The sequence below is a fragment of the Loxodonta africana genome, chromosome 3 (assembly GCF_030014295.1).
Source record: "Loxodonta africana isolate mLoxAfr1 chromosome 3, mLoxAfr1.hap2, whole genome shotgun sequence".
Lineage (NCBI taxonomy): Eukaryota > Metazoa > Chordata > Mammalia > Proboscidea > Elephantidae > Loxodonta > Loxodonta africana.
The window spans coordinates 106,256,104-106,400,282 of NC_087344.1; the positions used below are offsets into that span (position 1 = coordinate 106,256,104).

At 37.6% G+C, this 144,179-nt stretch overlaps 1 protein-coding gene across 2 annotated transcripts; it reads left to right on the top strand.

Moving 5' to 3' along the window:
- The first annotated feature begins 11,289 nt into the window (after positions 1-11,289).
- LEPR (leptin receptor) lies at positions 11,290-81,316 on the top strand. 2 transcript variants are annotated; one of them, XM_023549498.2, is made up of 18 exons: positions 11,290-11,351; positions 16,526-16,840; positions 21,878-22,001; positions 37,715-37,923; positions 40,913-41,058; positions 49,121-49,265; positions 55,002-55,292; positions 55,449-55,566; positions 57,801-58,000; positions 60,263-60,411; positions 61,876-62,035; positions 62,148-62,230; positions 64,657-64,873; positions 65,524-65,706; positions 67,713-67,808; positions 69,995-70,100; positions 71,204-71,279; positions 79,561-81,316. In XM_023549498.2, exons 1-18 carry the CDS (start codon positions 11,312-11,314, stop codon positions 80,386-80,388), a joined length of 3,486 nt encoding a protein of 1,161 aa, XP_023405266.1. In that variant the 5' UTR covers positions 11,290-11,311; the 3' UTR covers positions 80,389-81,316. The 2 variants fall into 2 exon arrangements, with proteins under 2 accessions (XP_023405266.1, XP_023405267.1); XM_023549499.2 differs by lacking the exon at positions 79,561-81,316 and adding an exon at positions 76,286-78,739.
- The last annotated feature ends 62,863 nt before the right edge of the window (positions 81,317-144,179 follow it).

Below are 144,179 nucleotides of genomic sequence, written 5' to 3' on the forward strand. Positions count from 1 at the left end.
TAGAGTGAGTCCTAAACCTTATTCTTTCTAAGTGGTGTCTTATGAAAAGGGAAAACAGATATGGAGAGACACATACACATAGAAGGAATATTCATGTAAGGAGGTTTATGAGAATATTATCTATTATCTTATGAAGTGAATCAGGAGAAATTTCTTTCTGGCCTTAGTCTTAGGAGTATTTGTATTTTTTTCCTGAGTGGATGGTTTCATTTTACTTTAAGAAGTCTTTTTTAAGAAAGAGTTTCTTAAAGAACTCTGCATTTGTAATTGAACAATCTGACTATAAAAAAAGTTTAAAGCAAATTTATGGCTCATTCAGGAAGTGAATTCAACTTAATGGTATGTTGTGTTTTGTCTGTTAGACTTATTTTAGTCATCCTACCATTAAATTTCCATTTGGTTCATTTTTTTTTTTTGCATAGTTTTAAATTTTGTCATTTTTCTGTATTATAAGTGTTTTTGTAAATCTCCTTTTATTCCTTGTTAGTACAATTGAGAGTGTATATAAATATTTCTCTTTTTTTGGATCTATGTAAAGTGTCACCATTTTCAATCTCTTCAAGGTTGCATCTATGCCCTTTCCACACTCATGATTGTTTCTCTGTTATATAAGAATAAAACCTGGCTTCAAGAATATAAGCCAATAGAATAGTTTGTGTTTTGCATAGAATATTATGTAAAAGAATGATTGTCTTATGTAAGGGAAACAGTGATCTGTTTGGTCACTTAAGTCAGCAGATGAGCTGAATTAAAAATGAGTCAAGTCAATTGTTGGACTGAATTACTGGTCATAGTTCAATCAAAACAGTTTAGTGATATGTCATATCTCACACCTGATTATGAAACATGTCCTTGAGTTTATTTTATGAGAAAATTTTAGATCAGGAACAGGTAGCATAAGAAACTGGAAGGAATCTGCACACATTTAATATAAATGAATAATTTGTTTTATAAGGATCAATGCAAAACTGGTTCCCATGAAGTGGACGTTAAAGATGTCCCAAATATCCAACTTTTCCAAACTGCTGTACAACTCCATCATCTCTGACATCAACTACTCCCCATTCCCTCAGTACTCTGTCTTTGGGTTCAGTAATTCACAGAAATGTCTCACAGAACTCATGAACTGTACTTACTGCTAAGTGGTTTATTAGGGAAGTAACAGGGTACAACTTGGGATTGTGATCAACTTAGAAGTAACAGGAACAACAACTCAGGATGCAGTTCCTTGATCAGGACAGCTCCTTCTCGCCCTCTGCTGCAGGGCCCTGCTGGGGGCCTTCTCAGGCAAGTGTTACGCCTCTTAGCTTTGTGCGTTGGCAAGCCCTCAGCCATCTCACGCTGCCATCTCGCACTGTCTCCCATGTTACAGCTCCTCTCTCTCTCTTTCTGTTTCCCTTTAAGCCTAGTGGGATGGCAAAACTGACCAATCCCCTCATTAGGGATGCATATACCTTATTTGCATGGTCCACTTCCACAAGGGAGCCATGCACCTTATTTACATTATTAGCAAGCTATTCAATCTCCTTGGTGGGCCACAAGCAGCTCATTTGCATAGTCCCACCCAGTCATTTGGTAGGAGTTACAAAATCATGGCCAGAAAGGCCATATAAATGTGATCCATCATACCCCAGGCCACCCTATGGCTTTTCTAACCAAAGTTCTTTTGCACTTGGAGGATAACTTCCCCCTCCTAATCATTTTACCAGTCCCAAACAGTCACTAACAATTTGTCCTTCAGTAGGACAAAAAGTACTCAGGGTGAAGCTACTTAGAGGTACCAGGCATTCATGCCTGCTGCAGGTATCCATCTGATGTGGTCAGGTTCTCCAAAAGTATTCTCGGCTTTACCCTCTCTGGCCTCTGATAAAATTTAACTGAGAGAAGATTATTCCCTTGCTCTGAATCTCTGTTAGATTTCCCCTGATGCATAACCCATTTATTCATTCCTTTACCTTCAGCTATTATTTCTTCTTCCTTCCATTTGTCATTTATTTTTACCCAGAGTTTTCCACCTTGGGAAGGAACATTAGGTTCAGCTATTGTGCCAGTTCAGATTGGTGGTAGCAAGACCAATCTAGCAAGTGCTTTCCCCTGAGTGGCTGAAGCCACTCCCATTCATGTTAGGTAGGGTTACATAGTTACAACACTAGAAGGCTATCCCAACCACTAGGCAGTATTCACTATTAACCCCAATTTTGCCATATGGGGGAAGGTACAATCCATCCTATAAGGTCCTTAGGAATTCTGGCATATAGGCTCAGAGGTATAGTTATAGTCTCTTGCTTAGGGATCACCCGTACTTCTGGAACCTGCAGCTGTATCCCTGGTCCTGGGATCACAGCATCTGGCAGGAAAAAAGCAATTTTAGGTGATGTGGGGAAGAAGTGTATGGTGGCACTAATGTCCTCCCCCAGCCCCTCTTTCCTGGGTCCCCCAGAGAAGTGTAGTAATCTGTCCAGTGGTGATCCTCCCTTTGCCTCCCTCATGTTGTGTGTGAGCACATACTCATAAAGGTGTATGAGCAAGGCTTTCATGCCTTTATCTGCCCCCACTTTAGATAACAAATGTTTCAATTGCCCATTCCAATTTTCTATCAAACCATTACTCTGAGGGCAGTATGTAATGTGGTATGTCCATGTAATATGATGTTTCTTGGCCTATTGCTGCACCCTGTGGACTGTGAATTTGTTCCTTGGTCTGATGAAATATAACTTAGTGACCCAAATTGGTACAGTATTTTTTGTTCCAGTCCCTTAGTGGTGTTTTTGGCATTTCCATCTGTCACGAGATATGCAAAGCCCAGTCCAGAGTCAGTATCTATTCCTATGAGGACCCATTTGTAACCACCAGTGCTACTGACATCATTGGTCCAATATAATCAGCTTGCCAGCTATGTGTAGGGCCTTCCTGCCCTGGAATCTTCGCCATAGCCAACTGCAACCTCTGTCTTTGTTGATGGCAACAGAGCAGTTCTTATTGGCATTTTGTGCCTCGAGGGTGCAAGAGGGATATGTTTAGATTCAGCCTATCTCTGCATTGCTGAAGCACCCCAATGCCTGCTCATTTCATGCACCCAATTGGCCACGTCAAGTGAGTGTACCAAAAGCTCGATTTGCTGATTCCAGTCACCTCCTGGACTAGGAAGGGTTTTTTTTTTCTGATGGGTATTGACGTATCCTAGTCTAATGTGCCCTCTAAATTTCCAGAGAGCTTTCCATAGGTTCATGCCGCACATGGGTGTTCTCTTAATAGTCCAATTTTTTATCACTCATTTGCCTGACCATGGATCCTGAATGGTAAAAATCCAAATATATGGACTCTCACCATTGCCCAATTCTTCCATCACGGCTAGGAAGACAGCATGCAGCTCAAACCATTGAGCTCACTTGTTCTTACCTTCTTCAATAAGGGTCTTTCTATCTGCTGGTCTTAATGGAGCAGCTTTCCACATCACACATTGTCCATGTATGCTGGAACTGCCATCCATGAACCAAGATGCCTTCTGCTGGTCAGATTAAGGTTTTTCATAGGGCACTGTCCATGTGGCAGTGAGCTCTGGCATCTTCTCAGGTGGTTTAAGGTTAGGACCTATGGGAAAACAAGCTACCTGCTTGTGGGTATGGTGGGTGCCTCCCTGCATTCCCCCAGTAGCTTGTTCTTGTGTGAACCATTTTCATTTTATTATGGAACTATTTCGGTCACCACCTTCCTTGTTAACGTATTTCTCTGACATCACCCAAGGCATATTATGGGTATTTAAGGTCTCATTATGATATTATATCCTGTCAGTGAGGTAGTCTCAATTAACATTCAATAGCGGGTGAGTAATTGCTTTTCAAATGGCATGTATCATGCTACAGAATTTCTAGTTCAGAATCCCAGTGGTCACTGTAGGGGAGCATTCTCAGGTTTTTGCCATAAGCTCCAGTCTGCATAAGCATGTGTGGCAGATATCTCCAAAATCATGTCTGAATGTGAATCATAAGGGCTAAAGGCAGGGACAGTGAGACCATTTTCTGTAATTCTGACATAGCCTGCTGTTGCTCTGGCCCCATTTGAATAGTTTCCTTCTGAGTGGTTTTATGGATGGCAGCCAGCAGTATTCCCAGATGTGGAATATGTGTTCTTCAAAATCCAAATACACCAGCTAAATGGGCCTCCTGCTTAGTCTTGGGGATAGATAGCAGCAGAATCTTATTTTTGGTTGCCTGCAGAATGTCACAGGTGGCTTCACAGGTGGCTTCTGCCCAAATTATTCCCAAGAATTTCACTGTTTGAGGAGGGCCATGGATTTTTACTGGATTTATGAATCACCCTCTGTTGATCATGTGGGCCACCACTGTATTCAAATCAGCCCTAGCCTGTTCTTTGGTGTTTGATATTAACATAATATCATTAATGTAATGTATCATTACACTTGAGATTGCCACCAAGTCCAAGACTCTTCTAACCAAACTATGTCAGTAAGCCAGTAAATTCAAGTAATCCTGTGGCAATACAGTGAAAGTAAATTGGGATATTTCCTACATGAAAGTAAACTACAGCTGATTGTTTTAGAAAATTAGGATAGAGAAAAATGGATTTACACAATTAATCACTGAATACCAGTCTCCTTTAGCCTTCTGTATTTTCTACACCATTGATACCATGTCTGGAACAGCTGAAGCCACAGTTGGCACTACTTTATTTAGGCCTCAATAGCCTACTGCCAGCCTCGATGAGCCATCTGCCTTTTCTACAGGCCATATAGGGCTGTTACACAGAAAACTTGTTGGCACCAACACTCCAGCCTTTAAAAAAAAACTTTAGCATGTCTTTAATCAAAGCAGTAATCTCTTTTGTCCACCAGGTGTCCTATATTGTTTCAAATTAACAACCTGAGTGGGTTTGGACAATTCTAAAGGTTTCCATTTAGTGTGTTCAATTGATACGTGGCTAAGGGCAGACTTACATGCCTTCACTTTTACAATAAAAGGTAGAAGGAGTGTTTCCCAATTAGACATAGTATCCATACTAATAATACATTCAGGTAAGGGAGATGCAACTACTTCATACAAGATCTGTTTGTTGTTGTTGTTGTTAGGTGCCGTCGAGTCAGTTCTGACTCATAGTGACCCTATGCACAACAGAATGAAACACTGCCTGGTCCTGAGTCATCCTTACAGTCGCTGCTATGCTTGAGCTCATTGTTGCAGCCACTGTGTCAATCCACCTCACTGAGGGTCTTCCTCTTTTCTGCTGGCCCTGTACTCTGCCAAGCATGATGTCCTTCTCCAGGGACTGATCCCTCCTGACAACATGTCCAAAGAATGTAAGACGCAGTCTCGCCATCCTTGCTTCTAAGGAGCATTCTGGTTGTACTTCTAAGACAGATTTGTTCATTCTTTTGGCAGTCCATGGTATATTCAATATTCTTTGCCAACACCACAATTCAAAGGTGTCAATTCTTCTTTGATCTTCCTTATTCATTGTTCAGCTTTCACATGCATATGATGCCATTGAAAATACCATGGCTTGGGTCAGGCACACCTTAGTCTTCAAGGTGTCATCTTTGCTTTTCAAAACTTTAAAGAGGTCCTTTGCAGTTTTTTTTTTTTTTTTTTTTGCAGCAGATTTGCCCAATGCAATGCATCTTTTGATTTCTTGACTGCTGCTTCCATGGCTGTTGATTGTGGATCCAAGTAAAATGAAATCCTTGACAACTTCCATCTTTTCTCCGTTTATCATGATGTTGCTCATTGGTCCCATTGTGAGGATTTTTGTTTTCTTTATGTTGAGGTGTAATCCAAACTGAAGGCTGTGGTCTTTGATTTCATTAGTAAGTGCTTCAAATCCTCTTCACTTTCAGCAAGCCAGGTTGTGTCATCTGCATAATGCAGGTTGTCAATGAGTCTTACTCCAATCCTGATACCCCATTCTTCTTTATATAGTCCAGCCTTTTGGATTATTTGCTCAGCATACAGGTTGAATAGGTATGGTGAAAGAATTCAACCCTGACGCACACCTTTCCTGACTCTGAACCAATCAGTATCCCCTCGTTCTGTACAGACAATCGCCTCTTGATCTATGTAAAGCATCCTCATGAGCACAATTAAGTGTTCTGAAATTCCCATTCTTCGCAATGTTATCCATAGTTTGTTATGATTTACACAGTTGAATGCCTTTGCATAGTCAATAAAACACAGGTAAACATCCTTCCAGTATTCTCTGCTTTCAGCCAGGATCCATCTGACATCACCGGTGATATCCCTGGTTCCACGTCCTCTTCTGAAACCGGCCTGAATTTCTGGCAGTTCCCTGTCGATATACTGCTGCAGCCATTTTTGAATGATCTTCAGCAAAATTTTGCTTGCATGTGATATTAATGATATTATTCTATAATTCCCACATTTGGTTGGATCACCTTTCTTGGGAATAGGGATAAATATGGATCTGTTCCAGTCAGTTGGCCAGGAAGCTGTCTTCCATATTTCTTGGCATAGATGAGTGAGCACCTCCAGCACTACCTCCGTTTGTTGAAACATCTCAATTGATATTCCATCAATTCCTGGAGCCTTGTTTTTCACCAATGCCTTCAGAGCAGCGTGGACTTCTTCCTTCAGTGCCATTGGTTCCTGATCATATGCCACCTCTTGAAATGGTTGAACATCAACTAATTCTTTTTGGTACAATGACTCTGTGTATTCCTTCTATCTTCTTTTGATGCTTCCTGCATCGTTTAATATTTTCCCCATGGAATCCTTTACTATTGCAACTTGGGGCTTGAATTTTTTCTTCAATTCTTTCAGCTTGAGAAACACCAATCGTGTTCTTCCCTTTTGGTTTTCCATCTCCAGCTCTTTGCGCATGTCATTATAATACTACTTTGTCTTCTCGAGAGGCCCTTTGAAATCTTCTGTTCAGTTCTTTTGCTTCATCAGTTCTTACTTTTGCTTTACCCACTGGACGTTCCAGAGCAAGTTTCAGAGTCTCCTCTGACATCCATCTTGGTCTTTTCTTTCTTTCCGGTCTTTCCAGTGACCTCTTACTTTCTTCATGTATGATGTCCTTGCACAACTCATCTGGTCTTCGGTCACTAGTGTTCAAGGCATCAAATCTATTCTTCAGATGGTCTCTAAATTCAGGTGGGATATACTCAAGGTCATATTTTTTGGCTCCTGTGGACTTGCTTTGATTTTCTTCAGTTTCAGCTTAAACTTGCATATGAGCAATTCATGGTCTGTTCCACAGTCGGCTCCTGGCCTTATTCTGACTGATGATATTGAGCTTTTCCATCATCTCTTTCCGCAGATGTAGTCAACTTGATATCTGTGTGTCCCATCTGGCGAGGTCCATGTGTACAGTCGCCGTTTATGTTGGTGAAAGAAGGTATTTGCAATGATACCTTGGTCTTGCAAAATTCTATCATTTGATCTCCGGCATTGTTTCTGTCACCAAGGCCGTATTTTCCAACTACTGATACCTCTTCTTTGTTTCCAACTTTTGCATTCCAATTACCAGTAATTGTCAATGCATCTTGATTGCATGTTCAATCAATTTCAGACTGCAGCAGCTGATAAAAATCTTCTATTTCTTCATCTTTGTCTCTAGTGGTTGGTGCGTAAATTTGAATAATAGTCTTATTAACTGCTCTTCCTTGTAGGCGTATGGATATTATCCTATCACTGATGGTGTTATACTTCAGGATACATCTTGAAATGTTCTTTTTGGTGATGAATGCAACACCATTCCTCTTCAAGTTGTCATTCCCAGCATAGTACACTATATGATTGTCCAATTCAAAATGGCCAATACCATTCCATTTCAGCTCACTAATGCCTAGGATATCAATGTTTATGCATTCCATTTCATTTTTGATGATTTCCAATTTTCCTAGATTCTTACTTCATACATTCAAGGTTCCGATTAATAATGGATGTTTGCAGCTGTTTCTTCTCATTTTGAGTCATGCCACATCAGCAAATGAAGGTCCTGAAATCTTTACTCCATCCATATCATTAAGGTCAACTCTACTTTGAGGAGGCAGCTCTTTCCCAGTCATCTTTTGAATGCCTTCTAACCTTGGGGGCTCATCTTCCAGCACTGTATTGGACAACGTTCCACTGCTATTGATAAGGTTTTCACTGACTAATGCTCTTCAGAAGTAGACTGCTGGGTCCTTCTTCCTAGTCTGTCTTAGTCTGGAAGGTCAGCTGAAACCTGCCCTCCATGAGTGACCCTGCTGGTATCTGAATACCAGTGGCATGGCTTCCAGCTTCACAGCAACACGTGAGCCCCCACAGTACGACAAACTGACAGACACATGGGAGAAGATCTGTTTAGATCTTTCAATGCACATCCAAACTTTCACCTCAGTCCCATCAACCATTACATCGCCTTATTCCACCAGTCTAAACTAAGGTCTCTTCAAGATTTAATTGATAGGTTTTAGGATTATGATACATTGGGCTCCTGTGTCCAGGAGCCCCAGGAAGGTCTCTTCCCCATTCCCAGGCCATTTTACCCACACAATACTCTATATACAAGGCTACTGCATTCAAATAGCATGTGTTTTCTTCAGGCAAATTCTAATTCCCCTTTTAGCATATCCAATCAAGTATTGGCTGAAGGCAGAGTTGCATGCTCTTTGTAATCTATAATACCCAATATTCATTTATGTCATACATTTAGGTCTGCTTTACAACACTAGGTAGGAGAAACATTCATTATCCATAGTACATTCAAATAAACACATAGCCCTTTTTAAAAAACATTCCAGTTTCATCTTCTCCATCCCTTGCCTTTTTTCCCATTCATATGCATATGGTCTCAGGCTTTTGGCTGACCCTGGCCCCCTATCAATCATCTTGCCTATCTGGCATGGTTTTTGCCTCAAGCCATTCCAGATTCAGGTTTTCTTTCCTCAGCTGCATGCATCTTTTACTTTCCTTTCAGCTATTACAGATAACAAGAACCAAAGTATCCATCTAAAGATCAAAAGTTTCACTTCCCACACCCCTTCATTTTTTCATTTCCTAAGCCTCATGCTTCCATCAGCCTGGAGCCATTGCAATGATCCCAGCTTCTGACAACTGTAAAGATGGCATGATGGGGGCGTCTGATCTCTTCTAACTTCACAAAGGGGAAGAATCATTATCAGCATCAGCAGTTCAAGGATGATTCCTATGAGGCAGAGGTCAGACATGCCTCCGTCCTCCAAACTTTTTACCAATTCTGACACCAACAACCCCTCCCACAGCATTCTGTTTCTCTGCTGGGCTCCATAATTTGTTGCAGTGGTCATACGGAACTCACAGACCATACTCATGACTATAGGGCTTATTAGGGAAGTAATAAGTTACAATTCAGGTTCAGGAACACTCAGGACACAGTTCTTTGATCAAGACAGCCTCTTCTTAACCATGCTGTAGGCAGGCCTTTCCCCGGCCCTTGACCCCTCAGACCTCTCAGCCTGACCTCTCCCCTGCTTGAGTAAGGGTTACAAAGCTCTTTTAGCTCCACCAATAAGTGCCTGGAGCCATCCCAATCCACTAGCAAGCCCTGGCCCAAAGACACTCAGCTCTCTAGCCCTGTGGGCTGGGAAGCCCACTGTGCCGTCTTCTGCCTCTGCTGCCACTGTTTCTTGCCAATTTGGATGTTACAGCTTTCCCTCTCTGTCCTGATCCTGCTACCTCTGCTGCCTCTCTTTTTGTTCTGTGTTACAGCTCCTTTCTCTCTCTCTCCATATCTCCCTTTAAGCCTAGTGGAATGGCAAAACTGACCAGTCCCCTTGTTGGGATTCCATACACCTTATTTGCATGGTCCCGCCATCACAAGGGTGCCATGCATCTTATTTACAGTATTACCAAGCTACCCAATGCCCTTGGTGGGCCACAAGCACCTCATTTGCATAGTCTCACCCAGTCATCTACTGGGAGTTACAGACGCTATGGCTGGAAGGGCCATATTATGTAATTCACTACACTGCAAATATCAGATCATGAGGATTGCAAATTGAACCAATTTCTAGAAATCCTAGAGAAACCTTGTGATATCAGTATATAAAAAACCTAAATTCTAATGAAAAACTGATAGTCTGAAAAACAAATTTACCAGCCTGTAAAATATTTTTTACTCATCTGTATTCTTCCTTAGAGTCTTATAGATTGTAAAATAAACAAGTTTTTGTATTTACTCATTATATGGTGCCACTTCTCAGACATGAATTATGAAACATGTTTCTCACTTAATATTTTATAATTTTTTTTTGTTGTTGTTGTTGCAGATCTCCATGGCATTGAGAGTTCTGGGATTTCTATTTTGAAATAAAATCCCTCAGCATCATAGGTAGCGTTGAAAGGAATCATAGAGATCACCATCAATCCAATTTGTGGAAGAGGAACCTGAGGTTTAGAGTGGTGAAGTCCTCAGTTCCACCACAGATTAGTGGAAGTGCCTAGGCTGCACCCAACACTCCCAACATCCAGCTCAGAGCTTTTTACTTCATATTACCTCCATGTTATGAATGACGTTCTCAATTTCAGCTAAAGCAAAGACTGGAACATCAGAACACTTTAGTGTTTCATTACAAACCCAAACCTAATATATTAAAATTATATTACAATTCTCCTCCATGACATAGTAGTACAAATAATCTTATTCATGATACATTTTGAATTGAATAGAATTTATAGGAAACCTTGTCACTGAAGTTATCCCTATCATCTGGATCTGTTAAGCCACCAGACTTTCCTCGAATTACTCTGATAACTCTCTAATGTGAATATTACCTCATTTGTATATGAACAATGGGTTTTAAAAAGCACATTGGCAAAATTTCTCCTATTTATTGGAAATGAATTTTCAGTCATTACCTATGATATAATATTTGGCTTTGTAGTATCACAGCAAAGATAAAGGCTTAAAAAAATAAAAGACATTTGAAAAGTGAGCCAGAAAAGATGAAGTCTCTGATATTAATGATGTTAGATTGGCTGTTATGTATTTAATCAACATTGTGAGCAGTTTAGTTAAAAATTCAGTCTTATCCTGTGATACCTGCCCTTTCAGGTTTGCCATGACATAAAGGAATATTGAATATTTTTTATTATATGGTTTTTGTTTATTTAAGATAACATGTACACAGAAATAAATATATAACTTATGTTTTCATGTGAGCCTTCTCTATGAATATAGATCCAGGGGATTACAATTTAAAGACTTCTTATTTATAATCCTTTTCTTTTAATATTTTCCACAGAAATGTATATGTAAGAGTGGCCTAACATTTTAGATTTACTGTTTTTCAGGTCTACTTCTCTGAAGTAAGATGAGTTGTCAAAAATTCTGTGTGGCTTTGTTGCATTGGGGTAAGTTATTTGCTATTTTAATGTCCATATCTAAGGTAGATATTTTTCCCTTAGAAACACACTTTCCTTTTTTGGTTAACATAATTTCCCGTTTCCAGTTAGGAGTTCTTCTCATCCAATGCAATCCAAGCAAAAGCCTAAAGTGTAAACATGAAAACCTTTCCTAACCCCGTGGAAAGAGTGTGAAAACGTAAACCCTTCCCAACCTCCTGGAAACCACCTGATGGTATATCCTTCCAGAACTATGATCTCTCTCTCTTTCCATCTATCTAGCTCTCTCTCTCACATACACTGTTCCAAAAATGTAATCGGTCTGTACATATTATTCAGCATATTTCCTTTTTACTCTTTGCAGTTTTCGAATTTATCACGTCAGCTATTCTTGTCAGTATTTACTGATTTAATTAATTTTTTAATGGCTGCGTGACAATGTACTGTATCAATGTATCTTAAATTATGAATTTAAGTGACTAGTTTCTCATTGATAGACACTTCTTTTTCTGTAACAAACAATGCTGCTTTGAAAATTCATATACCTATATTTTTGTATACTTGGGTGAAGATTTTAGTAGGTTAACTCCTGAAGAGGAATTTCTGTGCTGAATAGTACACACATTTTAAAATTTGATTAGATACTGTGAAATCTCCTCCACACAGGTTTGTACAATTTACAGTCCTAACAGCTGCATTTCTGCTAAAGATAGGTGCTGTCATTTCTTTACTTTTTTTGCCCTGTCAGATAAGAAAATATGGCATCTCATTTCAATTTTATTTATTTGGTTATAGTGAAGTTGTGAACTGTCTATTGAATATTTTTATTTCTTATGTGATTTTCTAGTTAATAGCTTTTGACCATTTTAATGTTGAATTTTATCGGTCTTAGTTGGTTTTTAGAAATTTCTAAAATGTAATGTGTGTTAGCCTTAACAGTTTATTATGTTTTGCAGGCACTTTCTCTCAGTCCATCATTTTTTTTTTTTTAAATAGACTTTGTCTTTTAGAGCAGCCTTAAGTTTACAGAAAAATCGCACAGAAAATAGAGGGCAGTTCATATTCCCCCTCTTCCACTTGCACACAGTTTCTCCTATTATTTCCATCTTGCATTAGCATGGTAAATTTGATAATTTGCTTTTTTACCTCATTTTCTTTTGCATTAAAAAAAATTTGTATACTGTATAAAAGCCAAACTTGTTGCCATCAAGTGGATTCTGACTCAAAGTGACACTGTAGGACAGAGTAGAACTCCCCCGTAGGGTTTCTAAGGCTGTAAATCTTTACAGAAGCAGACTGCCACATCTTTCTCCTGCAGAGTGGCTGGTGTGTTCGAACTGCCAACGTTTTGGTTAGCAGGCCAGTGCTTAACCACTGTACCACCAGGGCTCTGACATACTGTATACACACTTAGAAACAAGATATAATGGCATTTAAATATTTTAACCTTATTTAGCAAATGCAGCATTATTGAATTACAAATATATATCAGATGATAGTTGTTATGAATTGAATTGTGTCCCCCCAAATATGTATTGAAGTCCTGGCCCCTCTACCTGAGAATGTAATCTGTTTGGAAATAAAATTTTTCTTTTGTTTAGTTAATGAGGTCATACTCGAGTAAACTGGGTCCTACACTTAATCACTTCTGAGTTATTAAAAGAATAGACACAGAGACACACACCGGGGAAAGATAGATGCCAAGGAATGAGAAGGAATCAAGGAATGCCAAGCAATGCCAAGAAACAGTAAGGAACTCCTGGGGCTACCTAAAAAAGAAGGACCCTTCTCTAGAGCCAATGCCCTGATTGGTGGAGTTCTAGCTTCCAAAACTGAGAAAATAAATTTCTGTTTTTAAAAGCCACCCACTTTTGATATTTCTGTTATGGCAGCACTAGGTAACTAAGACAATAGTGAAAACTTTTATTCTCTGTATCAAGGGACAATTTACTGGGTGATAATATTTATAATAAATGACTATGACACAAAATGAGAGGTTCATTCTCAAATGGAAGGGAGATGTCATTTTAAATGCTATTCGCTGTTATAATTAGGGTAAACAATGACAAGTACAATATTTTCAAGGGCTAGCATATCTCTTGAACATTGCCACCTTGAATACAACCAGAAGAATTCATTCAGATATGAAAGGTGTACTAGTTTTTCTTCCTATCAACTGCAAGAGCATCCTTAAGAGAAAGCTAATAGATGTTCTTTAAATGCCTTATTGTGTTTTTAACTGCTGTGAACCATAGCAGTCTTCTGTTTGAAATTAGCCACATTACTTTCATTAAAATATACATGTCAGATGTTACATTAATGGAGAAAAATAAAGTGTGAATTTCCAAAAAGGGATGCCAGAGAGTTATTTCTAAATAAATGTAGTCTTTCAAGTATACTACTTTGTAAAGTGGAAGCACAGAGCTGTGTCTGAGGTGCTGACTGAGCGCTTAGAAAGTGAAATATTTACTCCTAAGCACAACATGGTTTAATCTCAGATAATTCCCATTTATATCTTAGTCGAAACGGTTCAGTGTTTTTCTGTGTCTTTTTAATGTGTTAACAGAGTTTATTTGTGATAACTCCATTTAACTTAGATATTTCCCACTGATGTTAGTCAAAACGATTAAATGTTTTTCCATGTGTCTTTTTAATATATTTAAATATATTAAATATATATATTTAATATATTAATATATTTTAAATATATTTACATAGTTTATTTATGCGATAACTGCATTTACCTTGGCATATCCAGTTACACCCTGGAGATTGCTGATGACTTTTGTGCCCACTGGCTTCACTTGTTCTTCACTGCATTTTGGTGATACTCTGATTTTTTAAAACCCAAATCACCTAGTTTAGGTTGGGTTCTAAGTTTTTGAAATGCAGGTCATCAGTATCTTTAACAAAATCTATTTTATCTGGGGGCCATTACCTGTGTGTCGACTAGTTTCGAGCATCTTCTTGACCCCTCCAGCCTATGGTACTCCTATGGAGCTTCCCTGCAAATCTTCCTTGCTGTACATTCTGTTCTTTTTCACTGTAGCCATCCATATACTTACAGAAAATACCCAAGATAGTGCCATGGTTACAGATTTCCAAGCAATTATGCCAGAAGGGACTATCAAAGAGAAATAGTATATTCATTCTCTTTTGTATACTTTAATTTTTATTCAACTCCACTCTGTTTTTTCACATTGGCTTTCTGGAAGGTTTGTGGTCTGATAAAGTTTTGAAACTCAGAAGAGATCTTGGAATATTGTTACCATGATAACATACGCCTTTAGATGAACATTCTGGACCCCTTGTTGTTTAGGATTCATTTGGAGGGAAAGAAAGATCATTTCCAAGGAGCATGTAAACAGAATGCAATTATCTTTTAATTAAACTAATTCAATAGTTGCTACATCCGTGAAGCTCATTATTGCATTTTAAATTTCAAATACTTCTTGGAAGATTTTAGGCTAATTCCAGTTCAGCCAACTGAATCGTCCATGTGTGGCTAGAAAATACAATGCTGCTAATTAGTACCATTATGTAGTCATGGTTTTATAAAATGAAAAATAAACTATTTTGTTTTCATTGGAAAGTTTTGATTTCAGAAACATATGTTGGAAAGATCCAAGCCCAAAGGAACACAATTGCAGTGGGGATTCTCTTTTGGTGACATTATGATGCCTAATTGTCATCACTGTACACACAATAATATGAATCATGTTAGCATTTTTGCTTTAATTTCTTCATCTGATACATATACATATTTATATTAATTTGTATGTATATTATATAGAAAGTTTTGGAAACATACTGTTAGCACTCATTACTATGTGTTGTTTGAATATTCTTACAAGCATGTATTACTTTTGTAATTTAGAAAATTAATTTCTGAATTGATTGTTTTGGTTTTTATTTTCTTACATTTACTATAATCCTTCAAAATTCTCTTTATATATTTGTTGTGTATATGAGGTAACACTTGGAATAATTTTTTTAAAAAAGTAGTGTTTTTATGGTAATTATGTTAGAAAAAAACAATCAATGTTTTATAAAAGATAACCCATGGCCTTCAAGTTGATTCCAACTCATAATGACCCTATAGGACAGAATAGAACTGCCCCATGGGGTTTCCAAGAACTGTCACATCTTTCTCCTGTGGAGCACTTGGTGGGTTTAAACCACTGACCTTTTGGTTAGTAGCTGAGTGCTTAACCACTGTCCAACCAGTGCCCCTTTGATAAAAGGTAGCTCTCAAATATTTGTCACCTAATTTTTCAGTTATTGAATTATTTGGGTCGCTTGTAAAAAACATTATGAGGAATTATCACTTATTAAAAAAAATAATTATGGACAGTTACATTTTCAATTATACATTTAAAAATAAGCTTAACTTTTGAAGATTATGTTGGCACATGATTATATAATTATTCTTAATTTTTATATATTTAAAAAGTGATAATGGTCTTTAAGGAGCAACAGAAGTTTTCGGGAAGAAGCATGTTGTTACACATTGGCTCTTGGAGAGCGCAGTAAGGACATGTCATATCATCTGGAGGGTTGTGGGCAGATTCAGGAGATCATTCAGCTGTCCTGAGGTTGAAAACAAGCCCTTTTAAAATCACCCAGTGAAAGTAGACTTAACATTTTGGTGTTGTTCTCTTTAAGAAATATTAAAACACCACTTTGAATTTATGTATATAATTGCTCATCATGCTACTTCCTGTTTATCCTGGAAGTTAGTTAAAATAATTATGTTTTATAAAAGGAAAATAAATTATTAAACCATAATTTACTTTCATTAAAATATACATGTCAGATGTTACATTAATGGAAAAAAACAAAGTGCGAATTTCCAAAAAGAGAAGCCGGAGAGTGAAGTAATTTCTCTAAATAAATGTACCCTTTCAAGTATACCACTTTGTAAGGTGGAAGCACAGAGCTATGCATTAGGCGCTGACTGAGCACTTAGAAAGTGAAGTATTTACTACTAAGCGCAACATGATTTAATCTCAGATAATTCCCATTTATATCTTAGTCAAAATGATTCGGTGTCTTTCTGCGTCCTTTTAATGTGTTAACAGAGTTTATTTGTCATAATCGCATTTAACTTAGATATTTCCCATTGATATCTTAGTCAAAATGATTAACTGTTTTTCCATGTGTCTTTTCAATATTTTTAACAGAGTTTATTTATGTGATAACTGCATTTAACTTGGCATATCCAATTACGCCCTGGAGATTTACGTTGTCTTGCATGCCATCAAACATGACCTATGACTTCCTCTTGCCTGCTGGAATGTCAAAGAACACTTCCAGTTTGAATGGAAATTATGAGGCAGTTGTTGAAGCTAAATTTAATTCAAGTACCTACTTTGCTAACTTATCCAAAACAACTTTCCATTGTTGTTTTTGGAGTGACCAAGATAAAAACTGCTCTATACATGCAGATGGGAAGACATTTGTTTCAAGGATAAATTCTTTAGTTTTTCAACAAATAGGTAAGTCTTTAGTGTTAGAAGCACTTGATGCTATTTTTAGCTGTATAGAACAAAATGTTGTAATTCTTTAAAACCTGTACGAAGTAGATGTCTTATAGATGTGGTTCTTAACGTATATCATCATTTTATGTTAATAAAAGTAGGGTCAATCATGTGATCAAACCAATAAATAAGCCCAACATTATTTTCTATCCCCCACCCCCCCCAAAATAATAAAAACGTACTAAGGGAACTATTTTCACTTAAGTACATCCCTAGTAGTCTTCTAAACTTGCTTTGAAATGGGAAAAAAGCCTTATTTTTGTTAAATAGATAAAACATCAAATGAATAATAATATGCTGTTGAGTTAATTACATTTTAAAACATTTAAGAATAATAATATTTGTTTAAGCAAGGAATCTGTAACTAATATCTATTTTAAATCAAGGGGGTTTGCTTGTTAAGCATAGTGCATACTGAATGTAGTTAGTGTAGTTAAAAATTCTGCAACTGGAAATCCAGACAACAAAATGATTTCCAAGTCTTACTGGAAAAGCTAAATAGTGCAGAGTCAATAAAGAGACCTTTAGGAGTACCTAAGCATAGCACTCCTACATAGGGTTATTCAGGGTTTCTCAACCTCCCCACTATTGCCATTTTGGGCCAAATATTTCTTGGTTGTAGGGGGCTGTCCTGAATATTTTTGGCTGTTTAGCAGTAGCCGTAGCCTCCACCTACGGAGTATTAGTAACACTCTCTTCCTTGTTGTGAAAATCAAAACATATGTCCAGACATTGTCAGATGTGCCCTGAAAGGCAAAACCACCCCTGATTGAGTACCACTGATTAGATGAAACATGCCAGTATGTTGCTAGCAGTTTAGGAATAAGGACAAAGCATCAATATGCAAAATTCAGACTTTTAAAACAAGTTGATAGTCATAATTCCCAGTGTTCCTTATTGAATCCGTAGCTATTTAATTTGTATGTAAATGAAGTACTTTTTTAACTTGTAAGGGAATTTAGCCAATTCAGTAATTATTAAATATTGTAGGAATGGACTAAGGAAGTCGAAGCCCTTGCAATGAGCCTTAAAGTAGTCAAAATATGCTAGGCTTTTCTTCAATTACCAAGGGGAGGATGACTATGATGCCATAGGTTTTAATTTTACATATGATAAAGGTTACTAATTAGTTACTTCAAAGTGAATTTAAGGCTTTAAAATTACCTGGTTAAGTGGAAGTTCCTGAGGATTTAAATATCTTATTCTGCCAAGTACACTGTTCACTTTACAGAGCTCCACAAGGTTGCAGAGCCTGTGCTTGCTGTTCTGCTTTTTAAATGACAAGTCACCAGTAGCTTATCTTCATCATCATTACTTCAGTTTTTCAGTGTGTAATGAAATATGGTTTCATCCGTTGTATTTGAGGCCTATCGTATTACAATAACAAGAATTGAAGGCATGCATTATAGTTCAAATGTGAATGACTGTGCTTTTATTGCTAAAGCAGACACATGAATATCCCTCCAAATGTGCTTGTTGTTATTGTTAGGAGCCCTTGAGTTGGTTCTGACTCATAGAGACCCTCTGTCCAACAGAATGAAGCACTGCCCAGTCCTGTGCCACCTGTCAGTTGTTGCTGTTTGAGCCCATTGTCACAGCCAGTGTATCAGTCCATTTTGTTGAGGGTCTTCCTCTTTTTCGATGACTCTCTACTTTACCAAGCATGATATCCATCTCCTGTGACGGGTCTTCCTGATAACATTGCCGAAGTAAAGGAGACAAAGTCTCATACTCCTTTCTTTCTAAGGAGCATTTTGGCTATACTTCTTCCAAGACAGATTTGTTCATTCTTCTGGCAGTCCATGGCATATTCAATATTGTTCACCAATACCGTAATTCAAAGGAATCAATTCTTCTTCAGTATTCCTTATTCATTGTACAGTTTTCATATGCATATAGGGTGATTGGAAATACCATGGCTTGGGTCAGGTGCACCTTAGTTCTCAAGATGACATCTTTGCTTTTTAATACTTTAAAGAGATCTCTTGCAGCAGAATTTGCCCAATGCAATATATTCTTTGATTTCTTGACTGCTGCCTCCATGGGTGTTGATTGTGGATCCAAGGAAAATGAAATCCTTGACAACCTCAATATTTTCTCTGTTTATGATGATGTTGCATATTGGTCTAGTCTTGAGGATTTTTGTTTTCTTTATGTTGAGGTGTATTCCATACTGAAGACTGTAGTCTTTGATCTTCATTAGTAAGTGCTTCAAGTCCTCCTCACTTTCAGCAAGAAGGTTGTATCATCTGTATATCACAGGTTGTTAATGAGTCTTCCTCTAATCCTGACAATGCATTCTTCTTCATTTAGTCCATCTTCTCAGATTATTTGCTCAGCATACAGATTGAATAAGTATAGTGAAAGGATACAACCCTGACACACACCTTTCTTAACTTTAAATCACACAGCATCCCCTTGTTCTCTTTAAGTGGCTGCCTCCTGTTCTAAGTACAGGTTCCTCATGAGCACAATTAAGTGTTCTGGAATTCCCATTCTTTACAATGTTATCTGCAATTTGTTATGATTCACACAGTTGAATGCCTTTGCATAGTCAATAAAACACAGGTAAACATCTTTCTGGTATTCTCTGCTTTCAGTGAAGATCTATCTGATGTCAACGATGACATCCATCATTCCACATTCTCTTCAGAATCAGGCTTGCATTTCTGGCAGATCCCTCCTGATGTACTGCCACAACTGTTTTTGAATTATCTTCAGCAAAATTTTCATTGTGTGTGATATTAATGATATGATTAGATAATTTCTGCATTCTGTTGGATCACCTTTCTTTGAAATGAGCACAGACATGGATCTCTTCCAGTTGGTTGGCCAGATAGCTGTCTTCCAAATTTCTTGGCATAGATAAATGAGCACTTTCAGCATTGCATCCATTTGCTGAAACACCTCAACTGGTATTCCATCAATTCCTAGAGGCTTGTTTTTCACCAATGCCTTCAGTGCAGCTTGGACTTCTTCTTTCAATACCGTAGGGTCTCGATGTTATGCTCCCTCCTGAAATGGTTGAAGGTCGACCAATTCTTTTTGGTACAGTGGCTCTGTGTATTCTTTCCATATTCTTTTGATGCTTCCTGCGTTGTTCAATATTTTGCTAAAAGAATCCTTAAATATTGCAACTTGAGGCTTGAATTTTTTCTTCTGTTATTTCAGCTTGAGACATGCCAACACGTTCTTCCTTTTGGTTTTCTATGTCCAGGTCTTTGCACCTTTCATTGTAATACTTTGTCTTCTCGAGCTGCCCTTTGAAATCTTCTGTTCAGCTCTTTTACTTCATCGTTTCTTCCTTTTGTTTTAGCTACTCTACATTCAAGAGCAAGCTTCAGAGTCTCCCCTGACATCCATTTTGGTCTTTTTTTTGGTTTGTTCTTCTGTCTTTTTAATTACCTTTTTCTTTTATGTATGATGTCCTGGATGTCTGCTTTGGTCATTTTTGTTGAAATCTATTTTTGAGAAGGTTTCTAAGTTCAGGTGGGATATACTCAAGGCTGTGTTTTGGCCTTTGTGGACTTATTCTAATTTTCCTCAGCTTCAGCTTGAACTTGCCTATAAGCAATTGATGGTCCGTTCTGTGGTTGGCCCCTGGCTTTCTTCTGGATGATGATATTGAGCTAATCCATCATCTCTTTCCACAGATGTGATTCCTTTGTATTCCATCTGGCAAGTTCTACGTGTATAGTCACCATTTATGTTGTTAAAAAAAAGTATTTCTAATGAATCAGTCATCGGTCTTGCAAATTTCTATCATGCCATCTCCACTGTCATTTCTATCACCATGGCCATATTTTCGAACTACCAGTGCTGCTTCTTTGTTTCCAACTTTCATATTCCAGTCGCCAGTAATTATCAATGCATCTTGATTTCATGTTTGATCAATTTCAGACCACAGGAGTTGCTAAAAATCTTCAATTTCTTTATCTTTGGCATTAGTGGTTGGTGGATAAATTTGAATAATAGCAGTATTAACTGGTCTTCCTTGTAGGCATATGGATATTATCCTATGAATGACAGCATTGTACTTCAGGATAGATCTTGAAATGTTCTTTTTGACAATGAATGCAACACTGTTTCTCTTCAATTTGTCATTCCCAGCATAGTAGACCATAGGATTGTCCTATTCAAAACAGCCAATACCAGTTCATTTCAGCTCACTAATACCTAGGATACCTACCTTCAGGCTTTCCATTTCATTTTTGACAACTTCCAGTTTTCCCAGCTTCATACTTTGTACATTCTACATTCTGATTGTTAGTTGATGTTTGCAGCTGGTTCTTCTCATTTTGAGTCATGATACATCCCCAAATGAAGGTTTTGAAAGCTTTACTTCATCCATGTCATTAACATCAACTCTAATTTGAGGAGGCAGATCTTCCCGAGTTATATTTTGAGTGCCTTCCAACCTGAAAGCCTCATTTTCTGGCACTATATCAGGCAGTGTTCTGCTGCTATTCATAAGGTTTTCACCGGCCAGTTATCCCTTCTAGTCTGTCTTAGTCTGCAAGCTCCACTAAAACGTGTGCTCCATGTGTGACCCTGCTGGCATTTCAAATACGGGAGGCATAGCTTCCAGCATCACGGCAGCACATAAGCCACCACAGTACCACAAATTGACAGACAAGTGGTGAAACATGCTTTTACTTGGATATATAGTGGTCTTTTTATTCTTGGAAAGTGAGAATGAACTGGGATGGGTAAGGTTTGAGGTTGTTTGTCCAACTCAAGTGATTCAGGATTAAAAAAAGCTTTAGAGCCAATAGTAGAGTTCAATTTTTTTTAGTTTCCAAAAAAAGGAAACTGGGTGCCAAAAAGAGTAAATGACTTGGAAAAACTCATACCACTAGCTAGAGCCTGTTCTTTTTCTCTCAGAATTAGCAATGGAAGTGGCATCAGAACACTGGTAAATTTAATTTAGCTCTTCTCTTTTACTGAGTTGTTCAGAATGTTTTTCAGATTTAATGTAGTTTATTTTTAATTCAGGTGCAAACTGGAACATACAGTGCTGGATGAAGGGGGACTTGCAGTTATTCATTTGTTATATGGAGCCATCACTTAAGAATTCTTTCAAGAATTATGACCTTAAGGTCCATCTTTTATATATTCTGTAAGTATGAAATAAATTAACTTGAGTATTTCTAGTATATAAAGGTGTTTTTTCTTTTTTTGAAATGTCAGAACTTTCATATATAAAGTGAGTTATAAAATGTCTCCCATCCCTACATTTTCTTTTATTTCTATGTATATCTCTAGGGAGCAGTTTGTGGATTATTTTTTTATATCAACATTCTTCTCCATTACATTCCTTCTTTTCTCCTCCTGTTGATTCAGGTAGCAAAATATTACAAATATGGGTGTGCATTTATTCTGAAATAACTGTGAATTCAATCCAGGGGCCCTAGATATTTGAGTAGAAAAGAAAAAAAAAGTGTACATATCTTTTTTCAGGTAGATTTCTTCGCTATTATTTGATATTTTTATTGCCTTAAAAATAGGTGCTTAATAGGTACTTAACATTTGTTTGAGGTAGATAGAGAGCCAGGGTGGTGGTTTCAAACAGCCATACTTTTATAATTCTAACAACTAATACATCATTCACTGGTGTCCCTGGGTGGCGCAAACAGTTAAGCACTTGTCTACTAACTCAAAGCTTGGTGGTTCAAACCCACCCAGAGGTGCCTTGGAAGAAGAGCCTTGTGATTTGCTTCTGAAAGGTCACAGCCTTGAAGTCCTATGGAGTGTAGTTCTACTCTGGAACACATGGGGTCATCATGAGTCAGAACTGACTCCAAGGCAACTGGTTTGGTTTTAGTTTTCATACAGCATTCAAGTTTCCTAATAACTCCAGTGATAATATATACTATTTCTATGTGAATTTTAACTCTTTGAAATTCTTTCTCATTTGTTCTTTTACTTGATGCTTAAGAAGAAAGAGACTTATCTCCTTCAGTTCTGCAATTGAGAGCCTACCATGTGAGGAGCAGTGTGCTAGAAACTGCCCGTATGAAGATGGATAGTCATGATGGCTGCCCTTGAGGTGCCCACAGGCTAGTGGTTGGGACAGAAAAGCACAGTTTCAGTTAGCGATGTGTATCTGGTAGGCACATGAAGCTATGGTAGTACATGGTGTTGTGGGAGCTCAGATGGCGATAGCTAGCCCAGCTAGTGAGGGGAGAGGGAAGTGAAGGTTATTCAAGAAAGGAGAGGTTGAGCTGAATCTTTAAAAAAAAATAAAAGCTAATGAGAAAAGTGTGTTGGCAGTGTAGTGTCAAGAAATGGATTACCATCATATGGGAGCTTGTTAGTTAACTTCTCCAGTGCTACCCCAAGACTAGTGAATCTGAAATTCTGGGAGTGGGGACTGTCAGTAGGTTTTAACAAAGAACTTTGGGTGATTTTGAAGGAGCTAAAGTTTGAGAATCCTTGCTATAGAGGCTAATATGACAGATTTTAGAGTCAGACTAAACCAAAAAAATACCAAACCTGTTGCCGTTGAGTTGATTCTGACTCATAGTGACACTATAGAACAGAGTAGAACTGCCCTCATACAATTGTGAAGGAGCGTCTGGTAGATTTGAACTGCTGACATTTTGGTTAGCAGCTGTAGCTCTTAACCACTATGCCACCAGGGTTTTCAAAGTCTGACTACTTGGGTTCAAATCCTGGCTCTACCACTTAGTAGGTGTACACATATAGCACTTACTATGAATCACCTTTGATTCAGCAATTCTAACTCTAGGAATTAATTTATTGGAAATATTCACACAAATGCGTACCAACTGTTTGTTGAAAGAGTGAATAAACATTGCCAAAATGCTTTCTAAAAAGTTATGCTATTTCATCCTCCAGAAATGTAATCATGACCCAAAAAATTATTACTAAAGAAATAAGATTGTCTAGGGTGGGGAAAGTGAGTGGTCAATTGTGTCAGGTATAGCAGAAAGGTATGATAACATCTGAAAAATATCTGTTGATTTACCAATGTGGAAATAATGGGAACTTTAGCCAGAGCTGTTTCAGGAGAGTAGAAGAGAATGGAGCCAGAACAAAAGGAAAAGCTGGAATTATTAAAATTGTTAGAATTTAGAAACATGTAGTAAGGACTCTGAAAAGCTGACCTCTCTGACAATGGGTTGCTCTTTGGTTGGTATTGGTCCCTTAGGCACTTGATGGAGGGACCCTGCAGAGCTGGAACTCAGATCTCTGCAATGTGGTTGCCAACCTGCTGGTATTGGGAGGTGGCATACTATGGCTGGTTTTGAGGATATGGAGAAAAAGCCTAGTTATTGGTACTAGCTCCTGCTGCCTGGGTGAAGACCTTTTGCTGGGGTGATACTGACAAAAATGGGAGGCAAAAACATTTATTTTGGTGGCGCCCTATTTTCAGTTGTTGTTGTCATTGTTAGGTGCCCTCAAGTTGATTCTGACTCATAGCAGCCCTATGTACAGCAGAATGAAACACTGCCCAGTTCTGTGCCATCCTCACAATTGTTGCTATGTTTGAGCCCATCGTTGCAGCTACTGTGACAATCCATCTCTTTGAGCATCTTTCTCTTTTTCGCTGACCCTCTACTTTACCAAGCATGAATGTCTTTCTCTAGGGACTGGTACCTCCTGATAACATGTCCAATGTATGTGAGGCGAAGTCTCTCCATCCTTGCTTCTGAGGAGCATTCTGGCTGTACTTCTTCCAAGACAGATTTGTTCGTTCTTCTAGCAGTCCACAGTGTATTCAATATTCTTCACCAACACCATAATTCAAATACATCAATTCTTTTTCAGTCTTCCTTATTCATTGTTCAGCTTTCACATGTATATGAAGGGCTGAAAACACCATGGCTTGGGTCAAGTGCACCTTAATCCTTAAAGTGACTTTTTTGCTTTTTAATACTTTTAAAGAGATCTCTTGCAGCAGATTTGCCCAATGTAATGCATTGTCTGATTTCTTGACTGCTGCTTCCATGGCAGTTGATTGTAGATCCAAGGAAAATGAAATCCTTGACAACTCCAATCTTTTCTTCATTTATCATGATGTTGCCTATTGGTCTAGTTGTGAGGATTTTTGTTTTGCTTTGTTTTTGTGGTCTTTGATTTTCATCAATAAATGCTTAGAGTCCTCTTCACTTTCAGCAAGCAAGGTTGTGTAATCTGCATATTGCAGGTTGTTAATGAGTCTTCCTGCAATCCTGATGCCCCCTTCTTCTTCATATAGTTCAGCGTCTCTGATAATTTGCTCAGCATACAGATTGAATAAGTATGGTGAAAGGATACGACCCTTCACACACCTTTTTTGACTTTAAGCCCACACAGTATCCCCTTGTTGTGTTCGAATGACTGCCTCTTGGTCTAAGTACAGGCTCCTCATGAGCACAATTAAGTGTTCTGGAATTCACATTCTTTACAGTGTTATCCATAATTTGTTATGATCCACACAGTTGAATGCCTTTGCATAGTCAATAAAACACAGGTAAACATCTTTCTGGTATTCTCTGCTTTCAACCAAGATGCATCTGACATTAGCAATGATATTCCTTGTTCTATGTCCTCTGCTGAGTCCGGCTGGAATTTCTGGCAGTTCCCTGTTGATGTACTGCTGCGATTGCTTTAGAATGATCTTCAGTAAAATTTTACTTGTGTGTGATACTAATGATATTGTTTGATAATTTCTGTATTCTATTGGATCTCTTTTCTTTGGAGTGAGTACAGATATCGATCTCTTCTAGTTGGTTGGCCAGGTAGCTGTCTTCCAAGTTGTTTGGCATAGACAAGTAAGCACTTCCAGTGCTGCATTCATTTGTTGAAACATCTCCACTGGTATTCCATCAATTCCTGGAGCCTTGTTTTTCACCACTCCTTCAGTGCAGCTTGGACCTCTTCCTTCGGTACAGTGAAGGATCAGTTCTTGATCGTATGCTACCTCCTGAAATGGTAGAACATTGACCAATTCTTTTTGGTACAGTGACTCTGTGTATTCCTTCCATTGTCTTTTGATGCTTCCTGCGTTGTTTAATATTTTTCCCATAGAATTCTTCAATATTGCAACTCAAGGCTTGAATTTTTTCTTCGGTTCTTCCAGCTTGAGAAACGCTGAGCATTTTCCTCCCTTTTGATTTCCTATGTCCAGGTCTTTGCACATTTCATTATAATACTTTGTCTTCTTGAGCCGCTCTTTGAAATCTTCTGTTCAGCTCTTTTACTTCATCATGCCTTCCTTTTGCTTTAGCTACTCTGCATTCAAGAGCAACTTTCTGAGTCTCTTCTAACATCTATTTGTTCTTTTCTTTCTTTCTTGTCTTCCTAATGACCTCTTGCTTTCTTCATGTATGATGTCATTCCACAACTCATCTGGTCTTTGGTCATCAGTGTTCAATGCATCAAATCTAGTCTTGACATGGTCTCTAAATTCAGGCAGAATGTACTCAAGGTGTACTGTTGCTAACCCATACCACTGTGAAAAACAGTATTTGTTTATACTCATTTTGTCTTTAGTAAGGCTAAAGCTTACATGGTCAAAAGCTGTGTTCAAAATTTAATTAGGTTGGTTCCCCCACTTTAGTGTTGTTATATTATTAATTTGATGTAATTTTCCTTAAGTCCACCTGTTTCTGTTTTTATTCCTTCTTTATTTTTCTTCCTCCCTCTTATCCTTGTTGATTTTTCATTTATTTGGTAGTATCTTACATCTGAAGGGAAACCCTGGTGGGATAGTGGTTAAGTGCTGCGGCTGCCAACCAAAGGGTCAGCAGTTCAAATCCACCAGGCACTCCTTGGAAACTCTATGAGGCAGTTCTACTCGGTCCTATAGGGTCGGTATGAGTCGGAATCGACTCGACGGCACTGGGTTTGATTTTTGGTTTGGTACGCCTGAAGAGTACTTTGCAGTTTACAAAATGCTTCTTGCGTCCTTGTTATGATTCATCTAGGGTGATTGGTCTCATCTGGGCCTGATTCAATAGGCCTGTGATGGAGCCAAATAAATTGCATTTCTATCAAGTTCTCAGGTGATGCTAATGCTGCTGGTTTGAGGATCACACTTTGAGAACCAAGGCTCTAAGGCACTTATTAAAAGCACAGATTCCTTAGCCCCAGATTTTCTGAATCAGAATTCCCTAGGGAGGGTCTGGGAATCTATTTTTAACAAGTACTCCAGATGGTTCTTATGATGAGGTTAATTTGGGATACTCACCCAGGCTTTAAAACTATTTCAGGTTGATGAAATCTATTTTTTTTTTTTAAGTAACATTTTTATAGATTAAAGGTTTGAGATTTTGAATACTTGGCTTGATAAAAGGATTTAAAAAGTTAATACTAAATTTTTTATTTCATCTTTATTGCACTGTACACTATGCTTTGCTTTCAGTTTACATTGTAATCAAGAACTTGGGTGGAACCCATTTTTTATTCCTATAATAATTTAGCATGGATCTTTACCTAGAGAAATTTTAACATATTCATAGGGACATTTTCTTGGAGCAAATAATTGGACCAAAGTCAGAGGACAGACTGTGCTTTCTATAAACCATGTATGGTCAATAAAAACAAAATTTTAGTACTAACTAATGAGTAACTAACTGCTTAGTAGAAAAATGACCAAAACAGTAAAATCTGCAAAGAAACCAGATATAAAATTGATTTGACAGATGTTTATTCACTGTTTCCAATTTCAAGCAAGACGTGTTGACACGGAGAGGGAATAAATAAACAGTGGCATTGGGGTGTGTGTGTGTGTTGGCCAGGCAGTCATTGCGTAAAATACTTTTAAGAATTTCAGAAATTCTTAAGGTTTGGTTATTTTAAATCAAGGGTATTTTCTTCTTATTAAAAACAATTTGATCATCATTTTAAAACTCATGTTTTAAAATTATTAGATTTTTAGAGTGTCATTTGATGTTTATAAAGACTTAACTTTTAAAAGTCCTTTAAAAGGTGAAAGAGGTTCTTATGCTGACTTTGGCATGCAACAGTGCTGGTGGGTTCCAGATTTCACACGCTTATGATTTCACATAGGCTTGGAAAAACTACGCTCATAGACATGAGGAAAATCTGTTATTTTACCTCAAAGAAATAATTTGAAGTAAGTATATAATCATCTAGTATTCCAGTTTATAGAAATATTATCATAAATCAGATTATAGATATTCTTTCATTGTGGGCGCTTAGCCTTTTTAAATTTCCTAGAGTAAAATGGCAGTGCTAAGAGTAAAATTTATCCTGTGACAATTAGACATCCATGGTATAATGCAATGCTTCCTGTTCTCCCTGAGCCACAGTTTTTTTACCTGTAAAATAGGTGATATTAGTTCCTGAGGCTTGTAGATAATACACCTACCTAAGTGTATTTTCAATAAATTCGAAAAATGCTGTATAATGAAATTTTATATATTCAATATATTGTATATTTTATATATTAAATATAATTTCTCTGTTTTTGTGTCTTTTACTCTTCAAGCACTCACCAGTAGGGAGTACCAAATGTTTTTTTGGCCTAGAGAAGAGGTTGGCAATTTTTTTTAAAGGACCAGATATTTTAGGCTTTGAAAGCCATACCAGCTCTGTAGAAACTATTCAACTCTGCCTTTTTGGCACAAAAGCGGCCTTAGTTGATATTCAAATAAATGAGTGTGGTGGTGTTTATGGACCCTGAATTTTGAATTTTATATAATTTCCATGTGTTGTTAATTATTGTCTTTGTTAAAAAAAACCCGAAAATGTAAAAAACATTCTTAGCTCATAGGCTGTTCAAAAACAGGTGGCAGATCAGAGTTGGTATGACCCCTGGCTTATAATATTTGAAAATCAATTTTGGATTGATTTTTTAGAGTTTCTTAAATTCTTAGAGTTTGATGGTTGTCTGTTGGGGTGGTTTGAGAATTTCTGAAGGGAGATGCACCTCCTTCCTGTTTTTTTTTTTTTTAAATAAATTATGAAAGATCGTGTAATTATAGTCATTGTTACAGATATATATATGATTTTCTTTGTGTATAGTAAATTATCAACAAAATAAAAATGGATTGATTAATTAGAACATACAGTAATAATGTGGAAGAGAAATCACAGAGTTAATTTCATTGGTAATTGACCCTCTTTCAAAAATATCCACTGTATTTTAAAAAGGATGACACTGGTAGGCCCATCTAAAGTAAGGTAACGCGATTCTAACTTTCCTCTTTATTTTAACAAAGGCAAACATCACTAGATTTTCCTATCCTTTAAAAATTTTATTGTTGATTATATGTTTTGTTTTGTGTTTAGTTCTATTTTTGCTTTAAAATTTGAGAATTCTTCAGTCAAAGCCTATTACCTTGCAAACATGTTTCTGACATAAAATACTATAATTTATTCCATTAGATCATACCCTTTTGGTAAAAAGCTTTTATTTTAATATTTGAAGAACACATCCAAGTCCTGGCTTGATGTTTTAAGTGTATTATTTCACTGGCTTTGTTTAAAGATTTAGATAAAAGTGAAAGTGCCACATCATTCCACCTCAAAACAGTATCTTGCATGTACATAGCACTTGAACATTTTTTAAAGTACTTTTAGGTAATTGTTGTCTATGATCTTCATAACAACCCTTAAAGACAGATGGTGTAGGCATTTTCTAGGTGTAGGCATTTTCTGCGTTTTACTGGTTATGGAAACTGAGACTCACAAAGATTAACTTCTCTATGACTTTATGGATAATAAGCAAATAGAAGTACTTGATTTTGGGTCTCAGTTTTAATTTAGGAGGATTTCTATAACAATGTTATCCGAGGTACAGAACCCAGTAGACTGCTTTGCACACATTAGAGACTCTGTAAATGTTGTTGCCTGATTGATTTTTTTGTAAGTAGTAATAAATTCTATTAGCTAAATAAATTCGATAAACTTGAAATTCTATCATAATTCAAAACACTTAGCCCTGGTAGAGTGTATATGGGAAGACTAGGGTTCATGTTTTTTTTATTATGCTGTGTTTATATCTGAGCCAACTTTTGGTATAGTTGTCTTTTTAATTTTAGCCATTTGAATTTGTAGAGAGTGGTATCTCATTGTGATTTTAATTTGCATTTCTCAAATGACTAATGATGTTAAGCATCTTTTATTATACTCATTTGTCATTCTTATATCTTCTGTATTGGAAGTGTCTGCTTAAATCTTTTGCCTGATTTTTAATTTTTTAATTAAGTGTTAAGAGTTCTTTTTATGTTCTGGGCTAGTCCTTTATCAGATATGTGATCGGCAATATTTTCTCTCAGTCTGTGACTTGTCTTTCTGTTATCTTCGTAGTGCCTTTTGAAGAGCAGAAGTTTTTAATTTTGATAATTTCCAGTGTATCAATTTGTTATTTTCTGCATCACGCTTCTGGTGTTATATTTAAGACATTATTTTGCCTAACGTAAGGTCAAAAAAGATTTTCTTATACTAGAAGTTTTATACTTTTAAGTTTTACATTTATATCTATAATTCCTTTGAGTTAATTTTTGATACTATTGTGAAGTATAGATAGAAGTTCATTTTTTTCCATGGAGATAACCCAATATTTCAGCACAATTTATTGAAAAGATAATCTTTTTGCTACAGAATTGCTTTTTTTGCACATTTGTAAAAAAATCAATTGGCCCTATAAGTATTGGTCTATTTCTTGTCTTTGTTCTGATCCATTAATACATTTTTCTATCTTAATACCAGTACCTCACTGGCTTTATTATTGCAGCTTTATAGTAAACCTTGAAGTCAGGTTGTGTTATTCCTCAAAATATGTTCTTCATTTTCAACTTTGATTTGCTTATTCTAGTTCCTTTGCTTTTCCATATGAATTTTAGATTTTGTCAGTTTCTACAACATAGCCTGCTAGTATTTTCATTGAGATTGCATTGAATCTAGCAATGAATTAAGAGAATTATATTAATGATATTGAGTCTTCAGATCTGTGAACACAGTACATCTCTGATTTTATTTAGGTCTTCTTTAATATCTATCAGCAATGTCTTATGGTTTTGAGTAACAGGTTCCAAGTATCTTTTATTTTTTTGTCAAATAGCTTTAATTTTGATGTTATTGTTAATGGTATTTTTGAATAATTTCAATTTCTGTTGTCTATTGCTAATATAGAGAAATACAATTGATTTTTGTAAATTGATGTTATATCATTCAACCTTACTAAACTCACCAGTTGGTTCTAGTGACTCTTGTAGATACCACTGGATTTTCTACATAGATGATCATGTTGTCTGTGAATAAAGATAGTTTTCTTCTTTTCCAATCTGGATGCCTTTTTATTTCTTGCCTTTTCACACTGACTGCAACCTACTTTACAATGTTGGATAAAAGTGATGTGAAGTGACATCCTTATCTTTTTTTTTTTTTTTGCTCATGCTAGAGGTAAAGCACTTAGTTTTTCACAATTAAGTAAGATTTAGCTGTATATTTTTCACAGATGTCTTTACTAAGTTGAAGAAATTTCTTGCTATTCCTAGTTTGCTGAGATTTTATCAGGAATGAGTGTTAGATTTTGTGAAATGGTTTTCTGCAGCTATTGAGATCATCATATTCTTTAGAGTTTGTTAGTATGGTGAGTTATATTGATGGATTTTTAAATGTTAAACCAACCTTGAAATCTTGGGAGTAACCACACTTGGTCATGATTTATTATCCTTTTTATATATTGTTGGATTTGTGTCATGGTTTGAACTGTGACCCCCAAAACTATGTGTCAACTTGATTAGGTCATGATTCCTGGTATTGTGTGATTGTCCTCCATTTTGTGATTGTAATTTTATGTTAAAGAGGATTAGGGTGGGATTGTAACACCCTTACCCAGGTCATATCCCTGATCCAACATTAAAGGGGATTTTACTGGGGTGTGGTCTGCATCACCTTTTGTCTCTCAAGAGGTAAAAAGGAAAGGGAAGTGAGCAGAGAAGGGGGACCTCATACCACCAAGAAAGCAGTGCCAGGAGCAGAGAGCGTTCTTTGGACCCTGGGTCCCTGTGTGGAGAAGCTCCTAGTCCAGGGGAAGACTGATGAGAAGGCCGACCTTACCCTGGAGCTGATGCCCTGAATTTTGACTTTTAACCTACTTTACTGTGAGGAAATAAATTTCTCTTTGTTAAAGCCATCACTTGTGGTATTTTTCTTATAGACGCATTGGATGACTAAAACAATTTGATTTCCTAAATTTTGTTAAATTTCACATCTGTGTTCATTAAAGAAATTGTCTTATAGTTTTCTTGCCTTATAATTTTGTTTTTTCTGCTTTTGGTATCAAGGTAATGCTGCCTTTATAGAATAAGTTGATAAATATTTTCTTCTCTTCAATTTTTTTTTGAAAAATTTACATAGAATTAGAATTAGTGGTATCTCATTGTGATTTTAATTTGCATTTCTCAAATGACTAATGATGTTAAGCATCTTTTATTATACTCATTTGTCATTCTTATATCTTCTGTATTGGAAGTGTCTGCTTAAATCTTTTGCCTGATTTTTAATTTTTTAATTAAGTGTTAAGAGTTCTTTTTATGTTCTGGGCTAGTCCTTTATCAGATATGTGATCGGCAAATTTTGACTTTTAACCTACTTTACTGTGAGGAAATAAATTTCTCTTTGTTAAAGCCATCACTTGTGGTATTTTTCTTATAGACGCATTGGATGACTAAAACAATTTGATTTCCTAAATTTTGTTAAATTTCACATCTGTGTTCATTAAAGAAATTGTCTTATAGTTTTCTTGCCTTATAATTTTGTTTTTTCTGCTTTTGGTATCAAGGTAATGCTGCCTTTATAGAATAAGTTGATAAATATTTTCTTCTCTTCAATTTTTTTTTGAAAAATTTACATAGAATTAGAATTATTATTTCCTGAAATGCTGTCTAGGAGTCATCACTGAAGTTTCCTCCTGATAATGTGTCCAAAGCACATGAGATGGAGTCTCACCATCCTTGCTTCTAAGGAACATTCTGGCTGTATTTCTCCCCAAGACAGGTTTGTTCGTGCTTCTGGAATTCCATGGTATATTCAGTATTCTTTGCCGAGACAGTAATTCAAATACATCAAGTCTTCCTCCATCTTCCTTCATCTTCCTTATTCACTGTCTAGTTTTCACATGCATTTGAGGCAATTGAAGATACCATGTCTTAGGTCAGGCACACCTTAGTCCTCAAAGTGACATCTTTGCTTTTTCATATTTTAAAGAGATCTTTTGCAGCAGATCTGTCCAATGCAATACATCATTTGCCTTCTTGAGTGCTGCCTCTTCTATGGGTGTTGATTGTGGATCCTAGTAAAATAAAACCCTTGACAACTTCACTCTTTTCTCCATTTATCATGATGTTGCTTGTTGGTCCAGTTGTGAGGATGTTTGTTTTCTTTATGTTGAGGTGTAACCCATACTGAAAGCTATAGCCTTTGATCTTCATCAGTAAGTGCTTCAAGTCCCCTTTGCTTTCAGCAAGCAAGATTGAGCATATTGCAGGTTGTTCATGAGTCTGACTAATTCTGATGCCACATTCTTTTTCATATGGTCCAGCTTCTGGGATTATTTGCTCAGCATACAGGTTGAATAACTGTGGTGAAAGGATCCAACCCTGACACACATCTTCCTGATTTTAAACCACTCAGTATCCCCTTGTTCTGTTCCAATGACTGCCTCTTGGTCTATGTACAGGTTCTGCTCAGGCACAGTTAAGTGTTCTGGAATTCCCATTCTTTGCAATGTTGTTATGATCCACACAGTCGAATGAATGCCTTTGCATAGTAAATAGAACACAGGTAAACATCTTTCTGGTATCCTCTGCTTTCAGCCAAGATCCATCTAACATCAGTGATGATATCCTTCATTCCATGTCCTCTTCTGAATCCCGCTTGAATCTGGCAATTCCCTATCAATGTACTGCTGCTACCGTGTTTGAATTATCTTCAGCATAATTTTACTTCTGTCTGGTGTTAATGATGTTGTTTGATAATTTCTGTATTCTGTTGTATCACCTTTCTTTGGAATGGGCACAAGTGTGGATCTCTGCCAGTAGGTGGGCCCAGTAGCTATCTTCCAGATTTCTTGGCACAGATAAGCGAGTGCTTCCAGCATTTTACCTGTTTGTTGAAACATTGCAATTGGTATTCTGTCAATTACTGGAGCTTTGTTTTTGCCAATGCCTTCAGTGGAGCTTGGACTTCTTCCTTTAATACTACAAGTTTTTGATCATATGCTACCTCCTGAAATGGTTGAACATCGACCAATTTATTTTGGTACAGTGACTCTGTGTTCCCACAACATTCAGTATTTTGCCTATAGAATCCTTCAATATTGCAACTCAAGGGTTGAATTTTTCTTCAGTTACTTCGGCTTGAGAAAGCCCAAGCATGTTCTTCCCTTTTGGTTTTCTAACTTCTGGTCTTTGCATATTTCATTATAATACTCTATCTTCTCGAACTGCCCTTTGAAATTTTCCATTCAGCTCTTTTACTTCATCATTTCTTCCATTCACTTTAGCTACACTACATTCAGTAGCAAACTGTAGAGTCTCTTCTGTCATCCATTTTGATCTTTTCTTTTTTTCGAATATTTAATTGTGTTTTAGGTGAAAGTTTACACAGCAAATTAGTTTCGTATTCAACAATTCATACACAAATTGTTCCATGCATGACATTGGTTGCTATTCACACATTGTGTCAGCACTCTCCCCATTTTCACTCTGCCTTCCCTGTTTCTATTACTCCAGTTTTCCTGCGCCTCCTTGCCTTCTCACCTTTGTTTTGGGGAAATCTTACCTGTTTTATCTTGTACAGTTGTATGTTCTAAGGAACACATTCCTCACACCTGTTATTGTTTATCTTATAGGCCAGTCTGTTACTTAGCTGAAAGGTGACCTGGGGAGTGGCTTCAGTTCCAGTTTAAAAGGATGCCTTAGGGCAATAGTCTTGTGGGTTCCTCTGGTCTTTTTTATGAATTTGAGTTTTGTTCTACATTTTTCTTCCATTCTCACTGTGACCTTCTATTGTATCCCTGTCAGAGTGGTTGATAGTGGTAGCTGGGCATCATGTAGTTCTTGTCTCAAGCTAGAGGAGGCTGTGGTTCCTGTAGGCTATTAGTCCTGTTGACTAATTGCTTCTTTCCTGTCATTTTAATGACCTTTTGCTTCCATCATGTATAATTTCCTTGATATCACCTTACAACTGGTCTGGTCTTTGGTCATTGGCGTTCAGTGTATTGAAGGTATTCTTGAGGTGGTCTCTAAATTTGGGTGGGATATACTCAAGTTCGTACTTCAGTTCTTGTGGACTTGTTCTAATTTTCTTCAGCTTCAACTTGAATTTGCATATGAGCAATTGACAGTCTGTTCTGCAGCCGGCCCCTGGCCTTGTTCTGACTGATGAAATTGAGCTTCTCCACCATCTCTTTCCACAGATGTAGTTGATTTGATTCCTGTGAATTTTATCAGATGAGGTTTCCATGTATAGGCACCATTTATGTTGTTGAAAAAGGTATTTCCAGTGAACAGTTGTTGGTCTTGCAAAATTCTGTCATGCGAGTTCAGGCATCATTTCTATCACCAAGGCCATATTTTCCAACTACTTACCCTTCTTCTTTATTTCCAACTATTGCATTCCAATCACCAGTAATTATCAATGCATCTTGATTGCATGTTTGATCAATTTCAGACTGAAGAAGCTGGTAAAAGTCTTCAGTTTCTCCATCTTTGGCATTAGAGGTCGGTGCATAAATTTGAATAATAATAGTCTTAACCGGTCTTCCTTGCAGGCATATGGGTATTATCCTATTACTGAAAGCACTATACTTCAGTATTGATCTTGAAATGTTCTTTTTTGACAATGAATGGAAAGCCATTCCTCTTCAACTTGTCATTCCTGGTATATGACTGTCCAGACCATATGACTGTCCAATTCAGAATGGCCGATACCGGTCTATATCAGCTCACTAATGCCTGGGATATTGTTGTTTATGCATTCCATTTCATTTTTGATGGTTTCAATTTTCCTAGTTCATACTTTGTACATTCCAAGTTCCAATTATCAATGGATGCTTGCTGCTGTTTCTTCTTATTTTGAGTTGTGCCACATCGGCAAATGAAGGCTCAGAAGCTTGACTTTATCCACATGATTAAGGTCAACTCTACTTTGAGGAGGCAGTTCTTCCAGTGTATTTTGAGCACCATCCAACCTGAGGCACTCATCTTTTGGCACTATATCAGACAGTGTTTCACTGTTATTCATAAAGTTTTCACTGGCCACTTTTTTTAGAAGCGGATTGCCAGGTCCTTCTTCCCAGTCTGTCTTAGTCTGGAAGCTCCGCTGAAACCTGTCCCACCATGGGTAACCCTGCTGGCGTTTGAAATATTGGTGGCATAGCTTCCAGCATCGCAGCAAAACACAGAACACCACAATAGTACAAACTGACAGATGAGTGGTGGATTTAGTGTTATAAATTCCCTGTATTACATCAACAACATCCCATATATCTTCTTTATGATTACTGATTTTCTTCTACTTGTTCTATCAGTTATCAAAAGATACGGAAATCTCCAGCTGTAATTGTGAATTAGTCTATTTCTCCTTGCAATTCTGTTGATCTTTGTTTTACGAATTTTGAAACTCACTTATTAGGTGCATAATTGTTTTGAGTTGTTACGTCCTCTTGATGATTTGATCCCTTTATCATTATGAAATGACTTTCTTTATCTTTGGTAATATTCTTTGCTCTGAAATCTACTTTATCTGATACTAATATAGGCACTCCAGTTTTCTTTGACTAATGTCATATTGGTTATCTTTTTTTTTTTAATCCATTTAACAAATTTATTTGTGTCTTTATAGTTAAAACAGATTTTTTTTATAGGCAATGTATAATTGGATCTTATTTTTTATTGAATATGATATAATTTATCTTTTAAATGGGATGTCTAGACCATTTGTATTTAGTGGGATTATTAGTATGAAAAAAAATTTTTTTTTCTTTCTTTTAGATTTAAATCTACTGTCTTTCTTTTCTCATTGTCCCATTTCTTCCCTTTTCTCTCTTTCTGTCTTCTTTTGGATTGACTGTTTTTATGATTTCATTTAATCTTCTTTGTTAATTTATTAGCTATAACTTCTTGTTTGATTATTTTAGTGTTTGCTTTAGGATTCATTGTATATGTCTTTAACTTATCACAGTATACCTCTAAGTGATATTATACTACTTTACATATTGTGTAAGAATATTACAACTCTAAACTTATATTTCTTTCCTCCTGATCTTCGTGCTGTTGTTTTCATGCATTTTACTTCTTTATACATGTTATAAACCCCACAGTATATGGCTATTTTTTTTTTTTTTTTTGCCTCAAACAGCCAATAAATATTTACTCTTCTAGTTACCATTTTTGGTGCCCTTCACTTCTTTCTGTAGAACTAGATTTCTACCTGCTACCATTTTCCTTTATCTTGAGGGACTTCCTTTACTTTTTTATTGTGTGGGTCTAATGGTGATTAATTCTTTCAGTTTTTGCATGTCTGAAAAACATCTTTATTTCACCTTAATTTTGAAAGATATTTTTGCTAAGTATGGAATTTTTTTTTTCCTTTCCACACTTCACTGTTGGTTCACTGTCTTCTTGCTTATATTATTTCTGACAAATAACTTGCTGTCATCCTTATATTTGTTTCTCTGTATGTAATATGTCTTTTTTTTTCCCACATTTATGTTCCTTAAGCTGAGAGTTCAGAGTAAAAAAAAAAAAAATTTTTTTTATCTTAATTTGGTTCTAGTGTCCTTCTTTTTAAACTTATACAGTAGTTCCCCATCTATGTTAACTTTTTGCTCATATTTTCTTACTATAGGTCTGAAGTATTAGAAGATTTATCTCTACTCCCCCAGAAAGACAGTTTTAAGATTGTTCAGTGCAACTGCAGTGTTCATGAATGTTGTGAATGTCACGTGCCTGTGCCAATATCCAAACTCAACTATACTTTTCTTATGTTTTTGGATATCACATCTGGTGGAGTGACTTTTCAGTCACCTCTAATGTCAGTTCAGCCTATAAATATCGGTAAGTGATACATTAAAAGATAATAGATATAAACATCAGCCATACAAACAGGTTAAAATTGCTTACAAAAATTTACAATAGCTTACTTACTTTGGCCAATGCTGTGTGATGGTAACTTTAGTTCTAGGGAGTACTACGACCAGCTTCCAGAGCAATTGAACAGTAGCATCCATATCTTTGCAACAGTAACTTAAACTCTTTTTTGAAAACAATTTGATTTCTTTAAACCCTGGATCTGTCTAATCAATATAACTGTATTGTTTGGTAATCATTTTTTACATCTAGATAAATATATCTGAAAAGAACCAGAACCTTTTTAATTTTTTTTAAACTGGACTTATTCCTTCAATAAATATTTCTGAGGGACTCATGTATATCAGGTGTTCTTCTAGGAGTTAAGGAATCAGGTGAATGTGACAAAGTTCCTGTCTTATAGAGCAGGGACAAACAAGAGTGGGCAGAGAAAAACAGTAAGACGATTACAAAAAGTAAGTAATTTATTGTATAAACCTGATTATAAGAAAGACATAGATAATATCCCAATACTCTTTTCCTAGTGCAAAGATTCCCAAAATTTATTTTGATCAACTTGAATATATAATTACAAATATGGATAATATAGAGAAATGTTAAAGTAGTTAATATATTAGTTTGGTTATGTATAAAGAAAAAAACAAAACAAAAAAACAACCAAACCAGTTGCCATCGAGTTGATTCCAACTCATAGTAACCCTATAGGACTGCCCCATAGAGTTTCTAAGGAACACCTGGTGGATATGAACTGCCAACCTTTTGGTTAGCAGCTGTAGCTCTTAACCACTAAGCCACTAGGGTTTCCCAGTATGTTAAATTTTTGGATACACTAATTCACATTAAGGTGATACACAGAGTTTGAGATGCCTTTTAGAAACCCAAGAGATATTGAGTAGGTAGTTGTATTTATGAGTCTAGAGTTCAGGAGAGATACATATTTGGGAGTTTTGAGCATATAAACATTTATGGGATTGAGATCACCTGCTTAGAGTTCAGGAAGAGGAAGACTGAGGGATGAAGAATGAGAAAGAAGGAGTAAAAGGAGTGTGGTGTCCTGGAACCCAAGTGAGAAAAGTATCTCAAGAAGGACGGCGTATGCAGCTGTGTGGAATGCTACTGAGGTGTGGAGAAAAATGAATCAGATGGCTGACACTGGATTTGGCAAAGGCGTAGTGACCTTGATAAGAGCAATTTCTGTGGGCTAAGGAGGAGGAAGACCTGATCAGAGTAGGCTGAGTATGGAATGAGATGCAAGGTGGAGAGTGTGAGTACTGCCAACTCTTCTGAGGAATAGTACTCTGAAAAGAAGCACTATTAGATGGGGTATATCTAGGACTGGGCGCATAGAGGGTCTGAGGAAATATTTATTTGTAGATTTCTAATATTAAGGCATGTTTGTATGCAGATAAATGTATAATAGCTTATAATTTTATTATTTTACTTTGTTTGGTGTCTTTGTTTTGTTTCTGGTCATGGGAATACAGTGATTGTACCTATTGTTTCCAGACTTTAGTTTAGCTGTCTGTGCTTTAAAGTAATTAATATTTGTAATATATCACATAAAATAGAACCTCATTAATTTTGACTCAAGGAGAAGGGGCAACTATGTCTTAATTCCTGAAAATATAGAATGTGAAAGATATTTATATTCCATTTTATTTCTTGAAAATAAAAAAATTAGTAAATGTTTGAAAGTAATGATTATAAAAAAAAATTCCTATTAATTGTAAAACCCTTGCAAATATGGAAAAATACAAAGAAAAAATGTGTCTTCTCTTTCCTATCATTTGTCACTAATGCCTATGAACATTTTGGCATTCTTTCTATTTTAATACATGTTTATACATATCCTTTTTATCTGTTAATTAAAAAAACCCAGGAATCCTAGTATAGAAGTTGTTTGATAAACTTTTTTAAACTTTACAATATTAAACATTTTCACTGTTCTGCAGTATAATTTTTAATGGCTATATAGATTTCATCAGAGGGATGAACCTGTAATTTATTTAATGAATCATCTTTTGTAAATTGTTAATTTTTTCTACAAATATTTTAAAGGCCTTCTTGTATGTTTAAAACTATATATGTATATAGTTTTATACATATATAGTATCTGTGTGTATAAGTACATAGCTATTATATATATATGGAACCCTAATGGGGCTCCATATATATATAAGAGCTTGGCTGCTAACCAAAAGGTTGGCAGTTTGAATTCACCAGCTGATCCTTGGAAACCCTATGGGGCAGTTCTGCTCTGCCCTATAGGGTAGCTATGAGTCGGAATTACTCCATAGCAATGGGTAGGTATATGTATATAGATACATACTTACACACACAAATACATATAAATACATGAACACACACATATTTGAACTCAGAAATCATTTCTGAAGTTAACTCTCTATTAGGCCAAGAAACTTCATCCCCATTTCTGGTGACAAGCCAGAGCCCACGAATGCTGTTTATTGCATGGGAGATGTTCATGCTGTGGGTTATTCGAGTAGGTCTGAATTGTTATAGTTCAAAAGGAATAAATCTGTTGGATTTTGGATAGCCGTATGCACTTCTCAAAAAGCGGTCTGCAAAAAAACTTTTTTTCTTGTTACTAAAACAAGTAGAGCAGGAAGAAGAGCAGGCTTCAAATAAGTTTCGGAAACACTGCATTATATAAATTTAAGCAGTTTTTTTTTTAACCATAGGAATTCATATAATCTCATTTACTGATTTATAGTTTTTACCATTTGGGGAAAGCAAATGAAGATGAATGGATTGCTATGATAAGGCACAAGTGGGAGAAGATATGATATTATTGGTTGATTTAGGCTTTATAATTAGACCTAGAGTAAAGTCACCTTTTACTGAGTTGAAAGGAGAGACTATGCTGAAAATTAATTGTGACTTCATTTATCATGAAAGTTGTTTGACTTAAAAACATCCTTTTTTTTTCCTTAAGTGAAGCCTGATCCACCATTAGGTTTGCATATGGAAATCACAGACAATGGTAATTTAAATATTTCTTGGTCCAGCACAACATCAGTGCCATTTCAACTTAAATATCAAGTGAAATATTCAGAAAATTCTACAACCAAGGTAAAAGAAGTAAGTATATTTCAGTAAATAAACTGAAATGTTGAGAAGCATCTAAAGTACAAGTGAGATCCCTTTGACTCCCACAGAAATTGCCTTCTGCATACCAAACTCACATGAGCAGAAGGAGTTGTAATTCATTATTATTCAAATACGATATACCACTGGCTCTAATTGAAGATCAGAATAGGAGATGACCATATGAACACCATTCCTGCATCTTCTATGAAGTACTTTTAGAAAAATCATTTCACAATACTCAATATCTTTTATATATGGTGTTATAGATTGAACTGTGTCCCCCCAAAATGTGTGTTGTAAATCCTAACCCGTATTCCTGTGGTTATAATCCCATTTGGGAATGGGTTTTCTTTGTTATGTTAATGATACAAGATTAGTGTAGGGTATGTTTTGAGTCAACCGTTTACAAAATATAAAAAGAACAGATTAGGACAAGCAAGCAAGCAGAGATGAGGGAAGATTGATGCCAAGCTACATATGAGAAAATAAATTTGTTTGTTAAAGTCATTCACTTGTGGTGTTTCTGTTATAGCAGCACTAGATAACTAAGACATATGGATTCATGTATTTTTGTATATTGAAAAGCATAAGTTCCTCCCAGAATTTAGTGTTAGAAAAAGGTTCTCTTCCAAAATTTATGTATATTAGATCTATCTTTCTATTCGCCTACCTGTCTATCTACTATCTGTCTACCTACACACACACACACACACACACACACACACACGTGCGTGTATATATATATATGACTACATGGCTACAGAAAGTCCTGTTACAGAAATCTGAATTCATAATTAACATTTTATTCACTTTCAGACCTTCTCTGGTTTCTGATTTTAATTCATCCTATTTTTTATTACTCAATATATTTGTTTAATGCAGTGTATGCATTTTATTGTTAAGTGTGTCAAATCCTTTTTTCATTCATTCATTAAGTATTTATTGAGCACCTACTAGATGCAGTGACCTGTTCTACTTGCTTGGGATACATCAAAGTACATTGGGATTCTAAAACAAGATAAGAGGAGTTTGGGAGTGCTGGTGGGGGATGGTGGGCTGTAATATTAAATAGAGGTTGGGGTAGGCTAAATTGAGAGGGTAACATTTGAGAAAGGATTTGAAGGAGATGGCGATATAGATATCTATCTGTGGTAGAGGATTCTCAGCAGAGAGAACAGCAGTGGAGAGGTCCTAAGCTTGAGGAACAACAGGAAGCCAGTGTGGCTGAGGGGAGTGAGTGAGGGAGAGTGGTAGTGAATGAAGTCAGAGACAGGAGGAGGAGGGCAAGGAGGAGGAGAAGGAGGAAATCATAAAGGGCCTTGTGGTCCATGCAAGGACTTTGGCACTCTACTTTGTGAAACCAACTGTTATATAATTCAGGGGAAAATAGGAACAAATATGGATATATACAGACCACCTTTCCTTTGGAGCTTAAGTTTTAAGAGCATGTGCAAAAAATCATAAACATTGATTTTTGACTACTGGGCTGCTTTTTCCTTGACAAATTTATAACATAAAAATAACAGATTGACGTATGCCCTGACACTGTTTGAGGGTGATTCATAATCAATATTTCAGATGAAATTGTTGAGCTTTGGATAATTTTTTACTCTAAGAGATAAACTTTTACTTTCTATTAAGAGCTTAAGTCCACAAAATACAAAATTCACAAACAGTACATTTTTAGCCATAATTATATGTTTATGGCTAAATATATTATCTATACCTTGTAGTTTTCTTAGAAGCTACCGTCCACCTAGGGCTGCTAAAAATTTCTTTGAAGATCTGAGATAAAACATGGATCAAAAACCAATAGGGTTTAATTAGAAACATTTTGGGAGATTTAGGAGTGAGAATTGTCCTGTGTTGATATTCCAGTATGATTTATCACCATGGATAAGCCTCGTTTTAGCAGTACTCAGGACATTCTCCATCACTTGTAACTCATAGATTTCATTCATCTTTCTCAATCCTGATAAATAATACTGCTGATTGTGGTGTGGGTCATGTTGCTCTTTTACATAATAATTTTTTCAAGTTTGAAAAAAGCTGTATTTATTATAGTTATTGTTTTCAGGAAAGTGTGTACTTCTTGGACACCTGTGTTTCTAGATCTGGGAGTCCCTGGGTGGTGAAAATGGCTAATACACTCGGCTGCTGACTGAAAGTGTAGAAGTTTGAGACCACTGAGAAGCACCACAGAAGAAAAGCCTGGTGATCTACTTCTGAAAAATCAGTCATTGCAAACCTTATGGAGCACAGTTCTCCTCTAACACATGGGGTCGCCATGAGTCGGAGTCAACTTAACATAACTGGTTTTAATTTTTTGAAGACTTTCCTTACATGAAGAGCAGGAGTCGTATGTGGAAAAAGCAGAGTTAAGGCTTTCCTGGACTTGTTTCCTCATCTGTAAAATGGAGATAATGGCCTTTTAAATATGGGTGATCTGATATTGTTTCATGCATTCCTAATCTTTTTGAGCATTTTTAGTCTGAACCTTGGCAGTCTAAGAGAGAGTTTAATAGCATTGGAGGACTTTGTTGGAAAACTACATTTATTTGCTACTTAATTATTTGCTAGTGATTGTTTTATGCAGGGTTTGGGCTTGTGATGGTTAAGGTTGTGTGTCTACTTGGCTGGGCCCTGATTCTCAGTGGTTTGGCAGTTACATGATGATGTAATTACATCCATGATATGATCTGATAATCAGTTGTAAGGGAGGTTTCCTTGAGGGTGTGGCCTGCATCCAATACATATAGATGTTCTGACAAAACTCACTGGCTTTTTTTTTGCTCTGGATCATGCATCTGCCTCATCATTATCTGCTGTCCAATTCTTGGGACTTAAGCCCGTGGTCTGCCATATTTCCTGCTGACCTTAGAATACGCTGGCTTCCACAGCCTGTAAGCCAGCAGCCTGCCATTTTACCTACCAATCTTGGATTCACAGCCTCTGCAGCCCATGATCTGACCTGCTGATCTTGGATTCATCAGCCCCCCAAGACACAGTCTTGCCATCCTCGCTTCTAAACAGCATTCTGGTTGTACTTCTTCCAAGACGGATTCATTCGTTCTTTCGGCAGTACATGGTATATTCAAAATTCTTTGCCAACACCACAATTCAAAGGCATCAATTCTTCGGTCATCCTTATTCATTGTCTAGCTTTCACATGCATATGATGCAATTGAAAATACTATGGCTTGGGTCAGGGGCACCTTAGTCCTCAAGGTGACATCTTTGCTTTTCAGCGCTTTAAAGAGGTCCTTTGCAGCACATTTTCCCAATGCAGTGCGTCTTTTGATTTCTTGACTGCTGCTTCCATGGGTGTTGAATAAGGATCCAAGTAAAATGAAACCCTTGACAACTTCAATCTTTGTTTATCGTGATGTTGCTTCTTGGTCCAGTTGTGAGGATTTTTGTTTTTTTTTATGTTGAGGTGTAATCCCTACTGAAGGCCGTGGTCTTTGATCTTCATGAGTAAGTGCTTCAAGTCCTCTTCACTTTCCGCAAGCAAGGTTGTCTCATCTGCATAACACAGGTTGTTAATGAGCCTTCCTCCAATCCTGATGCCGTTTTCTTCTTCATATAGTCCAGCTTTTTGGATTATTTGCTCAGCATACAGATTAAATAGATATGGTGAAAGGATACAACCCTGACTCACACCTTTCCTGACTTTAAACCACTCATAGGAAACATAGGGAAATAGTAAAGCAAAAACAATACCATATTCCTGGAGGGATTGCAGAGATTACTGCCACCATCAAAGACTTGAAGGATGCAATGGTCTTGATTCCCATCACATCCCCATTCAACTCGCCTATTTGGCCTCTGCAAAACACAGACAGATCTTGGAGAATAACAGTGGATTATTGAAAATTTAACCAGATGGTGACTACAATTGTAGCTGCTGTTCCCAGATGTGGTTTTATTGCTTGAGCATGTTAATATATCTCCGGGTACCTGGCATGCAGCTCTTGATCTGGCTAATGGCTTTTTCTCCATACCAGCCTTCAGCTGGTAAGGCCAGCAATACACCTTCACTGTCTACCTCAGAGGTATAGCGACACTCCAGTTCTATGTCATAACTTAGTCTACAGGGACCTTAATCACCTTTCCTTTCCCCAAGATGTCACACTGGCCCATTTCATTGAGGACATTATGCTAATTGGTCCTAGTAAGGAAGAAGTGTCAATGACTCTGGACTTACTTATAAAACATTCGTGTGCTAGAGGGTGGAAAATTAATCTGATAAAAATGTAGGCACCTTCCGCCTCAGTGAAATTTCTAGGTGCCCAGTGCTGTGGGGCATGTCAATATATTCCTTCTAAAGTGAGGGTTAAGTTATTGCATCTGGTCCCTCCCACAACTTAAAAGGGGGCACAATGCCTGGTGGGCCTCTTTGGATTTTGGACTTAACACATCCCTCATTTGGGTGTGTTAATTCAGCCTATCAAGTAACTCAAAAAGCTGCTAGTTTTGAGTGGGGCCCAGACCAAGAGAGGGCTCTGCAACAAGTTCAGGGTGCCATGCAATCCACTCTGCCACTTCGGCCATGTGACTTGGCTGATCCAACGGTGCTTAAAGTGTCAGTGGCAAATAGAGATACTATTTGGAGTCTTTAGCAGGTCCCTATGGGTGAATTATAATGCTGACACTTTGGATTTTGGAGCAAAGCCCTGCCATCCTCTGCAGATAACTACTCTCATTTTGAAAAACAGCTGATGGCTTGTTACTAGGCTTTAGTAAAGATTGAATGCTTAACCATGGGTCACCAAGCCACCATGCGACCTGAGCCACTCATCATGAGCTGAGTGTTGTCTGACCCACACAGCCGTGAAGTTAGATAGGCACAGCAGCACTCCATCATTAAATGGAAGTGGTACATATGCGATTGGCCTTGGGTAGGACCATAAAGCACAAGTAAGTTGCATGAGAAAGTGGCACAAGTGCCCATGGTCTCCACTCCTGTCATATGACCTGCCCTCTCCTAGCCTTCATTTATGGCCTCATGGGGTGTTCCCTGTGATCAGTTGACTGAGGAAGAGAAAACTCACGCCTGGTTTACACATGGTTCTGCGCAATATGCAGGCACCTCTCTAAACTGGACAGTAGCAACACTACAACCCCTTGCTGAGACCTCCCTGAAGGAGAGTTGTGAAGGGATATCCTCCCAGTGGGCAGAGTTTCTAGGAGTGTACCTGGTTGTTTACTTTGCTTAGAAGGGGAAATGGCCAGATATACGATTATATGGGCTGGTGCCAATGGCTTGGTTGGATGGCCAGGGACTTGGAAGGAACATAGTTGGAAAATTGGTGACAAGAAGATATGGGGAAGAGGTATGTGGATAGTCCTCTCTGAACGGGCCAAAGAAGTAAAGATATTTGCGTCTCATGTGAATGCTCACCAAGGAGTGAACTCAACAGAGGAGGATTTTAACAGTCAAGTGGATACAATGATGCATTCTGTGGAAATTCTCTTTCCCCACAACTGCATTCATGAACAAAGTGGCCATGGTGGCAGGGATGGGGGTTTGCGTCTCATGTGAATGCTCACCAAGGCTGACTTAGCTACAGCCACTGCTGAGTGCTCAAACTGCAGCAGAGACCAACACAGTCCCTAATATGGTACCATTCCTTTAGCTGATCAGCCAGCAACCTGGTGGCAGTTTGATTATATAGACTGCTTCCACCATAGAAAGGACAACATTTTGTTCTTATTGGGATACACACTTACTCTGGGTACAGATTTGCCTTCCTTGCATGAAACGCTTCTGCCCATACTACCATCCATGAACTTACAGAAAATGTCTTATCCACTGTCATTGTATCCCACACAGCATTGCCTTAAATCAAGGGACTCACTTCACATCAAATGAAGTGTGGCAGTGGGCTCATGCTCATGGAATTCACTGGTCTTACCATGTTCCCCTGCACCCTGAACCAACTAGCTTGATAGAATTATGGAATGGCCTTCTAAAAACATACATATGGTGCCAGCTAAGTGGCAATACCTTGCAGGGTTAGGGCAATGTTCTCCAGGAGGCTGTATATGCTCTAAGCCAGCATCCAATATATGGTGCTATTTCTCCCATAGCCAAGATTCATCTCTTAGTACTACCATGCCCTGTGATTAAAGTCAACGGAAAAGTACAGCAATCCTATTCCAGCATGTTGGCTAATGGCCCAGACCCTTCAGGAATGAAGGTTTGGGTCACTTCCCCAGGCAAAGAACCATAACCAGCTGTGGTGATTTATTGAGGATAAAGGGAATATGGAATTGTGGTGGAAGAAGGTAGTTTTAAATACCTGTTACCACCACGTGACCAGTTGCAGAAATGAGGACTGTAATTGTTACTAGCCTTTCTTGTTTTATTATTTGTGTATATGTGCATGTATATATGTATATAGTAATTTTTTTTTTGTTTTCTTTCCTTATCCCATCACTTATAAAATATAAGAAATGAATGGGGCTAGTGCATTTTCAGTTTTATGTGTATTAGTTGTATCATGTTGGGGCAAGTATGATTTTGTAATTGTCTTTACTTAGAAATTGTGTATGGTTTAATGAGATACATACAGGTGCCAAATTGACAAGGGATGCACTATAATGGTTAAGATTGTGTGCCAACTTGGCTGGGCCATGATTTTCAGTGGTTTGGCAGTTACATAATGATGTAATCACCTCTGTGATGTGATCTTATAATCAGTTATAAGGGAAGTTTCCTCAGGGATGTAGCCTGCATCCAATACATATGGGTGTTCTGGCAAAGTTTGCTGGCTTTTGCTCACACTGGATCCTGCATCTGGCTTGTTATCATCTGATGTCCAGTTCTTGAGATGCAAGCCAACAGCCTGGCATATTGGCTGCTGATCTTGGAATTTTTTGTCCTCCACAGCCTATGAGCCAGCACCCTACCGTCTGACCTGTGGGTCTTGAGTTCTTCAGCTCCTACAGCTACAGCTACCTGATGCCTGACCCACAGACTTGGGACTTGTCAGCCTCTACAACTTTGTGAATCATTTCCTTGAGATAAATCTCTCTCTGTACACACACAGACACACAGACACACACACATACACACATACATATATGCGTCAGTGATTTTGCTTCTCTAGAGAACCCATACTTTGTAAATGGTATTTTGATTCCTGTACTCTAGCTTATCACTGGGCTCAGGTTCTTGAAGTTATCCGTGCTTTCCTCTAGAAACATATACAGTTCTATCTCTGTTCACCCTTGCACATTATTTTCTACTGTGTGTTTTATAGATGGCAGCAGATGCTCGAACCTTTCCACTGACTTTAGCTGCATCCCTCAGATATTGAAAGGTCATGTATTCATTATTATTCAGTTAAAAATATTTGCTAATTGTCATTGTGATTTTGTTACTTGGGCCCATGGACTATTTAAATGATGACTTCGCGAACATTTGTTATTTGGTTATTGATTTCTATTTAATTCCGCTATGGCCAGATAACTACTCTGTAAGATTTTAATGCCTTCAGATTTGCTGAGACTTGCTTATGGTCAATTTTGATAAAGGTTCCTCTCTTAGTTATCTAGTGCTGCTAGGTAACAGAAATACCATACCACGTGTGGGTGACTTTAACAAACAAAACTTACTTTCTCACAGTTTAGGAGGCTAGAAGTCTGAATTCAGGGTGTTGGCTTTAGGGGAAGGCTTTCTCTGTCTATTGGCTCTAGGTCCTTGTCTCCTTTTAACTTCTGTTCCTCGGTTCATTGGTGATCTTCATGTGGGCTGGCACCTGTATTCCCTCATCTATGTTTGCCTCTCTGTGCCTAATCTGCTTTTTTTATATCTTGAAGGTGATCATCTTAAAACTTACCCTACACTGATATAGTCTCATTAACATAACAAAGAAAACACTATTCCCAAATGGGATTACATCTGCAAGTATAGGGGTTAGGATTTTTAACACATATTTTTGGGGGACACAATTTGTTTTTTTTTCTGGGATGCAGTCTATAACAGGACCCATTGACTTGATGTTCTGATGTTTTAAAATAACATTTATCATTTAACATGTATCAGGTTGCTGAGATGGTCTTAGCTACGTCCCTGCTAGTAGACAGTGTACTTCCTGGGTCTTCATATGAGGCACAGGTGCGGGGCAGGAGACTGGATGGCCCAGGAATCTGGAGTGACTGGAGCACTCCACATATCTTTACCACACAAGGTAGGTTTTATGTTTTGTAATGTAGTAGCTTTTATTGAGAAAAAAAAAATTTTTTTTTTTTATTGAGAGGGACATATATTTCCTGAATTTACCTTTGGCATATTATGAGTGTCTTAAGTTTTGTGGCACTGAACTAAAAGGAGGGAAATGATATAAACTTTTATTTAAATTTTGAACAAGTTAATTTGTTAATGAAAACTTGCTAAAAATGAATCTGTCAGGGCTCTTAGGTTTATGTGTTTCCGTAGTAGTATCTTGTTTAATTATTTTTTCTTATTAAAAAGATAAAAAACTTAGTATAAGTTTGTAAGTTAACAAGTTATTACCTTAATTTATATAAATGCAATAAATATATTTATTTGGCATCAATTTCAAATAATAAAATTTTGTTTCAATATTATGTTTTATATAATAAAATAATCCTCACTCCAGGTGCTTCCTTTTGAGAAATTTTAGTTTTTCATCTTTTTAAAGTTATTTTAAAAATCAGACTAACTGCTGCTTATTCATATCTTCTTCCTTAAGCTGAGGTACAATGTTTAAAATGGATACTTAGGAGCCTTAGGGTAATTCTAGGTTTGCCACATGCTAGTTGTGATGATAGGAAGATACCTAATGGTTCTTTGGTTGTCGAATAGACAAAATTCTTCTTCTTTTTTTTTTTAATGGACAAAATTATTCTTGACCAAACTCATTCAGATAGATTATGATATATATGAAGACAACAAGTACTATGAAATAATAGAACACTAAGCAAATTCATTTCAACATGTTTAATTAAGTTTATCATTTTTTTTAAAGCATTGCTTAGCTCCGAAGCAATTAGCATTAGTAGTTTAAGAGCACTGTGACTTAGAAGTCTGATAGAAATTTATAGAAGTGTTGGTGCCACCACTTACTTGAAAAGTTTCTTAACCTTTCTATGCCACGATTTCCTCGTCTGTAAAATGAGGATTTTTTTTTTTAATAGATAAAATGATATAATACGTATTAAGTACTTACCACAGTTCCTGGTCCTTCATAGCTCTTATCATGGCTTGTGAATCCACAGTCTCAGTATTCAACATCTCAAAGTCTAATGAGGGTAACAGGTTGACACGATACATAACTAATTGCTTAGCACAAGTAAGATTGTGAAAAGAGCTGAACAAAGTGCTAAGCAACAGGAGCAATTAATTCTGACTGGGAGAGTGAGGGGCCTAGTGTGAACAGATTTAGAAGACATTAATTTCTCATTTCAATTCCACAGATAATTATTGAGTATCTACAATGTGTATAATATGATGCTGACAGTTCAGCTTTTGGAATGTTTCTTTTACTAAGAAAGGCTAAATCTGTCTTTATATATCATTGATTAATAGATATTAATGACTAACAAAGCAGTAGGTAGTTGGGAATCAATTAACAACATCAAATTTTAAAGAATGTCCCATGGGGAGGTTTTATGTAGTGAAATGGGGTGAGGTGGGGTGGGGGTGGGTAGAAGTAGAAGTCACAGCACCTAGCCCCACTTAGTGGTCTGTAGCTTGCCTCCTTTGTTTCACCTTTTGAAGAATTGTTTGTCTTCCACAAAAAACTGGCTTCATCCTTTGTGGGTTTTTTGGTCTTAATTAGGTCTGAAAATGGACTCTTTCCAAAGAAAAGGAGGCTTTATAAAAAAATCAAATTTAGTTTTCAGAGTTTGCCAGGATTTAAGAGCTACACATCAAGATCTTTCTAGAATAATGATTATTAGCAGTATTATGTATTCAGTTGAATTGAATTGAGAACTATGAAGCCAGTGTCACATAATAGTGGCTTGTGTTACATTTCATCTAGGATTGTGTTGTGGACTAACTTAGGTTTTTAGACTTTTGGATGGACATATTTCTAGTTCTGTTTTACTTTATACAAAACCATTTATATACAACTTCTATTGCTTTCCTAATTCATGTTTTTAATATCTGTAGGATTAAATTTTCTTAGTTTCTTAATATGTTGTTTCATATTTTTGTGCTTTCATACACAATATAATCAAATTTACTAATAGATATTATGAAACACATCTATACATGTCCTTCCATATGCAGATATTTAGCGTTCTGTATGCACGAAGATAGTAAATATGTGTTCGGTAGAAAAGAACTTTTGCCAACTTATTTGCTTGTACAATATTCAACGATATTACCATTAACAGCTAGCTTTTTATTAATTCACCACTGAGGCATCCCTCCAGTGACTTTAGACATCCCAGACAGAAAAATCCAAAAATCAGTGAAAAATATATCTATACAGCAAATTAACTGCCACAAAGGCAGAACTTGTTGATTTAGCATTGAATGTAAAGTTTACTAATTTAACAACGTTGGATAGCTTCGATGCCACAGAGTAGTAACAGTTGATTACAACAGGAAGGACAGAAAGTCTTCAAGCAGAAAGCCAACTAGGGACACCAAGAATAGCGGCAAAAGCTCCTACACACCTCAGTAGTTCCTACAGACATTTTACTATTACAGTATCAGCTCTTATAATGATGACTGTGAATCACAAAGAAAATGTATAATTAGGTTAAAAAATTCCTTATAAAATAAAAATAATAATTATTAATAATAGACATCTATAGAGTGCTTCCCGTGTTTCAGGCAGTGTTCTAAGTGATTTACATCTATTGAGGTATTCTGTTTTTTCAACAGCCCTTTCAGATGAGTACTATTATTCCTATTTTATAGAAAAGCAAATTGAGATATAGAAAGGTTAAGTACCTTGCAAAAGTTCACGTAAGTAGGAAGTAATAGAGCTGGCAGTCTGATTCCAAAGTCCGTGTTTTTAACCACTAATAGGGCATTTAAGTGCATAACCTATTAATTATGCAAGATTTCTGGTAGTACTAAAAATTGTGATACTCAAAGCAAGTAAGCAGTAAGCTTGAATTCTGTGGAGTATTTTTATGGAACTCCTCATTTCCTTGTTGATGCCTGGTAAATGAGTTTTTAGTGTTGTTTAGATGTTTAGTTGTAGTTTGTTGAATTACCTTTGCAGCAATTTCCACGCTTCGCAGCACTTGCCACACTTGAGGTTGACCCCTAAATGGTGTGGAACAGCAGGGTATGTTTACCCAAACTTGGGAACTTCTTATTCCTGTGTAAAGGACATTGAATCCCTCTTCTTTAAGTCTGGATATTTAATATTAGATTCTGCCCCCGTTGTTCACCAATAGGTGCTATAATGTCATACACCAAACAGAATCATTCTGTAAGACTGAGGTATTAATTTATGTAGAATTAATTAGCACACCTGGTTCACTGTTTCCAAACACTTTGAGCTATTGAGTTTTATTTTTTGAGCTGAGGTTGCCTGATGTATTGCAGCCATAGCCATCAGAATGCCAATATCAATGCATTTATAACTACTACTTTTTATTCACTGATACATTAAAGCCGTGCCTACCAATGCACAGTTAATGAAGCACTGACTATTACTAATCAAGGAATTCTTATGGTTTCTTTTAAAATTATTTGACTAGGTTCTTTCTCTATAGCCATTAGGAGGTCTTAGATTTTTAGAGGAAAATTTAGGACTTTTGCCAGAATTGATGAAGTTCAAGAATATCACAGGTATGTTTCATACTAAAAACAAATTTAGAAGAGCTGAATTCTTGTAATACTTTTATTATCTGTATTTTTCGTTCTCAAAAAAGAAGAGAAACTTGGTAGACAATTTTTTGATTGCATACTTGGCAGTTCTTATAATATTAGAGAAAATATTTTGCTTTTCACAAAAAATGGCATGTCTGTCCCAAAGAATTAAAAAAAGTTCACTTTCTGGAGCTGTAATAAATAAACATATTTTAAAATAACTAGGATGCCTTGATTCACAATTTATATTCTTTTGAATAATTCACTAATGTTTGTCAGAATGTCCTCTTAATAAAATCTGTTAAAGTAGGTTCTAATTGCATTGCATTGTTACTTGGTCATGAGAAGAAAGGCATCATTTTCTTATTTTACTGATTAAATATTATGTAGCATCTTCTATGAGAATAATATATATATTTATCTTATTTTTTGAATTAAATATTCACCATTTACTTCATATAATCAATTTCAGAATTTGTTCAATGTAAATTTTAAAAATTGTCAGGTTTTTATTAACTTGTTTTTCTTATTTTTAAGCTAGTATTTTAGCATTCATCATGCTAAATACCATAGCTTTTATTTCTCAGCTAAGCCTTACTACATGCATTCAATTTTGAAGTGAAAATGCTTTGAGTTTTTAAGCTTTAAAATTGAAAGTGTCAACTTAATTCCTGAAAGCTCGTTTGTCTTTTTTTTAAAGAATTATTCTGAGAATTTTTGAAGCAGTTCAGTAATGAGGTATGGAGTGTATTGCAGATAGGCCAACAGTCTTTCAAGTTTGTACTAGGTACTCGTCTGCAGTAAGTAACGTACCAGTGAGGCTGGAGTGGCACTCTGTACTAGGATTATCTCAGCCGTAGCCATAAATGTAATGGACTGGTATTTGTCCAGTAATATCAGGCTACAAAGGTTTTTCCTGTTTGTTTGACTTTAGAAATATAAAATGCAAATTTCTTGAATGAATTATAGACATTGGAGTTTAGCATACTATTATAGAAAAGTTTTATTTTATAATAGAATAAACTAAAATAATAAAACAATGAAGTAGTCCTTTTTTAGAAATAATCCAGAAGAAACGTGTGAAAACAGGTAATTCATATTCTATCAGCATAAAATAGTTTAAATTGTACAGTGATGAAATACGCTGATATCTTTGTCATGTACTGTGGTAGGAAAACTTTTTTCTTGTGTAAATAATCATTTGCTTTTTTTTTTAGTTCCTTATTAGAAAACATAGGCAAACCAAATTTCCAGCAATAGGTGACTGAGTAAATAGTATGGAATAGTATAATTTAAAAATCATGTTTTAGAAAAATACTGATTCCCCTTGTAGTCAATCACAGGATACTGGCATTAAATAACTCAAAATGATATTACAGACCAGTTCTTAGAGTTTCTCCTGCTTTTTGTATTTATCATTCATTTTTTAAAAAATTTCTTATTTCTATCATATTTCTTTAATTTACCCACATGTTTGAAGTTTTCACATACCCAAACAAGGCAACGGCAACCAAAGTACAGACCTTTTTCATTTATAGGGATTTGTTTCAAGAATCGGACCTAGGATTCACTGATTCTTAAATCAGGGCCTGATGGAATATGTCACTGTGGAATTAGACTGTATTATATTTTAGGTAATTTTCTACCTATCAGCTGTTATTGTTGTGTGCCATCAAGTGGATTCCAACTCACAGCGACCCTGTAGGACAGAGTAGAACTGGCTTGTAGTGTTTCCTAGGCCGTGATCATTACTGGAGCAGATCGCCAGGGCTCTTCTCCTGCGGAGCTGATAGGTGGGTTCAAACACTGACGTTTTGTTGTCAGCAGCGCCAAGTGCTTAACCACTGTACCGCCAGCGTGAGTGACAATTACTCATTAAAACCTATTTGTGTAGGAGATATTGAAGCCCTTCATGGAGGCTCAATTCACTTGAGGATGGGGGTACTAGAGACGCTAAATACATATGAATGAGTAATTACAGAGCTATCTAATCTCTTAGCACACTTATTTTTTGGCAATGTAATCCTGGAACACATTGTGAATCTTTTTTGCATGGTATAAATTGCTTAAATATTGTTTTCTATCTTTCTCTGAATATTCTGCCTTTCTTCCCTCATTGCAGATGTCATATACTTTCCACCTAAAATTCTGACAAGTGTGGGGTCTAATGTTTCTTTTCACTGCATCTATAAAAATGAAAACAAGATTGTGTCTTCCAAAAAGATTGTTTGGTGGATGAATTTGGCTGAGAAAATTCCTCAAAGCCAGTATAATGTTATGAGTGACCGTGTTAGCAAAGTTACTCTTCCCAATTTGAATGCAACCAAACCTCGAGGAAAGTTCACCTATAATGCAGTGTACTGCTGCAATGAGCATGAGTGCCACCATCGCTATGCTGAGCTATATGTGATTGGTAAGAATACTGAGATTTTGTTCATTTTGGTCCTCAAGTTACATTTGCATTATGGACTCTATATTGGAGTTCCATTTAAGATGTAAGGAAATTTTTTTCATGCAAATATTTTTGGTGTTTTTGCTTTCTATTAATATTTTAATGTGTTTTAAATAGATGTCAATATCAATATATCCTGTGAAACTGATGGGTACTTAACTAAAATGACTTGCAGATGGTCAACCAATACAATCCAATCACTTGTGGGAAGCACTTTGCAGTTGAGGTATCATAGGTATGTATTACTTTTGCTGTTTTATTTTTATGGGTCAGATAAAAAAAAAAATTTTTTTAGTGAGACAAAAGTTTTTTTGTAGAAATATCATAACAGTATTCTTGCATATTTTTTTTTCTGAAAGAGAAAGGTAGGGTGTACTTAATTGGGAAATTTTGGAGGGATTAAATAAATGGTGATTCTTGAAAACGATTCACACTTGAGGCAAAAAAGTGTAATTCATTTTTTTAACAAAAACTGTTTTTCTGATAGTCAATCAAACGTCCATAATCTCATTTTAACTCTTTAATTAAATCCAAGAAAAAGTAGTTTACAGACATTTTAATTTGACTTAAAGAGTTGACTAAAGGAGAATACAGAGTATTATAAAATCTTAAGATCATTTGGCTAAAGATAAACATTTTGTAAACAGGCTAGCAGTAGAGATACAAATATGGTAAGAGACAGTATTGATGGTTTTTAGAACTAGGTGAATCTATTTAAGAAAAAAATTAATTGTGAATAAGAATAAATGTTCTAATAAGGAGTAATCGGTGCTTGTTTATTTTTACTCTTCCCTGTTTTAAAGAGTTCAAGGCATCTTCCTTGTAATATTTGCTTCTCTCTACAAAGAGTTTTATATGAAATAACACCTTGATTAGAAGATACTTTTTTTTATTTTTGAAATATCCCATAATAGTTTTCAAGTATGTATAGTGCTTTCAAACACTATGCCCTGGTATATTTGTATCTGTGTTGGAGATTTTCAATTTGTATAACTTGTGTTGGTTCATTCTTAAAATCTAAAATTTTCTACTTGGAAAATAAATTTATGCCCCCAATACGGTAGACTGAATTCTATTCCTAATGTTACCAGTCTATTTGTATGTTTAAAAAAAAAAAAAAGGGCAATTTCTGCATTTCTCAAACGGGAATAATAGCTGCTTTCATCCTACCTGATATAAGTAGTTTTAAATGGATGGAGTTTAATGTGTTTTTATTTTCCTTCCATGACATTTTCACATTGAAAAGGTATTTGGGTTTGTTTGTTTATGGAAACTACATAAGCTCTGTGCCTCATTTATCTAAATAACATTTACTGAACCATGAAACTAGCTACCTATACTTGGGCAAATTTCTTAACCACCCTAAGCCTCAATTTCCTTATCTGTAGAATGGACAGAATAATAGGATTTATAGGGTTTCTGTAAGAATTAAATGATATATTTCATTTGGTTATAATTAGAAGATATACTTTATCATAGTAAGCATTCAGGAAATGCTGGTTGCTGTCATGGTACTGATGATGATACCTTTAGATTCCAAGTGAATTATTACTGTGTTGCTATATAAAGTTGCTGTTCTTATTTTCTACAGGTAGACGACCCCTCATCCCTCAGTTATTCCCCTTACCCCCATGCCCCTACACACACCCATGATGGTAATTTTCAATAAATAGGGAAAAGAAAAAAAAAACTGACAAAAAGCTTGAAAAGGAGAGAAAGACTTAGATTTTTTCATCTCCTTCTAAACTCCTCACGTCTACCTCTATGGGAACAGTTATTGCTACTTTAGTCATTTAAATACCATATAGTGAGTGTCGGAAGAGCTATTTCAAAGAAGATAAGTGCTTTGTATGTTCTGAGCTGGAGTGTTGGTTGGGACCCACCTATAAGAAAAGCTTTCTTCTCTGAAAGTATGAATAATATGATTGACTCTATGGCTCATATATGTATTTAGAGTTAGTAGTATTCTAATTATATTGCTTTAACTAGAAAATATTAGAACAGTGTCAATCTGTCTTTTCTTATCAATTACATTCTCAATTTGTAGTGGAATTTAATCACCTATTTAATGTGTAAGGAATTTGCCTTTTTCTCTGTCTCAGGAATGCCCCATTACTACTTTCGTTTGTACTTTAAAAACTGTTATCAGTTATGTGTAATATTAGTTTAATTTTCAAAGTGTTGTAGGTTTTATCTCTGAATTGTTATCTCCTTGTTACAGCAATGTTTTTTATTTCATTTGCATCCCCACATGTATCAAGGGCTAATATTTAATAAGGGCTACTGTCTTTTTTTATGGAAAGACATACAATTGTAAGATAGCTGAAGATTCAGTTTCTCATAAGAACATCCATTTTTTAGATGGGGCAAAGCTGTCTAATCTTTTAAGCAACAGAGGCAGTATTCTAAAAAATCCTTCTAATTGCTTTTATTAATGTATATTAATTGACTATTTTCTTACTTTTTAAGGAGCAGCCTTTACTGTTCTGATTTCCCAACAATTCATCCCATATCTGAACCCAAAGATTGCCATTTGCAGAGAGATGGTTTTTATGAGTGCATATTTCAACCAATCTTTCTATTATCCGGCTATACAATGTGGATTAGGATCAATCACTCTTTAGGTTCACTTGACTCTCCGCCAACATGTGTCGTTCCTGATTCTGTGGGTATGTCAAGCTGTTGTGTGTCTTCATTTTTATTGCCAGATCTGTGTGTAGATTGATTCAGAGTTACTGTTGTATGTTACCATTTTCCTGATCACACTAGATTTTGAAAAAAAAAAAAAAACAAAAAACTATTTACAGTGGAATTGAGAAGAAAATCAACTTTAGAAATTTTTATAGCTTGATTTTATTTAAAATTATTCATAGTACACGTTTTTAGTAATAGAAAACATTTCAAGATGCCATTTCACAAATAGGGGCAGAGGTGGTTCAGTGGTAGAATTCTCAACTTCCATGAGGGAGACCAGTCAGCACTCCTCAGGCACAGGTACCACCTGTCTGTAAGTGGAAGCTTACATTTTGCTATGATGCTTAACAGGTTTCAGCAGATCTTTCAGACTAAGGCAGACTAGGAAGACAGGCCTGGTGATCTACTTCTGAAAATCAGCCAGTGAAAACTCTGTGGATCACAATGGCACGATCCTTTTGCGTGTGGGGTTGCCATGAGTTTCGGGCCAAGTCAAAGGCAGCTGATAATAACAATAACTTGACAAATTATATCAGTCACTGTGAATGACATTTAGTAGTGTTATTCTAAATAATGGGCATCTTTGTATATTCTTTTCCCAGTATGCTTATGAAAACATCGGGTATTTTTAATCTAAAATTTCACTTTGGATATTCTGGTGTTTTTGTAATCTGAGTAATTATAACCAAGGCTTTGAATAAATGAGTCTGTGTAGGGAAGCAGGAGCTTTCAAAATAACTAAAGTGAAATGAAGAGAAAATGATCAAGGATGATGGTACCAATCATGATATTTAAAATATTCTTTTCCAAAGAGATTTTGATTTCAAAGGATTAGGAGAGTGCTTGGAGAACTTGACATGTCCCTTCAGTATCAATAGGAAGTCTTTTACCCATTCAGGATTGGGTAGCACCAGTGAAAGAGTGTCTTTGGGTACCAAAAAGTATTTTTTCAAATAATTACCACACATGTGAATTAAAATCTACATTTATCTAAATAGTGACTGAATTTGTCATAATTTTAGATTTCTTTTTTTTAATCTGAAGTCCCAAGCAATTGATTTTTTTCCCCAAACTATTTGTTTTGGTTCCATTTTAAGTGATGTTACTGCAAGTGGTTCTTTTTCCGGTGGTAAATATCTAGGCTATCAAGAAACATTGTCCCCTCTCCCCCTGCCACACACACAAATACACCTGCACACATACACTCACATGTACTATATGACGTTTGCAACATGGAGTCATTACCGTGTATTATCTGAATAAAGTTGATGTTTGGAGTTACGATGAAGTCAGGAGCTGCAGAGGCTCAGCTCGGGGGCTTTTAGTTTCACGAGTGCTCTGAGCCTTTATTATAAGGAAGAAACCGAGAACCTGTTGCTGTTGAGTGGATTCCTACTCATGGTGACCCTGTAGGACAGACTAGAACTGCCCCACAGGGTTTCCAAGGCTGGTGGATTTGAACCATTAACCTTTTGGTTTGAAGCTGGGCTGTTAACGACTGCACCACCAGGGCTCCTTATTAGGAAGAGTGGCCCTCAAAGTAAAACATAAAAACTTGGGGGAAATTTATGTAGCTTTAATGTAACTCTAAGCTGAACTTTGGACTTTAACTCTGAAAGCAGCGGCATGAAAAGTAGTGGGGAAACATGAAAGACAACCTTTTTCTTTGCATTTCCGTGATTTTTATATTAAATCTTTAAACATGTTGTGTGTATGTGTTTATATATTTATTCCTAAGAAGCTATTAAAAAAATTACTTGCTATTCAGGTCATCTTTACCTCTACTTCTGCCATCAAGAACCCATTTTCCTCAGATTACAGAGAACCGAGGCTTCACTGGGCAAGACTATTCCTGACCTTGCCCTAGAAATAATAATAGCAGAAGAAGAGTTTGAAGCTCAGTACATGTCGAAATACATGCAGTACATGTCTGTTTGCCTCTATGTAGAACAGAATTTGCTACTGGTTTTTATCAGGTGTTCAGCATGGCATAGTTTTTCCTGCTGACTGGTGGCTGTATTTGTAATCAGATCTTACAGAGTGACATGGAAAATATAATGACTTTTTTCAGTCAAAATCTTTGCAAAATAGAGATAATCTCTTTCTTATATATCATATAAAGTTGTAGGGGATCAAATGGAATAAGAATGAGAAAGTTTTGCAAAAGATATATTACTTTGTAAATTATTATTACTGTTTAAATTACTGTTGCATAATACTGTTTTGTAAATTCCTAGTGAAACCGCAGCCACCATCTAGTGTGAAAGCAGAAATTACCGTACACATTGGATTATTAAAAGTGTCTTGGGAAAAGCCAGTCTTTCCAGAGAATAATCTTCAGTTCCAGATTCGCTATGGCTTACGTGGAAAAGAAGTACAATGGAAGGTATAATTACCTTATATCGAGAAATCTCTTGAGGCTTCTCTCCAACTCATAGATCTCCAAAGACAAAACAAAACCCACTGCCATGGAGTCAATTCTGACTCCTAGTGATCCTGTAGGATAGAATAGAACTGCTCAATAGGGTTTCCAAGGCTGTAATCTTCCTGGGAGCAGACTGCCACATCTTTCTCCCACAGAGTGGCTGGTGAGTTCAGACTGCTGACCTTTTGGTTAGCAGCCAAGCGCTTAGCCACTGCGCCCCAGAGCTCTGTCATAAATCTCCATATACCCAGAATTATCTAAAATCAATTATGAAAGTTAGCTCTGTGTGTATGTATGTAGTTTAATAGGCTTATTGAGTACTGGATTTTCAGTCTTTTCTGAAGGTGTTTTCATCTCTTTTGAAGAAAGCTTCATATGTAGACTGGTCTTTTTTGGAGAATCTTTGAAACTTCTCAATAAGGTTATAGCAGATCATTTAAGCATTTTCTGTATGTCTTTTAAGCCCAAGGTGCAGCCTTTATATATAAATATATTTATCTCAGGAGGGTCTCCTTTCCTCCAGAAGCTCATTCCAGTTTCAATTCTGGCATCCTACTTTTTTATTAAAAAACCAAAATCAAAACCAAAAACGTTGCTGTTGAGCCGATCCCAACTCGTAGCAACCCTTTAGTAGAAATACTGGATGGTGATGTAATTCATCTTCAAACCTGATCACTCTTTTCAGTTTTTCTTTGGTGGCTATATTTTTCTTTGCAAAAATATGAAGACAGAACGAGAATTCAAACTATTGAACATAAAGTCAGTTATTCCTTGGCATTCTAGCTGGAAAGAGATTCTCCACTGCACAAGCCTTGTGACACATCTGAGTTAAACATGTCCTTCTCCTCTCCTGTAGCCTTAGTTCTACTTAATTCTTGTTTGTTCTACTTAATTTTGTCAATTGCAGCATCCTCTGTGGTACTCATATGGGAAATATACAAATCTTAAGGAAAACGGGATTGTCTTTTTATGGGACTTATCATGGATCCAGGGAACCCTGGTGGCGTAGTGGTTAAGTGCTACGGCTGCTAACCAAAGGGTCGGCAGTTCAAATCTGCCAGGCACTCCTTGGAAACTCTATGGGGCAGTTCTACTCTGTCCTATAGGGTAGCTATGAGTTGGAATCGACTTGACGGCACTGAGTTTGGTTTTTGGAGGTCATAGATCCAACAGCAATTTATTCTGCATTATTTTCAAGTTCAAAATCTTGTCATTAGTAAGGAAATAATAAGATAGATAAGAAAATCCTTAACTTGAAAGAACTCACAATCCAAGCCTAATATGAGTATTTCTAAAACAGAAATTCAAAGTCAGTTCCTTTAAAATTTGGAATAGTGTTAAAGTTGTTTTTTTTTTTAAGTACACTTTAGAGTGTTTAGATGCATGTGTGCAATGATTAATCTAATGCTTTGTTTTACTTTATAGACATATGAGGTGTATGATGCAAAATCAAAATCTGCCAGTCTTGTGGTGTCAGACCTGTGTGCAGTCTATGCTGTCCAGGTGCGCTGTAAGAGGCTAGATGGGCTGGGATATTGGAGTAATTGGAGTAATCCAGCCTACACAGCTGTCATGGATATAAAAGGTCTGCAGAGACTTTGTAAATGTGTCTTGAAAAGTGCTTAAGTGTATGCTTCAAATATTGCTGAGAACTGTTGCTAACACATGTACGACTTGGACTCCTTGTTGTTTTGCAGTTCCTATCAGAGGACCTGAATTTTGGGGAATAATTAATGAAGATGCTACTAAAAAAGAAAAAAATGTCACCTTACTTTGGAAGGTATTCCTGCTTTTTACGTTATTCTTCCAACTCACTTTTACACTCTTACAAGATTTATTTCATTGCCATAATACTTTCATTATTAATCTCCAGAAAACTCTGTGATCTCATTATTTCCTTTTATTTTTGAGATGCGATTACAGAGAGCTGAGTTGTGTAGTGGATGGAGCACTAGAATGGCATTCCAAATCCAAATCCACTGCCATCGAGTCGATTCCGACTCATAGCGACCCTATAGGACAGAGTAGAACTGCCGCATAGAGTTTCCAAGGAGCGCCTGGCGGATTTGAACTGCTCACCTTTTGGTTAGCAGCTGTAGCCCTTAACCACTACGCCACCAGGGTTTCACATTAGTAGACTTTAATTCATTCTCAGCTGTATCTTATTCTAGTTATACCAGTACTATTTTGGCAAAGTCACTTAAAATTTCTTGGCCCTGGTTTCCTCATCAGTATAAATGTAGGATTAGACCGAGCCATCTCTAATGTTCCTTTGAGTCAAAACATTCTATTCATATTTAATCTCAAACAAAGTAAATGTAACCTTTCCCACAAACATCTAAAACATAAGAAATTATTCTATTTGTATGGTGGCATAAACAATGGATATAATATTCAAAGATTTTAGCCTAGCAATTTTCAAAGTATTCTGTCTCCCAGATGGATTGATTTCCATCCCAAGTGAATAGATTATTTAGTCAGTAGATACAAAAGTTAAGATTGATTTGGGAATAAAACGCGAGAAGTAAAATAGCATTGTTTTGTTGTTGTTGTTGTTAGGTGCTGCTGAGTCAATTTCAGCTCATAGCAACCCTATGTGACAGAGTAGAACTGCTCCATAGGGTATTCGAGGCTTTAATCCTTACTGGAACAGATTGCCGAATCTTCCTCCCTTGGAGCTGCTGGGTGGGTTTGCACCGCCAACCTTTTGGTTAGCAGCCAAGCCAAGTGCTTAACCATTGCACCACAAAAGAAAAAAAACTACCATTTAGCTGATCCCGACTAATAGCAGCAATATAGTACTGAGTAGAACTGCTCCATAGGGTTTCCAAGACTATAAATCTGTACTGAACCAGACTGCCACATCTTTCTCCTGCGGAGCCGCTGGTGAGTTCAAACCTTTACGTTAGCAGTGGAGCACTTAACCATTGTACCACCAGGGCTCCTTATTACACCATCAGGACTCCTGAGATACTGTCTATGTCACCTCAAATGTGAAATTTAAATGTACCATGTATCTTACTTTCAACCTACCCAGACTATTCTAAGCCCTGCATGGATACATGTATATGTGTTAATTTTTCCTTTCCATTTCTGGCATAGAGTCACCTCAATGGAAGAAAAAAATTGAGAACCCCTGTTCTAGTCTATTGTATAGAGTCAAACTTTCTATGAATTTACAAAGGATTGGTAGAATTTAATCTTATCTGCAGCAGGTGAAAGCGATGGGGCAAGTGGGTATATTGTTATACCCTGAAGAATAACAGAATTAGACTAGTTAAGTATTTTATTTTGGAACTTTCAGTGACCTGGTATACTTTTTTTTTTAACTGTAGGACAGAGTAGGACAGAAATTCTGGGGGGCCATATACACTGTTCTTACATATAGATGGCCTCTTACTTGGAGTGACAGTGTATCGGGGGACAGAGGCATAGGGAGGGGTGAGGCAGAGAGGTACCCTTTCCCCTGGGTGCAAGTCCAAGGGGGTACCAGACCAGGTGCAGAATGACATTCTGAGGTACCACAAATATGAAAGGTGTCTGACTGAGGCAGCTAGGCAAGAAGGGGGAAGGCATTTCTGCTAACGAGTCACCGCTATCAACTTCCGTTCATCCTGAAATTGGCAGGGGGGTAGGATTAAGACATTGCCCCTGGGTGTCATTACCCTTGCATCACCCCTGCATGGGGACAGACAGGAATGACAAATCTTACAGGGGTGAAGATAAATGATGGTTGACATTTCCTTACTTTGTTGTTGTTGCAGAATCAAAGGGTTATCCCGTGTTTGCTTTTGAGATGGGGAAACTCATGACTTCTGTCAGACTTTTTTTTTCCTCTAGAATTACAGTGAACTCTCTTGGTAGAAAAGAGTCCTAATTGTATCCTTACTTCTTTACCTCCAAGTGATTTATTCTCTAAGGTGTAAGGAAACAACTAACAGAAGGAAAATAAATTTCCTGTGCTCCAGAGCCATCCAGAGACCTTCACAGAGACAGTTGCCAGAGGCCGGCCCCCACTCTCCCACCTCCACCCTAACAGACCCCCGCTACCCATTGCCACACCTCAGCCTTGAAATCGGCTGTGCCTGTCGGGGTCTGACCCCTATCTCCTAATGGGAAATGTATAATAAGAATCCCATGAACTGTGTTGCTGGTTGGTATAAAAAGTACTGTAGCCCTTAACCTAATCACATTTTTTTACTATAGCCACTGACAAAAAATGACTCATTGTGTAGTGTGAGAAGATACGTGGTGAAACATCATACTTTGCTCAATGGAACATGGTCAGAAGACATGGGAAACCACACTAAGTTCACTTTCCTGTGGACAGAGCAAGCACATACTGTTACAATTGTGGCCATCAATTCAATTGGTGCTTCCTTTACGAATTTTAATATAACATTCTCATGGGCTATGAGCAAAGGTAAGAAGAAGTGCAGAGTAGTAAATGTGTCTTCTTTAACGTTTAACCTTTGCAAACTCCCCGTTGCTGTCGAGTCAATTCCGACTCAGCGACCCTATAGGACAGAGTAGAACTGCCCCATAGAATTTCCAAGGCTGTAATCTAAGCAGACTGCCATATCTTTCTCCCACGGAGCGTCTAGTGGGTTCCAACAGCCGACCTTTCGGTTAGCAGCCAAGCGCTTAACCACTGGACAACCAGGGCTCCTTTTAGACTCTGCATAAAAAAAAAAAAAAAGAGGATAGGAAAATGACCAGATTCATGCTTTGAAGGCATCACTACATCAGTGAGAGAGAAGAGTTTGGAGATAATCAGAGAGGATGGTTAATAGGCTTGTGCAACATTCCAGCTGAGAACACCTTTTGACTATATCCAAAAATGTTTTTATTAACCTTTAGGTAGGATCATGTTTCTTGTACCATGCAGTCCCATATTTCTTTGCTAATATTGCTCTTGTGAAACCATAGTAATGTCTATGCATTATATTTGTTTGTGTAAATGCCTGCCTTCTCCCCTCCTCCTGTAGGTTGTAGGTTCCTAAAGGGTAATAGGCAATAGGAGATTTGCATTAATTTTGAATTTGAAAATGATTTTCCTTTTTTTCTCCTCAGTAAACATGGTGCAGTCACTCAGTGCTTATCCTTTAAACAGCAGCTGTGTGATTCTTTCCTGGGTGCTATCACCCAGCGATTACAATCTAATGTATTTTATTGTCGAGTGGAAAAATCTTAATGAAGACAATGAAATTAAATGGAATAGAATCCCTTCGTCTGTTAAGAAGTATTATATACATGGTAAGTTTAATAAGTTTCCTTCATGGATTAGTATGATACTACAGATTATTAAAATGCATAATAGAATTATTTAATGAAAACTTCAGAAATATAGATGATACTACCATTTTAACAAATTTTGATAATTTTACAACATTTAATTCTATTTCCTTTCGGTTCTTTTTTATTTGAATATTTTTATACCATTGTGATGATATCATATGTATGTCATTTGTATCCTGATATTTTCATTTGGTATTACATCATGAGCAGATTTTTATTTCCATCATAATCTTTATACTGTAACAATTATTTTTAATGATCATAATGGTATTTTATACTAAAATTTACTTAAACTACTTATTTTAGAACATTTATGTTATTTTCTGGAAACCCTGGTGGTGTAGTGGTTACGTGCTATGGCTGCTAACCAAAAGATCAGCAGTTCGAATCCGCCAGGTGCTCCTTGGAAAGTCTATGGGGCAGTTATACTCTGTCCTATAGGGTCACTATGAGTCGGAATCGACTCGGTGGTAGTGTTTTTTTTTTTTTTTAAACTTTACTTTTAGCTTTACCTTTTATTTTAATGTTAAGAAAAAATTCTTTTTAGCTTTTGATATCTACCGCCAAATTGTTTCCCCAAACTGTGTACCAACTTATAATGCCAGTAGCAGTGAGTGAGAGTACCAGGTTTTTGAAATACAAAAATATCTGAGGATCTAGGACCTGGTGACATAGGCCAGCCTAGTATAGTTATGTGCTGTTGAGTCAATTCTGACTCATAGTGACCTGTATGACAGAGTAGAACTGCCTCATATGGTTTCCTAGGCTGTAATCTTTATAGGAGCAGATCACCAGCTCTTTGCTCCTGCAGAGCTGCTGGTGGGTTCAAACCACCGGCCTTTTGGTTGGCAGCTGAATGCTTACCATTGCACTACCAGGACAGCATAACCCTCTCCAAAATAGACCAGTTACCCCAGGAGGTAAGCAAAATACAAAATATAAGTGCAAAATATTTAACCTCCAATCTGGGTAAGAATTAAGTAGAGAAGATAAGGATTTCCATGATCTTATTGTATAATATCATCCCAAGGACTTCTACTTTTATTTCATTTCAGACACATAGAATTTAGCATCAGGGTGAATAGAAACGAATTATTGATGGAGAACTATTGCCAGAGTGGTTATGCTCTGTACCACCAAACCAAAAAAACCAAATCTGTTGCCTTCCAGTTGATTCCAACTCATAGCAACCCTATAGGGCAGAGTAGAACTGCCCCATAGGGCTTCCAAGGAACAGCTGGTAGATTTGAACTTACAGCCTTTTGGTTAGCAGCCAATCTCTTAACCACTAAGCCACCAGGGCTCCGTCTGTACCATAGGGATATAGAATTTAGGCTTATGAATGTAAGAGCTTTATTCCAAAAGAGATCTATCTCTCATAGATAACACTCTTATTAAAACCACTGGTAGATCCCTTATGTGCTGCGCTATGGAGATTGCAGTCCTTCATGGATTCTAGGTTCTTAGATATTGCAAGGGAACTCTTGGTCCCCTCCTTCCACATTCTTTGTGTAGGATTGTACAAGACTTTAGTCTCCCAGCTTCCATGGGGAAACTAATTGAGCTAAATTCCTATGAAAAGGGAATATTGTTGACATTGGGGTTAAGGGGAAGAAGGTAGAGCATATTGCCCTGGAGAGAGAAATAAGAGAAAGAAACAACCCATATATGCTGAACTTGAACAAGTTGGTTGTCACTGGAACATGCCTTTGAACATGCCTTCTCTATCTGGGTAAGATTTAAAAAAAAAAACTTTTTTTGAAAATAATTTTTTGTCATTACTGGGAGAATTTGGATTCCTTAGGTTGTTTTTGAAAACTCTCTTAATCATCAGTTTCAATCCACAAACAACTAATTTGTATGTTTGCAAATATAGGAGATTCACTTTAATTTTTTTCACGTATATAGACTACTGATTAACTTAATTCAGTACAAACAAGCTACTAATATATTTTTATCTTCAGATCATTTCATCCCCATTGAGAAGTATCAGTTCAGTCTGTACCCAGTATTTATGAAAGGAGTGGGAAAACCGAAGATAATTCATGGTTTCACCCAAGGTAAAATTTCTACTTTTACTTTCTTTTTAGATAGAGGTGTGGTTTTCTAATTTGTTGATGGTAGTGTTGCCACCTGATTATCCTGCTTCTGATGAAATAACCAGTCATGTAAGGGTCCAGAGTCTTATACAGACATGTCTTGCAGTAGTTGCAGCGAGGGTACACACATGGTTCCACGGAGGTAGTAAGAAGGAAAGTAATCGTGCGTGGTGGTATTGAATTCTTGTATTAGTAAGTAAAATTTCCAGTCTTGAATTGAGTAAAAAGTTTATAAAAAAAAAAATAAAGGAAAATATACGACTGCACAATAAAATACAGCATCACAAGGATTAATTGGAAAAATATTTATTTTCTACAATTCACATAAGTGCACTGACCCAGAGTAATACATTCCCATGGCACATATATTTTGTTAGCTTTTAAAAAACTATATCAGTCTTTTAGAGACAATATTTTTTTCCATTAAAAAGTTAAACTGGAGAGATGGTTTAGAAAAAATAATTTGGTTGGACTTCTTCTCTTTCTTTTTGATTCATATTACCTTACTTGTAGTATAGTTCCCTTAACCAACATTTGGATATTGTTACTACTTCTCAAATTATCTTGAAATTCAAGAACCTAATAATGAATTTTCAAGAGAGAAAGTATTGCCTGGTTTTAGAATAAAGGTAATTAAAATATTTCATTTATGTATTATTGTTGTTAGGTGCCATCAAGTTGGTTCTGACTCATAGCAACTCTATGTACAACAGAATGAAACACTGCCCAGTCCTGCGTCATCCTCACAATCGTTGCTATGTTTGAACCCATTGTTGGAGCCACCGTGTCAATCCATCTTGTTCAGGGTCTTCCTCTTTTTCGCTGACCCTGTACTTTATCAAGCATGATGTCCTTCTCTAGGGACTGGTCCCACCTGATAACATGTATAAAGTATGTAAGATGCGGTCTTGCCATCCTTGCTTCTAAGGACCATTCCAGCTGTACTTCTTCCAAGACAGATTTGTTTGTTCTTCTGGCAGACCGTGGTATATTCAATATTCTTCGCCAACACCACAATCCAGAGGGGTCAATTCTTCTTCCGTCTTCCTTATTCATTGTCCAGCTCTCACATGCATATGAAGTGGTTGAAAATACCATGGCTTGGGTCAGGTGCACTTTACTCCTCAGTGTGACATCTTTGCTTTTGAACACTGTAAAGAGGTCTTTTGCAGATTTGCCCAATGCAGTATATTGTTTGATTTCTTGACTGCCCTTTCCATGCGGGTTGATTATGGATCCAATTAAAGTGAAATCCTTGACAACTTCAAGTTGTATTATTAACAAATATTTATTGAGCACTGTTCTAAGCACTGGAGACTGGGCAATCAACATTAAGTCTCTGCTCTTATGGAGCTTAAATTCTGGTGCTCTAGTGGGAGTGACAGACAATAAATTAATTATGTATAACAATGTCAGATAAAACAATGTCAGGTAGAAATAAGTAGAAACAAATAGTGGTGATGTTTGCACAACATAGTGAATGTGATTAATACCACTGAGTGACACACTTGAAAATGGTTAAAATGGCATGGCAAATTTTATGTTGTATATACTTTACCACAATTTAAAAAGAAAAAAAAAAGTGCTATGAAGCAAAACAAAAGTAGGATGAAGAGATAGAGTTAAGGTGTTCTGTTTTTGTTAGGATGGCCAGAAATGGTCTTTCTGTGGAGGTGATCTTGATTAGAACTCTGCAAGTACAAAGGCAAAGAACATTCCAGGTAAAGGGATATCATCTGCAAAGGCCCTGAGGAGTCAGCATGCTTGGTGGTTCAAGAAATAGCAAGGAGGCCCATGTGTCTGGAGTGAACTAGATAGAGATTGGCACATGTTGTAGACTGTGCTTAGATGGTGATGATAAGACTTTACTTGGCACTTTGATTCATATAACCCAAAAATGATCAGATGAAGAGGATTGGTAAATAAATAGTTTTGAAAAAACATTTTACTAAATTATAATAATATTGGACAACAATAATACTTTATAAAAGTGATCATAACCGTATATTTTCTTCCTCTTTTTATTTTTACATTTTTAAAGGTACTACAAATTTATAATAAAATGAAAAAATACTCTAATTTTTATACGGAAAGTGATTAATATTTCCTCAAGCTTCTGAGTTGTGTGCATTGTATTTCTTTTTCAGATGATATTGAAAAACACCAGAATGATGCAGGTCTATATGTAATTGTGCCAATAATTATTTCCTCTTCAGTCTTACTGCTTGGAACATTGTTAATATCACATCAAAGGTATTGTACTTGGTGTTAAGAATCTTCATGGCAAAAGCCCTTGAACATGTTTACACTTTGATTTGAAAACTGAATCAGAAGCATTAAAGTATTCTAAATATTTCTCTTTATATTCAGTATGCAATTAAGATGGCTTAAAAAGGAAAGGCCTACTTTCAGGAAACAGCATTTTATTTTGCTAGGATAACATAAACCAATTTTTATATATATCTGTTCAGGAAATAACAGTCTTATTATAGAAAGTATGGTCTTGGAGGCAGCAAAAATGCCTTTCAGAGCTCTGCAATTTGGGTTGAGGATTCTTAGTGGTGAAGATTGACCCGCAGTAGTGAACTCATTCATGATTAGTGGGCACTCTGCTTTTTAAGAATCGGCACTGGGTGGCTACAGACTGTCTAGTTTGTCAGGCAAATAGCCTTGAATGCCTTGGAAGGTTTTATGAGGTCACATTACTTCATGCTGGGCTGTTGGAACCAATGAGATCATTTCACACATGCCAACTCTGTATAGAAACTTTTGTCCTTTAGCAAAAAAGGAGGGGGAGGAGATTTGAGAGTTTAAATTTATCATTCAGTCAAGTGATGAGGCCACATCAAGTACAATTGTTTCTGGAACCCACTTGCAGGCCATTTAATAAAAATATATATATATTTTTTTCTCTGAGTACAGTGTTTAGCCCAGTGCCTGGCATACACCTTTCAATAAGCCTTGACTATTATGTTATTACAGTGATTATTAACTTTGGTATACATCAAACTTTAAGGAGCCCTGGTGGCGCAATGGTTAAGTGCTTGGCTGTTAACTGAAAAGTTGGTGATTCAAACCTACCAGCTGCTCCACGGGAGAAAAGACCTGATTGCAGCCTAGGAAACCCTGTGGGGCAATTCTATTCTGTCATGTAGTGTAGCTATGAGTTGGAATCTGCTCAACAGTGCACAGCAACAATATATAGAACTTTGGTGGAAATCTCCATGGTACAGCATGTGAAAATGAATCTGACCCTACGGAGGTAGATTAATTTCTAGTTTGTACAACTGTTAGCTGTCAGCATTTTTAACATTAGCGTTTTTCTCTAATTCTAATACCATGTCTATCCTTTGTAGAATGAAGAAGCTGTTTTGGGAAGATGTTCCAAACCCCAAGAATTGCTCCTGGGCACAAGGACTTAATTTTCAGAAGGTCTTTTTTTTTTCAGATTTTTAAAAATCCAGAATATTTAAGATTACAGTTTAGATCACATATGACTTCTAGTGGCACAGTGGTTAAGAGCTACGGCTGCTAACCAAAAGGCTGGTGGTTCAAATCCGCCAGCATTCCATGGAAACTCTGTCAGGCTGTTCAACTCTGTCCTTTGGGGTCACTCTGAGTTGGAATTGACTCGATAGCAATTGGTTGGTTTTGGTTTGGTATGACTTCTAGAGCCTTAAACATTTTAAAGTTTAAAAGTTCTTATTTTGTTAAATTCATTTAATGAGTCTGTTTAACCTACTCTATATTTTCAAGAATAGCAGGATGCAGGGATTTAAAAACAGGAAGAAAGAAAATTTAGTCGGTAGTTTAGCGTATGAGATCTGACAAAACACATACCTTCTTTCTGTGTCACAGTGCATGATAAAATAAATATTAGAATATTATGAGTCAAATCTGATGGAGAATATATGTCTGGATACCCATTTTTGGTATAAACCATTTGTCCTCAGGCAAAAGGTTGGAATCAATATTTTTAATCCCTATAATTATTTAAATCAATTAAAAATATAAACAACCCTATCTTTAAGCACCGTAATCTAAAAAATTCAGTTATTATAATAACACATTTATAGAGATAGCTTCATTCATGCTAAAGTACTTTATAGACAGTAAGTTAACTATGTTAAAATAATTTTTACTTATTTCTGTAATAGAATTTCTCAAAAAGCTCTAGAGTTCAACAAATATTTTATTAATTTGCATAATCTTCCTTGAAGCAAGGTTGATTCCCCCCCACCATAAACTTGGTAAAATAGAATTTAGTGTTCATGTGAAAACGGCTACACAATTTTTAAAACAATAATTATTTGGAGATTATTCCGCAGTCACAATGATTGTGTATTATTAGCCATTTGCTAAAAAGTCTTCAGTGGTTGCCTTTTAGCTACAAGATAAAGAAGAGAGTCCCCTGAGGCTGAGACTCAAATACTTCTCTCTACTATTTCTTTTCAACCTACACATCCAATTTTTTCTGTCCCTGGGTCTTGATTATACCTGTACTGTTTCCTTCTCACCAATACAGACCATTCCTCATCAACCAAGATCTTGCTGTTGGCCCATCTTTTCCCAAGGTTTCTTTTAACAAATGTAGCTCAGAACAACTTCTCCCCCTCTAAATACCTAGAGCATTTTGTTGTTTAATTTTTTGTAGATAGTGCCTTCAGTTCAAGGACTGTGGCTTATCCATCACAAATATTTGTTGAACTTCTCTGGCTATGTGCAATGTATTAAACTAGGGACTCATTAAATAATTCCTGGTAACTCATAGTACTAGTATGGCTACTAGCATACATTTATATTTGTTTATGTGTAAATCACTGTGATATATACTTTTGTATTCCTTATGATTTTTACTTCAATTCTTAGTGTCTCAGTTTCCTCTCCTATAAAATGACGATAAAAGTACTCACTTCGTAGCGTTGTTTGGGGGGGTTAAAGAAGATAGTACCTGTCACATAAGAAGGTCACAGCAAATGTTAGTTACCTTTATGTTACAATATTATTGTGTATTATTTTACTTATTTTGAATAATTATTCTTTCACTTACCCTGTGCAGTAGGTATTATTATCTTCATTTTGTAAAAGAGAAAACTGAAACTTAAGTAGTTAGCTGAATTAGGATTGGTTGACTCATTTGTCTGACTCTGGAGCCTGTGCAATAATATTAGTCCCTGTCCTCTATAGCAGTGGCTTTCAACTGTTTTTTTGACCATGACCTACAGTAAGAAATACATTTTATCTTGCAACTTAGTACACCCATATAGATATGCAAAACTGAAAAAAAAAAGTATGAAAGAGTATTTATTCTTGCTATTTTTGGTGTCCTCTATTTTTTTTTTAATTCTATTTTACTTTTGTAAAACGCTAGTTGCAACCAATTAATGAATGAACAGATCAATCAGTAAGTAATATTGTAGACAACCAACATCACAAAAGTTGAAATTGTAATCTTGCAGCAGAAGAGACAGTACCCTGTCTTTGGACCAGGCAGCAGTAGAGTTTTACCTATAATCATTCATTTTATAGAAATTTCACTTTGCCTGAGCCTGACCAACCACATGCCCATCTACTTTTCAGTTATGCCCTTACTCACTATAAAACATGGAGTTTCTTTAAGAAAAACAGAGTTGCTGATTCTTTTCAATTAATAAAACATTTATTACTCCCCTTCCTCTTCCATTATGAATTTATGCAGTAATATTTACTGTAGTTATAGTAATATTTAAGCCCTATATTTTTATTTGTCATTCATTCAGTTGTTCAACAAGCACATAATGAGTACTTATGTGTAAGGCTAGGCTGTTGCTAGAATCTGGGAAATCAGATTTTTAAAAACTTCTCCTTATTATCTAGAAATTCAGACAGTGGGATTACAGAAGTGTGAGTGGTTAGACTGAAAGTAGCTTAGATAGGACTTGTCTTCTTTTGCCTCTTTGAAATGGTTTATTCATTTTTTTTCATTTATTCATTTGTTCAATTCATGCATTCATTTGAGGGCTATTTATTGAATACCTATTCTGTGCCTGTTGCTATGCTAGGCCCGGAGGTTGTAACAGTGAGAAAAACAGAAACTTCGGAAGTGTATAGTCTAGTGAGGAAGATAAGCATTAATCAGTTTATCACAGAAATAACTCCGTAATTGTAAACTACATGTTATGAGAGAAAGCGGCCCAGTGTACTAAGAGCTTATAATGTGGGGACCGGGCTTAGTGCGTGGGTGGGGGATGAGCAGGTGAAGGTAGGAAAGTGACATTTGAGCCATGATATGGAAGGTGAATGGTCAATAACTAGGCTTTGTGGAGGCGGGTAGACTGCAGGCAGTGGGAGGTGCAAATGCAAAGCCCTGTGGAAGGCAGGAGGACTGCAGCATGTTCAGAAACTGAAAACTGCGTAACTAGAAGACAAAGAATAAGAGAGAGATTTTTTTTTTCTAATATGAAAGCTTTTCTTTAAAAAAAATCTAAATACCTAAGTAAAATTTAAAAAGCTTCACTATACCTACAATATACCTAATAATATGCCTATATCATTTCACTATGTAAGTGTATATTAATGCTAGAATAACCATTTTACTGCCTTTTTTTTTTTTCTTAACTGCATCCTTATGGTGCAAACAGTTAACGTGCTTGGCTGCTAACTGAAAGGTTGGCAGTTTGAGTCTACCCAGAGGCACCTCAACAGCAACTGGCTTTTCTTCTTTTACCTTCCTCTCCTCTATTTTCCTCTATTCAGTTGGGCAAATTGGCTTTCTCCTCAGCTGCAGCCTACACTGGGTATAAAGTAGATCTACAGCTTCCTTTGCTCATCTTTTTTTGGTCTATACTCTTTCAATTGCTTTCCATCTTCTCTGCTTGATTTATTCACCTATTTTCATTCTAACAGGGTCTCTACAGAGACTGGAGAGAAACATGTATGTTCAATCTGCCATCTTGAACCAGAAAAGCATTCCTCTATGACACTTCTCTTGATAATTTAAAAATCACAAACGTAAAGGATGAATTCTTGCTGTAAGAAAATGTATTATAGTAACTCAATAGCCTGGCCTTTTTTTTTCTAATTCAAATTTACAATGTAAAAGACTTTAACCTTTTAAAATTTGTTTTGTACCTTTTTCTTTAACATTTTTGCCTAGTCTATTATTTCTTCTTCTAAACTCAAAGGATCTGGATTTTTATTCCCCTTAAAGAATTTTGCTTAAGTGAGGGTTGGTAACATATTGTGTTCTTCTTTGATTGGCCTTTAATTTATTCCATTACTTCTCATTATTTTTTACTTATTTTACAAATGTTTTTCTCATCATCTGTATTTTATTTTATTTTGGCCAAACACTGATGCCTTGTTATCTACGTTTATGTCAGTTTTCACAAAAGCACCTTCCACTTAGCAACTTATTTTAGGAGTGCAAAAACTAAAACCAAATGGATTTTTCCTTGGGACCTGTAGATTATTCTGGATTCCTCAGCCTGCAGTAGGCCTCCAGTGAAGAAGCTTAACAACTTTGAGGACTCCCACAGCACCATCCTCCTCACAAATCTAGACCCCTGAAATTTCATTCCTCAAATTCCCACCTTGCAGAAGTGTGGAAGAGCTGACACGGTTTTAAATTCCTGATTTTGTTTACAAGTAGTTCTCTCCTCTGTGCCCCAGAATGCATATTGCTGGGCTTAAAAAAAAAAAAAAAAAAATAGAGGTATATATTTTACTCCCCTAAAATATACCTTCAGTTTTGTTTATTCTCTTGTTTTTCCTATTATTTATATGTATATTATTGGGTAACCAGAACACAGAAGAGAGTGTCCTGATGTGAGTTAATGAGCCTCTGTCCATCACAGCAAGTAGAAAAAGTGAAACAAGGAACATGTTCTCCTGCAGATTTTTTTGGATTTTTTTTTCATCTTGCATTGTATTATAGAAATGATACCAACTTAGAAAAGAGAAGACTCAAGTTAGGGCCCCACTTTGCTCTAATTAGTTGTGTAACTTTAAGCAAATAATTATAGTGGCTCTCAATTGCTTTGTCAAAAATAAGGGAGACTTAGACCAGGGGATTTCTTAGATTTTTTTTATGTTAAAAAAAAATCATTATGACAGTGATTCTGTGACTCTGTCTTCACTATTTCAGCTCTTCTTTCCCTTTATTTTTGTATTTTTGTTTTCACTGCTCTACTTTTTTACTCTTTCTTGTTCCAAACTCTCCAGTCTTCTTGTTTTACCCTCCATTTAATTTTTCCTTAAGGCATCCATTAAGAAAATGAGAGAGGTCACCTCAGGGCAAAATTTTACCCTTTCTAGGAAGATGCGTTTCTGTAATATAATGCAAGGATTTATGGTCCAGAACCGTGCCTGACAGAAAATGTTTTTGAAATCTTTTGTCTTTTGCTGAGTGATTTTTTTTTTATTTTGCTTTCTTACTTTGTTTTATTTTATCTAAACAGAGAACGAACATTCTTTGAAGTCTAATCATGATCACTACAGATGAATCCAATGTACCAACTTCCCAACTCTAGAGTATTAGAAGATTTTTACATTTTGAAGAAGGGGATCAAATCTAAAAACAGTTTTGGTTGAACTATTGAGAACTAAAATATGGTGGGATTATGATGATTTGGGACTTAAAATAGGTTTGTAAATTTGGGGTCAAGATATAGGTCTGAGTTCAGTTCAGTTTGGATGTATGATTAATTTTCGGGTCACCTAAAGTTTAAAGAGTAATACTCATGATTTTGTGGCTTGAGATTTATCATTTTTCTGCTCATAAAACATTAAAAAATATTTATGACTGTTGCTGTCATCGCATATCCTTTAGATATTATCAAGTATGTCATAGGTAATGCTGTGACCCCAAAGATGAACCCCCAAACTGCAAATGCTGACATATAACTTTGCAAATGTAATGGCTTTTTAGCACCAGAGTGCAACGGGAGAATTTAGTTTCTGTTTTTATGTCCCAGTTTTTCTGTCTTACGTTCCTTATAGATACTAAATTGATCCATTTGGGTATTCTTTTGAATGTTTTGTAGCTTTTATTTGTATTTAACTTTGGTCAATTCGAAAATTTCTGTTTTCAATAGCCTTGAAAATGGCTTAAGTGCTAACTTCCATTTAAGTTCAAAGAAAGCCAGAATTATGGTTTGTGCTGGTCACAGGCCAGTAGAAGTTACAGTTCCTATCAGGATGACCCTACACACCCAGGTCAGATTGACCAGATCAGGAAAGAACAGCCTCCAACCCAGTCTCCTTTGAAATCCTTGCCTAAATCTAATTTATTTCCACTGAACCACCCAAGACTCTGGCACACAGGAGAGCGAACAGTGATGTAAGGAAGGGAGACTCTTTGGAGCTTTTAGAAATAGTTCATGGTGAGGACAGGATTTTTCTCTCCGAAAAAAAGACTGCCTACTTGTTCTATGAATTCGGTGTACTAAATGTACTGTGTTGCTCGTATTCAAACCAAACCAAAGCTTCTGTTTGATGAATCCTAATAATTTTCAAATCCATATATATAAGTCACTTACACTGGGCTTTTATTCATAGTTTTATTTGAATGTTTTAAAAAAAAAACAAACTTGACAACAGGAGAGCATGTCATTTTTTCCCCCTCATTGACTATTAATAGATGCCACTGGAATGGGAAATCAAAGTGTGAAATTATGAAAGGATATTCTTTAAATCCTATCAGCTGAATGCATATTTAATATGTGTCAAGGCTGTTCTTCTAAAATCTCAAAAAAAATTAGGTGTGGATAATGATTGAAGTTATTTTTTTAAAGAGAATACTTTTAATAAAGGTTTATGACCCATTTATATTTCAATAATGTATGGGTGTGTGATTTCTTATTAATTATTAGTGAAATCTCCCATTTGGATTCATTTGAAGACATTTGGTTTCTTTCAATTAATTCCAAATATGAAGCTTTAGAAAGCATAAAATATGTCAAGCACATAATTTGAAGAATGTATGTGTGCCTGACTATCTACTATGGTCTATTTGTATGTAATTTTTGTTTTCATACCAATAGTATGTAATTCATTTATTTTATGATCTTAATTTATAAGTTAAGATCAACTTCATTTAAATTCTAAGACCATTCAGTGCATATATGATAGGATCTTTAAGAAAAAACAAAAGTGAGCAAACAAGTATCATAAACCTAATTATAAATCTTCAGGAAGAAAATGGGCACAGAAAGCTTTCTTTTCATACGTTACATTCCTAGAGTGATGAAAAAAAGTTGTATTAACCCAGTAATTCTCATTATGCAGTATTTTAGCATCTATATAATTCTATTACTATTATATTTAGTTTTTGATATATTTATTCTTTTATGGTTTTAATCACTAATATATTTCATTTAAGAGTTTGAAACTATGCTAAATGAATTGTATTTTTATATGTAATACATTTGCCATTATGAAGGATGGTTTGCTATGCCATTATTTCAGGTAATAAATCCGAATATATTGTATTAGTTTTAAAAATGTAAATTTCAAAAATTTTATTTTATATATGACATAAAATGAACCCATTTTCTGTACTGCATTGAGTTGGCTAGTTTTTTGTTGTTATATAGCGACAGTATTTTTTATTTTGCATTTATTTTTTCAGTGTGTTTATGATGTATCAGTTGAGCTTTTTACACTTAGATTCTTAATTTGTAGCTGCTTGGCAGGATTTTTGTTGTGATGTAACCACTGTTCCTATAAAAAATATAATGTGCATTTGTCTTGTGTATTTGTCTTCATTCCGCATGTCCCATACTGTATATTTTATTTTGAAGTTATTTATAAGTAATAGTAACTTACAAGTCTGTGATCATCTCTTTCACCATCATTGTTTTCAACAAATAATTTATATTCTTATTTTCAGATAGCCTAAAGCAAATTCTCAATATAGTGTAAGAGAGATAAGTTCTTGACAGTCACAATTATTTTGCCTTCAGATCACATCTTATTACATCATGAAATAGTTATTTTAACTATCCTTTGACATGTTGTTTTGATGATTTGATTTTATTCCAATGTACTTTTTTATTTGGAAGGCTTAAATTTTCAGTTTGTGGAAACCTAAATTTAAGGAGCCCAGGTGGTGCAGTAGTTAAGCACTTGGCTGCTAACCAAAAGCCAGCAGTTGTAACCCACCAGCCGCTATGTGGGAGAAAGGTGTGGCAGTCTGCTTCTGTAAAGGTTTACAGCCTTGGAAACCCTATGGGGCAGCTCTACTCTGTCCTATAGGGTCACTGTGAGTTTGAATTGACTCAATGGCCATAGGGTGAGGGGTTGGGGAAACTAATTTGCTGTAACACGTTAGAAATCCTTTAGAAGATAACTCTTTCATTTACAATAACTGCTGTTTATTAAGAGCTAATTATTTTCAGACACATCTAATTAATAAATGCCACACTACCATAAAGTAGGTGTTGAACACATTTTTACAGATGAAGAATGTGGAAAACAGAGAGAGAGGTTAATGTACTTTCCCATGGTCATAGAATTAGACAGACTCAAACCTAAGTCTCATTCCACTTTTAAACGCCATCTATGCTGCCTCTCTATTATGGTTTTTAATTCTGTTTCAGTCCAAAACTAGTTATTTTGCGGTTGACTTATGTCCTTTATTATTAATCCTTCTACACTTTCATTTCTTTAAGCATGCCATAGCAAAGCAAAAACGTTAATATAATTGAGCATTAAAATGTGTCTTTTCTTTTAGCCAGAAACGTTTGAGCATCTTTTTATCAAGCATACAGAGTCACTGACATTTGGTCCTCTTCTTTTGGAGCCTGAAACCATTTCAGAAGATATCAGTGTTGATACATCATGGAAAGATAAAGATGAGATGGAGTCAACAACTATGGCCTCTCTGCTTTTGACAACTCCAGATCCTGAAAAGGGTTCTGTTTGTGTTAGTGGCCAATGCCACAGTTCTAACTTCTCTGAACCCGAGAGCACCAGGATAACCTGTGAGGATGAGAGCCGGAGACAGCCATCTGTTAAATATGCCACACTTGTCAGCAACTCTAAATCAAATGAAACTGATGAGGAGCAAGGGCCTATAAATAGTTCAGTCAGCAAGTGCTTCTCTAGCAAAAATCCCCCATTGAAGGATTCTTCTTCTAGTAGCTCATGGGAGATAGAGACTCAGGCATTTTTAATATTATCAGATCAGCATCCCAATAGAATTTCGCCACAGCTTACATTCTTAGAAGGATTTGATGAACTTTTGAAACTGGAGGGCAAGTTCCCTGAAGAAAATGATGATGAAAGATCTGTCTATTATTTAGGGGTCGCCTCACTCAAAAAAAGAGAGAGTGGTGTGCTTTTGACTGATGAGTCAGGAGTGTTGTGTCCATTCCCAACCCACAGTTTATTCACTGACATCAGGATTTTTCAGGACAGTTGCTCACATTTTGTAGGAAATAACTTCAGCTTAGGAGCTTCCGTTAAGAAGACGTTTGTTTCTTACATGCCTCAATTTCAGACTTGCTCCACTCAGACTCAGATGATAATGGAAAATAAGATGTGTGACCTCACTGCCTAATGTCACTCAAAAAACCATTCAGCTTTATGGTATAATGAATCATATGAAGTATAATATATTCCATTATAGTTGTGGATAGGGGAGAGAAAAGAAAGCTGTAAGACTTGAATTTGAAAGTGACTGTTCCAAAATTAATGGCCCTCTCTCAGTAATATAGACAAAGAATGTAAGAAAGCCCTCATGAGTCTAGCAATGTAGACAGACTCTCTAATAATTCTTTTTATAAGCCAGAGCAGGAAGGTCTCCAGTGGCTTGTTTCTAGCTAAAATCAAGCTCAACAAAAAAAACCGTCTTTTGTGAACATTTGTTCTGTGTAGAAAGAGATGAAAGAAGACTTCAAACACCTATGAGCTGTAACTTTGTTTCAGGTGTGTGGTTGTTTTACTTTGAGTTGTATTTGTTTTATAGACACACACATACGCACACACACACTCTATATCTAATTGATATCCTTGTACATTTTAAAAGTATGTGATGTGTTTGTATTTTGTGCTATCAGACTGTGATTTGGAGTTATTTCATTTCAACAAACTTGCCTTGAGCACTTACTGTGTGGTAGGTATTCCACTACATGTTAAAGAAAAAGAGAAGATTTAGCTCTGGTCTAAGGAGATATACTTGTGAAGAATGACAGTTGTATACCAAATCTAAGGTACCTATACACCATACGATGAAACCACCTCTTAAAATGGCAAGCCCTAAAACCGTTATTTTGATGGTGACATAAACACTTTTGAAAGCATACTGTCTACCTTATTCTCCTCTAGAAAAGATGTTGAAATTGTCACTTTTTCAAAGAGTTAGGTTACCAAATACCACTGTATATCACTCTGGAATCATTATCTTCCCCATTCATACTTCTCTGGACATTTTTTCTCTCTTATTGATCATTCTCTCTATATATATGTATATACACCTACCACTGTGCTAAGGCTTCACATACTTTTAATACACATTTAATATAACACACAGTTAATCATTACAATAATTATATGAGGTGTATACTACAATTATACCCTTTTAAAAATTGGGTGATCAAGTTATTTGCCCAAGTTCATGAAGTTAGTGGGTGATGGGCCAGAATTCAGATTTAAACTCAGATCTTTTGAACTCCAGTGATTGTGTTTTTAGCCAATGCCTTATATTGCCATCAATAACAGAGCTGATTTGTAATCAAATAAAGTATATTAAGTATGAATATAATATTGGATGAAAAGTTAATGAGAATTACACAGATTTTATCCTTATCTTTATAGACTTAAAATCAGTGCAGAAGTTTATTGTTTCAGCATTTGGTGTGATAAGAAAACTCAAAAACATCAGACTGGGCAAAAAGTAAATCAAGAAACTTGCAGTTAATTGTTCAATGGCAAGAAGGAAGGGTTTCAATATTATCTGTATCATCAACATAAATAGTTTAGTGCTCAGAAATATGCCTGTTGGTTGCTAAACATCACCAAGGTTTCATATTTAGACTAAACTGAGAGAAGATTCTGCTGATTTGACTGTTCCCCTAAATAAAGCTATGCCTCATCGCTCTTTCAGTCATGGCCGTATGTATAGAGAAGCTCTAAACAATGACAAAGATCCCAGACCCCAGATGATAAATCTTTTCACATGTCATGATCATTTGTGGCTCAGAAACCAATAAGCCTGCTACATGTCATAGTGTCATTGACATGTCTCAGGATCTCACAGACTCAACTGATGACCCTCTACGAGAGAGAGGTAGAGGGCTCATACCAACTAACCGAATAATTAGTGTGATATGAAAGCCTTAGTTCCGTGCAAAGATAAATGGAGAATACTTTTTCATTGATTTTTAAGTGGCTTAAAGATTGAGTAACGTGAAAGAAATAATTACATAAATAGAAGTTTCACTAAGTTGTGCATCGCCATTTTTAGAGTATCCTGTGTTGATGTCAAGTTGATTCCAATTCATAGCAACCCTATAGGACAGAGTAGAACTGTCCCATAAAGTTTCCAAGGCTGTAATCTTTATGGAAGCAGACTGCCACATCCTTCTCCAGAGGAGCAGCTGATGGATTTGAATCACTGACCTTTCAGTTAGCAGTTGAATGCTTAACCACTGTACCACCAGGGCTCCTTCTCATAATGTATAAACCTACCTGTTGCCATCAAGTCGTTTCTGACTCATAGCAACTCTATAGGACAGAATAGGACTGCCCCACAGAGTTTCGAAGACTGTAAATCTTTTTGGAAGCGATTGCCACATCTTTCTCCCATTTCGTAGAGTATACCTGTTGCAGTTGAGTCGATTCCGACTCATAGTGACTCTATCAGACAGAGTAGAACTGCCCCATAGGGTTTCCAAGGAGCACCTGGTGGATTCGAACTGCCTACCTCTTGGTTAGCAGCCATAGCTCTTAACAACTATGCCACCGTAGACATGTTAATACTTAGGGTACAGTACGGAAGAGATAGGAAGTTAAACTACTCTACACAGAGTTGGAGATTAACCACTGAGCATGTCCATTGAGACACATCATTCTCTTGTGGCCCGAGACCCAGCCAAACAGGAAACAGAAACTGCTAGATGTTCCCATCAGCCCAAGAATATGCCATAAAAGTCCCAGAACCACTGCAGTGCTGCAGGTCTGGGTTAAAGGAATCTCGTGACAGTGTGTTAACCTGAGATATTAATATCATCCTGGTGCAGATTCAGTCCCCAAAAAACAAAAGGACAAACAAAAGACACATCAGAAATATTGAGATTCCAAAGGACTTTCTTTCATGGAGAGAGCAGAATTGGTACATTTGGCCTATTGGTATATATAGATTTGGATAGTATTTATTGTCAGTGTGCTTCTGTTCTGATTTTCACTTTTAAAAGTTCATTATATATGTATCACTATACTTTATTGGGTACTTATGAAAATTGTTTGCCATTCAATAATGGGTGTTATCATAAAAACCTAGGGAAAATTGAGAATGTTCTACACTTGAGAATGGTCAAATACTCATCATTTCTTTCCAAGGCTTCTTTTAAAAAAAGTTTTAAAAAAGGAGGAGCTGAAATACGACTTTTGGATTTTAAATGTATAATAAATGTGGAATTTTGAATATTTCATCTAAAGGACTTACATTGCAACACAAGTTAGTAATACATCTCTCTAAATCTCAATTTCATGAAAAAAAACTCACAAATTCATAATTGAATTGTGGCTTCAAGTTTAAACAGATGGTTTGAAGACAAATCATTTGTCAAGATTAGAGGGATATAGAAGAAAGATTGAGGTACACTTACCAATAAGAGCAGGGGCCTTCTGTTAGAGGCCTCTGTTCGCATTTAAAGATGAGCTACATATGGACAAGAGGGATGAGAACAGATATTCTTTTATTTTCAAAACAAGTCCTCAAGTAGTCAAAGAACTTGGACAAAGTTTTCAAACCAGCGGGTTCCTGGACCAAGAATAAGGTTTTATGACCCTAAGCGTGATATTCTTCTACACTTTCTCATCCCTTTCCAATAAAACCAACTCCCTCTTTCCAAATATAAAGCCTATGGCCACATTCCTTTAGGAGTATCCATACTAACTACTCAAAAGCTGAAGGAAGCTAAACTTTCTCCACAAACTGATCCCACATTCCAAAGCTACTTTAGTTGCCACGGTATACAGATTAGGCTGTAAGACCAGCAGAGAGTTGTCATGCATGCTGGGCTCACATGTGGAGCTGGGCAACGTGCTGAATGGATCAAGACATAGTGCAACCACAAATTCCTACGCCACCTAGACATAGAAGAAAAAAAGACTACTCTCTAAATTATTCCCAGTACTCTTTAAAATAAAGCTGTTCTACTTTTCATTTTTCAAGGGTCATCCTGATCGTTAATAAATTCTAAAGTATTAATTATTGAGAAAACACATACTCAAATCGTAAAATATAAAGTTAAAATTGTCCATTCAACTATGATTAAAACGAATCGCATTTGAGGAAAAAAATAATTATAGTTAACAAAAAATTATAAAGAACTATCAAAAAGAAACTAATAAGTCAATAATTTTACCCTTTATTGAAAAATTAGTTTAAAATGCTAAAGAACTTCTGTACCTAATCAAAATGTTGGGGGGAACAACTTAAAATACAAAGTCTGGGTTAGACTGAGATATTGTTACATGTGTTTATAAGAGCATCAAGAAATGATTTTAATAGGTTTTTATATTGAATGAATTATTTTTATACAAAGTTTATCAATCAATATTTATTTTGGAAAGTTGCTGAAGATACCTATTTTTCAAAATGTTTAAGATGTATGACATCAAATTCAATTTCATGAGGATCTTTGATGGGATATTTTAAATAATATGTTTTGTCAAGAAACCTGGAATTGAGAAACAATTTGGAAGATATTTAATTTTATAGTGAAACATAATACCTATGTTGTAACTATTGTACTTTTTAAACCTGTGATTAAGTATTCGGCATGTAGTTAACACTTTCTCTTAAGTCACAGTTGGTGTGTTAATAAAAACATAACTGTCAAGATGTATGTATCATTAATTGTTCCATAAAATTTAATTACTCAAATTCTCCTGTGGCGGAGTGCTGGTGGCACAATGGTTAAGAGCTCGGCTGCTAAACAAAAGGTTGGCAGTTTGAATCCACCAGCTACTCCTTGGAAATCCTATGGAGCAGTTCTACTCTGTCGTATACGGTTGCTATGAGTCAGAATTGACTTGACAGCAACGGATTTTTTTTTTTTTTTTAATTCTCCTTTATGTTCCCAAAACCATAGAGAAAGCAGTTTAAGTTATGGTGTGAATATTTTCTTCTTCTTCTTTTTTTTTTTTTTGTCATTATGGATCAAAGCAATGTCAAAACTTGGAGAAATGGAAAGCCCAAATAGAATTAATAGGAATTTAAGCTATTTTAGTATTATTTTGTCCATGATATAATCACCACTTTCAGCAAATATTTGAGAATATAAAGAAATCATCTTTGTAGTTTATGTAAATAGTTAATACAATTTTCATTCATTGTTAACCTTTGTGTCTTCAAAATTTCTACAAACATAATGCCTTGCATTTGGAAGGGAGTTGAAAATATTGTAGATCCAAATGCCTCCTTTTACTGTTACTCTCTCTAGAACCGACTCAATTGATTATCCTACAAATACTTCTTGCTGGCATCATAAAAAGCCACTTACAATAAAAGATTACTCTTTTTTTGTGTGTGTGTGCTTTAGGTGAAAGTTTACAGCTCACGTTAGTTTCTCATACAAAAACTTATACACGAATTATTATGTGACCCTAGTTGCTATTCCTGTAATGTGACTGCACATTCCTCCTTCCCATCCCAGGCTTCTTGTGTCCGTTCAGCCAGCTCCTGTCCCTGTCTGCCTTCTGATTTTGCCTCCAGATTGGAGCTTCCCATTTAGTCTTGTGTATCTAGTTGAACTAAGAAGCACACTCTTCATGAGTATCAATTTTTTGTCTTATAGTCCAGTTTATTCTTTGTCTGAAGAGTCAGCTTTGGGAATGGTTTTAGTTCTGGGTTAATAGAGTGTCTGGGAACATGTCTTCTGGGGTTCCTCTGGTCTCAGTCAGACCATTAAGTCTGGTCTTTTTACTAGGATTTGTGTTCTGCACCCCACTTTTCTCCTGGTCTGTCAGGGACTCTCTTTTTGTTTCCTGTCAGGGTGGTCATTGGTGGTAGCCAGGAACCATCTAGTTCTTCTGGGCTCAGGCTGATGGAGTCTTTGGTTTATGGGGCCCTTTTGTCTCTTGGGCTAGTATTTTCCTTGTGTCCTTTGTGGTCTTCATTCTCCTTTGCTCCAGATGGGTTGGGACGAATTGATCCATCTTAGATGGCCGCTTGCTAGCTTTTAAGACCCCAGATGCCACTCACCAAAGTGGGATGCAGAACATTTTCTTAATAAACTGTTATGCCAATTCACCTAGAAGTTCCCTGAACCCATGGTCCCTGGACCTCCAACCCGCTACACTGTCCCTCGAAGTGTTTGGTTGTGTTCAGGAAACTTCTTAGCTTTTGGTTTAGTCCAGTTGTACTGACTTCCCCTGTATTGCGTGTTGTCCTTCTCTTCACCTGTCTTCACTTGTCTACTACCTAAAGATTACTCATTTTAATCAAGAGCTCTTTAGTTTGACTTTTTAGTTCCTTAAGAAATCTTGAATTTATAGTGCTTTATGAAAACATATTTTATTACTTAGATTTCCAATAATTTGATTTTATCACTATTTGAGCTAGTGTTCAGACATGTTCTCTTGCTTTTTAATTTAAAAATATAAATAAAACAAATGCATACAGTAAAAATTTAAACAGTCCAGAGAAATATAAAATAGAAAGTGAAAGTCTCCACTCCCAACCCTCAGTTCCTATTTCTAAAAATAACCTCTGTTATTATTGTGTTGTTGTTGTTAGTTGCTGTCAAGTCAGCTCTGACTCACGATGACTTTATATGTAACAGAATTAAATGGTGCACAGTTCTGCACTGTCTTTATGATCGTTGGTATGTTTGAGTTCATTGTTGCAGCTATTGTATCAATCCATCTCATTGAGGATTTCCTTCATCTTTGTTGGCCCTCTACTTTACTACACATGATGTCCTTTCCAATGATTGGTCTTTGCTGATGACAAGTACAAAGTACATGAGTCCAAATTTACCATCCTCTCTTCTAAGGAACATCCTATTTGTATTTCTTCTAAGACTGATTTCTTTGTTCTTTTGGTAGATAGTAAAGAGTACTTTCAATATTCTTCACCAATGCCACCACTTGAATGCATCAACTCTTCTTTCTTTTTCATTTTCCAACTTTGACATGCATATGAGGCAATTGAAAAGACCACAGCATTTTTTGTGGTCTTTCATCTTGCTGGTGGCTTTCATGTTGCTATCATGCTGGAAACTATGCTACCAGTGTTTCAAGTACCAGCAGGGTCACCCATGGTAGACAGGTTTCAATGGAGCTTCCAGATTAAGACAAAGAAGAAAGGCTTGGTGATCTACTTCTGAAAAATAGCCATGGAAAAGTCTACGGATTGCAAAAAATATTGTCTGATATAATATTATTATTATGCTGCGTGTCTTTTAAAATTTGATACAATTGGAATTTCATTTTGCTTATTATTCTAAAATTACTCTTTTCCTTTAATGTATCTTGGTAATATTTCTATAACAAACCAAATGTATCTACTTCATTATTTTAATGGTTGCATAGTATTCCTTTATATCCCATACAATAATTTCTTTAAACAGTTCACTACTGTTGAACACTGTTGAACACTAGGTTGTTTCCAGCCTTTTACTATTATGAGCAATACTGAAATGGCCATTTGTCTTAGTCATCTAGTGTTGCTGTAATAGAAATACCACAAGTGGATGGCTTTAACAAAGAGGAGTTTATTCTCTCACAGTCCGGTAGGCTAGAAGTCTGAATTCAGGGTGCTGGTTCCAGGGAAAGGCTTTCTCTATCTGTCAGCTCTGGAGAAAGGTCCTTGTCATCAGTCTTCCCTTGGTCTGGGAGCATCTCAGCACAGGAACCTCAGGTCCAAATGATGCGCTCTGCTCTTAGTGCTGCTTTCTTTAACATAAAATTACAATCACAAAATGAAGGGCAACCACAGAATACCAGGAATCATGTCCTAACCAAGTTGATACACACATTTTTTGAGGCACATAATTCAATCCATGACAGCATTCTTGTATATAATTAGGTCTTGGCATAATTCTTCAAATCCACTTGTCAGGAATCTTGGTTGCAAGTATAAGAAACCAACTCAACTTGACTTACATACCTTGTTGTTGTTAGGTACTGTCGAGTCAGTTCCAAATCATAGCAATCCCTTATACAACAGAATGAAACACTGCCTGGTCCTGTGCCATCTTCACAATAGTTGTTATGCTTGAGCACGTTGTTGCAGCCACTGTGTCAGTTCATCTGGTTGAGGGTCTGCCTCTTTTTCTCTGACCCTCTACCAAACATGATTTCCTGTTCCAGAGACTGACCCCTCCTGACAACATGTCCAAAGTATGTGAGATGAAGTCTCACCATCCTTGCTTCTAAGGGGCATTCTGGCTGTACATCTTCCAAGACAGATTTGTTGTTCTTCTGGCAGTCCATAGCACGCTCAATATCCTTCACCAACACCATAATCCAAAGGCGTCAATTCTTCTTCAGTCTTCTTTATTCTTTGTCCAGTTTTCACATGCCTATGAGGCAATTGAAAACACCATGGCTTGGGTAAGGAGCACCTTAGCCTTCAAGGTGACATCTTTGCTTTTTAACGTTCTAAGATCTTTTGCAGCAGATTTACCCAATGTAATGTATTGTTTGGTTTCTTGGTTGCTGCTTCCATGGGTGTTGATGGTGGATCCAAGTAAAATGAAATCCTTGACAAATTCAGTCTTTTCTCCATTTATCTAATGTTGCTATTGGTCTAGTTGTGAGGATTTTTGATTTCTTTATGTTGAGGTGTAGTCCATACTGAAGGCTGTAGTCTTTGATCTTCATCAATAAGTGCTTCAGGTCTTCTTCATTTTCAGCAAGCAAGGTTGTGTCATCTGCATATGGCAGGTTGTTAATGAGTCTTCCTCAAATCCTGATGCTTGGTTCTTCTTCAGATTGTCCAGCTTCTCAGATTATTTCCTCAGCATATAAACTGAATAAGTGTGGCAAAAGGATACCACCCTGATGCACACCTTTTCTGACTTTAAAGCATGCAATATTCCCTTCTGTTCAAAAGACTGCCTCTTGATCTACGTACAGGTTCCTCATGAGCAAAATTAAGTGTTCTGGAATTTCCATTCTTTGCAATGTTATTCATAATTTGTTATGATCCACACAGTAAAATACCTTTGCATAGTCAATAAAACACAGATAAACATCTTTCTGGTATTCTCTGCTTTCAGCCAGGATCCATTTTAACTTTATGGTTGAAGTTGAGCATATTTTCATGTATTTATAAGCCATTTGCTTCCCTCTACCTTCATATTCTTTGCTTATTTTTTATTGGGTTATTACATTTTATTGATCTCTTAGTGTTCTTTGTTCCGTTGGTAATCTTAGTTTTTCTAAACTGAGATATAATTTACTGCTATAAAGTACACAAGACTTCAGTATAAAATTTAATGAAGTTTTACACATTTTCCCTGAGTATCTACGTAGGAGTAGAATTTCTGAGTTACAGGGTTGTTTTTGATTAGCTTCTATTAAAAAAAAACAAAAACCAAAAAACACCCTTTGCTGTGGAGTTGATTCTGATTCATAGTGACCCTACAGGACAGAGTAAACAGTTCCACTGGGTTTCCAAGGAACAGCTGGTGAATTCTAAATGCTGACCTTTTGGTTAGTAGCCAAGCTCTTAACCACTTGCCACCAGAGTTCCTATCTATCAGCAATGACCTCTACCTTTTTTTGCCCATTGCTGTCCAGTTGATTTTAACTCATAGGGACACTACCCAAACTATACCCAAACTATAGGGCAGTTAAAGAAGGAGATTGCCACATCCCGCAGAGCAGCTGGCAGATTGAACTGCTGACCTTTCAGTTAACAGCTGAATGCTTAACCACTGCACCACAAGGATTCCTTATCAGCGATGCAGTGGCGGCGGGGAGTCATTTGAAGCTCTCTGAGAGTGGGTATACTTCAGTTTTGCCCATTACTAGGCATAGTCTTTACTATTATGGCGTGGTCTTTACTTACAGACATGATGTTTCTGGGGTTGCAACTAAATCTCATGGGTGTTCTCCAGTGTCTTTCCACTCTGGCTGGGCTGAAACTCCAACCTTTCCCCAGCTCTGTGCTCTTGCCGCAAATTAGCTCTTAACTTATAAGCAGTGACTTTTTATTTTATTTTATTTTTTTACTAGAGACCTTAGAGGTTCGCCCAGTGAATACACAGCTTAGAATTTGGCCAAGGATCTAAGAAAAGCCTCATGTAGATTTTTGGAGATTCCTCTCTACGGCTTGTTCCTGTCAACTATCCTGGCCCCCCCAAATTCCAACTGCTTTACCATTCTCAATCTCTAACCTCTATTTTGTCTGCCTATGACATTAATGCTCTCTTCTTGGAATCCACTTCCCTGAGCTTGGAGGATATGCTCAGGGAGAAAGCCACTGTAAATATGGGCCTCATTTTCTGTGTTTTCTTTCTTATCTGTGTGTTCTATCTCCTATCTAATGCCAGAAAGTAGTTGTGTTATATATTCCATCAAGTTTTATAGTTGTTTCCAGTTTTTGTTTTAAATTTTTGTTGTGCTTTAGGTGAAAGTTTACAGAGCAAATTAGTTTCTCATTCAACATTTTATACACAAATTGTTTTGTGACATTGGTTGCAATTCCAGCCATGTGTCAAAAATCTCCCCTTCCCCACCCCGGGTTTCCCCAATTCCATCTGTCCATTTTTCCTATCCCTTCCTGCCTTCTCATCATTTCTTTAGGGCAGATGTTGCCCATTTGGTCTCATATACGTGATTGAACTAAGAAGCACATTTTTCACACGTTATTGTTTGTTTTATAAAAACCAAAACCAAACCTAATTCTGATGCATAGTATCCCTATAGGACAGAGTAGAACTGCATCATAGGGTTTTCAAGGAGTGCCTGGTGGATTTGAACTGCTCACGTTTTGGTTAGCAGCTATGGCTCTTAACCACCACACCACCACGGTTTGTTCTATAGACCTGTCTAATCTTTGAGTAAAGGGTGAACTTCAGGAGTGGCTTCAATTCTGAGTTAGCATGGTGTCCAGGAGCCATAATCCTGGAAGTTCTTCCAGTCTCTGTGAGAACAATAACTCTAGTCTTCTTTTTGTGAATTTGAATTTGTTCTACATTTTTTTCCAGCTCTGTCCAGGACTCTCTATTGTGATCCCTGCCAGAGTGGCTGGTGGTAGCCAGGCACCATGTAGTTGTTCTGGGTTCAGGCTGGTGGAGGCTGTAGTACTTGTGGTCCATTAGTTGTTTGGACTACTATTTCCCTGTGTCTTTTATTTTCTTCATTTTCCTTTGCTCTGGATGGGATAGCACCAGTACTATAGATGGCCTCTCGCAAGCTTTTAAGACTCCACATGCTACTCATCAAAGTTGGATGTAGAATATTTTCTTGATGAATTATGTTCTGCCAATTAATCTAGAAGTCCCCCCCCCCCCCCCACCCATGGTCCCCAGCCCCAGTAATTCTGTCCCTCAGGGTGTTTGGATGCTTCTATGAAGCTTCTCTGATTTTGCCTTGGTCAAGTTATGCTGACTTCTCCTATTTTGTATACAGTCTTTCCCTTCACCAAAGTTAACACTTATATACTACCTAGTTAGTAACTTTCCCTCCCAACCTTCCACTCCCCCGTAACCATCAAAGATCGTTTCTTTCTGGTTGTAAACCTTTTCTTGAGTTTTTATAATAGTGGTCTCATATAGTATTTATCTTTTGTGATTGACTCATTTCACTCAGCATAATGCCCTCCAGATTCATCCACATTGTGAGATAGTTCGCGGATTCATCATTGTTGTCCGTCATAGAGAAGTATTCCATTGTGTGTATGTATCATAATCTGTTTATCCATTCATCTGTTGATGGCCACTTAGGTTGTTTCCATGTTTTTGCTATTGTGAATAATGCTGCAATGAACATGGGCATGCATATGTCTATTTGCGTGACCACTGTTATTATTCTAGAATATATTCCTAGAAGTGGGATTGCTGGATCATATCGTATTTCTATTTCTAGCTTTTTAAGGAAGAACCATGTCATTTTCCGTAGTGGTTATACCATTTTACATTCCCATCAGCAGAGCATAAGTGTTCTATTCTCCCCATAACCCATCCAAGCTGTTATTTTCTGTTTTTTTTTTTTTTTTTTTTTATTAATGCCAGTAATGTCGGGGTGTGATGGTATCTCAATGTAGTTTTGATTTGCATTTCTGTAATAGTTAATGATCACGAGCATTTCCTCATGTGTCTGTTAGCTGCTGGAATGTTTTCTTTGGTGAAGTGTCTGTTCATATCCTTTGCCCATTTTTAAATTGTATTATGTGTCTTTTTGATGTTGAGGTATTGTAGTATCTTATAGATTTTAGAGGTTAAACCTTTGTCAGATATATCATAGCCAATTTTTTTTTCCCAGTCTGTAGGTTCTCTTTGTACTCTTTTGCTGCGGTCTTATGATGAGCATAAGTGTCAATTTTTTGGACCTCCCAGTTATCTAGTTTATCGTCTGGTCTTTGTGCATTGTTAGTTATGGTTTATATCCTATTTATGCCATATATGTATATATTTTTTTTATGCCATATATTAGGGCCCCTATTTTTTTCTTCCATGACCTTTATAGTTTTAGGTTTCCTATTTAGATCTTTGATCCATTTTGAATTAGTTTTTGTGTATGGTGTGAGGTATGAGTTCTGTTTCAGTTTTTTACAAATGGACGTCTAGTTTTGCCAAGACCATTTGTTAAAGAGATTGTCTCTTCCCTATTTAATGGACTTTGGGTTTTTGTCAAAGATCAACTGACCATAGGTGGATGGATTTACCTTTGGGTTCTCAATTTTATTCCATTGGTGTATATGTCTGTTGTTGTACCTGTACCAAGCTGTTATGACTACCATGGCTGAGATCAGGTAGTGTGAGGTGTTACATTTTGTTCTTCTTTTTCTATAGTGTTTTATTTAGCCAGGGCCTCTTTCCTTTCCATACAAAGTTAGTGATTAGTTTTTCCATCTTGTTAAAGAATGCAGTTGTATTTGGATTGGGATTGCATTATATCTTTAGATATTTTCACGATGTTGAGTCTTCCTATCTATGAGCGTGGTATATTTTTCCATTTATGTAGGTCTCTTTTGGTTTCTTGCAGTAGTGTTTTGTATTTTTCGTTGTGTAGGTCTTTTAAATCACTGGTTAGATTCATTTCTAAGTATTTCATTTCTTTTAGGGGCTGTTATAAATTGTTATGCTACCTTCTGAAATTGTTGAACATCGACCAATTTCAGGAGGTAGCATATGACAAAGAATTGGTGGTACTGAAGGAAGAAGTCCAAGTTACACTGAAGGGAATGGCAAAAAACAAGGCTCCAGGAGTTGACAGAATACCAACTGAGATGTTTCAACAAATGGATGCAGCACTGGAGGTGCTCACTTGTCTATGCCAAGAAATTTGGAAGATAGCTTCCTGGCCAATCAACAAGAAGAGATTCATATTTGTGCCTATTCCAAAGAAAGGTGATTCAAAAGAATGTGGAAATTATCAAATAATGTAATTAATATCACACACAAGTAAAATTTTGCTGAATATCATTCAAAAGCAGTTGCAGCAGTACATCAACAGGGAACTGCCAGAACTTCTAGCCAGATTCAGAAGAGGACATAGAATGAGGGATATCATTGCTGTTAGATGGATCTTGGCTGAAAGCAGAGACCACCAGAAAGATGTTTACCTGTGTTTTATTGACTATGCAAAGGCATTCAACTGTGTGGATCATAACAAATTATGGAAAACATTGTGAAGAATGGGAATTCCAGGACACTTAATTGTGCTCATGAGGAACCTGTACATAGACAAAGAAGCAGTCATTTGAAGAGAAAAAGGGAATACTGCATGATTTAAAATCAGGGAAGGTGTCAGTTGGGGTTGTATCCTTTCACCATATTTACTCAATCTGTATGGTATGTAAATAATTTGAGAAGCTGGACTACATGAAGAAGACTGTGGCATCAGGATTGAAGGAAGATTCATTAACAACCTGCAATATGCAGGTGACACAACCTCACTTGCTGAAAGTGAAGATGTTGAAGCACTTACTGATGAAAATCAAAGACTACAGCCTTCAATATGGATTGCACCTCAACATAAAGAAAACAAAAATTCTCACAACTGGACCAATAAAAAACATCATAACAAATGGAGAAAATGTTGAAGTCATCAAGGATTTCATTTTATTTGAATCCACAATCAACACCCATGAAAGCAGCAGTCAAGAAATCAAGCGACGTATTGCATTGTCAGATCTACAGGAAAAGACATCTTTAAAGTGTTGGAAAGCAAAGGTGTCATTTTAAGTACTAAGGCGTGCCTGACTCAAGCCATGGTATTTAATTTTTTTAGGGGCTGTTATAAACAGTTATGCTACCTCCTGAAATTGTTGAACATCGACCAATTTCAGGAGGTAGCATATGATAAAGAATTGGTGGTACTGAAGGAAGAAGTCCAAGTTGCACTGAAGGGAATGGCAAAAACAAGGCCCCAGGAATTGACAGAATACCAATTGAGATGTTTCAACAAATGGATGCAGCACTGGAGGTGCTCACTTGTCTATGCCAAGAAATTTGGAAGATAGCTTCCTGGCCAATCAACAGGAAGAGATTCGTATTTGTGCCTATTCCAAAGAAAGGTGGACATGAATAAGGAAGGCTAAAGAAGAATTGATGCCCATGAATTGTGGTGTTGGTAAAGAATATTGAATATACCATGGACTGCCAGAAGAATGAAAAGATCTGTCTTGGAAGAAGTACAGCCAGAATACTCTTCAGAAGCAAGGATGGTGAGACTTGGTGTCACATACTTTGGACATATTATCTGGAGGGACCAGTCCCTGGAGATAGACAACATGGATCCTAAAGTAAAGGGTCAGAGAAAGAGGAAGACCCTCAAGGAGATGACACAGTGGCTGCAACAATGGGCTCAAGCATAACGACGATTGTGTGAATTGCTGGACAATGTTTCATTCTGTCGTACATAGGGTCGCTGAGTCTTAACTGATTGACAGCACCTAAGAACAGCAACAATTATAAATGGTATTGTCTTTATTTACTTTTCAGAGTTCTCTTTGTTGGTGCATAGGAATCCAGCTGATTACTGTATGTTGATCTTGTATCCTCCTACTCTGCTGAATCTTTCTTTTAGTTCCAGTAGTTTTCCTGTGGAGTCTTTGGGGTTCTCCATGTGTAGGATCATACCATCTGTGAATACGGATAATTTTACTTTTCCCTTTTCAATTTCAACACCGTTTATTCCTTTTTCTTGCCTTATTGCTCTAGCTAGGACTTCCAGCACAATGTTTAATAGCAGTGGTAATAAAGGGCATCCTTGACTTGTTCTTGTTCTCAGGGGGAATGCTTTTAGCCTCTCTCTGTTGAGAATGATGTTGGCTGTTGGTTTTGTATACCCGTGCCTGTTGAGTCAATTCCAACTCATAGTGATCATATAGGATAGAGTAGAACTGTCCCATAGTGATGGATTCGAACTGCTGACCTTTTGATTAGCAGCCGAACTTTTAAGCACTGCATCACCAGGGCTAGATTTCCCTTATTATGTGTAGATATGTCCTTTATTATTTTGAGGAATTTCCCTCCTATTCCTATTTTGTAGAGTTTTTTTTTTAGTCAGGAATGGGTGTTGGATTTTATCAAACGCCTTTTCAACTGAGATGATCACCCTTTTGTCTTATTTATGTGGTGGATTACACTGATTGATTTTCTAGTGTTGAACTATTCTTGCATACTTGATATAAATCCCACTTGGTCGTGGTGTTTTTTTTTTTTTTTCATATGATGCTGAATTCTATTGGCTAGAATTTTGTTAAAAATTTTTACATTTATATTCTTGGGAGATGTTGGTCTGTACTTTTCTTTTTTGTTGTGTCTTTGCCTGGCTTTGGTATCAGGGTTATACTGGCTTCATAGAATGAATTCGGGAATATTCCTTCCTTTTCTATGTTCTGAAATAGTTTGAGTAATACTGGTGTGAGCTCATCTCTGAATGTTTGTAGAATTCTTCAGTAAAGCCATCCGAACTAGGGCTTTTCTGGGGGGGGGGGGCAGGGTGGGGTAGATTTTTTTTTTTTTTTTAATTACCTCTTCAATTTCTTCTCTCGTTGTGGGTTTTTTCAGATTTTATCTCAGCTTGTATTAGCTTAGGTAGGTAGTGTGTTTCTAGAAATTTGTCCATTTCCTTTATTTTCTCAAATTTGTTGGAGTACAATTTTTCTTAGTATTCTGTTATGATCCTTTTTATCTCCGTTGGGTCTGTTGTAATGTCCCCCATCTCATTTCTTATTTGGGTTATTTGCTTCCTCTCCTGTGTTTCCTTTGTCAGTTTGGCCAATAGTTTGTTGATTTTGTTGATATTTTCACTTTTTGTCTTGTTGATTCTCTCTGTTATTTTTCTGTCCTCTATTTCATTTATTTCTCCTGTAATCTTTATTAGTTCCTTTCTTCTGGTGCCTGTGGGCTTCTTTTGCTGTTTCTATTTGTTCGAGTTTAGGGCTAATGTTTAGATTTTGCCCCATTCTTTTTTGATGTGTGCATTTGTTGCTGTAAATTGACCTCGAGAACCGCCTTTGCTGTGTTCCATAGGTTTTGGTATGATCTCACTTGAGTCTAGGAATTTTTTTATTCCCTCTTTGATTTCTTCTATTGCCGGTTTGCTTTTAAACAAGGTGTTATTCGGTTTCCATGTATTTGATTTCTTATCCTTGTTCTTCTTGTTATTAATTCCTACTTTTATGGTGTTGTGGTCAAAAAGGATGCTTTGTATTATCTCAGCATTTTGGATTTTGTTGAGTGTTGTTTTGTGGCTTAAGATGTGGTCTATTCTGGAGAATATTCCATGCACATTGAAAAAGAATGTGTACTTTGCTGCTGTTGGAGGGAGTGTTCTATATATGTCTATGAGGTCAAGTTGGTTGATTTTGGCATTTAGATCTTCTGTATCTTTGTTGAGTTTCTTCCTAGATATTCTGTACTTTACCGAGAGTAGTGTGTTGAAGTCTCCTACTATTATTGTAGGACTGTCTATTTCTCTTTTCAGTGCTGTTAGAATTTGTTTTATGTATTTTAGAGCCCTGTCATTGGGTGTGTAGATATTTATTAAGGTTATATCTTCTTGGTGTATTGTCCCTTTAATCATTACATAATGTCCTTCTTTGTCTTTTATTACTGATTTTGCCTTAAAGTCTATTTTATCTGAGATCAGTGTTGCCACTCCTGCCATTTTTTCTTACCATTTTTTTTTATTTGCTTAGTATATATTTTTTACATCCTTTGATATTTAATAAGTTTATATCTTTGTGTCTAAGATGCGTCTCATGTAAACAGAATATTGTGGGTCTTTTTTTTTTTTTTTACCCATTCTGCCGTTCTCTGTCTCTTTATGGATGCATTTAAGCCATTTATGTTCAGTGTTGATTATTGATAGGCTTGAGTTTATTGGTGTCATAATGTGCTTTCTTTGTGGTGCTGACATTTTCTTCATTTCTTACTTTCCTTTGCTGAGTGCCTTTGCTTGTGGATTTTCTTTTAGTATTGTAGATTTTGTGTTTACTGAATCTGTATGTTTTTCTTCTTTTTTATTCTTATCAGTAGGTTTGTTAACTGTCTTTGTGGTTACCTTGAAATTTACCCGTATCTTCCTAAGTTTGAGCCAGTCTTTTATTCCTTGATATTGCCTTGATTTGTCTCCATTTGAAAGTCTATACCTACACTTATATTCTCCCTTTTATTGTTTTGACATTGTCATTTACAGATTAATGCCTCTGTTTCCTTGTTTTAAGTCTTTTAGCTAAGTTTTATCTTTGATAGTTCTTTACCTAAGCTGGTATCTGGCTGTTGCTGTCCTGTGTCCTAGACTCTAGTTGTTGTCTGATGTTGATTCTCTAACTGAAGAACTCTCTTTAATATTTCTTATAAGTTTGGTCTGGTTTTTGTGAACTCCTCTAATTTCTGTTTATCTGGAAATGTCCTAATTTTGCCATCATATTTGAGAGAGAGTTTTGCAGGATATAATAGTCTTGGTTGGCAGTTTTTCTTTAATTTCAAGGTTTTATATATGTCACCCTATTGCCTTCTTGCCTGCATGGCTTCCTCTGAGTAATCAGAGGTTAGTCTTATTGTTTCTCCTTTGTATGCGACTTTTCATTTTTCTTGAGCTGCTCTCAGGGTTTTTTCTTTGTTATTGGTTTTAGTAAGTGTTTATTGGTTGTTTCTCTTTTGGGACATATCCTATACTGGGTTTGTTGAGATTATTGGATAGTTGGCTTTTTGTATTTCATGATATATGGGAAGTTTTTTGTTAGCAAATTTTCTGTGATCCTCTCTGTGTTTTCCATTTTCTCCCCCTGTTCTGGAACTTCAACGTGCAGATTTTTGCTTTTGCTTGTATCCCACATCATTCTCAGGGCTTCTTCATTTTTTTTGTTGTTGTTCTTTTCTCTGATTTTTCCTCAAAGTGGTATCCAAGGATTTGTTTTCAGTTTTGATGATCCTCTATTCATTGTTTCAAATTAGCTCCTAAAACCTTCTATTGCACTGTCCATTTCTGAAATCTTGTTTATCTTTTGGATTTCTAATTGCTGTTTTTGTATGATTTCTAGTTGTTTATTTTGACATTATGTTTCTGTACTATTTTCCTGATTTCTTCCATTGTTTTGTCTGTCTTGTCCATGATTTTGTCTATTTTTTCCCCTTATTTTTGTCTCTATTTTCCTTCACCTGCTGGAGAACCCAGAATATTAAAGTTCTAAATCCCCTATCAGGTAGTTCCAGTGACTTTTATTCTAGTAGAAGGTCATTTGGTGTTTTATTTTGGTCGCTTTCTGGAGCCATCCTCTCCTTTTTTAAAAAAAAATTTTGATATTGTCTGCTGTCTCCGGGATATTCGGGAATTATTTTCTTTGTTTATCAATTGTAGATTTGGTGGTTTCTTTGTTGCCTGCTTAGTTTCTGCCGAGTACTCATAGCTTTGTCTTATTGTTTCCCCTTTGTAAGTGACTTTTAGTTTTTCTTGAGCTGCTCTCATTATTTCTTCGTTTTTGGTTTTGGCAAGTGTGATTATGATATGTCTTGGTGACTTTCTTTTGAAGTCTATCCTACACGGGGTTTGTTGAGCTTCTTGGATGGTCAGCTTTTGGTCTTTCATGATATTTGGGGAATTTTCTGCCAGCAAATCTTCAACAAGTATCTCTGTGTTTTCCAATTTTTTCCTCTGTTCTGGAGCTCCAGTCATGTGCAAATTTTTGCTTTTGATTGTGTGCCACATAGTTCTTAGTTTTCCTTCATTTTTATTCTTTCTTTTCTCTGGCTTTTCCTCAAAGTGGCAGCCATGGATTTGTCTTCAATCTTGCTAATTCTGTATTCTATTGTTTCCAATTTGCTCCTAAAACCTTCTATTCAGTTGTCCATTTCTGAAATTTTGTTGTTTATCTTCTGGATTTCTAGTTGCTGTTTTTGTATTATTTCTAATTTTTTATTGATTTTGACGTTTTGTTCTGCTATTATTTTCCTGAATTCTTCTATTGCTTTGTCTATATTTTTCTTGATTTCAGCTATGTTTTCCATGATTCTGCCTATTTTTTTCCTTGGTTTTGTCTGTGTTTTCCATGATCTCTTTCCTAATCTCTTGGGGATCCTAAATATTAGTCTTTTGAATTCCATTTCAGATAGTTCTACTGCCTTTTCATCTACTGGAAGGTCATCTGATTCTTTATTTTGTTCACTTGCTGGAGCCATATTGTCCTGATTTTTTATTTGTTGATATCTTCTGCTCTCTCTGAGACATTAAGGTATTATTTTCTTTACTTATTGATTGTATGTTCATTTGTTTTGTCCTGCTTTTTGTTTTGATATGTTAGGGTGGGCGGGCCAGGTGTGTTTTGCTGCTTGCTTGTCTGTGGGCATCATAGTTCTTACCGCCCTGTCCAGGTGGGCAGGGCAGCAGCAGGTAGGGTGAGCCTTCTTTGCGGTATCTTGGTTCAGTGAGGTGGCTAAGGTATGCATGCCTCCTGATGTTGGTCCGTCTGTGTAAGAGTGTTCACAGCCTCTTGCCAGATACGTAGGGTGTCAGATGAGGAGTGGTACGGGCTTGCTTCCCAGAATTCAGCAGCTGGTCATGTGGTGGGAGGGGGAAGTGCGGGCCTGGTACCGTGGTGGGCCTGAGCACTGGGGATGCTCTAGCCAAGGCAGTTCATCAGAAGCTGCTGGGAAGGGGGTGGTGTACAGGCCTAGGTGGGGCAGAAGAGAAAAAAGATTTTAAAAAAAGGTAACCAGCAGTTGGGAGTGGGGTGGACCCGCAGGCCAGCGGGAAAGGGGGGTAGGTGGTGTATGAGGTTAGGTAGTAGGTAGAAAGAAAAAAAAAAAAAAAACAACTGGCAGTGTAGTGAAAGCTGGCTAGCAGGAGCAGAGTGAATCTGACGGATAGATGGAAGGGAAGGGATGTCATGAATGGAGCCAGGTGGGAGGTGAAAAGAAATAGAAGAAAAAGGAAGAGAAAAGGAAAAAAAAATGTCATGGTGAGAGCTGGCAAGTAGGGGCGGAGTGGACTGGGAGTGGCAGTGAGCTGGTACCTCTCCAGTCTAGTGGTGAAGCACAGCCCATCAGGAAGGGGTGGAGGCATGTTTCCAGTTTTTGTTTTGTTTCAGGGAGAACAACTACTCTGCTGTTACCAGTTCCAGAAGCATGCAACAATTCTTTATATATTAAAAATATGTTCCTTATCTCTCACATATTTAATTATTTATTACAATCTTTCATTTACATTTTGATTTTGTAGTATTATTGCCAATCTGTATTCCTACATCATTTAATTTTTCAACTTTTCCTTCATTGCTTCTAGGTTTTGCACCATGTTTAGAAAAGTATTCCCAATCCCACTTTTCATAGCATCTAATTTTTATGGTACTTCTATGCTATAATTTTATGTTCACATACTTAATTCATTTGGAATTTATTTTGATGTAAGAAATGGAATTATGATCTAGCTCTTATATTTTTTCTAAATGGCCAGTCAGTTGTCCCAATACAACTTGATTCAAGGAAAACATACAAACCAACAAATTATCTTTTTTTTTTCCCACTGATATAAAATGTAACTTAAAGATTCTCAAATGCATTTGTGTTTATTTTGGGGCTCTCTATTCTTTTTCACTGGTTGTTCACTATATTTCTTCTCTAGTGCTAGATTTGTTAATTACTGCAGCTTCTCAATATATTTTAATATCTGGAGAGCCAGATTCCTCACCCTGTTCATTATACTCATGAATATACATTCCAGGGTAATTTTAGTTTACTTTTTAAAAAATCTGTTGGTATTTTAATTGAAGTTAAAATAAAAGTGTTGAAGAATGTCATCACTACAATATTTAGTTGTCCAAGACTATCTGTCAATTTTAAAGCAATTTGGGGATGAAAACATTACTTGTATCTTCTTAAATAATTCATACCTTACTTATAATAATAAGTGTTTCTCAGAGTTCACCATTAATACTCAGGAATAGAAATATACTAGTTGCTCTGAACTCTATGTTTTAAATGGGGGGCTATAAATGGGGTGATTATCCATCTCACTGTGTCTGGCAAAGTCTTACTTTATGCATACGCAGTGACCCCTTTCACTTTTATAAATATCCTGGCTTAACAGTTACCATCAAGTCAGTTCTGACTCATGGTGACCCTATGTGTGTCAGAGTAGAATTGTGCTCCACAGAGTTTTCATTTGTCTGATTTTTTAGAATTAGATTGCCAGACCTTTCTTCCAGAAAGACTCTGGGTGGACTCAAACCTCCAAACTTTTGGTTAGCAGCTGAGCACATTAACCATTGGTGCTACTCAGGGACTTTTCCCCAGTTTAGGCAGCAAAATATATGATCATTCCTAACTATAAGGGACTAGCCCTGTTGACAATTGCTACTGTGGCTTCTATCACTGTAAGGTACCAGTGGTTCTCAAATGTGTTCAGGCATACAACACCTGGAAATCATGGTGCCCTTTAAAGAATATCAAAATGTTGTTTTAATTCTCCTATCATGTTACCTGAAAACAACTGTCTGATAGCAAATAGCTATTATTTGTATATAGGTATCTGTTTCTCAAAAATAAGATAACGGCTATCTATATCTGACAATAGAGTAAACTAGGTGTTCAAATAAATCTCTCCCATAGCATACTTAAAATACGCAAGTTTTAAAATAATCATTTTTAAGTGTATAGTTTTTTTTTTTTTTTAGTTTCACTGAAAGGAAAGTAAGGGAACAACAGAGGATGTGCTAACTTTAGAGTCAACTGATCTCTACATTCTACAGCCTCATTTTGAAAGGGCAGCATATAGGAGGAAAAGGCAAAACAGCCTCGGGCCTAATCAGAGAGTGGGGAGACCATCCTACAAATTCAAGACCACTGAAGGATAAAAATTGTACCCCACAGAGGCACATGGAAGGCTAATTGCCAAACACTTAACCAGGGCTCCGTCTCAGTCACTACTTTGGATGAAATTAAAAAAAGAGGAAGAAGAAGAAGGAAAGCTGCCCTGAGAATTCCTATCCTCAAGTTTGCATCCACTCAGATTCCTATCCTCAGATTTTCACTCATGAGTTTTAGGTTGGAATTCATACTACCAATGTGGCCCACAAAAACACAGCCAGCAAATTTAGTTTTAAGAGCACCCAAATTGGTTGAGCTCTGGAGGTGCCTCACAGAAACAAATGCAAATCGTCTCTGGGGAAATCTACCCTCACCCCAGACCTCAAAGTTCATTAACAAAATCACTTAATCCACAAAGAGGCTCAGGCCCCATTAGTGAGAGTGAGCACGAAGAACAGATGACAGTTTCAAAACTACAATGGATGGAAAGATCAAGACAAAATGCCAAGGAAGGCAGAGAGGAAAAATGGAAAAGGCTTGATTCTTGAAGCAATATTGAATTGCTCAACCAATCCTGCAATGCCTACCTCAGGACTCCTATAAGGGGAATTTTTTTTTTTTTTTCTGTGATGTAAGTCACCTTAAAATATTTCTGTTGCGCATAGGGTCGATATGAGACCAAACCGACTCAGCGGCACCTAACAACAACAAACCATTTTAATTGAGTATTCTACTTGTATCTGAAAACACCTCAACTGATACAGAGAAAAAGGAACTGACTTAGCAGTGGGGTGACTACGATCACAAAATAGCAACGTGGTGTGATTGATTCCCAGAAGGAGGATGGATGGTTATGCTGTTACTGATTTTAGAGAACCAGTCCTACTAAATTGAAAGACTAATTCTTAGTTTGAGGGAAACTCACAGCCTTAAAGGTAAACACAAATTCCTAACCCAATAAAACTGAAGCATATAGAATATATACTTCTTCTTTTAGAACTAATGAATGCAATTTACATACTTACAAACTCCTGACACAGCATACTGGACCTCAGGCGGTAATATGAAGAAAGCGAGCAGTTCTTGACCTGAGACAAGATAACAGATAAAGCAAGCTTATTTCACACAAGAAGTTTCAGCCAGCCTGATTCTCGCTGAAAACTTCAAGGTATTTGGTACAGGAAGAATGATTCCAGTTTCTTCTCACAATTGGACTCAATACCAAAGGATAGGCACATTGGATGCCATTGGAAACTGTTGCCCTGAAGTGCCCAGTGAAATTTCCCTGAAAGTCTTCTCTTTAGCATAGTGACAAGACAGTCTGTTTGGGGATTCCTAGACAGACTCTAGATTTACAGTCTGTTTTTGTCCCTGCCTTGTTTTGTGACCTTAGCAGAACCTTCCTTTCTCTGGGCCTCAGTTTCCTCAACTGTTAAATGAGGAGGTTGCTTTGCTTAATAGTGTCTGAAAGCGTCTTTCAATTCCAGATTTCTATAACCATGTTTCTTTACCAATAAATAAATATCATATATCTTTACCAAAATAAAGACGTATTCTTCTTTACTGAGATTACCAATATTAAAGATAGAATAGGTGTTGAGCTAGGGGGCATTTTTCACTATCTGATGTATTTTTCTTTTTGACTCAAGACTCTGGTGTCTCCTGCTGTGCTGATTTTAATTTCAAGAGCTCTCCTGCAGCTGCACTTAACAGGTTTTGAAGCAGGGCCCACATGCAACAAATGTGCTATGGCCACAGTAGGTAGTTAAAACTCTGAGGAAAGAGTTTCATGTGGATAAACCTGATGGGAACTGTCAACAGCTTGATACAGGTGGAGGGAGAGCTATTGACAGATGAAATCACTTACAATTTTCCCTAGACTATATTGAAAACACACCAGGATATGTGATGGAGAGAAAAACATATATATATATATTTATATATGAGTACATAAAATGAATGCTGATGGTCTGTCCTTATGAAAATCTGTTTAGTAAATATTCTACCTACAGCCTCAAAGCTGAATATTTCAAGGTACTGTAATTTCATGGGAAGGCTGCCAGGGAAAAATTTTGACTCTTTGATGGATAAATACTTTTTAGTGAAACCGTACCAGACTTCTCTTGGATCGCCAAGGTGGCCAGATGCGCAGCTTTTGGCTGCGGAGTCTTTAAACTGTTTGCATTAAAGGAATCACACTTGGCCAAGGAATTTGACTCTACCATCTCTCTTCTTATCACATCCAGTATATCACCATATCCTAATATTCCTATCTCTGGTGCATCTCCTAAACCTATTCACAATTTTCAATCCCCCGTTATCATTATTTTAGTGCAGGCTTCCATGATAGCTCACCAGATTATGGCAATTGTCTGTGTATTTAATTTAGGGCATTTGGCTGAGTATATTATGGTACGGTATAGCATTGTTTTGTGTTTCTCTGATGAGAAATGACATTGAGCATCTTTTCATATATTACTTGGTTTTAGCTGGTTCTGAGTGTAAATTCTTTAATCTTTGGAGAATTAATGTTATTACACAAGATGAATGGCTATATTTTCCACTTAACCAAAACCCAAAAACCTAATCCACTGTCATCAATTTGATTCTGACTCATAGCAACCGTATAGGATAGAGGAGAACTGCCCCACAGAGTTTCCAAAGAGTGGTTGGCAGATTCAAACTGCTGACCTTTTGGTTAGTAGTCAAGCTCTTAACCACTGTGCCACTTTCAATAATGGCTTTAGAACTGAGGGTGTAGGCTCTAAGTCTGCCCCTCTTCATTTCCCAGTGATGAACCATGAGCATGCACCTGTCTGACCCACTAATTCCAAACTAGATTGGAACTGGAAATAGAAATCTTTGAGGAACTGACACAGGGTGAAGGGAAGCTAATTCATTATCTCTGACCCAACCCTATACAGGCTGTTGCCCATGGCATCTCTACTTCTAAACATACGTAGTTTCTCTGTAATCCACAGTCCAAATAACTGAGGGAGGTAGTTTGATTGGTTTCACTAATTTCCAGCACTAATATTGTGCAGAGTTCCTTATGTGTGGCTTCATGTGGCCCTTGGTCAAGTGTCCACCATTGATGCAATCATTGACTATTCCTGTGGAAAGAATGATCTGTTGCTTCTTCCCTGTGGTGGAGGTGGGGGAATTGTTCAAGGTAAAAGAGCACCTGAGTACTGTGTGGTGAAGTTTTTAAGAGCTTAACTAAGGCCCCCTATAGCACTGACACAGAGCATCATCACATCCCTTACACTTCACAGCATAGCTGTCAGAACAGTAGAGGAAGAGCCGATTCATATTTGACAAATGAGGCTATCGAGACAGGAGAATACCGAGAGGAAACGAAATCTTGATGAAGTGGATAGAGGTGCAGGGGGAGTAGCTATTTCTTTCTGATCTGGGAGGTGTTCAGCTTGTGGTTGAGGGTACTTGAAGTAAGAAACGTTGATTACGTTCTCCAAGAAAACTGACCCATTAGGGTCCTTATGGTAAATTGCTTTGAATTCCATAAATTCCCTTTTCAGCAATTTCAGCAATATGTATCCAGCATTGTCTGGTATAATGTTATCTGTCGTACATACTATAGTCATGAAGACTGGGCAGAGAAACTGCTCCCGCTGACTTTATTAACCATTTGCAGCACCCAGCGACTACATATGCTCTTAAAGCCTTGGGAAAATACGGTTCTAAAACTTTACATATGAGGAAATTAGTTTTGTAAAATCAAAACCCCTTATAGATATGAAATTATAATCCTATTTAAAATAGCTAACAAATCATGATCGCTACTTTTGAAATCTTATCCAGTTAAGGAGAAGCACCTTAACCATTGGAAGGCATACACCGGGGAATCTACAAGTCAAAATATGTTGCATTTGTTTTGTAATAATGGAAAAATGTTAGCAGAAGTTAAAATTCAGCCTTGAATGGTTTTATTTGAATCTGGAAGGATAAAGTCATCCAGGCCAAGATGGTGCTTGTGTATTTTTGTGTTGTTTGTTTCATTATAGCTAGGGTATCCGTCATCTTTCTAGGCCAACTCACTTGTACGACAGTGGGCTCAGTGAGGAGTTGGCTAGATAGCTGGGTGTTCATGGATCATAGCTGGGAAAAGAAGAAGGGGTAGATTTAGAGCCTAGAACCCTCAGTCCTAAAGTGACTTCCAAAGGTAATTTTTGAAAGTTTAAATGGAAAGTATAACATAAATTCTTTAAAGATTAATAATTTACACTCAGTTGGAACCAACAAGAGGAGTAAGCAGTATGATTTTATCATATAAAAATTCCTTGAGTTTGGAAGATTTAAACTAGATTTGAAAAAATTAAAGTTGATTGTGTGACTATTTTGAAGCTCCAGTATTCTGCGAATATTGAGTACATACCACAGAAGATCTATGTAGGTTATATCCTTCTGTTTCAAGGGCTTTTTGTGGTTAAATACAAGTGGTCCCTGACTTATGACAGGGTTCCGTTCCAATGACTCTGTTGTGAGTTGGTTTTGATGTAAGTCGAATACCTTGTTTTTTAAATTTTTTATTATTATTGCTTTTTATTAACACTGTCTTTACAAATTTGATCCTTATTTGTGTTTGGGGGTTGGAAATACTACATATAAACTTATAGATATATTTGAATACATACACACATACATAAAAAAACACAAATCATAAAAATTTACTCCAACAATGAAGAGTTGGATGACTGACGACAATGGTTTTTTGTCAGTTGCAGCAATAACTCCATTTGTGGAAGGTACTAGATCATCTCTGGGAATGGGGATGACGTTTGTAGTCAGTCAATTAGTGAAAGTTGTCTGTATGATCATTTTATTTTTTCTTCATATATTTCCCGGTATCATCTCACCGCTTCCTGAATCTGCCTATCAACTTTAGAAAAGCAATCAGTGTTTGGGTCCATGTTTTCAAGCAACTGAAGCCCCTGATTTAGTTTAGAAAACACCCCAGCTAATCTTTTCACTATAAAATTTTTTGACAACTTCTCTCATTCCTCTTTCATCTTATCCAGCTCACCCTTGAATTTTTCGACAGCTTCAACGGTGGTGTTTCATGCTTCTCCAGTTATACAAAGTGATGAAATCAGCCCTTGCTGGCGTTAAAGTACTTGCTGAGTCTTCTCCTTGCTGTTTCTTCAGGTGTTCATAAAGGCTGTGTGCTTTCATCTGAATCCTCAGTGAACTCATAAGAATCCTCTTCTGGATTTGGTCTTCTATCCAGCTTCTCCATCTCATGGATTGGCCCTTGCCTTTTCTTTGTTAAAATTGTTGATTTTATGCCAGTTGCTCCTTTAACTGCCTCCAAAATCCTATTCTTATCCTTAATGATTGTTGAAATGGTCAATTTTTTTTCCATTATCATAGGCCTTAATGATCTTCATCTTTATATCCATGTCTAGAGCCTTCCTCACCTTCTTTTTTGGATTAGAACTTTTAGTGGCATGACTTCTTTTGCTAGACATATTGTTGGGGGTCTAAGCAGTGCAGGTGTTATAGTTAGAGAAACTGGAACAACTTGTCTTCGTATTAACAACCGATGCTTCTTATGGTATGAAATGCTGAGTAAGATCATGCTATAGGCCTGGTCTTCATTGAAGTTAGTGTTGTAAAGGCTGCCGCGCTCGTGTATAGTTCAATTGTTGTATGTTGTTAGAGTTGAACATTGCCCAACTTTCTATCTGTTACGACTCCTAACACTGACACCGACTTCATTGTAGACCAGGCCGTAGCCTGCTCTACGGCAGTGTTTTGAACAGTAAATCACAAAATCGAGCATCTGCAAGTGACTATCTGAGAATGATGACATCAACAAATTAAATGCTGTGACATTGTATGTAGTACATATTACTAGCGATAATATGTACAAAAAAGGAAAAAAACAGATAGTTGTAAGTGTGGTTCGTCATAACTCAAATATGTCATAAGTCAGGGACTACCAGTAATGGAATAGCCATTCCCTTTTTCCAAAGCTTTAGCCATATTAAAGACACCCAGGAACAACGGAGTATTCTTTTTATGTAAAATTCTGTTAAGGGAAAAAAATCTATAAGACACATTTTTGGATATTTTTGAATGGACCGGACATTAGATGATATTTAGGGCTTATTATCAACATTCTTAGGTAACAGTATGGTTATGTAAAAAAAAGTCTTCTTTCATAGGAAACTAAGACAATGCATAATTTAAAAAATACGGCAAAAAATAAACAATTATTGAATATAGGTGATAGGTTTTTAGTTGTCCATTATATAATTCTTTTAACTTCTGTGTGTTTAAATTTTTTTAATGAAATGCTGAAAAAAAGAGAAACAAGTTTTAAAAGGAGATATCAGAACAGATAAGCCTATCAGTCAGTATATCCTAAAGTATTACCTGCTGTACTTTCTCTTCCTGGACATCTCCTGACCTCCTTATTCCATAACCATTCTCCTACTAAGACTAGGTCATGGACTGAAGTTTATTGGCCCAGGGAAGTAGGTGATGGATACAGCCCAGACAAAGGGGTCAGTGGTCACTATTATTCAACTTTAATTTCCAAAATACTGTTTGCTTAAAGGCTGTGGCCAAAACAGTAGATTGGAAAGCAAGAGTTTCATTTAAAAGAGCCATATTTTGTTGGTAGCTAAAAAGTTTGGTCAAAGGGTCATAATTTAGAGGGCTAATGCTAGCGTTATATTCTAAATCACAGAAAAAGAGGCTTCCATTTCCAATATTATAGTGGGTATTATGGATTGAGTTGTGTCCCCCCCAAATATGTGTTGTAAATCTTGACCTCTATGCCTGTGGTTATAATCCCATTTGGGAATGGGTTGTCTTTGTTATGTTAATGAGGTAGGATTAGTGCAGGGTATCTTTTGAGATATAAAAGAGATTAAACAGAAGCTAGACACAGAGATGGGGTAAGACAGAGCCAAGACACATGGAAATCTCTAAGGAACCAGGAAGCAGAAACTGAAGAGACAAGGATTTTCCTTCAGAGCTGACAGAGACAGAAAGCCTTCCCCTAGAGCCGGCACTCTGAATTCAAACTTCTAGCCTCCTAAACTGTGAGAAAATAAATTTGTTAAAGCTATCCACTTGTCGTATTTCTGGTATAGCAACACCAGATAACTAAGACAGTGTGTTAAATAATTTGAAAACCTTTAAAAACAAACAAACTGGAAATGCTCATTAAATATGATAAGAATCCTTTTAAATGCTTAGATAATTCCACGAAAATTAAGGCATATCCTCATGAGCCTAAAACAAGCAGGAATTGAAAACCAGAGGTGTTAGCCCTTGAGCTACCATTGCTGATTCTGTGCAGTGTTTGTTCGTCTAAGTAACATAGGGGCTTATATCATAGTAGCATCTTAGAGAAAATGAGATTTGGGGTCTTCAGGAAACGTGGGTTTAGAACTAAGATCATGTTACTTGAAGGGCTCCATACTTAATGAGAATATTAAACAAAATCTAGCTATTAACAAAGGGATGTAACAAGTAAGCTTATTTGTTATGTCCTGGATTCTTAGTGGGAAAAAAGTCTTCCCTGAGAATTTCTAACCAGAGTTCTGTCTTGACACAAATTTGGGAAATGAATTTACAGTCTGCAAATTCCAAAACCAACAAGTCAAAATGTTAACATAAAAGTGATCCTGTGATGTAATACCTTTCTGGCTTTTGCCAAAAGCAAATTAAAAACCACTCTGGAGGGACACATCTTCAACTCAGGCCTCACACGATTGGCACAGATTAAAATAATCCAAACATGAACTCAGAGTCCAAACTTATAAAACACACGAGGATATGATCTGCCATGAACAAGAGGGAGAAGAACAATATCACAATTAGCCCTCCCAAAAATTTAGGATAAAGGCGTTATCAGATACAGACTCTAAAATGAGTAAGAGTAACATAATTTTAGAAAGGTGTGAAATATATGGGAAAAGAAAGACATATCAACAAAGATCACACAGACTTGAAAAAGACACAAATACAATGTCTAGAAATTAAATATATAGTCATTGGAATTAAAAAATAGTGACTGCCACTGGTAAATTTAAGGTGCCTAGCAGGAAAAATTATATAGGGTCATGTCCTTCAACTAACCTATCCTTGATTCCCACAGATAACCTTCACTAAAGAGAAGTTCACGATCAAAATTATTGAAAGAATAAGCCATGCACTATGAGAATAAATCATCAGACCCAATAAACAACAGGATTAGACTCATAAGAACATTAAAATTAGCATTCTGATAGTAAATAAAGACATAAAATAAGTAATTGAAATAATTCTGAATACAGAAAATCATTACTAATCAAATATAGGAGAATTAAAGAACCAAATATACTTCCAAGAAATTTAAAAAACGTCATTGCAATTAAAAAGTTGATGGAAGTATTAAACAGTAGAATAAACATAATCAGTGAACTAGAATACAGAGTTCATGAATTTACTCAGAATTCTGTTCATAATGTGACCCTGATACAACATGTTTTCTCCTTCTCAAAATGGGCGATAGAGAGCTTGACATAACTAACGCCATAATGACACCCTAAGTAACCTATACGTTTTTTTTTTTTCTTGGCATTTTTTATACTCTCACTTTCAATGTCTTTTGGTTTTTTTTTTTTTTTAATACCAGCTGCACTGGTCTCTTTCCAAACAGGTGTGGGGCCTTCTTGGCTCTTGGACTCCCTCCTCTTTGTTCTCTTGGGAGATGGCCTTCAGGCTGTAAGATGGCAGCGAGGAAGGCTGCCTGTGCTTTTGATCTGCAACTTTTTTTCTTGCTCCTTATCTCGGTCAAAGTAAACTTGGTAGGCAAGTTCCACTAGCTGAAAGATTTTTATATAAGGTTTTTTTTTGTCTGTTGCAGACATACAGATTAGAGTTCAGATGTCTGGCATGCATATCTCTAGTTTAATAAAGAGTTTCTTGTAGTTGTTTTGTGATGTATACTCATTCAGCCATCTGCGGGCTACATAATCCTTACAAAAATGATATATAAGTTCTGATGGAAAAATTGCTTTTCGGGACTCCATAAAGACAGCCTGCATTGATGCTGGACTTTCAGTTGGTGGCACCTCCTAATAAGCTCTCTCTCTTTCTGACTTTTAGTACTTTTCATTGGAGTAACTGCTCCAGGGCATGGACTCCAATTGGGTAACAATAAAGATAAAGAAAAGAAATATATGAAAGAGAAGCTAAAAGACATTGAGGTGGAAAGAGAAGGTGAACTTGTGTTTAATAGGAGTTCTAGAGAGAGATAATGGAAAGTGTTATCAGTTGATTTGTTTCCCCAAAAAATGTGTGTCAATTTGGCTAGGCCATGATTCCCAATATTGTGTGGTTATCCTTCACGTTGTGATCTGATGTACTTATCCCACGTGTTGTAAATCCCAACCTTTATGATGTTAATGAGGAAGAATTAGAGGCAGTTATGTTAATTGGGCAGGACACAATCTACAGGATTAGGTTGTATCTTGAGTCAATCTCTTTTGAGATATAAAACAGAATTGAGCAGAGAGGACAGGAACCTCAATACCACCAAGAAAGAAGAACCAGAAGTGGATCGTGTCCTTTGGACCTGGGATCCCTGGGCTGAGAAGCTTCTACATCCACGGAAAGACTGACACCAAGACTCATGGAGACTTCCAAGGAACTCCAGGCCCACAGATGTTGAAAGGAGACAAGGGCCTTCCCTCAGAACTGGCAGACGGAGAAAGCCTTCCCCTAGAGCTGGAGCCCTGAATTTGTACTTCCAGCCTGCTAAACTGTGAGAGGGTAAATATCTGTTTGTTAAAGACATCCACTTGTGGTATTACTGTTATAGCCACCAGTAACCCAGTACCATCGAGTTGATTCTGTGATGACTGTTATAGCAGCACTAGATAACTAAGATAGAATTTAGTACTGAGAGTGAGATGCTGCTTTAACAGGTACTTAAAATGTAGAAGCAGTTTTGAAACTGAATGGGTACAGGCTGGAAGAATTTTAAGGTGCCTAACACTGAAATCCTAGATTGCCTTGAAGTGATTGTTGGTGGAATTACGGACATCAAAGAAAATTCTCGTGAGGGCTCAGAAGGAAGTGAGGAGAGCTGTAACACCAAAGACAGTGCAAATAAGAAGCAACAGCAGAGAAATGGCAGCAGCAGAACCAGGAGATCATCATGAGAGGGCATAGGAGCTGACCCACAGGGTGAGAAAGCTGAGTGCCTTTGAGTAGGAGGATTCTTGGCAGAATGGGGTATCTCCAGGCACTTATCAGTAAAGCTAAAGAGCTTTGCAACACTTGTCAGAGCAGGGCAGAGGCCAAGCTGGCCCAAGAGGCCAAGAGGCTGAGATGCCAAGGAACCAGGAAACAGAAGCTGAAGAGACAAGTAGCACAGGAAGCAGAGCTGCCTCATCCTCAAAGGGTGGGGCCATGACCTCTGAGGTCTCAACAGGTGGAACCACAGTCCGCTAGATCTCAAAGGGTGGGACCATGGCCTCCTAGGTTTCAAAGAGTCAGATCTTCACCAACTCAGCTCTGGAGTATTGGTCTGCCTTTTATGAGTGTCAGGGATATGGGGCTGGTCCACTGGCCAGAGCTGAGGGAGCAGGGCTGCCTTGCCCAAGAGGCAGAAGAATGGGGCCTACTGGAGCCAAGAGGGTATGGTCACCACTCACACGGACTAGGAGGATGGGGCCGCCCAAATCCGAGGATGCAGAGTTGTTGTCCCAGTGGACCTAGAAGGTGGAGCTGAAGCCCAGGGCTAAAGGGCCTCTACCCAGAATCTGAAGAATGTGGCCAACACCCAGAGTCTGAAAGGCAGGGCATTGGCTAAATGGTCTCAGAGAAGAGAGGATAATTTTCAAGACTTGAGAGCTACTGTGATGTGTTCTGCTAGGTTTTGGACTTGCTTGGTGCCTGCTATCCCTTCTTTCCCTCCAATTTCTCCCACTGTAATGGAAATGTCTACCTTGAGCCTGTTCTACCATTGTACTTTCGAAGCAGTTAACCTTTATTCTAGATTTCTCAGATGAAGTGGAATTTTGCCCCAGGATGGAATTTGGGCATGAAGTTGATTTAAGACTTTTGGGATGATATGATGGGGTGAATGTGTGTTACATGTGGCAAGAACATGAATTTTTGGAGGCCAAAGTGTGGAATACTATAGATTGAATTGTGTCTCCCCAAAACTTGTGTTAACTTGGCTAGGCCATGATTCCAGTATTGTGTGGTTGTCCTCTATCCCTTTTGAGATATAAAACAGAATTGAGCAGAGAAGAGATGGACCTCATTACTACGAAGAAAGAAGAGCCAGGAGTAGAGTATGTCCTTTGGACTCAGGGTCCCTGTGCTGAGAAGCTCCTAGACCCAGGGGAAGATTGATACTAAGACAATGGAGATTTCCAAGGAACGCCAGGCCCACAGATGTTGAAAAGAAACCAGGACCTTCCACCAGAACAGACCAGAAACCTTCCGCAAGAGCTGGCTCCCTGAATTCAGACTTGTAGCCTCCTATACTGTGAGAGAATAAATTTCTGTTTGTTAAAGCCATCCACTTGTGGTATTTCTGTTATAGCAGCATTAGAAAACTGAGACAGAGAGGACTGATGAAAACCGTGAATCTTAAGACCCAAGAATCTTAAGTCCAGGTTGTGAATAAAGGGAAAACCATACCTATACACATAATGATGCTTCCAAACTCTGAACACACACACACACAAAGGGAGATATTAAAAGAAACCACGGAGGGGGGAAAGAGATAAATAACCCTCAAAGGCAGAACAAATAGACTGTAAATAGAGTTCTCAAAAGCAACAATTGAAACCAGAACACAATAGAATAGTATTTGTAAAATAATGAGAGACAATAGAGTACCATGGAATCCACACTGATAGGCTCTTGCTGAAAAATTCATCAAATGAGGTAGTTAAGGAAGACATGAAACCCAGAAAGATGGAGTGACATACAAGAAGCATTCTTCAGCAAAAAAATTGGTAAGCATGTGGATAAACTGATTGTATTAAATAGTAATGAAAATATTCACTCATTGGGGGTATATAAATAGTTTGAAATTAAATATTGCACAATAATGATCTATGTTAAAGTGTTCTAAGGCCTTTACATGGTTCAGAAAAAGATTGGAAATATGGATTATCTTTAGACCTAAAATAAGCCTTCTCCCAAGCCTTCCCCAAAGGAACCCACAGCCATTCCCTAGGATGATTGTGCACTGGAGAAATGAAAATACCCTGACCTTCAGAGATTACAAACACAAGTTCTGAATTGACCTTGATTTCTGGGAACTGAACACCATCATGATTTAGTGGTTGAAGTTAGGAATTTTTGAAAGTCAGATGATTAATAGAGTTTTGGCTATATCAGTGGATTCCTCAGGTCTACAAACCAAATTCCTTATTATTTCCTCATTCCTGAATATACAATTGGAATATGAATAAGTGACAACTAGCATAATTTGTACCTTAGCTCCCTGATCTATGGAGTGAAGGCATATGATTTGCAGGGCCAAATGCCAGTCCTTGGAACTTCTTCTCCACACCAGGATAGTAAAACAGACTAGGGCTACCTCTTGAAAACTGCAGAGGATATCTGTTACATTTCCATTTAATTTACCTGTTGGACACATGCAGAATATACTTGAGTCTTAGAGAATGTCTGTATATCATCATAAACTTAATCAAGAGGCTACTGTAGTTGCAACTGCTATTCCAAGTTTGGTATCGATACTGGAGTAAATCCTCACAGCCCCTGTCCATGAGTGCACAACTATCAATCTAGCAAATGATTTTTTTATCCATACTCATTTACAAAGAACACAAGAAGCAGTATTGTTCCATCTGACAGAAGTAGGGGTGTACCTTTACCACCTTGCCTCAGAGTTCTGTCCTCTCTTCTGTCCTTTGCCATAATCTAGTTTGAAGAGAATTTAATCATGCCGACATTTTGCTGAACACCATGTTGATCCAATACTTTGATGATATCACATTGATTGAATCTGAGGAGCAGGAAAAACCAAAGACCTTCAATGCCTTAGTAAGACATATGCATACCAGATGGTGATGGAAAAACCCATAAAAATCAAGACCTACCTCCTGGCTGAAATTTCCAGGGGTCCAGTGGTTCCAAGCATGTAAGAATACTGCTATTTCTTCCCAAGTGAGAGATAAGTTGCTCTATTTTGCACCCCATAATATAAAAAAAGAGACAAAAGACTTGTGGGATGTTGAATTTTGGAGGCATCACATACACATATAATCTGTAAGGCTACCAGCATTCTGTAAGGCTGTCACTATTGAGTAGGGTCTAAAGCAAAAGACTGGTCTGTGGCATGATCAGGCATCACTTGGGCTTGTGACATTGCATAAGCAAAGATACTGTGTCCTTCTAAGGCAAATAGGGATGTTGTTTAGAGTCACTTTAGACTTCAACAACAGAATCACAGCATGAGCCCCTCAAGTTTTAGAGCAAGGCCATGCCATCTTCTACAGGTAATTATTTTCCTTTTGATAAACAGCTTTTGGCTTGCTGCTCAACTCTAGTAGACATTGAATGCTTAATCGTGGGATATCGACTGACAATGTAACCTGAAATTCCTATTATGAATAAAGTACTCTTTGACCCACCAAGCCAAAGACTGAGGAATGCAGCCACAAATCATCAAGAGCAAAGGGGATATAAGAAAATAGCTTCAAACAGAGCTTGAGGGCATAAGTAAGATGCATATTGAGGTAGCTCAGATTTCCATAGCACTTATAAAAAAAAAAATTTTTTTTTTTTTTAAACCTGCTGCACTGCCTTCTCTCTGACGATACATTACCTTTCTCAGTCAACTGGCTGTGTCCTTCCAGTGGACAATATGCTGACTTTAACTGACATGGTCAGCTACACTGATCATACTGCTGTGCTGAATATCAATGGATGGGATATTTTAAAAAACTGACCATGTAATTAACTGTAAATAGATTGGGCCCTGATTCGTTCTTACAAGTGAAGAAAGATTGAGTCCTCTGGAGGCCTTAGTGATCTATTCTTTAATACCTTTACATCATTTAGGAGTTCATCCTAAGCAGAAGTGACCTCATCTTTCTCCTTGACTTGGTCTTAAGGCAAAGACCAAATAACCAAATAAGTGGTCTTAAATCAGAGACAGGAGATACCAGAATGGGAATTAGTCCCATTTCCAGACTTCCAGCACCTCAGTGAACATTTCGAAAGAGCTGTTGAACAAAAACAAAATAAGACTCAGAGTAAATTGATGGATAACCTTATAGATTAAACAACTAGATGCTCCCACCCTGCTCATTAAATCCAAAAGCTGGGAGTCTCTTGATATAGACAATTAGAGATACTGTTTACAGAAATGACATTGGAAGATAAATGTCCTACCTTAGCTAAGAAATTAATGAAAATTAATCAAGTGAGCAATGAAGGGCCTCTTATGGATATCAAGTGCCCAATTTCCCATTTCACCCTTAAACTCACAAGGAGATCACTATACTAAAGGACAACATTGAAAAAAAAACTTTTTTTATTGATGTGGGCACTATGATATCAACTTTAAACCTTACCACAATTATACAATATCTCCCCTGACATCAACAAACTACTCAGGTAGTGGGTATCTCTAATAATCCTCAGACATTACCCACATCTAAGACCATAACTGGACTTATACTTACACCTTTAAACAAGGAACATTCTTTCCTTTTCTGTGATATCACACCTGCTAACTTGATAGGCCAAACAAATTGCCAGTTGTTTTTAACAATAGGGATCTGTGGTGATGGCTAATTGAACAAGGAGTCTTTAGAAATGACATAACAGAAGGATAATTTTTGAGTCTGTTGAGCAGATATGTAACTCGAGGTACCATTGTAGGGAATCACATTTTCTTACCAAGTTTCCGGAACTAATTCAGTTTACAGAACCAAAGGCAAGGCTGGCTCCCTTTGAGGGAATGTAACTTTTCCTCCAAGCCTTTGCTTGAGTGATCTGCAGCCATTTACCAAATTGACTATACACTGGGGAAAGAGAAATACCCAGATCTTGCAGGAGTTATTAGATAATGGCCCTGAATTTACACTGAATCCCAGAGATCAGAAATACCACTATGTGTCACAGGTTACTGTAGAGTTTATGGAAGTTAGAGATAGATGGAGTCCTGGCCTGAGCCTTGGATATAGTAACTTGTATTTTTTTTCCCAATCCCAGACTATATAGTGAGAATAGATCTTTGTTTATGTCAGAATCACCTTATTTATTCTCTGACCGATAGAGTGATAACTATTATAGCGGTAAAGGCCAAGTGGAAACTATGGAGACTGCTCCATCCCCAGGGGGAATTGCAGAGCTTATCACTACCGTTAAAGACTTGAGAACTGCATGGGTGGTGTTTCCTATCAGATTTCAAGTTGAAGATTCTTAGGGACCATCAAAAACAGACAGTCTTCCATAAGGCAACTCCTTCTACCCAAGACCTTCAGACCAAATAGATAACTGCATGATATATAGGTAGCTTTATTTTATTTATTTTTTTCCCCACAAGATCTAGAGAACAGGATCAGATTGTCATGCTTTAATCTGCATTCTTTTGTTCTTTAATTTTCTGGGCATCTTCTTCCCTCTTTTGCTGGTTTGAGGGTATTTTTAAATACCCTGGTTAACTTTCTGCCCTGCTACTTACAGTAGTAATCATACCACTTTATCTCTGTTAAGTGCCATCACCTGGTCTCTAACAATCCCCTATACTATTTTGTCCATTGAAATTAGGGAACCCAGTTCCACTGCATCATGGTTTACTGTCATGTCCAGCCTCAGAAGACCATGGAGCTATTCAGGGATACAGGTGTCCTCAAACTGAGACATTTCTGAACTGGTGAGGGTAGTATCCTCTGGCCCTCCCAAGAGGGTATGATAAAAGGTGCTTGAGCAAGTTGCACATGATAGATCTATTCCAACATGTACCTGTTTCTCTGGGACTTTGGGCTCCTTTTTCAAAAGTATGTCAAGAGAGTAGCAGCTAAGTTGTTACCACTCGTAGGCCCAAAAAGATGACAGAAGTGAGCAGTTACCAGAGAACAGAATGAAAGAAAGAATAAATCACTTTGAGAGGAACAGTCATCTCGTGTTGAAGAACACAGAAAGCTGGAGACCATCTAACAGGGAGGGAGACAAGGGAATACCTACCTCAACATCACTCTCTTCACCTATGTCCAGGTTCCTGCCACGGCTCCCAATTGGCCATAGCCAACCAGAATCAAGAAGGCATGAGGGCTCTGTTGATGCAGTCCATATAGGTTAGCCTCCCGGGGCAAAGAGAAGTGTGGGAAAGAGGGGAGGATGGACAAGGAAAGGCAGAGAGGTTTTTTTGCCTACTGTCAGCAGAACAGAAGTGGGGATTCATAAGTAAGTTGAGTGGCTTTATAGACATTAAAAAAGACATTTCCACCAGCATGTGATAATGTTGTTATTAGGTGCTGTCGAGCCCTATGAACCACAGAATGAAACACTGCCCAGTCCTGCATCATCCTTACAATCGTCGTTATGCTTGAGCCCAATTGTTGCAGCCACTGCGTCAATCCACCTTGTTGAGGGTCTTCCCCTTTTCTGCTGATCCTGTATTTTGCCAAGCATGATGTCCTTCTCCAGGGACTGATTCCTCCTGACAACCTGTCCAAAGTATGTAAGACGCAGTTTTGCCATCCTTGCTTCTAAGGAGCATTCTGGTTGTACTTCTTCTAAGACAGATTTGTTTGTTCTTTTGGCAGTCCATGGTTTATTCAATATTCTTCACCAACACCACAACTCAAAGGTGTCAATTTTTCTTCGGTCTTACTTATTCATTGTCCACCTTTCACATGCATATGATGCCATTGAAAAATATCATGGCTTGGCTAAGGTGTAGCTTAGTTTTCAAAGTGACATCTTCGCTTTTCAACACATTAAAGAGGTCCTTTGCAGCAGATTTGCCCAATGCAATTCATCTTTTGATTTCTTGACTGCTACTTCCATGGGTGTTGATTGTTGGTCCAAGTAAAATGAAATTTTTGACAACTTCAATCTTTTCTCCATTTATCATGATGTGGCTTATTGGTCCAGTTGTGAGGATTTTTGTTTTCTTTATGTTGAGATGTAATCCCTACTGAAGGCTGTGATCTTCGATCTTCATCAGTAAGTGCTTCAGGTCCTCTTCACTTTCAGCAACCAAGGTTGTGTCATCTGTATAATGTAGGTTGTTAATGGATCTTCCACTAATCCTGATGCACCGCTCTTCTTCATATAGTCCAGGTTCTCGGATTATTTGCTCAGCATACAGATTGAATAGGTATGGTGAAAGGATACCACCCTGACACACACCTTCCCTGACATTAAACCACTCAGTATCCCCTTGTTCTGTCCAAACAACTGCCTCTTGATCTATGTATAGGTTCCTCATGAGCACAGCTAAGTGTTATGGAATTCCCATTCTTGGCAGTGTTATCCATAATTTGTTATGATCCACACAGTCGAATGCCTTTGCATAGTCAATAAAACACAGGTAAACATCCTTCCTGTATTCTCTGTTTTCAGCCAGGATCTATCTGACATGAGCAATGATATTCCTGGTTCCACGTCCCCTTCTGAATCTGGCCTGAATTTCTGGCAGTTCTCTGTTGATGTACCGCTGCAGCTGCTTTCGAATGATCTTCAGCAGAATTTTACTTGTGTGTCATATTAATGACAATGTTCGATAATTTCCACATTTTGTTGGATCACCTTTCTTGGGAATAGGCATACATATGGATCTCTTTCAGTCGGTTGCCCAGGTAGCTGTCTTCCAAATTTCTTGGCATAGACGAGTGGGCACTTCCAGCGCTGGATCCTTTGTTGAAACATCTCAATTGATATTCCATCAATTCCTGGAGCCTTATTTTTCACCAGTGCCTTCAGTGCAGCTTGGACTTCTTCCTTCAGTACCATCAGTTCCTGATCATATGCTACCTCTTGAAATGGTTGAACATTGACTAATTCTTTTTGGTATAATGACTCTGTGTATTTCTTCCACCTTCTTTTGATGCTTCTTGTGTTGTTTAATATTTTCCCTATAGAATCCTTCACTATTGCAACTCGAGGCTTGAATTTTTTCTTCAGTTCTTTCAGTTTGAGAAATGCCGAGTGTGTTCTTCCCTTTTGGTTTTATATCTCCAGCTCTTTGCACATGTCATTATAATACTTTACTTTGTCTTCTCAAGACAGCCTTTAAAATCTTCTGTTCAGTTCTTTTCCTTCATCATTTCTTCTCTTTGCTTTAGCTGCGTGACATTCAAGAGCAAGTTTCAGAGTCTCCTCTGACATCTATCTTGGTGTTTTCTTTCTTTCCTGTCTTTTTGATGGCCTCTTGCTTTCTTCATGTGTGATGTCATTCCACAATTCATCTGGTCTTTGGTCATTAGTGTTCAAGGCATCAAATCTATTCTTGAGATGGTCTCTAAATTTAGGCGGGATATACTCAAGGTCATATTTTGGCTCTCGTGGACAGTTTCAACTTGAACTTGCATATGAGCAATTGATGGTCTATTCCAGAGTCGACCTCAATATCATCTGACTGATGATATTGAGCTTTTCCATTGTCTCTTCCCACAGATATAGTCAATTTGATTCCTGTGTATTCCATCTGGCGAGGTCCATGTCCATAGTTGCTGTTTATGCTGGTGAAAAAAGGTATTTGCAATGAAGAAGTCGTTGGTCTTGCAAAATTCTATCATTCTATCTCCAGCATTGTTTATATCACCAAGGCCATATTTTCCAACTACCAATCCTTCTTCTTCATTTCCAACTTTTGCATTCCAATTGCCAGTAATTATCAATGCATCTTGATTGCACGTTCAATCAATTTCAGACTACAGAAGCTGATAAAAATCTTCAATTTCTTCATCTTTGGCCTTAGTGGTTGGTGTGTAAATTTGAATAATAGTCGTATCAACTGGTCTTCCTTGTAGGAGTATTGGTATTATCCTATCACTGAAAGCATTGTACTTCTGGATAGATCTTGAAATGTTCTTTTTGATGATGAATGCAACGCCATTCCTCTTCAAGTTGTCATTCCCAGCACAGTAGACTATACGATTGTCCAATTAAAAATGGTCAGTAACAGTCCATTTCAGCTCACTAATGCCTAGGATATCAATGTTTATGCATTCCATTTCATTTTTGATGATTTCCAATTTTTCTAGATTCATACTTTATACATTCCAGGTTCCAATTATTAATGGATGTTTCTAGGTGTTTCTTCTCATTTTGAGTCATGACATATCAACAAATGAAGGTCCAGAAAGCTTTACTCCATCCACAACATTAAAGTCAACTCTACTTTGAGGAGACAGCTCTTCCCCAGTCATCTTTTGAGTGCCTTTCTGGGGGGCTCATGTTCTGGCACTATATCAGACAATGTTCTGCTGCTATTCATTAGGTTTTCACTGGCTAATTCTTTTCAAAAGTAGACTGCTGGGTCCTTCTTCCTAGTCTGTCTTAGTCTGCAAGCTCAGCTGAAACCTGTTCTCCATGGGTGACCCTGCTAGTATCTGAATACCCGTGGCATAGCTTCCAGCATCACAGCAACACCCAAGCCTACACAGTATGATGAACTGACAGACACATGGGGGTGTGATAATGTATACATGTGCAAATGCACTAGTATTTTCTTATTCCTCCTAAAGAGAGAAGGAATTTGAAGAAACCCACACAGAAGGAGGACCCACCAACATCCTTTTCAAGAGGTAAAGAAGATTAATATGGATATGGGCATATTAGAGTCAGATTGATCAGAGCATAGGAATCTGTTTCTCATTTAGGACCTGCCAACTTGACATGTTGTTCTCCCCCATGTTTGTATGGTTCACTCCCTTACTTCACGCAGGTCTCTGCTCAAAGAGATTTTCTCAGAGCTATCTTCTAAGACCAATCTATCTAAAATTTTGTCTTTACACTAATAAAGTTACTTTTTGGGGTTTTAATAAAGTTACATTAATATTTATTTTGCTTATTTTTTATTGTCTATCTCTCTCACTGGAATATAAGCAGCAGGTCTAATTTTTTTTTTTTTTTTGTCCTGTTGCTTTCCTGCTGTACTGTCCATTTCCAGAAAGCTGGCAGCAAGCAGTGCCTTAGTTATATTTATCCCTTTAGTGTCTATAACCAAAACACCAAACCCGTTGCCAGCAAGTCGATTCCGACTCATAGTGACCCTAAAGGGCAGAGTAGAAGTACCCCATAGGGCTTCCAAGCAGTGCCTGATGGATATGAACTGCTGACCTTTTGGTTAGCAGCTGTAGATCCTAACCACTACACCACCAGGCCTGGTATAGAGTAGGTCCTGGGCAAATTTTTATTGACTGAAATTGAACAAAATCAATTTGAGTGAAATATTTAGGACAAAGACGTGTTGATGTTGCTTGCTTTCCACTGGAGCATTAAAAATAATTCAACTAGGAAATTTCTGGTTTGGGAATTCTTTTCTCTGCCCCTTCTAAACTTTTTGAAATTACATCCTCCTGATTATAGATTATATATCCTTCTTCCCCTCACTTTTATGCTGATTAGACGGGGCAGAAGAACCGGAATTTATTGAGGACTCTGTTTGCCAAGAGTAGTACCCATAACTTAAATATTCACAATGGTTAATATCCCCGGTAAGAAAACAGAGGCTTAGTAACTTTTCCACGACTCAGAACTAGTAAGTGGCAGACTCAGGATGGGAATCCACGCTAAAGGCCTATCAGTATCAAAACAAGTTGGTGAAATACTGTGCACCTCAGAGAAAATCCCTTCTTAATTCAGAGATTAGGGCTTTTCCTGCTGTAAAAACTAGAAAGGGCATTGAGTGAGGACGCAGTACCTTTTGGTTCCAAATTTCCAAATTCCACAATGATGAGTTGGTCAATTGGTGTAGAGTTCATTAAGTTACCCGTGAAGTGAATATATATATATATATATATATATATATATATATAAAGGAAAAAAGATGGTTCCAATCGCTCTTTTCCACAGCTTTTGATTTGTATATGTTCTGCTGCCACCTGCTGGTAATCCGTTCAAAAGCAGAAAAAGCTTTGCCATGCCTGGTAAACGCTCAGCTGTCTAGTCAGATCGGGACCCACAGAGTGGCTACAGTGTCATTTCCAGTTGTATTCAGAAGACTTGTTTTGAGAAGGCTGACTTTTCCCTATTTTTCCAGGTATCTTTGCGAAGTTCTAAGTGAAGGACCTCTGCCTTTAAATCGGATGTGGGCAGCGGCCTCTTCCCTCGGTCTTCTGAGCCTTTGGGTAATAAAAGGGACGATTCACATGGAGGACTTGGGGATGCCTGGCTGGCACATGAGTCTGGATTTTCCCAATGCGAGTTCTTCGTTCTCTTTTCCCTCTCTGCACCAGAGGCCCCTCAGGAAATGTTGGGCTTCTGCAGTCCTCCCATTTGGAGCACACTTAGAGCCTGAAGTAGCCTCCAGGATTTGGTGTCTTCTCCCTTGCATTTTAGCACTCCCCTGGCTAAATGGATCCCTGGTGGCACAGAGGTTAAGGGTTCAGCTGCTAACCAAAAGTCGGCGGTTCGAATGCACCAGCTACTCCTTGGAAACCCAACGGGGCAGTTTTCTCTGTCCTGTAGGGTTGCTGTGAGTTGCAATCGACTAGACGGGCAATGGGTTTGGTTTTGATTTTGGCTAAAAAAATAGGCCCGTAGACTTAAGCAAGAGAAGACGTCCCTCACTTGAGAGTGTGCTCGACACTGTAGAATTTGCAGATGAAGCAATCGGGTGGCTCCTGACCTGTTATTCCAGGGCTTCAGCTAACTGGGTTGTTGAGGTCAGTAGCGGACACACACACCAAGTTATGCAATAAGACTGGACACCATCCATTAATGACTTTAAAAGGCTGTCTCATTGTTCTCCACCCTAAATCTGGGAAAAACATTAAGAAACAATGTGTGTATACATATATTCACATATATACAATCACATTTTTCTGCTAAAAGGCCAAATGCCAGCAGTTTACCTGAGGATGATATGATTATTGTTTTTCCTTATATGTAGTTTTTAGTTTTTCTGCAGTGAAAATGTACTCCTGGTGTAATATTTTTTAACTTAAAAAGAAAAAAAAATGAGGGTCTCTCAATCAGAGGCTTCGGTGGTGGGTGGGATGGGCTAGCGTCTCCCAAGCAGAAGAGAGGAAAGCAGAGAGGAAAAGGGGAGCTCTGTTTCCTGAGGGCTTTGTTGCTGCTCACTCACAGCACAGTCTGAAGACAGTGGACAGAATTATTCAGCTTTCTTGATGCCATTGGTAGTTTGGCTGGAAGGGTATGCTGCTGGTGCTGGAGTCCTGGTACTGGTACTGGCCTCTTGTCCCTGCCTGGTCGCATTCTTGCTTCATTAATGCTCTCCTGTCACTACCTCTGTCCCTAACCCTCTACTCTCATTCCCACCTCAACGGCTCTGTCTTAATTACCTAGTGACACTATAACAGAAATACCAAAAGTGGGTGGCTTTAACAAACTTATTTTCTCACAGTTTGTTGTTGTCAGGTGCCGTTGCGTCGGTTCTGACTCGTAGTGACCCTATGTTCAACAGAACGAAACACTGCCTGATCCCGTACCATCTCACAATTGTTGCTATGTCTGAGCCCATTGTTGTAGCCACTGTGTCACTTCATCTCGTTGAGGAGCTTCCTTTTTTTCAGTGACTCTCTACCAAGCACGTTGTCCTTCTTTAGGGTCTGGTGCCTCCTTATAACACGCCCAAAGTTCGTGAGATGAAGTCTCACCATCTTCACTTCTAAGGAACATCATTTATTTGATACTCTTTGCCAACACCCTAATTCAAATGCACCAATTCTTCTTTGGTCTTCCTTATTCATTGATCTCATACTTTGGGGGCTAGACATCTGAATTCAGAGCACTGGGTCTAGGAGAAGACTTTCTCAGTCTGCTTTGGGGGAAAGTCTTTGTTTCTTTTCAGCTTCTGTACCTCATTTCCTTTGAAATCTTCATGTGGAGTGTTATCTTTCCCTCCATTTGTGCTTCCTTCTCTGTGCCTAATCTATTATTTTATATCTTAAAAATGATTGGGTTATGACACACTGTACACAGATATGGTCTTATTACCATAACAAAGAAAGTCCTCTTCTCAAATGGGATTACATCCACAGGCATGTTGTTGTTAGGTGCTGTCAATTTCTACTCACAGAGACCCTATATACCAAAGAATAGAACACAGCCTGATCCTGCACAGTCCTCACAATCATTGCTATGCTTGAGCCCATCATTGTAGACGCTTCGTCAACCCATCTCATTGAAGGTCTTCTTGTTTATCACTGACACTCTACTTTACCAAGCATGATGTCCTTTCTCCAGGGACTGGTCCTTCCTGATAACGTGTCCACAGTAAGTGAGACAAAGTCTTGTCATCCTTGCTTCTAAGGAGCATTCTGGCTGTCCTTCCTAGACAGATTTGTTCTTTCTTCTGGCAGTTCATGGTATATTCAATATTCTTCAACAAGACCACAATTCAAAGGCATCAATCCTTCTTCCAACTTCCTTATTCATTATCCAGCTTTCACATGCATATGAGGTGATTGAAAGCACCAAGGCTTGGGTCAAGCGCACCTCAGTCCTTAAAGTAACACCTCTGCTTTTGAAAGCTTTAAAGAAATCTTTTGTGCAGATTTATCCAGTGCAATACTTTGTTTGATTTCTTGACTCCTGCTTCCATAGGTGTTGATTGTGGATCCAAGTAAGATGAAATCCTTGACAACTTCAATATTTTCTCTGTTTACCACGGTGTTGATAATTGGTCCAGTTGTGATACTGAAGGCCGTGTCTTTGATCTTCATCAATAAGTGCCTCACAGCTTTCTGCAAGCAAGATTGTGTCATATGCAAACCGCAGGTTGTTAATGAGTCTTCCTTCAGTCCTGATGCCTCATTCTTCTTCATATAGTCCAGGTTCTGGGCTTATTTGCTCAGCATACAGATTGAATAACCATGGCGAAAGGATACAACCCTGACAGGCACCTTTCCTGCTTTTAAACTCAGTATTCCCTTGTTCTGTTTGAATGACTGCCTCTTTGTCTATGTACAGGTTCTGTATAGAGACACAATTAAGTGTCCTAGAATTCCAATTCTTCATAGTGTTATCCATAATTATGATCCACACAGTTGAGTGCCTTTGCATAGTCAATAAAACACAGGTAAATATCTTTCTGATATTCTCTACTTTCAGCCAGTATCCATCTAACATCAGCAATGATATTCCTCATTCCATGTTCTCTTCTGAATCTGGCTTAAATTTCTGGCAGTTCCCTGTTGATATGCTGCTGCAACCATTTTTGAATTATTGTCAGCAAAATTTTATGTGTGTGATATAATGATAATGTTGGATAATTTCTGCATTCTGTTGGATCACTTTTCTTTGGAATGGGCACAAATATGGATCTCTTCCCGTCAGTTGGCCAGGTAGCTGTCTTCCAAATCTCTTGGCATAGACAAGTGAGCATCCCCAGTGCTGCATCTGTTTGTTGAAGCATCTCAGTTGGTATTCCGTCAATTCCTGGAGCCTTGGTTTGTTTTTTTTTTTGCCAATACCTTTAGTGCAGCTTGGACTTCTTCCTTCAATACCATCACTTCTTGATCATATGTTACCTCTTGAAATGATTGAACATTGATGAGTTCCTTTTGGTACAGTAACTCTGTGTATCCCTCCATCTTCTTTTGATGCTTCCTGCACTGTTCAATATTTTGCCCATAAAATCCTTCAATATTGCAACTTGAGGCTTGAATTTTTTCATCTGTTCTTGCAGCTTGAGAAAGGTCTAGAGTGTCTTTCCTTTTGGTTTTCTAATTCCAGGTCTTCGCACATTTCATTATAATACTTTGTCTTCTTAAGCTGCCCTTTGAAATCTTCTGTACCCCTTTTTACTTTATCATTTCTTCCAGTCATTTTAGCTGCTCTACATTTGAGAGCAAGTTATGGGTACAGGGGTTAAGATTTACAATGTGTATTTTGGAAGGGCACAATTCAATCCACAACACCCTCCTTCCATTGTCACAAGCAAGTGGCTAGAGAAAGACATTCATTCTGTGTTAAATCACAGGGAGTCCTATGTCACATGTTCATGAAGCCAGACTTGAACAGCCAGCCATCTGGTGGAGTGATTACACTGGACATCTGCTAACATTGAAAGGGAAGCAATTTGTCCTTACAGGAATGGATACCCAAGTACGTGTTGGACTTCCCTACCTCAGTGTCGTTGACAGCACCACTATTGAGGGCTTCTGGAAATCGTGATGTATTGATACGTTGTGTGATACAATATTGCTTCAGAATAAAGGACCAAGTTATTGAAAAGGAAGTGCAACAATGGACATGTGGCCACACAATTCAATGACCTTACTGTTTACCCTCGCATTTAGAGTGGGTGTCCTAATAGCAGTGGAATGGGCTGTTGAAGGCTTAACTAAAGCACTAGCTCTGGAAGAGCACCATTCAGGGCTGGGACACTGTTAACCCTGTTGTCCAGGAGGTGGTGTATGTGCTAATAAGTGGTACTGTGCCCTCAATACTAGAACATATGGATCCAGGAAGCAAGTGATAGAAATAGGTTTTACCTTATCACTCCCAGTGACTCAGTTGGAGATTTATACTTCCTGTTCTCACAACCTTAGATTCTGTTGGGTTAGAGGTCCTGGTTCCCATAGGAGCAGGAATGCTTCAGCCAAGGGACATAGCCTTCTGAACTGGAAGTTGTGACTGCCATCAGTGCATCTTGGGCTCCTCATGCTTATAACCCACCAAGCCGAGAAAGAAAGTTACTATACTGGTTACTGTAATTGACTATGATTATCATTATGTGCCAGGATCATTGCTACACATTTGGGGACATGGAGGATCATGTCGGGAACTCAGGCAACTCATTGAATTTAATCAAACTGCTAGGTCAGAAGTTGACCAACTTTTTCTTCAAAGACCAGATAGTAGGTATTTTCAGCTTTGCACGTGATTCAGTCTCTGTAACAACTACTCCACTCTGATGCTGCAGTGTGTAAGCAGCTATAGAGAAACATAAACAAATGGGCATGGTTGTGTTCCAGAAGAATATATTTACAAAAACAGAAGGTAGGCCTATAGGTTTGTTGACCTCTGCTTTAGATTTGACTCGAAGTAAGCAAGAAGACATTAAATGACACCGTAAGGATGCATTCGCAAAATCCAGAATGTGGGAAATTCTAAGGAACAAATGCCTTGTTTTCTTCAACCAATGAATGGCATGGGGGAAAAAAAAAAAAAGAGGACCAAATGTTATATATTAGAAGAGTCCTAACAAACATAAGAAAACCCTGGTGGCATAGCGGTTAAGAGATAAGGCTGCTAACCAAAACGTCAGCAGTTCAAATCCACCAGGTGCTCCTTGGAAACCCTATGAGGCAGTTCTACTCTGTCCTTATAGGGTCACAATGAGTCAGAATTGATTCTAAGGCAGTGGGTTTGATTTTTTTTTTTAAACATAAAGGAGTGCTGGTTATGCAATGGTTAGTGCTCAGCTTTTTTTTACTAATTGAAAGGTTGGCAATTTGAACCCACCAGCAGTTCTGTGAGAGAAAGATCTGGCAATCTGCTCCTGTAAAGATTACAGCCTAGGAAACCCTATGGGCAGTCCTACTCTGTCCTATAAGGTCAAAATTGGCTCGACAGCACACAACAAGAAATATATTCATAAAATGCAATGTGTGGACCTTCAACTATAAAAAGATTTTTTTTTTTTATTATCAGGGAAATCAAGCATAGATTGGGAATTACATGATATTAAAGAAACAAACTTTTTTTTTGTTGGATGTGATATTGGTATTGTGGTTATGTTAAAATAAACACCTCATCTGTCAGCTATATATAGTGAGTTCTTTGTTATGAATTAAATTGTATCTTCCCAAAATATGTGTTAAAGACCCTAAGTGGCACAAAGGTTTGCACTAGGCCTAGAGGTTGGCCTTTTGAACCCACTCATTGGTTCTGTTAAGATCAGTTAAGATCATAGTCAAGAAAACCCTATGGAGCGGTTCTACTCTGTAGCACATAGGGTTGCCAGGAGTCAGAATCAACGTGACAGCAACTAACAACATCAAGAAAATTGTACTGGAACCCTACCCCCTAAAAAATACCTGTGGCTATAATCCTGTTGGGAAATAAGGTTTTCTTTGTCATGTTAATTAGATCATACTGAAGCAGGGTGGGTTCACAATCGAATCACTTCTGAGTTATAAAAAGAGCAAAACGGACACAGAAACACACAGGGAGAAGAGGAAGACAGACGGCAACAGCTGCGTCCACAAAGATTGCTGGCAGCTCCTAGAAGATGAAATAGATCAGGAAGGGCCACCCTCTAGAGTCAGTACTCTGAATTTGAACTTCAAGCCTCCTAGACTGTGAGAAAATAATGCCATAATACATAGGTTTAAAAACAACAAAACTGAGCCCAGTTAAATGAAGATGTTGAAAATGCTGTCATGTCAGATTTCCTCCCCCTGAGTTCATTTGTTTTCTAGGTGCTCACCAAATGATGGCAGTGTTGAATGCTCAATTCTGTAATTACAACTTTTTGAGATTGCCCTGTTGTAGTTCAGTGTCTACATCTAAATATTTTGGTAAAATGATATATGTTCTACTTCTTGCATTGTCCACTAGGGATGCTTTACTCTTTTTACTGAGCTAAATTAAGTTTGCTGAATATATAAGTGTCCGTAATAGAAGATTGTTCTCCCGCTTCTCTCAGAGAAAAGTTCCACCAAAAAACCCCAAACCCATTGCTGTCAAGTGGATTCTGACTCATAGTGACGCTATAGGACAGAGTAGAATAGAACTGCCCTGTAGGGTTTCCAAGGAGTGGCTGGTGGATTCGAACTGCCAAGCTTTTTGTTAGCAGCTGAACTGTTTAAAAAAAAAAAAAATTTTTTTTTTTTTTTAAATTTCTGTGCCTTTCTATGCCTTTAGGAGGAGTCCCTGTATGGTACAAACAGTTAACAAGCTTGATTGCTAATCAAAAGGTTTGAGTCCACCCAGAGTCTCCTTGGAAGAAATGCCTGATGATCCACTTCTGAAAAATCAGACATTGAAAACCTTATGGAGCACAGTTCTACTATGACACACACTGGGTCGCCATGAGTTGGCATCTACTCTAAGGCTACTGTTGGCTGGTTATGCCTTTAGTCATATACATTACTGTATGCCACACAGTCTATACTTCCAGCTTCCTATATTAATCTTAAGGCCTGATTTCCTAAAGGTGTTTGAACTCTGTAAACACTGCCTTTGATACATGGAAAGTGTCTGTCACTGCTGTCCCTGCATATACTCTAAAGTTCTGTCTCCTGTTGCAATATGTCATTTTTAGGTTACAGAGAGTTTTTGTCTTTAGCACCATCTCTCCCTGCCCCCATCTTTTTAGTGAATTTTATTGGCTCTAAGCTTTTAGCACCCATGATGGCGTTAATGAATGACTTGCCTTTTACCTCAGGCTCATGGTTTTTTCAAATACAAATCACATTAGAAGTTTACCCTTACAGACTTTGACCTTAATCTTTGTGCAAAAGCCGGATAAGACAGTGAATAAAGGCTATTAATTAGGGAGTAGGAGGTCCTGGAAACCCTGATGGCATAGTGGTTAAGAGCTACAGCTGTTAGCCAAATAGGCCAGCAGTTCGAGTCTACCAAGTGCTCTTTGAAAACTCTATGGGCCAGTTCTACTTTATCTTATAGGGTCACTAGGAGTTGGAATTGACTTGATGGCAACAGGTTTTTTGTTTGTTTGTTTAGGAAGCTCTGTGGCATAGTGGTTAAGAACTCGGCTGCTAACCAAAAGGTCAGCAGTTTGAATCTACCAGCCACTCCTTGGAAACTCTATGGGGCAGTTTTACTCTGTCCTATAGGGTCCCTATGAGTCAGAATAGACTGGAAGGCACTGGGTTTGGTTTGGGTTTTAGGGATTGGATTAAGAATCCCTGAGGGCTAAGTGGTTAAAGCTCTTAGCTGCTAATCAAAAGGTTAATGGTTTGAACACACCGGCCCCTCTGCAGAGAAAAATGTAGCAGTCTGCTTCCGTAAAGATTTCGGCCTTGGAAACTCTATCGGGTGGGTCTACTCTGTCCTGTGGAGTCACTCGGAGTTGGAATCCCTGAATATCTTTTTTAGGGACTGCTTGCTTAAAGGGGAAACCCTGGTAGCATAGTGGTTAAGAGCTACGGCTGCTAACCAAAAGGTTGGCAGTTTGAATCCATCAGGTGCTCCTTGGAAACTCTGTGGGGCAGTTCTACTCTATCCCATAGGGTCTCTATGAGTCGGAATCCACTTGACGTCAATGGGTTTTTGTTTGGTTTTGCCTAAAGGGAGAGGGGGGACGCCCCAGCTTGAGCCTTCGACCTCACGCCACCCAGAGCCTCAGGCTCAACTAAGACCTGCCGGACCTTAAGGAGCAACTTGTTAGTTTGGCAGCCTCTCCACCTGCACCCCACCACCTGCACAGTCCTACCTGCAAGTAAAAAAGGCTCTGAATTTGACCCCAGGAGGGTGCATGTTTTTGAAATTCATCTGCCTAGGTGAATTTTTCCAATTTGTAAAAAGAGACCAATCATGCTAGGATAGCTAAAGCCAACCACTCAGACTTGCCCAAGGCTTATGTAAATGTTTTAAGACTGAAGAACAAAAATATTGGTTTCAAAATACAAAAAGAAAACTGCAAAACTGGAATGAATAAATGTTTAATTAAATGTCTCCCAAAGAAAACAGTTCACCTGTTGCTCAAGTCAATTATATTTACACATACATTCAATGTGATATGGAATGTGGCTGCATTTTAATATGCTTGGTACGATATAGCCTGAGGCCTTCAAAAGGAATAGAGCCCAGGGCCTTTAAAAGCTGAAAACAGCCCCAAATGATACAAGAGAATTGGGGGCCCACTGCCTCTCTGGAGCCAGTACAGGTTGCATTGACAAGCTTTCAGGAATCAGCTAACTATCCTTAGCTAGGTAGCAGGTGTGAACCTGGTCAAAGAAGTTAGAATTTTACCCTGTCCTGGGGTTTTGTCATCTTCCCCTTCCAGCATGGCCCTGGCTACCAACATCTCTTAAACTTCCTAGTTTCCATTACCTCCTCAAGGACGTAGACTAGGTTCAGAGGCTAGTTGAGGTCCTGGGAACAGGAAGAAGGATAATTTTAAGATCAGAGTTCCTTAAGCTACTGGAGACAACCCAGAGCAGAAGGCTCTTCACCCTCCCAAAAGGAGGAGTCAGGAAGCAAATACCTTCCTTGCAGCTCCTAATCCAACACTCACCTCATCTCCCACCACACACATCAAAGCCACATACAGAGTCCATTCAGCTCTGGTTCAGATGCAAAGTAATTGTCTTGGAGAAGGTTGATCAGAAGTTCTACTCACAGCACTAGCCAGAAATCTTGAAGCCAGGACCTGAAACCCTTCACAAAGAGATATCTTGGTTTAATAAGTCATCCCAATGTGAGGCCAGCTGGTGGCATCGTGGAGAAAGAAAAGAGTAAAGCAGCAATCTGAAACAGCTTGGACACTGTAATGTCTTATTTAACAAATAGTAGCCAAACATCTAAGTCCTTAAACAGTTAATGCGCTTGGCTGCTAACCAAAAGGTTAGAGGTTCAAGTCCACCCAGAGGCACCTCAGAGGAAAGACCTGGTGATCTAGTTCCTAAAAATGAGCCATTGAAAACTCTTTGGAGCATAGATCTACTCCAACACACATGGGCACATGGGGCCACCACGAGTCAGGGACAAATTGAAGGCAACTGGTTAACCTGCTCCATGCCAGGTTCCTTGTTGCCTGTGTCATCTGGCCTTTCCCAAAGCACCAAACCTCTCCCTTTTGTTTTTCAAATCAACTGTTTGTTTTAAAACATCAGTTCAGTCTTCCTCCTTTCCCAGGAAACCCTGGTGGCATAGTGGTTAAGTGCTAGGGCTGCTAACCAAAGGGTTGGCAGTTTGAATCCATCAGGTGCTCCTTGGGAACTCTTTGGGGCGGTTCTACTTTGTCCAATAGGGTCACCATGAGTCGGAATCAACTCAATGGCACTGGGTTTGGTTTTTTTGGGGGGGCAGTTTTGGTCCTTACCCCAAGGAATATTGGAAAAAGACTGAAGCTCCCTGAAAGATAGAATAAGCTTGCGCAGAATTCCCATTTGGTGGTTTCTCCATTTCTTGGAGGCAGTGGAGATATAAGGGCTTTGGAGATGCCAGGGGCTTTGAAATCCAGCAGAGTGGGCTTGGGATCCCTGCTCTGCCAGCCATTTGCAACATGATCGCTTAAGTTACCAAATCTTTTTGAGTTTCACAGTTATTGGGGGTAGGGACAGACTACCCAATAAGCAAGTTATTCACAGGCTTACTTGTGCTTACTTACTAATCTGTAGTGCACAATTTCACTTTTTTTTTTTCACCACATGTGGTAAAACCCATGTGAATGTGTGCGCTATACTACAAATTAGTAAGTAAACACAATTAGGCCCGTGCACACTTTGCTTACTGTAAATCTGTGCATACTCACCTTACTGGTTAATCCACCCATGATTGGGAGGATTAAATGATATATGTATGTGCTCTGGTGGTTCAATGGCTAAGTGCTTGGCTGCTAACCAAAGGGCTGAAGGATTGAAGCCACCCAGTGGCTATGCAGGAGGAAGACCTGGCTATCTGGTCCCGTAAAGATTAAAGCCAAGAAAACCCTTTGGGCAGTTCTACTCTGTCACACTGGGTCACTATGAGTTGAAATCAACTCGACAGCACCTGACAACAAAAACAACATACGTACATTGCTCGTTCATAATAGATGCTCAACAAATATTAGATCCTCTTCATTTCTTCAACTTCTGGTATGTCCTTTACTGCATATTCACCTGTGCTACAAAAGTGCTCTTTATTGAAAAAGCTAAATCAGTTTAGTTCCAAGATCCACCCAAGAGAAAACGTGGAGATTTACTTTCAAACACAATCCTAGCAAGGGGTGAGAAGTGAACAGGAGTATAGCAGACGGGACTGTCGTCACTAATGAGCGTGGACCAGGGTGATGCAAGTTAATTTACCACATAGAAGGAGAGCCTTCTTATGAAAGAAATGTGTTACCAGGAATAAAACAAAACTGAGTATGTGTCTGGGGACAGAGATGTTTTAGTCTCCTAGCTCCTGGCAGATTGCCAGGCAAAAACCCATGATAATCTCATGCTTCACAAGCTGATCACAGGTATGATGCTTTTGTCTTATCTTTTCCTTTGGACGTGGAATTAATTGCTGTGTCCCCAGGCCTGTATATGTCAAGCCTCACTCATACAATTCCCTTATTCTTGCCCACATGCATGTCCTCTGATTGAAAGGACAATCATGACCAAAAAGGGCAATCAGAAAGTTCCATATTTATACTGCGCTCTTTCTGAAGGGCAACTTGCCAGCACATTGGTATCAAACGCCTTAAAATGAGCATACCCCTTAACTCCAGAAATCCAATTCTAGGAAATTATTCAAAGGAAGTAATTAAAATGTGCTAAAAAATGTATGAACCAGCATGTTACTTACAATTGGTAATGCCCTTAAGTTCTAAAGAGATTATGGAATGTTATGTAGCTATTAAAAATTATGTTGTGGAAGAGTAATGGGGTGGAGAAATATTCGTAATTAATTTCTAACTAGAAAAACAAGAAGGCTATAAAGCGCTGTATTTTTTTATGGACCTGTTGCTTTAAAATCTACGCTTTATGAAGAATCTAGGCAGAAACAGGCAAGTTACTTAGTGATTTTCTCTAGATGATGGAATTAAACCAAAAACCAAAACCAAACCCAGTGCTGTGGAGTCGATTCCGACTCATAGCGACCCTATAGGACAGAGTAGAACTGCCCCATAGTGTTTCCAAGGAGCGCCTGGCGGATTTGAACTGCCTACCCTTTGGTTAGCAGCCCTAGCACTTAACCACTACACCACCAGGGTTTCCGAAGGAATTAAAGAAAAATTTTAATTTTATTTCTTTGCCCTTTTCCATTTTTCTTTTTTTTAAGTGTTGGGATGAGCTCATAGTCACTGTTATCATTAGACCCAAATGGATGATGTTTTCTCTCCTTTTTGCAGTCTTTGGAATGCTGGTCTATCTTCTTGGAATATCATCCCCCCCACTTTGTCTTCTGAAGGCAATTATCTGATCATTCTTCAAATCTCTGAGTAGGTATCACTGTTCTCCAGAATTCTTTATTATTTAAAAACATCTTACATTTAAAACAAACACACACACATTGACCATTGATCACATGCAAGACACTGTTCCAAGCTTTTTTCATTAATTAACTCATTTAATACGTAGTCCTAATGGAGCAGTTGGCATAGTGGTTAACAATTTGGCTGCTAACCGAAAGGTCAGTAGTTCAAATCCACCAGCCACTCCACGGAAACCTTATGGGGCAGTTCTACTCTGTCGTATAGGGTCACTATGAGTCAGAAGCAACTCAGTGGCAATGGGTTTGGTTTGGTTTAATGGTACAATAGTTAAGGGCTCAGCTGCTAAGCAAAAGATTGGTGGTTCAAACCTACCAGTGGCTCCTTGGGAGAAAAGACCTGGTGATGTGCTCTTATAAAGATTACAAACTAGGAAGCCCTATGGGGCAGTTCTACTCTGCGGTTAAGAGCTTGGTTGTTAGCCCAAATTTCAGTGGTTTGAACCCACCAGCCGCTCCGTGGAAGAAAGATGTGGCAGTCTGCTTCCATAAAGATTTACAGCCTTGGAAACCCTACGGGGCAGTTCTACTCTGTCCTATAGGATGCCTATGAGTCGGAATTGACTCCAAAGTGGGTTTAGTTTGATGATTTGGAATCAACTGGAGGGCACACGACAACTGATTTAATTTTCCCAACAGCCAAATGAATTAGAGGATAATATCTCCATTACAGATGCATATAAGTTACACTCAGAGATCAAGAGGCAATTAGCTCAGTATCACATAGCTAGTAAATAATTGGGGAGAATATTATGAACCCAGGTTGTCTTCTCCGCTAACCTATCCTCCACTTTACACATGTCATTTAGACTTAAACAACTTACTGTAATTGCTGGTTTGCTTCTGTGCACTCTGCCTCCTCCCTAATTCTTGAGGGCAGGGACTAAATCTCCAGTACCAAACAAAGTAAACCTGTGAAAGTCAGAACCTGTGTAAGGTGGAAACCTGTCAGAGAAGGAAAACTCAAAATATTTTCCTCTAGTAGAGACTAAAGGGAAAGTGGTAAAACAGTACCTTGTCAAAGGCAGAAAACTAGCAAGAGCCAGAAAAACAATGCAGTACCATGGAGTTCCGGCTGTCACAGCAATGGCGTCACTAGGGGCTTCAGGGGGTGCAGACCGCACCAGGTGACACTGTCAAGAGGGGGGGTGACACAAAAATGACTGTCTATAAAAATTTTTTGCAGCCTTTCAGGAAAAACTTAATTATTTTTTATAAAAATATCCCTGTAGTTAATTATAACAAGGGAAAAATTCTTCATAAGCCCAGCTTACCTGTAGTAATATACCTCTAAGGCAAAAACGCTATGCTAAGTTATTTTTTGAACCTTCTCACGTGCTCTGGTCAGAGCTGTCATTATTATCCCCTGGCACTTCAAATCGCGTGGTTTCGCTTGCACCCGCTGCAAGCGCACACTGTTGTTTTCATGGCTGCCGATGTTTTTACGGTAGCTGATTTTGTCAAAATTTCTGACGTTTCTGATAATTATTATGATAATTATCATGGGCGGTGACACCATGAGTTACTGCACTGGGTGACACCAGCCCTAGGGACATCACCGTATCTACAGAGATAAGTGTTTGTTGAATAAATATGATCTTCAACAGAGCTTACTAGTGCTGTTAAGTACTGAACAAATATTTTACTGATGGTAGAGAATTGGAAGGAAGAGGAAGAGCAAGCCGAAAGAGATGAAGAGGAAAAATAATAAAAAGAACAGGATGGTTATAGAGGAAAAAATATCAGACTTTGGAGACACTGGACTGTAATGGGTTTGGTTTTTGTTTGTTTGGACACATATAACCAAACCCTCACCCTTCCTCTGCTTTACAGGAATTCAGTGATTTTCAAACTTTTCTCCTGTTTTTAAAGCACCAGACATGTTTTCACCAAGTGAAATTTTATACTGAAGGCCCATATGTAAAAAATGTATTTGAAACATTATACTGAAGGCCAATATGTAAAAAATGTATTTGAAACGTTATACTGAAAGCCAATACATAAAACAGGTTGAACTGGTGGAGGAGGCAGAGTTTGCTGTGCTCACTTGGTCATATCTAGCACCCCAAACCCTCTACAGCCTGATACACCTCTGAAGAGCTCTTAGGATTCTGAGAACAGTTTGAAAGCCACTGACTTAATTAGTTTCTGGATAATTGCGACATGTGTGCCTTTGTAAGCAGAATCCTTATTTTCTACAGGATTAATGTTAAAATTCTTGATGTGTTTCTGACATCCTATTTCAAACCATACCAACTCTAAAATCAACTACTAAAGATTAAAGAAAATGGAAGATACTATGAAATTTACGTTAAAAATGTCCCTATTGGAAGTTTTTTTTTTTTTTCCTACATTGTTTTTATTGGCTGAAGGGATTATTTAACTTTGGCCTTTACCAGCTGCCATCGAGTTGACTCTGACTCATAGTGACCCTATCTATGTGTGTTGGAGCAGAACTGTGCTGCATAGCGTTTTTAATGGCTGATTTTTTGGAAGTAGATTGCCAAGATTTTCTTCTGAGGTGCCTCTGGGTGGACTCGAACCTCCAGTTTTTCAGTTAGCGTGGCGAAGCAGTTTGGCCATTTGCACCACCCGGGAACTCCACTTTGGACTTTAGATGCCTTCTTTTCCTGTAAGTATGTCTATAGCAAGTACTGACAGCCATCACTGCTCCAAGGGTTTTCAAACTGCTTTCAAAGTTAGAGTTATTTACCCTGATACTTTCTGTGGTCAATTTCACGTACATGAATGCCTCTGAAAACCTTTGAATGGAGTAAGAGTTGGTGGATGGGAGTTACCAAGATAACTGTATCTTCTTCAGTGATTTCTTGCTCAGAGCAGTCACAATTTGAGAGAGCATGTCTTCAACCAGCTAGTCAGCAATGCTAATCTACTTATTGCTGCACTGGCATCGATGGTAGAGTTGGTCAAAGTCATTAAGCAATCATACATACAAATGTCAATCATTACTATGGGGTTTTATTTATGACAAAAAATGACCTCAACAGCAAAGTTTTTCGGGTCAGACTGCTTTGGTTGGCTTCAGCCTGTGCATTAGTTTATAAGGAATCCCTGAGTGATGAAAATGGTTAAATGTTTGACTACTAGCTGAAAGGTTAACAGTTCAACTTTGTGATCTGCTTCCGGAAGGTCACAACCTTGAAAACCCTATGGAACAGATCTACTCTGTACACATGGTGTTCCCTGAGTTGGAACTGACTTGACGGCAACTAACAACAACATTAGTTTACAGCTACTTTTGAGTGACCAAGAAATAACATGATTTTCTGCCATAACAGACATGGATGAGTTTTGAGAATAGTGTTTATAGAGGATGTGGAAGGAGATGTTTATGTAACACAGGTTATGTTGCAAATGTCTTCTCTACTTGTTTACAAATTAAAAACAGAGAATGTGTGAAGTATAGCAGAACTCCTAGGACGGGTAGTTAGCTTGCAGTGAATTTATGTCACCCAACTAGAAATGAGCTGTCCAAGTACCCACTTTCTAACCATGAATCCTTTAAATATGCTGAGGCATTTGCAAATAAAGCAACTTTCATACATATTTCATTTCAATTGCTTAATGGAACCAGAAAACTAACTATCATTTATTAAAAAACATTCTAAATGCCAGCATCTTGTCATTAATTTGACATATATCATCTCACTTCATCCTCGAAACAACCATCTGAGGTAGGTACCATTTATGTCCATTTATAAAAGTAGCTCAGAGCCTTTGACTTGTCTAAGACATAGGGTCAGGATTCAGACCAGTCTGTCTGACTTCGAAGCCCATGTTCTGCTAAATGAATCCTTGCAATGTTTTCCAATTAGAACTGTATCTTATCTATTATAATTATTCTTCCACTGTCTAGCACATAGCAAAAATTTAAGAAATGTTTGTTTAATGAATGAATAAGTAAAAGTGATGATCTGATTTGAGTTGTGAACGCTAAAATAATATGTCATTACTTCTTAAATACATCTAGGCCCTACTTAATTTTTTCCATTTCTACTGTTAATACCAGATCTCCCTGGATGGTGAAAACTGCTGAGCCCTCAACTGCTAGTGGAAAAGTTGGTGGTTCAAACCTACCCAGAGGTGTCCTCGAAAGACAGGACTGGTGATCTGCTTCTGAAATGTCACCGCCCTGCAGCCTTGAAAACCCTGTGGAGCAGTTCTACTCTACACACAAGAGGTCACCACGAGGCGGCATGAGTCAACTGGATGGCAACTAACAACAACAACTGTTAGCACTAGGCCAAGTCGCCATTCAGCATCTGTTAAACCTTGAATTCTGCAATAACCTCCTAACTACTGTCTGTAGTCTTGGCCCCTTCCAATCTGTTCTTACTGCAGCAACCAGAGAGAATTCTCTGAAATGCAAAACCTTTCCCCTTCACCCTCATGAAACAATCGTCAAGGGTTTTCCATTGCTTCTAGGATTGAGTTCCAAATCCTTAACATGGACTACAAGGCCTTTTCAGTCTCATCTCATCTCACGTCCCCCCAGGCCCCAGCAACCCAGTCACACGGCCTTAGCATCTCACTGTGCTTCTTCCCACCAAGGACTTCTACCCACGCTGTTTCCTCTGTTGGAAATGTTTTTTCCTCTTCCTCCCCTCCCTGCTCCCCCAATTAATTCCTCTTCACCTTTAGGCCTCAGGTCAATTATTCTTGCTCAGAGAAGGCCTCCTAGACCCCTCAGTGTAGGTAAATTCTTCAAAAATACCCTGTGAAGCTCTCTGTGCAGCGCTGCTCACTGTCGCGATATTACACCAATTTGTGGTGTTATTTGATTTATTTTCTATCCCCCTTATTCAAATGTAAGGTCTATGAAACAGAGGCTATGGCTGTTTTGTTTTGTTTTTAATTTATATCCTCAGTGCTATCACAGTATCTGTTGGATAGTAGTCATTCAACAAATGATTTATATTTTTAAATATTTGTTATAATGTATGAAAAGAGTTAGAATATTGTGAGCTTGGGTTTTCTCATTTCCATTCCCCGCCTTTATAACCATTACCTAACATTTCTGGAACAACTATTTTGCTCAGGACACTATGCTTTTCGAATAGACTCTGGGACTTTCATTCAGCACATCTGTTGCCAGGGTCCAACTCTATAGCAGCACATAGAGTTGGGATTAGAAAAGGCAAAGCTCGAGTTTGCTGGGCAGGCAATAAAGGGGAGCAGGACTCCCAGAATGGCTGGGTCACTGCCAACCTGACAGGCTGCCTTCTCTCTCTTCTCATCACCACCTTCTGTTTCCCTTCAAGCGGGAGAAAAGGTAGACTGCCTGCTGACCTGGGTGCTGCTGAGATCCACTGATTAAAGGGGGAGATGAAACTCCAGTTCTCAGTTTCATCTTCCTGAACCTAATGCCAGCTGTTCTTCAAGCTGAGCTACCACACACCTGCTGGGAAACAGTTTGCTATAAACTGTACTATAAAATGATGGCATTTTCTCCTTCAAGTGAGAGATGATCAGCTTATTAGGAGTCCAGAGGAAGAAGAAAAAAAATTTTTTTTCAATCAGATGTGTGCCTTTCACTCTCTGACCTGTGGAATGATTAAGAACAAAAGTGCAAAGGTATGTGTGTGTGTGTATGTGTGTGTTGAAGTGTTGAACAGTTTTGAACTGGAGTCTTCTATTTCCAAGACATTTATGACTATGGGCAAGCCCAGTTTCATGAAATTGAAATAGCAGCATGCTGACTTTTCATGGTACCTCTAACCTATACATATGGAGACCTTCATCTACTTCTTCCTGGACCTCTTTTCTCCATTTTTAAAACTAGAACTCAGGGAGGCAGAGTATACTTTCTCTTCTAGACCACATAGTCAAAAAACAGGATCCCCCCACCCCCCCAAAAAAAAGATAGAGAAAAACAAAGCTTTGTTGACTGGGGTACATATGTTTATTTTCTAAGAGCTTTTGGTACTCACCCTAGCGAAAAAAGATTCAGTATGCAGTTATCTTTCTAAGAGAAGAGATGAAATGTAAGATGAAAATTTACATTGAATCTTTGTTCATCACATCTGCCCTACATTACTAGGGAAGAATTTTTTTTAAAGCTGCTCTTATGATTTGAATTTTGAAGTGTTAGAATATTAGATGCTGTCTGGGGTTGAGAGTTTTGGGGTCAAATTGTGAAATTTATAATCGGCACATTTCTTACCCTGGTTTCTAGGATACCAGCCAATTAAATTCGTAGAAGCCAGTGGTTTCCATCAAAGTAAAGAACATTTGTATTTCTAGTTTGCCAATAGAAGATTTTAAGAACAGTAAGTTTGGTATATAGCATAGAATTCATTCTGGACTTGCTAGACCATGTCTGTGTTGTTCTTGACTGAATTCCCATTATATAGACAGTGCCTAGGTCACAGTAAGCCCTCTCAATAAAATGTTTGAGTGGAGTGAGTAACTAAATGATTTTTTCAACATCATTATTTTGTCAGGATTCACAGACAAACAGAACCAATAGGGTACATGTGTATGTGTGTGCAGACTGGAAATTCAGGCAGGACTTCTATGTTACAGTCTTGAGGCAGAATTTCTCTTCTTTAGGAAACCTCAGTTTTTGCTCTTAAGGTTTTCAACGGATTGAATGAAGCCCACCCACATTATCAAGGATAATCTCCTTTACTTAATTTTAAAGTCAACTGATTTTAAATGTTAATCACATCTAAACATCTTTACAGCAACATCCGGACTAGCATTTAACCAAATAATAAGCACCATAGCCTAGCCAAATTGACACATAAAATTAACTGTCACAATTATCATCATCAATAATATTCTCTTGAGTACCCAGTTTTGTAGGGCATTCAGGAAGGTTCTTGTTTTTTCCAGCCCTGCTTAGCAGTAGACACCGATGACCATTAGCCTGAAGATCAGCACCCCATTCAATCCTTGAACTTGTGTTAGAAGACTTTGCCACATGTTACACTTCTACCAGTGGGTGGATTCTGGAATAAAATTTGTTACTCTACACCTAGCACTTGCTCTGCATGGACAGGACATCTAGAGTGGGGCACTTCTGTGCCTGGACCTGCCAGTCTCATCTTTGTGGCTTACAGCATGTCCCTCTTTTACTGGGCTGCAGGGATTTTGCTTCCACAATGGTCAATCAATAGACAACCATAGACAACCCGACTGCAAGTTTCACCTCTGCCTGGTGCCCCCTACTGTACTGCATGATAATGAAACTTCTTGCTCAGAGAAATTAGCAATAATAACCAATACTTATTGAGGATTTATCATGTGGCTGGCATAATTCTAAATGCTTTGCCTATTCTAGCTTCCTTAATCTTCATAACAACTCTATGAAGAAAATACTGTTACTAACCCCCTTTTCCATCAATTGTATGTCAGTTTGTTACCATCATGGCTTGTGTGTTGCTACAGTACTGGAAGCTAGGTCACCAGTATTGCAACTACCAGTGGGGTTACCCATGATGGACAAGTTTGAGTGGAGCTTCCAGAATAAGGCAGACTAAGAAAAAAGGCCTGGAAATCTACTTCCGAAATTTAGTCAATGAAAACTTTATGGATCACAACAAAATATTGTCCTATATAATTCTGGAAGTTACTCAAAATACACGATGGCTCAAACAGTGGACTTGAGCACATCAGTGCTCATGAAGATGGCACAGGACCAGGCAATGTTTTGTTCTGTTGTACATGGGGTAGCCACGAGTTCAAACCAACTCAAGGTCAACTAACAACAATTCCCTTTTTAAAGATAAGGAGATTGAGTATACAGAGGCAAAGAAAATTGCCCTAAGGTAAAATAGCAGCATGATCCAGTCCAGGTCATCTAATTCCAGAGCTCATACTCCTAATTAGTAGGCCATAAATAGTGTCCTTTTAGGAAGGGAGGACATTTAGCCATTATACACTGATAAGTTTTAAGCACCTGACCTCCATCCTGATTGGTTAGAAGCTTATGCTGACTGTTAAATATTTTAAATATCAGCTCTTCACTCTGGGCCTTGTAAGGGAGATTCCTGGCCATCTCTTGGGGCCTGCTCTGTAGCTAACCCCACAAGGCCAGTCCCCCTGGCTGTAGTCTCCACTTCTTCTCAACTAGGCCCACAACTAAGGGTGGATGGGTCCTGGAGATATGAAGAGGAACAAGACAAAGTCCTTGCTCTCAACCTTAATAAGATAGGCTTTGATTATAAAACAACGACTGATGCCTGATTCTAGGTAATTCATACAGTATATCCGCCAACTTACAGAAGTCGGGAAAAGAAGAAATCATTGAGACTCCTCACAAAAGGGGTGGAACTTTGAAAGAAATGTAGGATCTATAATACAATAAAGAGAAACTGGGAACGCCATGTATTCAACGACCAAGTCAGCCTAA

Bases quoted from the DNA above. Each gene is read 5' to 3' on its own strand.
- LEPR (XM_023549498.2), top strand. From the start codon at position 11,312: ATGAGTTGTCAAAAATTCTGTGTGGCTTTGTTGCATTGGG. The intron at 55,293-55,448 runs GTAAGAATACTG...TGTTTTAAATAG, and splicing joins TGCTGAGCTATATGTGATTG to ATGTCAATATCAATATATCC. The intron at 55,567-57,800 runs GTATGTATTACT...TTACTTTTTAAG, and splicing joins TTGCAGTTGAGGTATCATAG to GAGCAGCCTTTACTGTTCTG.